A 121,896-nucleotide genomic window follows, 5' to 3' on the forward strand; every position below is an offset into this window, starting at 1 on the left:
AAAAAGGCTATTTTCCATTTTTTTTGGCTGATAAAGAGTATAAATACCAACCATAAACACCGCCTCCATTTTTTAAAGTTCGATTCACAAATTTGTAACTATTTATACTGCAAACAAAAATATTCTCTCTAACGTTCATGGTGTGGCCGGAATGACTATGCCACGTTTAGCCAAAATTGCCACCCAAGGAAAGCTGCTCTCCTCTATAGCCCACCACATTGAGAGATAAACTAGGGACTTCCTTAGACTTTTAAAGCGGAAAATGCATTCTCATTTTAAAAAATCAAGTTAGCAAACAATATACGAATCGTATTTTTTTTAATTAAAATCAAACATTTTACATTATCAAAAAAATCTATTTTATGAACAGAATACAAAATAGATAAGTGGAGTGTAACATTTGTTATCAATACTCGAGTATACGATCTGTCATTTGCATCCCTTTTGCACATATAAATATAAATATATGATAAAAACACTTAAAAAGTATCATCGTTCTATTTAATGTTTTTGGTAAATTGAATTGGATGTACGGGTTTTATAAGTAAATGTTTAAGACTGTTTGTTTTTTAGGTTGTGGTAGAACATGTTTGTCTTGTAGTGACGTAGGTAGTGTTCATGAGTGTTCAGATGTAGAAGTATGTGCAGATGATGAGGTAAATATGCATACATACAGGCAACAGTAGTATACCGCTGTTCAAAATTTATAATCGTTTGAAAAAAAAATCCGGGCTACTAACTAAAACTGTGGGAAACATAGCACATATAAGAGGAGAACAACGTCACAACAGAAACACAACACTAGAATGCAACACACATAGAAAAAAACTATTATATAACAGTGGCCATTTTTCTGACTTGGTACAGGACATTTTAGGACAGAAATGGTGGATTAAACCTGGTTTTGTGGCTAGCCTAACCTCCCGCGTTAATGGCAATGTTACATATAACATTAAAATGACAATATACATGACAGGACAAATGAACGATGGAAACGTATCCTAAAACGTAACTCCTATACAAGCCAAAAAAAATGTTTATTTCTGCCTGTCTAGGTCTAGCTTGACTACAAATCTAAACAGAAATGTCCGACCATAACTTTGGTGTCAATTTAGGAAAAATAGCTATAGAGATTTACATAATTCGACTCATTTTTCTTTATGGAAAACATCTAGCACATGCAGATACCAAAAACGTATTCACATAAAATGAATGTGTATTTGTTTCAAATTGGTCCGGAATTATTAAGTTGGTGTTTCAAATTTCGTGTCACAACCTGTCTGACAAAATGTTTATTCCACGGGTTATGTAATCGTTATAACTACATATATTGTGAATTTATTGATCGAAAAACAACACGTATCTAAGTTTGCTTTACTGGATGGCGTGTCTTTGGAAAAGTTTTCCTAATGATTCTTCATAGTTAAATTGATGGTTATAATTATTTTACGACACGTTTGTATGGAAATTTTTGTGAAACTGCATAAAATAGTTCATGCCAATACAGTTTACGCAATTAGTAGTAAAAAGAAAACGGAAACTTGTATCTAGTCATGGCGAAGTCACATTTGATGTCTAGATGTCCATTGATTAAGGGAGCTTTATTGTTTTTTTCACAGGTTTGCTATACAAATAGATATACCACTAGAGATATGGTAGTTTCTTATGATTTCGGATGTTCATTTCATCAGGTTAGCATCATACTTAAATGGTGAAGGGAAATAATTGTCAATGCAGCATATCATGCTTTTATAATAGACTTAATCGGTTGAATAGAATGACAAGTAATATAATAATAAAAAACAGAAACACACTGTTAACGATATTCAACCATATTTACCATACGGACCTTTATGTGTATGACAATACAAATACGACAATTAGGATAAATACTTTTACAAGAAATATCGGCAAGAACGTTTAGATCAGTTTAGATATATAAAATGTGTCTGTAAGTCAAACTGACAATGTGCTTAAACGAGTATTAAACATTTCATCAAAGGTTTTATCCGAAATCAACGTGTGTATATTATTTCAGTTTTGTACATCCATAATTGGAAAACGTCGAGCAGGTCACCATTTGGTTTGTCAAGCTTGCTGCAACACGACAAATATTTGCAATATCAAAAGCTCGTGTGTCAACGGCAGTGAATGTTCTTCGAGTTCTACATGTCCTAGTTCTACATGTCCTAGTCCTGCCGTTATACAACCAGGTATTAATTCGTTATTGTTTTATTTTGTGTTAAACATAGACATTGCAATAAATCGCTACACACCATCTACTACTTTAAATAGGATTCCTTAGCACAAAGATTACAAAGTTGCGTACGGTCTTACTATCACCGCACACTTAATTTACACACAACTAAATGTCGTTATCTTAACATGTGACCAAACTATAAACTACGTCAATTAAATGTTCAAACTACAATGCAATATGGTATAGTGTGTGTATTGTATTTATATAATAGAGGATATGATGTTCTACGATAACAAACAAGAAAAACGCATTATATACATTTATTTAGTATTTGTAAAAATGTCTCAAAGTTGAGTTAAACTTGTTACAAACCATTGGTCAACACTAAGTAAAGATTCAACGTCGCTAAACTCCAAGAAAAGTTCAAAACGAAAATAAAAACTAATATTTAATGCTAATATTCTTTACAAAGCACAAACATGTGCCAATAATAAAACTTTCCAAATTGTTCATTTATAAACTTTGATATTAAGAGACACTAAGGTTTCAACTCCAACAGGCAGAGTTTACCTCAGATAAATTTGGATATTTTAGGTCAGTTTTGGTCATGTAGCTTTTCAACTGTTCAGGGTACTTCAAGCGTTCCTGATGAAGGAAAATCCATTAAAGTGCTTTGTACGCATGAAAGTATCTAACGTGTTGCTTTCCTGTTTTAAGCAGATTCTAGATTTCGTTTCTTTCAATTCAAGATCGAAAAAATGACAATGGAATTCTATAGTATGAAAAACTCATCATAGATACGGTGGTTTCATTCATTTTTGTGGGTATCAATTTTCGTGGATTGACAAAAAATTGCATCTTCGTGGATATTTGTTTTCTTAGTTACCCTGTACCCATGCAATCCATGGAAATTGGTGTCCAACGAATATGAATGAATCCACAGTACCATGATTCACATTTTGTATGCTCGTTATATCTACAAATTTGAGACAAAAAAACTCCGGTCTCTTACCCATTGATTTATACTCGAATTTCTTGAATACGTTTGTTCTACTCAAAGTCTACACCATAAATATGTGTTTATTGTATTTTTCATAGGGAGTTTTGAATATAAGTGAGGAAACAAACTACCGGTTCAGCTTTTTTTGGCTGAAAACTGTTTAATTCATATAATGTATATATAATATCGACAAATTAATGTATATAGCTTGCTTTTAATCTGGCTCAGAGGGACAATTATAAAGATGAAATCACTTTTGATTAAAGTCTCACTTTCATTGTATGTGACTGATTTTTGACCGTGATCATATGTAAGGTTTTTGCGTTTAATAACCAGGAAACTTCGTGAAGTATCTGACTTTCTTCATTACAATCGTGTGTGGAGTGAAGGCAGAAGTTTTAATAGAAGCTGAGCTGTTTTAAACAACTACATGCTTGTTTCACTCACAATCTATGATGCTATTTTCGTCAATGGTTTACAATTTTTGTAACAAATCTTATAATATTGGACTTAATTATTAAAATACACTGTGATGTCACAGATGCACAGAAAACAACTATACAAAGCAGAACATTGCATCATGTATTGACTGCTTAGGTTTAAATTTCATTCAAATAAGATGCAGAACATTTTCTTAAATAGACATTAATATTCTACGAAACATCACAACCTTGTGAATAACGTATATAACTAAAACTTCATTATGAAAAATAGAACACAAAAAAAGATAGTTGATTAATAAACCGACAACACAGTAGCACGAGGATAAAAATAATTCTCCAAATTAAGCGATGAAGCAATTAAAACCTCACAAAAATTCAGGATGAGTAGAAATGCTCTGGAGATGGAGAAAATATATAATTGTAATACTTGCTCAAACATTATTCACATTTTATTCAATAAGTTATTTAAAGTCCGTTATTGGGAAATTATCAACGAAATATTTGCATACATTGAATGTTTGACTTATTTCAAATTTGAACAATATTTTCTGCAAGTGTCTTTTTTCGCAGATTAAAACTTACCAAGAGAATGTGACGATTTGTCATACTCTTCATCAGGAGTTTATACTATTTATCCTGATGGTATAAATGCGGTTCAGGTTTATTGCATTATGGCCAACAATGAAATATGGACAGTAAGTTTTCTGTAAAATAGTCCACGTATTAATGTTTGGACTTTTATAACTTATAAATTAAGAGTTTATAGAACTAAATTAAGTACAAATAATAATAGTTGTGGGCTTTACGTTAATGTAACAATATACAAGCATAAAAATAATCAGACTCATCATAAATCTAAAGAAAGAAGATGTGGTATGATTGCCAATGAGACAACTCTCCACAAGGGACCAAATGACACCGAAATTAACAACTATAGGTCACTATATATTACATGCTTAAATTGTTGTACGGCAGACCCTCGTTTCGTCTACAAAATACTCGTTATATTAGTGACGCTCGAATCAAAAAGGTTAAACAAGCCAAAATAAAGGAAAATTGAGGACCTATAATTCTGAAAATGTCAACATACTTCTAGAAGACAATATAGACTTCAACTGGTGTCTTGACAATAATTTGAACTCAAAGTTCACTATAATAATTGAGTATAAATTTCAAAGAATCTGGAAAACATCTCACATTAACACTTTCGGAATACTGAAATCAAGACGTTTGAAAATTGATTGAAACTTTAAATTAGCCGATAATTATTATTTCAATAAATACATGAAATAAAAATTGCAGTAATTGATCAACACCAATATATTTACCTTCAATAAGTCAATTGATATAATTAAGCCCAATAATGCGTAAATTTGTTAGCTTTATCAACGCTATAATTGTAAAAAGCTGGATTCGAAACGTGATTTTTTTATATGCATTTTCTGAAAATATTTTTTTAGAATTTTGCAGGAAAGTATTTCATATTTATATAATTTAAAAGTTTAAATATGTCTGTATGAATTATAATATGACGTAAACGATCAAGTGTGCACCATATTTGTCAGTATGAACAGGATGTGACATTAATTGTAAAGATTTATCTTGAAAACAAGGGAATGGTGACAGACTGACTCTCTTAATTTCATGGATATAGAAAGTGCCAAAATGACCAATTTTGTAAAAGATATCAAGATTGAAAAATAAACTATCATCATGTTCAGGTTATTGATGTTAGGGCATTTTGTTGTATAACATACTAACCATTTCTGACATGTTTAGTCAAAACATTAGCAAATCGAGTTTAAGTCTTAAAGTAAAAATATATCTTTTTTTTATTTTGTGATGTTTTAATGCCGTTTTATCATTGCTTTGTGTTCTGTTCCCTCGAAGGAAAACCTAAAATCGCCATTTGTACACGCTAAACGTGTTCTTTAATAGTCAGAAACGTAAAGTTAACATGTTACTCATATGAAATTTTAAATGAATGAATCGTTCGAAAATGGTAGTACAATGTAACCTGTCTTATCCGACGCACTTGGGAACCAGACAAAAATGTCGGATTAAGCAAGGTGTCAGAATACTCAGGTTTTTTTCTGCAAGGATAGGCATATGTTGGTACATGAAAATGTGTCAGTTAAAGCAGGATGTTGGAATATTCATGGGTCGGATTCAGCAGGTAACACTGTATTTTTTTAATATGAGGGTACGAATATTCATGCGAAAGATGGTTATTGAACAGATATATCATGTTAAGGAGGGGTATTTGCGAAAAATACCAGTCGAGAGAATGTTAAATTTCACGAGCCGTAAGACGAGGGAAATTCATTCTCAAGACTGGTATTTTTCGCAAATACCCCTCAATAACATGATATATCTGTTAAATTACACCGAATGTTAATGTACTAAAACGCATTGATGATCGTGACGTTACAAGCGCCCAGTCGGATAGAGTATTTTTTGGCAAATACTACGTCAGAGAGGGTAAAAAAGGCATATCCTTTTAGCAAATACCCCGGCGGCGTTAAAAATGAACGATATTCATTTGATAACAGTAAATTGGTGAAAAATACACTGGCTATTAACCAATCAAAAACCCGGATTCTTACATAAGGTGTAATTATTGCTCAAAGTCCATCAGCAAGCATTCAAAAAGCAAAACATAATTGATTTTTTTGTGCAATATAAAAAAAACTTAATAATAAACTATTCTATTTATAAAGAGCTCATGTGCCTTTTATCATTAATATTATCAGGTTATACAGAAACGGTTTAATGGTTACCTAAGTTTTGACCGTACGTGGGAGGAATATAAGAGTGGATTTGGCTCTGTTAGTGAAGAATATTGGCTCGGTAAGTTCATTGGGTCATAAAGCTTGCGTCAATGAATTAAATCATTATTACTGATTATAAATAATGTATGACAGAGAATTACATTTTTTAAGGCACTGATAACATGTTTGTTAGGCTAGGTGTCTAATATTGTAATGGCCTTATGCGTTTATGCAGGTTCTGAAATAAATGTCTTTGACACATCTGTTTGATATTATTCATAAACAGTCAAAACACCCTTTGATCGCGATGTTATTCTTGGTTTTTTTTTCGTTTCAGGTAACGACAATATTCATCAAATATCCACATCTACTAGTCATAAGTTATCCATTTATCTAGAAGATTTTACAGGAAATCATAAATATGCAAATTTCTCTCACTTCAGTATTGGTGACGAGCTCAGAAAGTATCAACTAAGGATTGATGGTGTTAAAGTAACAACTGGTTTAAGTATGCATTAAGTATATCTCAAATGCTGTAATTAAATAACATTTAAAAGGCATACGAAAACATATTGATGCAGCACGTAAATGTTGTTCAGGGGGCTCGCAGGTCTAAATCATTTTTTAATTTATATAGGATTTCCCTATATTTTTCTATAAATGAACTTTATCTTATACTTAATAGAAAAATTAAATAAAAAATGGGGTCACCGTTCATTTACGCTCACAATCTGCCCTCTAAAGAAGCAGAACTTAAATACAGAAATCGCTCAAATTTAAAATAGTTTAGTTTAAGTACAGCTTATTTGAAAACTATAATAAAAAATATAGGTTACCGATGAGTTAAAAAAGATATTTCAATTTCACTGCCAAAAAGATGCATTTTTGCACCAAAGGGAGATAATTTGAAGCTTTTTTAATGATATCTACATTTTAAAAGTCATCTGGAGGCAACACGAATTGATTTATGAACCATATCATAAAGTAACAACTACTGAAGATAACAAATAAAATTTGTAGTGAAAAATAAATGTTCTAATTTTTTTTCTGAAATTTTCAGACCCTGGAGCCTCTTTAAGTAATTTTGAAAATCAAACTGTCATGTACCTTTCATAGAACAGACAGATTCGATTTAACGATAAAAAAAAATCTCCTTTCCTTTTGATTAAAGACTGAAAGCAACTGTAGCATTGGTAGCATTGGAGTAAACTAATTTCTAAATAAATGTAAAACTGAGTATAACTGATAAGAGCATTTCCGTTAAACAATTTAAAAATCTTTTAAGATTTGATTGTTATCTCTATTGATGTTTTTTTTTTTTATTATTAAAGAAAAAAGTTTGTTTTGGGGTTTTTTTTCGTTGCGCGGGAAAGGTATTTGTTATCTCGCGTAATACTTATAAAGCTTTGTTATCACAATCTATTAATTTAATAGTTTGAATTATTACTCTACGAATTTTTCTTCCATCTACGTATACATTTCTTGGTTTGGTTAACACTAATATTTAATGCATGGCTTACCTTACGTTTTATATTTTAAATCTTCTATTATTTTGCAGATTTTTTAATTCTAAATTCTACTTATAAAATTTATATTTTACATTTCAAAAACACAGACTAGCATAACATAGCTCACTCAAGGTCTAATTGACGTTTTCGTTAAGCGAGGTTCGAAATGAATTGTTCACAGTGAATAACAAGTAATACCAGAGAAACCAATTAATGACGCTGCAATAATCTTCATTATCACATGTCAAATTTCCAACGTTCTTTCAAATCAGTTTTTTTAAATATATGAGATTTTACGTGTAGTCCTACGTTCATTGATGATAGGCTACATTACAAACATCAATGTCAATAGTTCAAAGGAACCAGGCTTATAAAAGAAAATGTTGGTTAAAACTCAATGATGTGCAAATTTGTATTTGATATACCTGTTCCTTTTGGAGTGTCAAGGACGAGGCAAATGTTGACGATACCGACGTTCGGTCTTGTATGACTACTAGTATGAATTTGTATGACAAATTAGGATGGAAAACGTTAAAGAAAGAGGTCGGATCACCACTTAAAAATTTAAGCAGAATGTGGTTATCTCATTTTTTCGACATAAACGAAAGTTTTAGCTGAAACGACATCTTAAATTTGTTTATCTTTATTACGTTGTAGAATCGACCTTTGTAACACTCACAATAATTTTTTCAAAACCTCTATGGTGTCTGTATGCATTGCACATAGATATATAACTTTTGTCTGTCCGTATCAGTCTTTACGTTCAGATGTAATAATACAATGCAGCTCTTTTAAACATGTGTAATTTTGTTGATCCCCGTTGCAACTTGTTTTTTTTTTTTCTCAAGAATATTTATCTTTTCAAAACTAACGTTTGTTTCTCTCTGCCAAAGGGAACAGCATTCTAAAAAATAACAAGACAAGTTTAGTTTATGTGCATTTAAATGTGTAAATAATTATTTCAAGATACCCATTCTTTTCGTTAGCTGACTATCTAACAGGCACACAAAACACATATATGTTTACCACTAAAGACCAAGATAATGACGTCTCTGTTAATAACTGTGCCGTACAACAAGGTGGTAATGGAGGATGGTGGTATGGTAGCTGTGCAAATGTTAATCTAAATGGACCTTACAGGGCAGGACCAGTGACAAATCGAACAGCAATGTTTTGGCTTTATTGGCCGTCGTCTTACTACTCTCTGAAAAAGACTACAATGATGATAAAAAGATTTTCGAAAAGGCCATAATCACGAAATAATCCATCTAAAATAATAAATCAACATACTTACAATCTCAGTAGTAACAAATTTTATGAAAGTGTAATAATGTGTATAATGTGGAGTTATATTAATTGAATAAGCTTCAATAAATTATGTCTTGACTCAAACTGTTGTTATAATAAACTGTGTTTTAGTCAAAGTTATTGAGTTAAAGTAATCCTTTGGAAAATTTTACGGACGCCAACAACATTTTCATATAGTTTTATAGTATGGAATATCTTTAATTTCCATTTGTCGTAACAATCCCAACAATATGACGGGTGCCATATGTGTAACAGAATGTGAACACCCTTACAGAGGATCTAAGATCACCCTTTAATTTGGGTGGGTTTGGGTTTATTACTCTTATTTCTTGTGTTTTGTATACAATCATAAACAGTACCAAATAAATTTTCAGGGGCCAGCTGAAGCACGACTCCGGGTGAGGGAGTTTCTCGCTGCATTGAAGACGCATTGGTGGTCTTTTGTTGTTGTCTGCTCTTTGATCGGATTGTTGTTTCTTTGGCATATTCCGCATTTTAATTCTCAATTTTATTTTAGTGTCCTGCTTGGAAATATGTTTTACTTCCTAAAGAAAAAGGTGTAATTGTGATAAACTATAGAAAGGAAAATATGGTATGATTGCCAATGAGACAACTGTCCACAAGAGACCAAAATGACACATAAATTAACAACTATCGGTCACTGTACGGCCTTCAACAATGAGCAAAGCCCATTACGCATAGTCAGCTATAAAAGGCCCCGAAATGATAATGTAAAATCGACTTTTTCTTCTTATAGAGATATTAAATATGAGTATGACTCAAATCTGACATCCATTAAGAAAATAAATAGTGGACACAAGAGGTGTGATATCTCAAAATAATAGTAAAAAAGAAGATATTTAATCTTTGATTTTTCAGTATCATAGTACTAATTTAATTTCGGTTACAAAACAATATAACATAATTCATATTTTACAATAATTTTCATTTGAGCTTCGTACTATCGGGCTATAAATTATCTGTAATAATTTGAAACAACATCATACATGTGATTATGATTGGGAAATATTTCATAAACGAGTGAAGACTGATGTCTTCTGTGTAGTGTCTTCATTGAACTTTATTCGCTTTCTTTTAAACAACATTTTCTTATTCACATTAAACCCGTTAAGGGCTAAACTGATAGAATGATGGTTAGGATTGCATCTTTTAGGTATGACTTAATGCATAATAATTGATATTCGAAATTATCTCATAGCCAATGACGCGTTTGTGTTCAAACAGGAAAACAGCCATAACATAACCAGCAGTACAGTACACTGGGGGTAAGAAAACAAAAGGTCTTACCCATAAAGGGTTCGATATCATTTGCAATAATTTGAAATAATTCAAATGTATATAATATTCTTTTTAATTCTTCTTGATTGAATACAAATCGAGAAAAAAATTACCCCCTCTCAAAAAACAGACACAAAATAAAATCAAAAAATTATAAAAAAGCATGAACTAATTTATTCTTTTACAACAAATATATACTAAATTCAACAAAAATCACTTTTTCAATTTCTTCCTTGTTTGGTAGCTCCTTAAATTGGAGTTTTTTTGCTGGTAGTTCTTGGATAAAACATGTTATAGGTAAGTCTTAATCAATTTGAGAACGTTCTCCATCAGACTGGGACTGTTCATTGCTTTCAAAATTAAATAATCTCCTCTGTCAATTTAGAGAATGAAGAATTAACTCTGGCAACATATATTTTATGTCTTTTTGTTGTCGGCCACGGCCACTTGTATTTTTTTCCATCTGATGAGTTAAGCTGTTTTCAACTGATTTTTATAGTTCGTTCTTATGTTTTACTGTTATACCACTGTACAAGGTTAGGGGAGGGTTGGGATCCACCACATTATTTATGTATGTGCCTGTCCCAAGTCAGGAGCCTGTAATTCAGTGGTTGTCGTTTGTTTATGTGTTACATATTTGTTTTTCGTTCAGTTTTTTTTTATATAAATGAGGCCGTTGGTTTTCTCGTTTGAATTGTTTTACATTGACATATCGGGGCCTTTTAAAGCTGACGATGCGGTATGGGCTTTTCTCCTTGTTGAAAGCCGTACGGTGAACTATAGTTGTTAATGTCTGTGTCATTTTGGTCTCTTGTGGACAGTTGTCTCATTGACAATCATACAACTTCTTCTTTCATATATACAAGAACACCAATTTAAAAAAAAAAGGAAACATAAAATGTAAGTTTCTATTACTATTTTGTTATTTTCGGCATACCTATGTGAACCAATTGTGTCCCTCTTCTTGCCGACTTGTACCTCTTTTTTTAATTTCATACAGGAACTTCTTCGGTAGAAATTAAAAGAAGTTAGCAATATCCATTAACTTTACTTTCCTCTATAAAAATGATGTTCTCTCCCGAAATAATTTAAAGTTTAGTGCCTATGTTAATTGCATATATCCTATCGAACTAGAGAGAAAGTATAAACAAATACAGTCATAAATCAATGAATCAATTTAAGATAATTTAACAGCGGTATACTACTGTTGCCTTTAATTATAATCTTTGAATTAGGGATCACAACAGGCTATAAAACCTGGTACTCATTCATCATTCTTCATTAAGTTAGTGGGTTTTACATTTTATGTTTGAAACATTTCTATGCGAAAAAAAATGTAAACCTACCATTCTCATCTTCTTAAAAAAACAGTCAAATAGCCTACGGTTTAATGTCCATTATTATTGAAACAAATTTATATAAATAAAGGCAACAGTAGTATACCGCTGTTCAAACTCATAAATCCATGGACAAAAAAACTAAATCGGGGTAACAAACTAAAACTAAGGGAAACGCATTAAATATAAGAGGAGAACAACGACACAACACTACAATGTAACACACACAGAAACGGACCAAGCATCAGACAAAATCCCACGAGAAAAACAAATATAACATCAAAACCAAATACATGAGTTTGGGATAGACAAGTACCGTGACACGTCTTATCGCAATGTGAATTTACACTCAAAAATAAGAGGAAACAAACGAAGCAACGTTAAAATGTAACACACACAGAAACGAACTATAATATAACAATGGCCATATTTCTGACTTGATACAGGACATTTTTAAAGAAGAAATGGCAGGTTGAACCTGGTTTTGTGGCATGCCAACTCTCCCCTTTTATAGCTATATAAACAACGATAGTGTTTGTGCAAACCTTGAAAATGAGTTGAGCTTTGATAATGTTATGGAAAATAGTGAAGGTCGAATATGTTGAACCTCAAAAAGTTTTAAAAAAATAAGATAACAAATCATCTATAGACACGGTGTGCACTGCAGGTTGTATATATGTTCAATAACAGTGACTCTTACTGTGTCGAACAATGGTGTTTAATTATTCAAATTTTCCATGAGATCATCATGAATCGGTGGACTGTTTGCCGATTATGTACACTTACGAATGGCAAAACACATTTCAGATGACAAAAAGCACAGAAACTAATATTGTGAAAACTTGTCGATCATTCAAATTTTGCAATCGATTAAAATCAAACATGGTATACACTTTGCAATAACAAGTGAGCAATATAATTCATAACATAACAAACATAAAATAACGAATAAATCACAAAAAACCTAAACTAACGAATGAAACACAATTGTGTTATTTTCCCAAAACAACAAATTATAAACAAACTATTCTAAAACAAACTATTCACCATGTGTTATGTGCAGTTCATGTAGGCAGTGACATCATTTTGCTAGTAATATTGTATTGACTGAAGTTAAGTTCGTACATTTTTAATTGTCTTTTCCTTTTTGTATCATAGTGTTGTCCGTCTTTCTTCTGAACTTTATTACATTTAGTGTATCTTCTATCTTCTACTATCTTCTCGATGTACTACTTGTAACCAATTTGGTATTGTTTCAGGTTTTGTTATTATTCGTCCCTGAATAACTATCTTTACGGAAGTATTTTGCTAAATGTTGAAGATCACAATGTTAAAAGAAGAACTATTACTGTCAAGTGCACACTTCATATTCATGTGACGTTTTTACCACTTATTAAACGGAAAGATAACATATCTAACATTGTCAAGATAATAGTTTAAAAACAACAGATATCAATGTACATTTTAATTATTAAAAAATTGAATATAACTCATATATGTGTGAAATAAAATTTTACAAAATATTATAAAGTTACATTTTTTTTCAACGGGAAAAGAATAACAAAAATTAAAACATTAATCGAGATACATAGATAAAAACATAGTTGTTTTCTTCGAATGTAATAGCAAGTAAATTGTATTTTGAATGCCAAAAAAATACGCCAGGAGATTCTAAACATAATGAGTGACATATCGTCTATTTGTAACCAGAAAATTAAATCCTGGAAATTTATAAATAATTTTGTCCACGTTGAATCGGCTTCAATCTGACCACCATACGGTCACATCGTTTCCAATTGTGTCTGTAATATACGTTAATTCGGAAAACACAAAAGGAAATTGAAAATTAAAACAGTGAAATTGCATGAGATCGAATATTTCATTTTGTAGGTTTCTTTATCACCAAAGTCGTGTTAACGCTTCAATACGTACTCGTTGCGTATTGCGAGATAAATTTTATATAAAAATCAAATCAATTATTCATAACAGTTTTTTAAACTTTTTCTATAGTCTATAACTATTTACGAAAACAGCTAAAAAAGAATTAATGAATAAAATAACGTGGTTAAGATAATTTCTGTAAAAACACATAAATTGATATCCCCATCTTACATTAAAAGTAAACAGACAACCCGATGGCCATGAACACAAATATGGAAAGGCATGCCGTAGAACACAATACTTTACCGAAAAAGCAAACGATTGGGATCAACAACACAATCATCAGTCGTGGTTTTAATGACAAGTAGAACACAAAATATGTCACCATTGGAAAAAACAGAAGGGTTCTCTAACTACTATAAAGACAGTGAAAGAATATCAAAGGGATATTAAAAACTCACTAGTCGAAAATAAACTGTCAACACCATGGCTAAAAATAAGACAAAAAGAGACAGACAAACAAACAGCACAAGAAACATAACATAGAAAAACAAAGACAGACCAAAAGGAACCCTTCCTAAAACAACTTGGATGATCACAATGAGGGGTATGCAGATTTTGTTTTACATTTGGCATCCGTACCAACAAAGTCAACAGTCTAATTCTGTAGGTTAGATTAGTGGGAAATGCAACGTGATTGCTGTTACGACATACGAAACATATTCGTTTTCATCTGTGAAACGGATATTCAATAAAGGTCAACCAACTTGTGAATACGCCCTTCAAAATTACGAAGGGACAATTTCAACGTTATTATTTGAAACTCTTGGTTTGATTGCTTCCTTTTGATCAGCAACCCTCTATAAAGGACATTACGATCGGAAATACAATCTCTGGATTACCGTATCAAATGGGTTGTACATACTCTGTATACAGGTACTGCTGGAATGTTCTACAGAGAAATGGAAAGTTCCAAATTTGGAAGCTGAAATGATAAAAAAAATCAACTGACTCTCATTGTCATTTCTAGATGTAAATTAAGATAAAAGGTCAACATAATCGTATCTGTTGTAACAGAAAGATGACTTATTTATTAACTTTTTAGTTAATAAATTATTAATTGGACTAAAAGGTTGCAACTTTGATAGACAAGTATATAACGAAGCATCTTCTATTTTCATCCTATTATGGTTTATTTGTAAAGCATGTAAAACGATAGAATTAGTTTTAACTATAAGTTTAAATCATATTTGTGTACTGAACTCATATGATACAAATCTAAAGAATGTGACGACTAAACACGAAATGAAATCGAAATGGGTCTTCCAACAAAATGCGTATCTCAATATAAAACGAAAAACAGCTACGAGATGAACAAAAAAATTAATAGTCAATACAATGTGCCTACTAGGCTATTTTTAGTTGTAGCATGCGTTCTAAAGTTTTGATAGTAAGTGCAGAAACTTTGAACTTTATATCTGATATAAAATAACAGAAAGTTGTAAACTAGAACATCTTGGCTGTCTACAATCATTTAAATGTAACGCAGAATTGCATGAACAATATCAAGGTGAGTTGCTTTTAAAAGAGATTTTAAGTTATAGATAAAAAATGAACTCAAAACACCATGTCAAAAAAACGAAAAAGTCGGTATACAAAAATAACCATTTGAAATTTAGGAGCAACATTAACAAATCAAAAACTAGGGGTGATATCACGTGATCCAAAAGGTTAAGCAGATATTATGGCAACTGTCACATAAAACTGTGATAACAAGTAATTGGTCAAATGTTGTTAAGTACAACTAACACAGTGGAAATGTATGTCAATCATTTTGAATTACATAGCACATAATTTATACACTTTTTGTTGCAAACACAAAACGTATTTATCATTTGTTCTAAAATCTGATGGTTACATGGTTAATATTTATTTTCAAATTTCTTTCATATATCATTTTCGTTATGTGTGTCATGATCAAACGTATCAAAAATTTAAATACATCTGAAATTGATCTCATTTACAGGAATGTATTCAAATCTGTCTGTTCTAGTATTTATACTTCACATAAGTATATCAAGTGAGTATCATATTCGACAATATTAACAGATCAATTCAAAGAAAATCATCAAACAAAACCAGAGACAGAACATGTCAAGATATATATCCACCACTCGTCCCAAAAACAAAAGAGAGAAAATTCTTGTCTGGCATTTGAGCGCCTCTGTGATTTCTAAGTAGCATGTTAGTCTCAAGATAAGGAAAAGGTATTCTAAATCTATCAAAATTAAAAACTTCACCCTTCAACTGTTCACAAGTACGTCAAAAATCGTTATTAACATTTTTTTATTACCATAAAGAGCGTTATACTTTTGTATGCAATGGTCATCTTGAAAACTGCCAATAAAGACCTCCCCCTGTGATAATGTCATGTTATTCGTTCTGAGGCGTATTTTCAACATAATTAAAGCTCAAAAAGAAAAGGAAATACCGTAACGTTTCTGATGTTGGTTCTGTTGTTACTCAGAGAATTTGGGGGGGGGGCCTCGGTTCATGGTCAAAGTTGTCCCCTACTTTGAACTGGAGATCAATCTTCTGATATCTCTCTGGTTTGTCTGTTTCCTCCGAGGTGACCGACTGGTTCTTTCCGAGTACTTCGGATTCGTCCACCATGGTTAATAACAGACTTTCTGGTGTCATAGCTCTCCCTTTGTGTTGGGTCGGGATTGAATATCTTTGTTAAAATAATTGTCGTATAAATATACGTTAGTGACACATCTCCATTAATCCCGATAGGATTCCATTGTACCGTTGCAGTTTTCGAGGGGTTCGTCGGATAACGGAGGCATTTACCAGAACATACACAGAGTCTCAGGACAAACGAGACCGGAAGTAAGAAAGAAGGAGATTTATGTGCAAATGCGGGAAAATGAAAAAGTTACAAAACTCTTATGATTTTTTAGTTCATAAGAACATTGAAAATTATTTTTATTTTATTTTTATTTTATTTTTTTATTGATTTTTCTACTGTTATAGGGGACTTCGTCCCTTTATTTAGATACATACCAAGGCTCTACCTAACATATTTTTTGATAATTCTGCTGGTGGGTTGATAGTTCTGAGGGTATCACCAGACTAGTAGCCAATACAGTCGGAAACACGGTTGAAATAGAACTCTTTGTTAGCCAAGGTGATAAATGCTTTAATACTGTAATGTTTACTATAGTGACAAACTTTTTAAAAGTTAATAGAAACAAACAAAATTACAATTTTCTTCTCAATTACGAATTTACAATTTGCATATGTTTACAAATAATCTTGTACATAGTTAAGCAGAACAATTACATATCAAGTCGACGACATGGGTATCTTTCAAGTTGGATGTAGAAAACTTTAAATTAGAAAGATCATATCATAAGCAACAAGTGTACAAAGTTTCAAGTTGATTGGACTTCAGCTTCATCAAAAACTACCTTGACCAATAACCTGAACGGACGCACAGACGAATGAACGAACGGACGGACGAACGAATGCACGAATGGAGGCACAGACCAGAAAACATAATGCCCCTCTACTATCGTAGGTGGACCCATCTTTAGTTATTGTTCTGTAAGTTGATGTCTGAAAGTTCTTACATCACTAAAACTATTTTATAAAAGAAATTCCTGAGACGGAAGACGGAATTTGTTATAAATAGTGCACTGACAATGAAACGAATTCTTGAATATAACAAATTAATCAATCTTTTGAGCCTTTGAGAACTTTTCAATATTTTACGTTTTCAAGAAAATAATAACCCTTCTATTCATATCATGTACCCACCAACGTTCGAACTTAGCCATTAAGAAAGAAATTATTATTTTCATATGTCAACTTAGAAATCACTGTTCAGTTACAAAGTAAAAGCAATAAAAGATAGAAAAAAAGACACTAAATGCCCAATAGGCAACAACGCATGAAATAAATGTTTAGCTCGCTGTAGTTTTTATTTTAAATTAGGTAAAGAAAATTATGCAGCACATTTCATTTAAACTTTGTATTGCCCAGGTTGTTTCTTTAAGAGAATGACATGCCGTTCTGAAAGGAAATAACTCCATATAGATTCACATTTTTGATATATAATTTTCAAATCCTTTTTCTGGAATACTCACTCTTGTAGACTAATTAAAAAAACACAAAACTCAAAACTCAGAACTAATTTATGATTAGTACATTGACATGCCAATATCTTTAAATCAATTGAACAATAAACCTTTTTAAAATAATTTCAAAAAATTGAAGTCAAGAATACTTATGTATGATTTCGTCTTAAGAGTGAAAAATCACTCTTAGATAGATCTAGATCATTTAAGTATGTTATCAAATCTTATGGATTTATTTCAATATATTTTAATGTTATAGCTGATTATTTAACTAGCTCGCACAACACATATATGTTTACTACCAAAGATCAAGATAATGACAACATTGATTATAACTGTGCTGTACGATTTGGTGGTAATGGAGGATGGTGGTATAGTAGCTGTGTGAGTGTTAACCTGAATGGACATTACAAGGTAGGTCCTGTACAAAATATCACAGCAATGTCTTGGTATAAATGGCCGACGTCATACTACTCTCTGATAAAGTCTACACTGATGATAAAAAGATACTCGAAAAGGCCGTAATTAGCAAATAACAGTCCATTCAAACAATAAATTTGCACATTTATTAACTTTTTTCTTATTATTTAAAGTAGTTTCTATTTTTATGAAAGTAGGACGTGTAAGAAAGTCGATTGTCACCAGCGTTGATAGTTTAGAGTTAAAGTGATCCCTGCGAAAATTTTACGGACGCCTACACGAATGTTTGATCGTTACGGAATATTTCACGCAGATAAAGACTCATATGTTCCAACTGTCGTATAAAAAATCCCAACAATATGACGGATGCCACATGTGTAACAGAATATGAATACCGTAATTTGTGTGGGTTAGTGTTGCCCATTCTTGAGTCTCCTGTGTGTCAATGAGACACAATGTGTCAAAAATAAACAATTATAGGTCAAAGTACGACCTTCAACACGGAGTCCTTGCTCACAATATATGAAGAACCCAAAAATGACTAGTGTAAAACAACTCAATCAGGCCAATCAACGGTCTAATCCATATACAAATTTTGAAACGATAAACACTTAGAACAACATCAAAAAACGACAAATACTGAATAGTATGAGCTATATCAACTTCTGTGTTTCTTCCGTGTTTTTATTATAAAACATATAATTAATTTTTCTGGATATTTTAAGTGTTTTCTCTGAAATATTTTTACTAACTGCGAACTTCAAATTGCAACTGTTATTCAATAGTGTGTGAATCTCCTTTCATGAAAATCTTTTGAAAAAAATGTATAATCTGATTAACTTATCGCCATTGAGATATATGAGCCCAGTAGTCAGCACTTTTTGTGCTGACATGAATTGTCATTGATATGGTTATATTTATAAATTTACTGTTTACAAGTTTTTGAATTTTTTGAAAAACTAAGGCTTTTCTACATCAGGCATAGACAACCTTATCTGTATTTGGCAAAACTTTTTAGGAATTTTGGTCCTCAATGCTCTTCAACTTCGTACTTTATTTGGCCTTTTCAACTTTTTTGGATTCGAGCGTCACTGATGAATCTTTTGTAGACGAAACGCGCGTCTGGCGCATATACTGAATCTAGTCCTGGTATATATGATGAGTTTATTAATATGTGTTTGACGGATCCGACTGCGAATACGAGTAAGAAAAGATTGGTTAAATGTGGTGTGATAACTCAAAATAATTAAAAGAAATATAAAATCTTTGATTTTCATTATCATAGTATTAGTTGAATTTCGGTTACAAGCTATAATACAACAATTTTCTGTTAAGCTTCGTAGACATTGACTTTTATCTGATTTAATTTGTAACAACACGATACCTGTTGGTATATATTTCATAAACGAGTGAATATATTTTAATCTAGGAAGGGATCACTTGATCTGCAGGTAAATATTCCCAGAGGGCTAAACGTCTTCATTCTGGAACATTTACAATACTTTACACAATACCTTATATAAACGCATAAAAAGTGTTAAAAAAACAACACCAATATTAGAAAAGCAAACATAGAATAGGTCTATGTTTACTGCAAAAACAGCTAGGAATTTTTCAGAAAAAAAATTAAAATAAATAATTGATACAGGCCGTTATCGGCGAAAACACTATGTCAAGGGACAATCGAAAAGAAAAGATGAAAAGAAATAAACAGCTATCGACATGGTCAAAATATTATAGACAAAATGAAAAGCAACGGTTCACAACATTTTAAAGATAAACAAGATTGAGCAATGGGATCTACCCGCCTCTTGCCCCAAATAATAACGGTCTTACCTGTGTATCTTCGGATGGGTATGTAATACTTGAAGCGGTTCCCCTAACTGATGTCGTCGTTTTGAACTTGATGGGTTCAAAGCAAAGTATGTCATTATCGAAGAAAAAAGACGGAATTCTTACTACGACGAGTGGTTTATTACAAAGAAGGTTCATCGGGTTTAACCTTTTGAAACTTTGCAGATAAAATACATAAAACAAGTGTCAATGTCATATATGCATTGATCAAAGTGAGTTTTCAATCAAAACTGAAACTATTTCATGTATTTGTGAAAATCTTGTTTATTGTGAACATTTTAGTCGTATTTTTTAAATTTACAACCCTCTTACTTTTCATTACGCTTTATACATAATTCAACATGTATATACCTGTTATTGCTGTATCAAATTGGACAAGATTGCAGCCAAACAAAATTAATGGCTATCAAGGTTTGGAAAAGTACATCCTTGTCATCCTTCAAATGTATTTAAAATAACATTGTGTACATAATGTGCACTGACGAATATAGTTTCAACTAAAGAAATGCAACAATTCATTTATGTCTGATGCTTGGTAATAAATCAAAAGTTTAGCAAATTAATAGTACAATCCTCTACCTGAAAAAAAACGTATAACTAATGTTTTAGAGTAAATTACGACACGTATATGCATGTTTCTTTATTAAACATTCCGTTAGCTCTATGAAAATATAATCCACTTACCAACCAATAGGTAGTGAAAAGGGATATCTAAATTTTGACCTTGTTGATTTGTAAAATGTAAATAAAAAATATATGCAAACTAATCCACGTTTATATTTGGCGAACCAAATAATCAGCTTTTACCAAAACTTGTTCAATGCCACTGCTGGTGAAATCACTAGCCTAGAGGAGCATGTGGAGCAGGATCTGCTAACTCTTTCGAAGCACCTGAGATCACCATCAGTTTTTTGTGGGGCTCGTGTTGCTTAGTCTTTAGTTTTCTATGTTGTGTCATTGTATTAGTATTTGCCTGTTTGTAATTTTCTTTATTAGCTATGACGTTGGTATTTGTTTTCGATCTGTGAGTTTAAATGTCCCTCTGATATCGTTGGCCCCTTTTGTAAACACTCGAAATGTCATTAAATGTTCATTTAACGTACATTTATTGTTTATAAACTATTTAATAACTCTAAACACTAAGGTATTTTTTTTTATCCCAAATTGAAGACAGACTTCGCCACATTTGTCCCCACTTTTCAGAATTTTTTGTGCTCCGTGCTCTTCAACCTCGTGTTTGGTTTACTTTTTAAAATATTTTGATTCGTGTGCCCCTAATACGTATAATACACACGAACGCACTTTCTGTATACCAAATAAAAAGTCAGAAATATTGAATGATATCGCTTGTGGTCGAATAAGAATCCAAAGTCTCAATCACCTCTTTATCAAAATAAAAGTTTATATACCGAACTTTATTTCATACCAATTCAAAAAAGGATAGTCCATACAACCTGTTGATTTCAAACGATACTCTATATAAACCAATGGAACGATTAGAAATCAACTAGCATAGTCTTGGATTGTTAATCATTTCCTTATAGAAATGGGGGTTGAACCAAGGTTTCATATCTAGCTAAACTTTTCACTTGTATGACAGTTGTGTATATCAGGTCTGCCATATTGACAAATTGGGTGAACACTTGATAATAGTTTGCATTATTTTACACTATTATCCAATAGTCGCAAATCCAACATCTAAAAATTCTGTAGCAGCTGACGGTATATTATGTTACAAATGCTTATTCTGACACTCTCTCAAGTTATAACTATATACACGTTACCCGTCTCTGGGATGGATTGGAATAATTGCATGCATCGACATTATATTGTTCAGCAAGGTAATAAGATTGGTGTGAATGGCAACAACGAAGGATTTGGATTTGTTTTGGCTGCATAATTATACATCCCGCACATTCAAAAAGGATATTCTTCTTAAGTGAGATTTGTACTATTAGACGGAAAAGGTCCAGGGATCAATATATTTTATATCCACGTATCCCTAGGGTTTCATACTTGATGGGACATGTACAGCGTTAGATCTAGTATGGTTTATAATGGGACGACAATATAATCTATGCGAGATAAACCATCATGTTATTCCAGAATTGAAAGTAAAAAATGAATAGCATTGAGAGAATCTAAATATTACATTTACGATAAGAAATATGCCAAACGTAATAAAAAAGCGGTAAAATATGTTACTTGTTAAGGTAGCACAATACAAAGATTTTTCATCTCCAATCAGACATCTTTAAACTGATGTAATTCCACTCATCCTTCTTTAAATTTTATAAATAAGGTATCAAAAAGAAAGAAGAATGATTATTCTTTCAAATTGTGATAATTTCATTATGACATAATTATTACATAATTAATTGTTATGTAATTAGCGGCTATATTGTGATATCCACACTTGAATGAATTTAGCTTTTTTGTTATTCATAGCATTCCAAAGTATTTTATAGATTCTTATACAACACAGTCTGACCTCCAAAACTGTGTCTCAGATTTTTCCTATTGTATTTCATTCTCTCATAAATCTACAATGAAATTTGCAAGATCAATTCATAAGAGATCACTAAATTCAATTGGGTATAAAATTTGTTCTATTGATGTTTTTAGAAATCTGAGACACAGTTTTGGAGGTCAAGCTGTGTTGTACAAGAATCTATAAAATATTTTGGGATATAGCTGTCAAACGCATATCATAATATCAAACGAAAAATAATAAACCAACTAAAAATATAAAGGTCTTTATAGTCAATGATATTTTAAATTGTCCAGAAACTATTTCAATTGCCTACTTTAAGTTGTTGTATGCGTTATCAGTTCTTAGTCGTAAGTTCTGGAATTCCCCTTTAAAATATTTTATCTTACATAAGATAACAGACAGTTGTAAATTGAAATCTCAACTGTAGAAGTTTATATGTGACGCGAAACTTCATCAAGACATATTTAGGGTGAGTTGATTATTAAATGTTGAGTAACTGAAATAAAGTGACTCGTATTAATCACTACATAACTGTAAAGAGACGTATTATTTCTCAACACTTGTGCTTTGCACACATAATAATCTTTAGTTACAACAATGTCACAACAATTAAGTCTACGTGCTTGCAAAGAATATCTTCCAGTGTGTGAAATAAAACCCCTGTAATGTTGGAAACACAATCTATGAGCTGATAACTTTATGTATTATTTGCCTCCTGTTTATTTACGTAAAAATGTGGGATGTTTCTTTTTTACATTTTGGTCACAGGACCAATAAGTTTAAAAATTCAGATATTTGACCAAATACAGAAAATGTACTTCGGACAATCTGAATTTCTGTATTCTATTCCAAAGGAACTCCTTTCAATATGATAATGATAATTTCAATAAAAAAGTAAGTATTTTGCGAGAAATAGTATAGTGCAACAGTTTTCAATGTTACATGTATCATGATCGTGTTTATCATACCAATATTTGAACCTTGAGGTTGAGTAAATTTTGTCTTTACATTTTAATTGACACTATTGATAAAATACTTTGTTATGCATATTCTATAGATTTATTTATTTCTGTGCTAGAATTTGAGAGACTTAATGACCAAATCAGTTCCAATCTTTTACATTAACTAATTGAATTGACTAAAGTCGACACTTATCCTTTTATTAAATTAAGGCCTTTACCGGACTTCTTCTTTTTAGTATTCAGTAATTTTTTCTGCAAAGAATAGCGTAGATAACTGAACTGTGTGTCAATTATGTAGAACTACAAATTACACGATTTATTTATTTGTCTTTAAATTTGAAACGCTATACGCCTTCGTTACTTGTTCTTAAATCTGATGATGTTAGGTTTAAAATGTATTTTAAATTTTCCATAAACAAAGATAATATGTTTATGATCAAACGTATCCAAACTTTAAATATACATCTTACTTTAATCTCATTTGCAGAAATGTATCCAATTCTGTGCGTTCTATTGCTTACTTTACATATAAGTATTTCATGTAAGTATCATATTCAGCGAATTTAAATGTATTATTCCATAACTTAGATAATTGATAGACTATATATAAATCTGGGGCTGAGTAAGATAAGCAAATAAATATCATTTTCTTTTTGCTACCCCAAACATAAATGTCTCTAGTCATATTGGATTGACATTTGTTACTTCTTGGTTTCAATCGTCTTCAAGTTCTACATCGAATTGTTTGAAATAGTTCAAACCTACTGTGACAAAAAAAAAGGGAAATTAAAAAAAACACAGTCAATTATGTTTGGCCAATACATGTACATCGATTGTAGACTTGTTTTGGGCGTAATGTTGAAGTATTATTGCAAAATAAAAACATTTTTTATTTAGAATCTTCAACATATTCCTGCTAAACATGTTGTTATGATTTAAATGCTTGATGAAAACTTCAAAGTCTCGTTTATGGCGACTTCAAACACATACACTTTTAAACCTATTGAAAACTGTCTTAGAAGGACAGTTGTTGAGTAAAATGTCTGTTTCTATACACAATACCCTTTTCCCCAAGAGTGGCTCACATTTCCTCAAAAAAAAATTTGCTGAAAAGATAAATTTATTAAATTATGTACCTGGTTGAAGAATATTGTGTCAAGTATTGAAAATATACTTAGTCTTGTGAACTGGTATTGCGGACTCCCGCGAATATTTTTTAAAACGCTTGTTTTGTAGATTGCGGCAAAATTTGCTTGTCTTGTAATGGAGTAGGGACTGTTAAAGAGTGTTTAGATGTAGAAATATGTAATGATGACGAGGTATTACTTTTAATATAAGCAGAAGCATTTTGATGAACATGTTTTTCTTAATGTCAATTTCAATTCATATGATATGGAATCTTCGGCAATACAATGTAGCCAAAATAATTGAAAGTCAGGTTAGTTGAAAATATTGGTTTAAATCAACTTGCCTATTCTTTAACCCATTAGTACCAATTTAATGTTTAACATATATAAAACAATTATAAAAACGAGACAATTACGTATATGATAAAGATAATAAAAAGAGGGAAACTGGTAGGAATAATGTAAACCAATTTTGATGTAGAGAAATATTTTATATTAAATTATTGTCATTATATAAAACATCAAAATAAACTCATCATTGATATCAGGATAAAAATTGTGTATTTACACCAGACACGCGTTTTGTCTTCAAAAGAATCTTCAGTGACGCTCAAATAAAAAAAGAATAATTTCAATAAATACCATATTGAACATGAACTTTAACGATCTCTTATACACATACAGTATTCAGTATTTTCATGAAATTGATAAAAAATATTTGCTTTTCCTTTTCATATCCGTGTATTTTTACACAGTCTTCTGCCATACAAGAACGTGGCAGTTGTTCAAAATCATTCGTAAAGAGTTCAAAATCATTTTGTAAACAGTTCCAAATTATTAGTAAATTATTCCAAATTATTCGTAAATTATTGCAAATTATTCGTATATTATTTCACATTATATATAATTTACCAAAAATATCATTAACAGGTTTGCTTTACACAAAAATACCTGACTCTTCAGAAGCAAGAGTTGTATGATTTTGGATGCTCTCTGCATCAGGTGAGAATTGAATCCATATATATTTATACGATAAATCATTAACTAATAAATATTCTTTCATTGCAATTGTCTTATACAACATGGCGTCTCAAGGGCTATATTTCTGAAGTGGTGTCCTTCAAAAAAATGTACGCTCATATATTCTTTCTATCGACCTTTCAAACCGATTCAACAGTGTTCATTCCATTTATTCATGTTGAATAAAACAAAAATGATAACTGCAGTATGTTCGATATGTAAAACCGACCAAAGAATATTCTTGAAACTAACTTAATACACTAATACACTAATATAAAACAGGAAAAATTGGAAATTAAAAAAAAAAGATATTAGAAACCAATAACGTGTATAATACCAAAATACGAGAGGAGCTATAATACCAATATAGGCATAACAAAATATCTTATTTCGAAAACAGAATCAATATGCCAACTAAATTGAGTGAAAACCGAACATAATAAATTTCAAAAGTTGTCCCAAATTCTTAGAAAACGATCCAGACACTGAAATCTAAAATATCTTTAAAAATACGCATCACTTTTTGTGGTGAGATATTTTACTATAAGACAATATAAATAAGACACTAAAACACCCCCTTATTTTTTTATCTTTTTTTATCAATGCCATTTAAATTTCCAGATTTTAGTATTAGCAATCTATTATTACCTATAATTGATTTTGGCATCGTACATTTTTGGCTAAGGAATGAATGTCAGCTAATATTGCATTATCTTCTATATCTTTTTCATTACTTTATTTTTTGTGCTCTATCTTATTTCTAAGTGTGTATTTTTTAACGAAGAAACTAAATGAATGTTTCTGTTATAGTATTGTTTATCTGGAAGTTCTGGTTCAGTATTTGGAAGACGTCGAACAGGTCGCCATATACTTTGTCATACTTGCTGCAACAGTACAAATGTGTGCAACATGAAAAGTTCATGTGAGCCTGACACTAGCTCATCACATGAAATAAAAGGTATCAATTGTAATTGTATGTCACGTTCATCTTACTGCACATAACATATACATTTCGGGACCTTTTATAGTTGACTATGCAGTATGGGCTTTGTTCACTGTTTAAGGCCATACGGTGATATATAGTTGTTATTTTCTGTGGCATTTGGTTTCATGCGGAGAGTTGTCTCATTGGCAATCATACCACATCTTTTTTTCTATATATATATATATATATATATATACTATTTTTTGTGTAACAAGAATGGTAACATTTCCTTTGATCTTCTGATATTTATAAACGGATTAACTTTAAGGAAGTTTAGCTAATGCACTATAAACTTTAAAAGTTAAATAAAAAGACTGAACCCGAATGAAATTTAAAACGCCAAGTCCCTAATCAAATTGCAAAATCAAAAGCACAAACACATCAAACAAATAGAAGACGACTGTCATATTCCCGACTTGGTACAGGCATTTTTTATGCACAAAATGGTGGATTGAACCTGGTTTTATAGCGCATAATCTCTAACTTGTATGACAGTCGCATCAAATTCCATTATATTGACAGCAACGCGTTAATAAAGAAACAAAAATAATGGGTACAAATGTCAAAATATGGGGTACAGCAGTCAACACTGTGTCACAATCTTAATCACAACAAAACAAACAAAGAAGCAAAAAAAGCATATATCACATACATTTTGTATAACAACCTCATTCATTGGTTACTTTGTATTTTATTTATGTTTTAATCAAACTGCTTACCGTCCGCTATCAGGAAAACACAGAAAGGAATGAGTTTCGACAAGCGTATTAAGTAATATCTCAGTTTTTGTTGTTAGAATCTATTAAATTTAACACTGATTAAAAAAAACATTGTTTCCTGAACTTGTGGCATGTGAATAATAAATCAACTTTGAAATGATAAATAGGTAGTACGTACCTGCAAATATTAAATAAGCGATAACATGTCCACGTTTTTCTTTCATTTTCTAGTGGCTAATGTATTCAAAGGAGAAACTCATTTCTGTTCTGGCGTCTTTGGTTAGATACCCGTTTTTATCTAGTCAAAATAATATTTAAAATGTATATATCACTGGAAGTTTAAGTCATTTCCTCAACTTTACAAATGTTTTTCTTTCTCTGTGAAAAAAAAGAATGCTTTAAATAGTTGTCCCCCGGCTTTATGCAATCAACAACCTAACAAATATATTTTTGAAATGTCATTCTAAATACAACGGTCACCAACAATAACTCCACGTCCTTCCTGCTGTATAAACCACATTGTTGACATTATTCTGTTTAATGCATTAAAATCTATGATTTTCTTGAATGTCAGTTTTGAAATATGTAAATTTGTGAATAGCCTGCAATACGTCTAACTTGTAATTCAAACATTCACAAATGTACTTATATATGAACTCTTTCTAGTTACATAAAATAGTTATCAAAGGTACCAGGATTATAATAACAGTTACAGTTAAAGTATAAAGCATTTAGTTTCTGATCTAAAATTGTATTTAATTTTCTCAAATTTGGTGCGATCCTTTCAGTGTTGTACATATCTGCCTATTAAAGAAAAAGAGAAATCTTCTATTGTTTAATTTGGCGCATATTAGAATTTAGAATTGAGAATGACACATTGTGTACTATAAATATTTCTTTTAGACAGTAACCTACCAAGAGAATGTGACGATTTGTTAAACTCTACCACAGGGGTGTATACTATTTATCCAGATGGTCTGCACCCAGTTCAAGTTTATTGCATAATGGCAAACAATGAGAAGTGGACAGTGAGTTTCTCAACTCTTTTGTTTTTATATCTGATCATCACATTACAAATTAATTAAAATGATATTTATAGTTGAAATAAAATAGCATACAAGTCACGAGTATCAAATTACAATTTGCAAACTTTGGTTGGCTGTTTGATCAGACATTGTAATAAAGATTAACCCCTTTATTAATGGTTAGGTGGAGTAACAGAGTGTTATCTTTATCTCAGTATACAAATCATTGGCCTATCCATTTAATTTAGATGTTAATCTTAATGACATAGTCTGACCAAATATTCATACAAATTTTGGAAGCATGGCATAATAATTTGGACTTGCATTCTTCATTATTCTAACTGTAATTTGAACTTTTAAACGAAAAGTTAAAACTAATATATATCGTCAAATGTTGAAGAATGGTCTGCAATCAAAAATTGAAACCATGAATTTGTTTTATTTTAATCAACAATTGACGCATATCTTACCTTGAATATAATCAGGTAATACAAAGGCGGTTTAATGGTTATGTAAGTTTTGACCGTACATGGGAGCAATATAAAAAAGGATTTGGTGCTGCTAGTGGTGAATATTGGCTTGGTAAGTATCTATTGTTCAAGAGTTAGCTTTTGTTAGACATTACTTTATTACTATACATTATATTATAATATTAAAGAGCTTGGCATTTATTTTAAGACTGCATCTACTTCTTTGTAAAAAAGAAGGGAGTTTTAAAAATATCTGATGTTCAGTTTAGCTGTTTGTTATAATTGAATTCACTTAATACATTTTGGTGTTATATAAATGTCTCAAGGGGGTTCGCGGGTCTAAATCATTTATATAGGATTTCTCTATATTTTTCTATAAATGAACTTTATCTTATAGTTAATAGAAAAATAAAATAAAAAAGTGGGGTCACCGTTCATTTGCGCTCACAATCTGCCTTCGAAAGAAGCATACATTTTTGTAAAGGTGTTTTTTTTCTGTTGAAGAAATAGGAGAAATAAAGGTAATATCGAAAAAAAAAAAATGGCATTTTTCCACCAAAGGGAGATAATTTGGATCTTTTTTAATGATGTATACATTTTAAAAGTCATCTGGGGCCCATACGCATTGATTGTTTAGAATGATTTTTGTACCATATGATAAAGTAACAACTACAAAAGGAAATAAATAAAATTTGTAATGAAAAACAAATGTTTGATTTTTTTCTGAAATTTTTATACCCTCGAGCCTCCTTAAATAGTTTATGAACTTTATGTCCCAACTTCAAGCCTAAAGATTATTCTTTTTAAATTTTTCATACTTGTTCTTTGATACGTTTGTTTGACAGTACTCGAAAGAAACTATTAATCATGTATGCTCTTTAATTTGATTTGTTCATTTTCAGGTAATGAAAATATTCATCAAATATCCTCATCCACTAGCCATAAGTTATCGATTTATCTAGAAGATTTTACCGGAAAATTTGCATATGCTAATTACACTGTTTTCGATCTTGGTGACGAGCATAGAAAGTATCAACTAAGGATTAATGATTTTTCTGGAACATCTGGTCTAAGTATGTATAAAATATTCCCTATTTTTCTAACATTCCCAAAATCATGGATTTAGCTTTTTTGAAAAGGCTTAACGAAATAACCAATACAAGAGAAAAGCGACAGATACCAAAGGAATTCTCAAACTCATTAGTCGAAAACGAATTGAAAAATGGGACGAAAGATACTAGAGGGACAGTCAAACTCATAAATCGAAAATAAACTGACAAAGCCATGGCTAAAAATGAAAAAGACAAACAGACAAACTATAGAACACATGACACAACATAAAAAACTTTTTAGAAAAAAGCAACACGAACCCCATAAAAAAACTAGGGGTAATCCCAGATGCTCCGGAAGGGTAATCAGATCCTGCTCCACATGTGGCAGCCGTCGTGTTGCTCATGTTATAACAAATCCGGTAAATAGTCTAATTCGGTAGGTCCTATTCATGAAAGGGAAGGGTATTGTCGTTACGACGTAAGGAACATATCAGATATCATCTGTGAAACGGTTATTCCATGACGGTCAACCAACTCGTGATGGCGTCCGTAAAATTTACGAAGGGATGATTTCAACTTCACCATTTGGAACTCGTCGTTTAATAGCTTCCTTGTCAGCAGCAACCCTTTATCAAGAACATCATGATAGGAAATACAAGCACGGGAATATCGTATCAATAGGGAGATATATATCCCGTCTACAGGTGCTGCTTGAATGTTGCTACTTAGTAATAGAAAGTTCACATCTGGAAAGCCGAAATTATCTTTTTTGTCGTAAAGTTCTGTTTTCAACCGACCCTTATTGTCAATTTCTAGATGTAAGTCAAGATATGAAGCCGACTTGTATCTGTTGTATCCTTTATCTCTAGTTCGATGGGATAGATGAGTTCAATATAGTCACCAAATCATTTAGTGAGAGAACGTCATCTATATAGCGGATAGTACAGTTAAAAGATATTGTCAACTTCTTATATTTCTTCCTAAGAAGTTCCTGTATGGGTAACCTCACCATAGATACCAGGACTAAATTTTGTATATACGCCAGACGCGTTTTTCGTCTACAAAAGACTCATCAATGACGCTCGAATCCAAAAAAAAAGTTAAAAGGCCAAATAAAGTACGAAGTTGAAGAGCATTGGGGACCGAAATTTCTAAAAGTTTTGCCAAACACAGCTAAGGTAATCTATGCCTGAGGTGGAAAAGCCTTAGTATTTCATACATTCAAAATTTTGTAAACAGGTAATTTATAAATACAACCATATCAATGATAATTCATGTCAGCACAAAAAAGTGCTGACTACTGGGCTGGTGATACCCTCAGGGAAGGAAATATCCACCAGCAGTGGCATCGACCCAGTGGTTGTAAATAAACTCATCAAAGATACCAGAACTAAATTTTGTATATACGCCAGACGCGCGTTTCGTCTACAGAAGACTCATCAGTGACGCTCGAACCCAAAAAAGTTAAAAAGGCCAAATAAAGTACGAAGTTGAAGAGAAAGTTAGCCTCATTGAAAAACACGTCATCGGAACGTAACAAATATGTTGTCAATCAAGAAATACAGCATCTTGATAATGTCAGTTTCAGAGAATTTGTTGGTTGCTTTACAAAGTAGGATTTATCCCTCCCTAAGGGACGACCATTTGATATTCTGAGGGGGGGCAGGAGGATTTTGAAAATAAATAACTTAGTCTTGATAATCACATAAATAAATGGTTTGTTCTGTGGTAGTTTGAAAATAAATTATCTGACTTGCAATGTATTGAAAATAAATAACTCAGCAGGTCTAATCGAAAGTATGGGATGGCACCAGATTTTTTCATAAATTTATTCATCTTTTTGCCCAAAAAAATTGGGAAACACTTCCCAATTTTTTTTAATAATAAGGTTAAAGTATAAATATTATCTAAATATTCTTGAAATGTCCGAAAATTGGTTTCTTTAAACTTGAGGTATATTGTCTCAGGAAACCTTACTTCAATTTTATTTTGACAGGGCAGTAACAACATTGAGGCAAACGCTTGTCTCCATATCAAATTGTGTTCATGGCGAGTGCCTTGCAAGAAGCAAGTTTTGTTTTCCCTCAGATGTAGTCCTGATTTTTCGGGATCAATGTTTCTTATTTATTTGTCTTTTGTTCATTGATTGCCATTCTGTTTTCTGTTAGTATTGCATTCCTTTTGAAATCTAGTAATTTTGTTATGAACTTGATCATGAGTTTAAACAAGACAGCAGCCACAGACTTAACTATGTGAATTCCATTTTTGCTTTATCATGCACATTGATCTTTTGATGTTGTCCCTAGAAACTTAAGTCTTACACTGAATTTATACATTTTGCTTTGAGACCAAAACATTGTCAAAAAATTATTAAAACAAAACTTGCGTTTTCAGATTAAGAAAGGGTCTTCGGAACACCCAGAAAGCATGATTTTGCAACATTTGTTCTATAGCTTCTTGGGCTTTCAGTGGCTCCAAAACCCTTCAAAAAAAATGTTGCCTCGCTCCGCTCAGCGAAATAAGTTTGCCAATCCATTTAAAGAGGCTAGTTACAACAAAACTTTTAATACTGTGTATGTAGGCAAAACATGTATATGCAGTTGGCAATATAAAAGATTCATTTCTGCAGAGAAGGGGGATTAATTCTGATTAAATGGTACATAATGACATACATGTAATATTTATAATAAACAAATCATTTAAAAACTGAATGTTTTCGAATATCATAAATATAGTTGTGATAATAAATAATCAGTTCCTTGCTTTAATGAAAATGAAAAATCTTGCTTCAACAGTGCAGAAAATGAATAATCTGTCATCTTAGTTTACAAAAATAAATAACCGATAAAAAAAAAATCCTCCTGCCCCCCTCCCAGAATAACAAATGGTCGTCCCCTAAGACAAGGTACTTGTATCTATGTTGGCCATTTTTTTATAAAACAAAGCAATACCAACTCTTTCAAGTTGTCTTTCAGTTTGGACTACGGAATACTTGTGTAAAGTGTAGAAACGTCAAATTTTTTAATACTTTTGAAAAATGAAAGAGAGTAAGATTGTATGTACTCTAAAAGATCTTTGTATTTTTTTAGTATCCAAATCTGATTCACGCCACCTCTTGAATAGGCAGTTTCAAATCACTTTGAATCCCGGCTTTGATTACTGATAAAAGGGATGTTAATAATTTAGAAAGAGGTTTCTTGGATCACTCGGAAGACCCAGCAATATACCGTTGTTTGTAAGGACACTTATGTAGTTAAGGTATCCAATACAATGCGGGAAGATCCAGTTCTTCCAAAGGAACATAGAATAGACCTATCATTCTTATTATTTAGTGTTATTATAATGAACAAGAAATTATTTAAGAAGGATTTAAAATCTGAGTAAATAATTTGTTTAAATTTAGTCTTTATGTATAATAAATCTTGAAGTGTCCATGCAACTATGTAACTAAAGTTCTTAAAAAGGGAAAGAAATTGTATGTATATATGTAGTTATTATACAAAATCATCAGTAAGATAAGGAGTACAAATTTTACGTCGCAGAATATTTGAATTTTAATTGCGTAGTGGAGAAGAACAAATCTTTACTATTTAGCCGACTAAGCAACAGAGCTATTAGTTTTATTGTAACAAACAAGAAATCATACATGAAAGGAAATTAAAATATTTAGCTGATAATCATAAGACCATTATAAGTCATGTCGGGAGATGTCTTAGGTTTATGATAAAAGAAATAATACATCTCAACTTTAAATTGACACACTTTCGAAAACATATCTTACAACTATGGCATGTCCTAATGCATGTCTTAGTCATAAGGTACTTCGAAAATCAATCCCCTGTTTTAAGATTAAAAACAAAACTCTCTTAGATAAAATAAGACTATTTAACTTGTGTAATTGAAAATCTGTAACGATTCATGTCATGATTTTCTTTGTTTTTTAGATGATTCTTTAATCAGCCATCACAACACATATATTTTTTTTGCCATAATTTTGGCTATAATTGTAATAACTGTGCTGTATAACTATGTGATTCTATATGAAAATTAAAAACTACTCTTTTAGATAAAACACGATAATTAAAGTTTGTATGATTTGAAATTTGTAACGATTTAATTCATTAAATCCTTTTTTTTTATTTTAGCTGATTATATGACAGGCGGTCACAGCACATATATGTTTTCTACAAAAGACCAAGACAACGACATTTATGGTAACTTTAACTGTGCCGTAAAACAAGGTGGTAATGGCGGTTGGTGGTATAGTAACTGTATATATATTAATCTGAATGGACCTTACTTGGCAGGACCTGTACAAAATCGAACAGCCATGGTTTGGTATATATGGCCGTCCACCTGGTATTCTCTGAAAAAGTCTACTATGATGATAAAAAGATTTTCGAAAAAGCCTTAATCAGGAAATGGTCTATTTGAATAAATAAATTTGCATATTTACAAACTTTATTTTTGACTATTAAAGGTCGTGACTAATTGAATGAAAGAGGGGTATTTAATGTTGGAAAAGTTGATTGCCAATAGGGTTTATAATTTAGAGTAATAATAAGTGAATCAGCTTTTAGTGAATAATGTCTTTCAATAATCTAATGTAATAAAAATTATAATAATAAATTGTCTTTCCATGGATTGGTGGATTTGAAATAATGTCATAAAACATTTACGGACACCATCACAAGTTCATTGGTCGTTATGGACTATCTTCTTCATAGATGATGTCGAAATATGTTCCAATTGTCATAACAACAATCCTGTCCCCTTTTCGTTTAATGTGAATTAGACCAATCACTGTGTTTGTACTTACATGTGAAGCAGGATATAATGATCCTTTAGGACCATTTGAGATCATATCCTGTTGTTTGATGGGTGTGTGTTATTTTATTTTTTTTTAAATATTGTCTTAAGGCCGTTTTCCATTGTGCAAAAAAAAAATATTCAGAATACAAATGTAATCTTGATAAACTAAACAATATTTTTGAACTTTTAGAGATTTGCTACATGTATCAGTATATGACTCTGATCGGAGAGGCATCTAAGAATAATACTGAACAATATGTAGGTGATATCTCATTTTTTAATATTAACTTTGAGTTCCAAGTTTTGTTATTACAGGTCCTTTTATACCTAACTTTACAGAAAGGGTTTTGCTTATTGTTGAAGGTCATCCATGTGACCTGTAAGTGTTTATGTACAATCTCACAGTTTATTTTTTGTCTTGGGTGGATAACTTTTTCATAAATCTCAGTTTATTTTTTATTTTTGGGCTAGGATGGATAACTTTTTGTTCTGAAATCATACCACACCTCTGTATTTTTATAGTGACAGGATCTGCTAACCCTTTCGTAGCACATCACCATCAGTTTTTGGTGGGGCTCGTGTTGCTTAGTCTTTAGTTCTCTATATTGTGTCATTGTATTAGTATTTGCCTGTTTGTAATTTTCTTTTTTAGCTATGACGTTGGTATTTGTTTTCGATCTGTGAGTTTGAATGTCCCTCTGATATCGTTGGCCCTTTTTGTCAACACTCGAATTGTCATTAAATTTTTATTTAATGTACATTTATTGTTTATAAACTTTTTAATAACTCTAAACACTAAGGTATTTTTTATCCCAAATTGAAGACAGACTTCGCCACATTTGTCCCCACTTTTTAGAATTTGTTGTGTTCCGTGCTCTTCAACCTCGTGTTTGGCTAACTTTTTAAAATATTTTGATTCGTTTGCCCCTAATACGTATAATACACACGAACGCACTTTCTTTATACCAAATAAAAAGCCAGAAATATTGAATGATATCGCTTGTGGTCGAATAATAATCCAAAGTCTCAATCACCTCTTTATCAAAATAAAATTTTATATACCGAACTTTATTTCATACCAATTCAAAAAAGGATAGTCCATACAACCTGTTGATTTCAAACGATACTCTATATAAACCAATGGAACGATTAGAAATCAACTAGCATAGTCTTGGATTGTTAATCATTTCCTTACAGAAATGGGGGTTTAACCAATGTTTCATATCTAGCTAAACTTTTCACTTGTATGACAGTTGTGTATATCAGGTCTGCCTTATTGACAAATTGGGTAAACACTTGATAATAGTTTGTATTATTTTACACTATAAATTATCAAAGATTAACGCACTTCCATCATCGTTTGTGTGCTAACAGTATCCAATGGTCGCAAATCCAACATCTAAAAATTCTGTAGCAGCTGACGGTATATTATGTTACAAATGCTTGTTTTGACACTCTCTGAAGTTATAACTATATACACATGACCCGTCTCTGGGATGGATTGGAATAATTGCATGCATCGACATAATGTTGTTCGGCAAGGTTGTTAGATCGGTGTGAATGGCAACAACGAAGGATTCGGATTTGTTTTGGCTGCATAACTATACATCCCGCACAGTCAAAAAGGATATTCTTTTAAGTGAGATTTGTACTATTGGACGGAGAAGATCCAGGGATCAATATATTTTATATCCACGTATCCCTAGGGTTTCATACTTGATGGAACATGTACAGCGTTAGATCTAGTATGGTTTATAATGGGACGACAATATAATCTATGCGAGATAAACCATCATGTTATTCCAGAATTGAAAGTAAAAAATGAATAGCCTTGAGAGAATCTAAATATTACATTTACGATAAGAAATATGCCAAGCGTAATAAAAAAGCTGTAAAATATGTTACTTGTTAAGGTAGTACAATACAAAGATTTTTCATCCCCAATCAGACATCTTTAAACTGATGTAATTCCACTCATCCTTCTTTAAATTTTATAAATGAGGTACCAAAGGAAAGAAGAATGATTATTCTTTCAAATTGTGATAATTTCATTATGACATAATTATTACATAATTAATTGTTATGTAATTAGCGGCTATATTGTGATATCCACACTTGAATGAATTTAGCTTCTTTGTTATTCATAGCATCCCCAAGTATTTTATAGATTCTTATACAACACAGTCTGACCTCCAAAACTGTGTCTCAGATTTTTCCTATTGTATTTCATTCTCTCATAAATCTACAATGAAATTTGCAAGATCAATTCATAAGAGATCACTAAATTCAATTGGGTATAAAATTTGTTCTATTGATGTTTTTAGAAATCTGAGACACAGTTTTGGAGGTCAAGCTGTGTTGTACAAGAATCTATAAAATATTTTAGGATATAGCTGTCAAACGCATATCAGAATATCAAACGAAAAATAATAAACCGACTAAAAAAAAGGTCTTTATAGTCAATGATATTTTTGAATTGTCCAGAAACTATTTCAATTGCCTACTTTAAGTTGTCGGATGCGTCATCAGTTATTGGTAGTAAGTTCTGGAATTCCACTTTAAAATATTTTATCTTACATAAGATAACAGACAGTTGTAAATTGAAATCTCAACTGTAGAAGTTTATATGTGACGCGAAATTTCATCAAGACATATTTAAGGTGAGTTGATTAGTAAATGTTGAGTAACTGATATAAAGTGACTCGTATTAATCACTACATAACTGTAAAGAGACGTATTATTTCTCAACACTTGTGCTTTGCACACATAATAATTTTTGGTTACAACAATGTCACAACAATTAAGTTTACGTGCTTGCAAATAATATCTTCCAGTGTGTGAAATAAAACCCCTGTAATGTTGGAAACACAATCTATGAGCTAATAACTGTATGTATTATTCGCCTCCTGTTTATTTACGTAAAAGTGTGGAATGCTTCTTTCTTACATTTTGGTCACAGGACCAATAAGTTTAGAAATTCAGATATTTGACCAAATACAGAAAATGTACTTCGGACAATCTGAATTTCTGTAACAAAATTCACAAAATAACAAGCACGACACGACATTTTGGTCGGTGTATATTCTTATGTGTCAAGCTAATCTTTCAACAGTTTCACGGGCTATTAATATTCCATTCCAAAGGAACTCCTTTCAATATGATAATGATAATTTCAATAAAAAAAAGTAACTATTTTGCTAGAAATAGTATAGTGCGACAGTTTTCAATGTTACATTTATCATGATCGTGTTTATCATACCAATATTTGAACTTTGAGGTTGAGTAAATAGTTATCAAAGGTACGTTTTGTCTTTACATTTAAATTGACACTATTGATAAAATACGTTGTTATGCATATTCTATAGATTTATTCATTTCTGTGCTAGAATTTGAGAGTCTTAATGACTAAATCAGTTCCAATCTTCCACATTATCTATTTGAATTTACTTAAAGTCGACACTTAATCTGTCATTAAATTAATGCCTTTACCGGACTTCTCCTTTTTAGTATTCAGTAATTTTTAAAAATCTGCAAAGAATGGCGTAGATAACTGAACTGTGTGTTAATTATCATGATTATTTGAACTACAAATTACACGATTTATGTATTTGTCTTTAAATTTGAAACGCTATACGTCTTCGTTATTTGTTCTTAAATCTGATGATGTCAGTTTTAAAATGTATTTTAAATTTTCCATAAACAAAGATAATATGTTTATGATCAAACGTATCCAAACTTTAAATATACATCTTACTTTAATCTCATTTGCAGAAATGTATCCAATTCTGTGCGTTCTATTGCTTACTTTACATATAAGTATTTCATGTAAGTATCATATTCAGCGAATTTAAATGTATTATTCCATAACTTAGATAATTGATAGACTATATATAAATCTGGGGCTGAGTAAGATAAGCAAATAAATATCATTTTCTTTTTGCTACCCCAAACATAAATGTCTCTAGTCATATTGGATTGACATTTGTTACTTCTTGGTTTCAATCGTCTTCAAGTTCTACATCGAATTGTTTGAAATAGTTCAAACCTACTGTGACAAAAAAAAAGGGAAACTAAAGAAAACACAGTCAATTATGTTTGGCCAATACATGTACATCGATTGTAGACTTGTTTAGGGCGTTATGTTGAAGTATCATTGCAAAAAAAACATCTTTTATTTAGAATCTTCAACATATTCCTGCTAAATATGTTGTTATGATTTAAATGCTTGATGAAAACGTCAAAGTCTCGTTTATGGCGACTTCAAACACATACACATTTAAACCTATTGAAAACTGTCTTAGAAGGACAGTTGCTGAGTAAAATGTCTGTTTCTATACACAATATCCTTTTCCCCAAAAGTGGCTCACATTTCCTCCAAAAAAAAATTTCCTGAAAAGATAAATTTATTAAATTATGTACCTGGTTGAAGAATATTGTGTCAAGTATTGAAAATATACTTAGTCTTGTGAACTGGTACTGTGGACTCCCGCCAATAATATTTAAAACGCTTGTTTTGTAGATTGTGGCAAAATTTGCTTGTCTTGTAATGGAGTAGAGACTGTTAAAGAGTGTTTAGATGTAGAAATATGTAGCGATGACGAGGTATTACTTTTAATATAAGCAGAAGCATTTTGCTGAACCGGTTTTTCTTAATGTCAATTTCAATTCATATGATATGGAATCTTCGGCAATACAATGTAACCAAAATAATTGAAAGTCAGGTTAGTTGAAAATATTGGTTTGAATCAACTTGCCTATTCTTTAACCCATTAGTACCAATTTAATGTTTGACATATATAAAACAATTATAAAAACGAGACAATTACGTATATGATAAAGATAATAAAAAGAGGGAAACTGGTAGGAATAATGTAAACCAATTTTGATATAGAGAAATATTTTATATTAAATTATTGTCATTATCTAAAACATCAAAATAAACTCATCATTGATATCAGGATAAAAATTGTGTATTTACACCAGACACGCATTTTGTCTTCAAAAGAATCTTCAGTGACGCTCGAATCAAAAAAAAATCATGAAATTGATAAAAAATATTTGCTTTTCTTTTTCATATCCGTGTATTTTTACACGGTTTTCTGCCATACAAGAACGTGGCAATTGTTCAAAATCACTCGTAAATAATTCAAAATTATTTTGTAAAGAGTTCCAAATTATTAGTAAATTATTCCAAATTATTCGTAAATTATTGCAAATTATTCGTAAATTATTCCAAATTATATAGTATTTACCAGAAATATCATTAACAGGTTTGCTTTACACAAAAATACCTGACTCTTCAGAAGCAAGAGTTGTATGATTTTGGATGCTCTCTTCATCAGGTGAGAATTGAATCTATATATATTTATACGATAAATCATAAACTAATAAATATTCTTTCATTGCAATTGTCTTATACAACATGGCGTCTCAAGGGCTATATTTCTGAAGTGGTGTCTTTCAAAAAAAATTACGCTCATATGTTCTTTCTATCGACCTTTCAAACCGATTCAACAGTGTTCATTCCGTTTAATCATGTTGAATAAAACAAAAATGATAACTACATTATGTTCGATAAGTAATAACCGACCAAAAATATTCTTGAATTAAACTATCTTAATACATAGACTAACATAAAACAGGAAAAAATGGAGATTAAAATAAGATATTTAGACACCAATAACTTATATAATACCAAAATACGAGAGGAGCTATAATACCAATATAGGCATAACAAAATATTTTATTTCGAAAACAGAAGCAATATGCCAACTAAATAGAGTGAAAAAAGATATTCGTCATATTAAAAGATATATCGAGATATATGAATTCTACCACTGCATCGATTTTGATACGATATTTATACACTCCATAACATTTTAAAATGTCGAGAGTGGTTAAATATTGAATTGCACGAGATTTTGTTGTAGAATCTGTTTCTCATATAATTTATAGACGATGTACAGACAAATTAATCCTTCTTTTCGAACGATCTGCAAAGAAATGTGTTTTATCTATGTTAAGTCATCAGAAATGGTCACCTTCTTTCATGACGTCACTAAAGAAATTTCAGAAGAAAACAAGAAAATTTGACGTCATAATCGAGATTTGACCAATGAATAACTGCGATAAAACGAACACACGTTGGTTAAATAAAGATTATCAACAGTATTGGATATGGATAAATCGAGTAAGAATTAGAGAAATAAGAATCAAATTTAAACAACTATAGGTTTGACTAAATATAGAATTCGAATAAGCACTGACAACACAAGCAAGACATTTAAACGAAACTGAAATTGATGGAACCGAACCCTAACAAAGCAATCATGACATCTGATGTACAAGAAAGTTCAAAGTAAAACCAGTTACATTAATGAAATCAAGTATAAAAATTCGACAAAGATACAAAGCTCAAACGGTGGTACGCAGAACGCTCGTTGCGACTTTTAGACTACCCGGTAGTCAGTGTCGCTTTAATAAAAAAATGTTAAATTGTCATGTTATATTCGTGACAGAAGAGCTAGTACAAAAAATGATAAATTTTAAAAGTTGTCCCAAATTCTTAGAAAACGACCCAGGCACTGAAACCTAATTTTGTTTTATGAGTGCGCATCACTCTTCGTGGTGAGATATTTTACTATTAGAAAATATAAATAAGACACTAAAATACTCCCTTATTTTAAAAACTTTTTATCAATTGCATTGGAATTTCCAGATTTTAGTATTAGCAATCTATTATACCTCTCATTGATTTGGGCATTGTACAATTTTGGCTAAGGAATGAATGTCAGCTAACATTGCATTATCATCTATATGTTTTTCATTACGTTATTGTTTGTGCTCTATCTTATTTCTAAGTGTGCATTAACGAAGAAACTAAATGAATGATTCTGTTATAGTACTGTTTATCTGGAGGTTCTGGTACAGTATTTGGAAAACGACGCACTGGTCGCCATATACTTTGTCATACTTGCTGCAACAGTACAAATGTATGCAACATGAAAAGTTCATGTGAGCCTGACACTAGCTCATCACATGAAATAAAAGGTATCAATTGTAATTGTATGTCACGTTTATCTTACTGCATATAACATATTAACTATTTGTATGTGTAACAAGAATGGTAATATATCCTTTGACCTTCGAGTTTTTTTCTGATACTGATGAGCGGATTAACTTTACGGATTTTTAGCTAATGCACTATCAAAAGTTAAATCACAAAATAAACTGAACTCCGAGGAAATTCAAAAAGTAAAGTTACTAATCAAATTGCAAAATCAAAAGCACAAACACATCAAACGAATGGAAAACAACTGTCATATTCCCGACTTGGTACAGCCATTTTTCGTGTTGCATATGGTGGATTGAACCTGGTTCTATAGCACTAAACCTCTCACTTGTATGACAGTCTCATCAAATTCCATTACATTTACAACGATGCGTGAATACAACAAACAGACATAATATGTAAAAAAAATCAAAATATGGGTTTTTAGGGGACAAACATCAGTCAACACCGTGTCACAATCTTAATCACACAAAAACAAACAAATATTAAACAAGGAAGCACAAAAAAAACATATATTACATATAATAACCGCATTCATTGGTTACTTATTTTTGTATTTTATGTATGTTTATAACCACCTGCTTACCGTCCACTATAAATAAAACACAGAATGGAATGAGTGACCAGTGCATAAGGTTACATTAGTTGTTATTTGAATCTCCTAAATTTGACACTGATAAAAAACATGGTTTCCTGAAGTTGTTGCATGTGAATAATGAATGAATCAACTTTGGAATGGTAAATAGATGAAATGATGAATAATACAAACCATATGCAATCAACAACCACACAAATATATTTTATAATGTTATGTTAAATACAACGGTCACCAACACTAACTACACATCCCTATCTGCTGTATAAACCACATCATTGACATTACTATGTATACTGCACTAAAATTTATGATTTTATTGAATATCATGTTTGAAATATGCACATTCGTAAATGACATTCAATATGTCTAACTTGTACTTTAAACACTCACATATTTACTTTGCTGTACATATTAACTCTAGCTACGTAAAACAGTTATCAAAGGTACCAGGATTATTATAAAAGTTTAATTTAAAGTATATAGCATTTAGTTTCTGATCAAAAATGGTATTTAATGTTTTCAAATTTGGTGTGAACCCTTTAGTGTTGTACATATCTCCCTGTTAAAGCAATAGAGGAATTTAGAATGACACATTGTGTACTATAAATATTTCTTTCAGACAGTAACCTGCCAAGAGAATGTGACGATTTGTTAAACTCAACCTCAGGGGTGTATACTATTTATCCTGATGGTCTTCATCCAGTTCAAGTTTGTTGTATTATGGCCAACAATGAGACGTGGACAGTAAGTTTCTCAACTGTTTTTTTAAATCTGATTATCCGCATAGTACAAATAAGATATAATGATATTTACATTTAAAATAATATAGCATGCCAGTCCCGAGTATAAATTACAACTTGCAAACTTTGGTTGGCTGTTTGATCAGACATTGTAATCAAGATTGACCCACTTAATTAATGGTTAGATGGAGTAACAGAGCGTTTTCCTTATCTCACTATACAAATCATTGGCCTATCCATTTAGTTTAGGTATTAATCTGAATGACATTGTCTGAGCAAATAATCAAACAAATTTTTCAATCAAGGCATTTCAACTCTTGACTTGCATGCTACTTTAACTGTAATTTGCAATTTGAACTTTTAAATGAATGATTATGTTTAAACAAGTATATATCGGTAAATTTTGAAGAATGTTATGCAATCAAACATTGAAACCATGCATTGGATTTATTCTAATCAACAGTTGATGTATATTTTACCATGTTTATTCTTAGGTTATACAGAGGCGGTTTAATGGTTATGTCAGTTTTGACCGTACGTGGGAGGAATATAAGAGAGGATTTGGTTCTGTTAGTGGTGAATATTGGCTTGGTAAATACCTTGTCAAAGAGTCGGTGTTTTTTTAAACAGCACTTACTTATTGTATTTTTCGTTATTTTTTAAACTGCACTATGATGTCCTTAAAGGAAGTAATTGCAGTCAAGTGTCATAATCAAATTTTACAATAAGTAAGTGCTGTTTAAAAAAGACGAAAATACAATAAGTAAATGCTGTTTAAAACAGAGACGAAAAATACACTTTTTGATTTTGATTATTTTGATTATAACATATAACATTTATTTTTTACTGCAATTACTTCCTTTAAGGACATCGTAGTTTTAACAATATCTGTTTCTCTGTTAAGTTGTGTTGGTCTGTTAGTTATTGTTGAATCCACTTAATAGATTTTTGAAATAAAAAGTACCTTCACAATATATTTCTTAATGTGTTCTTTTTATTATATTTTTCTTGAAATATAGGATTTCGCTATTTTTTTCTATAATAAACTTAATCCTTTACCAAATGGAAAAATAAAATTAAAATGTGGCGTCATTGTTCATTTAAGCTCACAATCTGCCTTCGATATAAGTATGAATTTTTGTAAAGGAACTAAAAGGAGAAAAAATGAACTAAATTTAGTTATAGAAATCTCTCAAATTTTACAATAGTTTAGTTTAAGCAAAACTAATTTGAAAAAAGATAATAAACAAGAATGTGTCCCCAGTACACAAATGCCCCACTCGCACTATCATTTTCTATGTTCAGTGGACGGTGAAATTGGGGTAAACCCTCTAATTTGGCATTAAAATTAAAAAGATCATATCATAGGGAACATGTATACTAAGTTTGAAGTCGATTGGACTTCAACTTCATCATAAAACTACCTTGACCAAAAACTTTAACCTGAAGTGGGACAGACGGACGAACGGACGGACGGACGGACGAAAAAATGGACGCACAGACCAGAAAACATAATGCCTCTCTACTATCGTAGGTGGGGCATACAAATGTAGGTCACCGATGAGTTGAAAACATATTTCAATTCTTATGCAAACAAATAGTAATGTTGCACCAAAGGAGAAAAACTTGGAGCTTTTCAATGATATGAACATTTTAAAAGTCACCTGGGGCCAAAATGAATCGATTTGTTTGGTTGATTTTTGTACCATATGATAGAGTAACAACTAATGGTGTAATAAATAAAATGTTTAATAAAAAACAAAATACTTAAATTGTTGCTGAATTTTTGTATACCCTTGAGCCTCCTCAATTTGATTTTTTTTTATTTCAGGTAACGAAAATATTCATCAAATATCCTCATCTACTGGTCATAAGTTATCGATTTATCTAGAAGATTTTACAGGAAAATTTGCATATGCAAATTACTCTGTCTTCGATCTTGGTGACGAGCAAAGAAAGTATCAACTAAGTATTAATGAGTTTTCTGGAACTTCTTCTTTACGTATGTATAGCATATTACTTAATTATTTTTTTAGTATTCCAAAAATCGTTTGTTTCGCTGATTTGAAATAGCTTAGCGAAATAACCAATACAAGAGAGAGGTGAAAGATGCGAAACGGACTAAACTGACCTTGACATAAAAAAAATAAAAACGAAAACAAACACTAAAAAGTCAAACAACAGTGCACATAATAAAATCTTAGAAATTATAAAATGAGCAACACAATCTCTTTTCAATAGATTTGAAAATAGAAGTACCCTTTCAAGGCTTTGACAAAGTCGATAAAACAAAAAAAAAGATTGCCCTTACAAGTATCTTTTTTCTGTTAACACAAAACTAAAATGTAACATTACTTTTAGACTTAAGTTCTTTTATTACTTCTACTTCTACCGGTTAGTGGGTACCGTCATCATGTTGACTATTCTATCACTTTTTGATGTGCGCAAAGATAATTCTAAATACAATAGCAAAAATGGTGCTGTACAAATATGTAACAGTGATGATAAAAAAGCGGGGGCTATTGATAGATTTTTAGTTAGTTAAGACATAAATAACAAAGAAGGAAAACGTATTTCAATCCAATTAATTGTTATTTGGTGTTATTTGTTTCCTTATAATCCTTTTTTATGTATTGGGCTCTGATGTCCATCATTTATCATGTTTTAATATGTTTTCGTTGCTATAGCAAATATATGCTTTTTACAATAAAGTATGCATTAAATCCCTGTTGATCCTCGAGTAGAATGTTTTTTTCCTTGTGGTGTGACATTTTGGGCTATGGAAGGAGTTTCGTCATTGTTTTCTTTTAGATACTGTCAGGTGGTACCACTTGCTGCTTACCAGTGTATGATTTAAAATGCACATCTAAGCCTTTGTAAGATACTACTAGGCATCTATCTAAAACTCTGAACTATACAATTGTAGTATATTCAAATTGTATACATTTTGGACCGAACTCTTTACGGAAGTCTACTGTTAGTTTTTGTTTGGGTAGTAAAGTCTATAATATTTAGGTGTATTGTTCACTGAAAATGCAACAAAGCCGTTACAAACGCTCTAAATCTGCCAGACGGGATGTTTAGTGTTTGACTGTGAATTGTTTTGCCTGTTGTAGTGAAACGTTTCAAGTGTTCGCAAAATTTTACGAAAGGTCGGTACAACCAATATGGTCCGCACAAATGGGGACTAACGGAATATAAATTAATAAAAACGTTCAAAACAGTCCTTGGAGTAACTAAAATTACCAACAATATTACCTACAAGGTGATTTGTGTGGCCGTCATGTTTTCTAAACACAGACATTAATTATAAAGATTCTATTATAAATTTGAAAAGACAAATAATTTTCGTATAATACGGATTATCATAAAATAGAAGATCTGAAATGACTGCCAATGAGAACTATCCACAAATTAACAACTTTAGGTCACCGTATGTCCCGCAACAATGCATTTTATGATTCTATGATACTAAACCCCTAACGGGAGGGATTTTACTTGACTTTCATATGATGAAGTCATAATCTTTCAATAAATTAAACTGGGGTCTGAGGCTGGTATGTCAGTAACAATAAAGTTTTAATGTGCTTATCGCTATGTTTTTCTTTATTCTACATTAACTAGAGCAGTTTAGAGATAAAGGGGGATGATTGACACCCCACAAATTATGTTTAAACCCACAACATTTTGTCCCCAGTCAGGAACCTCTGGCGTTTGTTTGTCTTGTATCTTGTTTTAAATTTTAGTTCATATATATGTTATGGAGTTTAGCATGACGTACATTACCACTCTACTAGTACACATTTATCTAGGTGCCACCTGAGGACCACGTCCGGGTCGAGGATGTTCTCGGTGCGTTGAAGATCAATTGGTGACCTTCGTTTGTTATCTGCTCTTTGGTCGGGTTGTTGTCTCTTGACGTATTCCCAATTCCCACTCTCAATATAATTATCTACTAGTATAGTCGAAACGACAGCGTAGACCCTGTAAGTTTAATGCAGTTCATATTTTTCGCACTTTAACTGTTGAATACCTCAGAAATTCGGGTATTATCAAATAACTGTTTTAAAGGGTTTAAGAATGAATATTGAATGAACATTAATTTTGGTGGCTTGCCAAATTTTTGAATGAAAACAAGTTAAGGCTTTAAAGACGTCATAAATAGCTTCATCTTGAGCACTATGTTATAAACACTTTGCCATGCCACTTGCGCATTTATTCATGTAAACTTAGATGTGAATATTTACCTTTTTCTGTTAAGACGGGTCATTATACGAAACCAGAAATACTGTTAGATGAAAATGATGAAATAAGGCGTTCATTATTTGCATGTATACTGGTCATACGTCTATATTTAGTTTGGTTATTTACTGTACAATGTATATCATGGAATCTGAATATACCTTTGTAAACAAATATGTGACACTTTAATAAAATAAATTATTGATATTATTATTAGTACTATCTCATGTATGATAGTAATAAGACTATTTCATTAAAACCTAATTTAACAGAACAAAATATTGTTTATCACAACGATGATAATTAGCATGCTGTCAAAATAAATTACCTGTTCAAATTGAACTAATGATTCGGTTTTAAAATTAAAAATACACTATTACATAACCATGATAATTTTAATTTGTATGTATGAAAGTCTGTACGATTTATTTCAAGATAGATAATTGTATGTGTTGTAGATGATTATTTAAACTATCATAACACACAAATGTTTACTACCAAAGACCAAGACAATGACGGTTATAGTAAAAACTGTGCTGCATATGAAGGTGGCAATGGAGGATGGTGGTATAAAAGGTGTTTAAATGTTAACCTTAATGGACCTTACATGGCAGGACCTGTACATAATCAAACAGCATTGGTATGGGCTAATTGGCCATCGAGTTACTACTCACTGAAGAAGTCTTCAATGATGATAAAAAGATATTTTGAAAGACCATAAACAGTTCTTTTTGAATAATAAATATGCATACTTACAAACTTTGTTTATTTATTACACACTGCCGCGAAATGAGTATCTATACAGTACAAGAGAATTCATTTATGGGAAGTTGATCAATTTTGTCTAAAAATGTATCGTTCGTCACAATTATAAAATTAAATCAACATTCATCAAGGGAATGCATTCGAATCGCTTTTCTGGATCTAACTTCATTCGGAACGCACAAAGCCTTATATTGCAAAGCAACGAAGATAAAAGAACTGAAACCGTTAAAGAGCTATATAACTCAAACGATCATTAGATAAAGGATATCAATGTAGCTGTTACTCAATATGTGCAATCATCGGATTGGTGTCCCTCAGTGTGTCCTGTCGCACAATTGTCATTTCAGGAATTGTAGAAATAACTATGCAGTACGGGCTTTATTCATATTGTAAGGTAGTATGGTGTTCCAAAGTTGTTAATTTCTGTGTCAGTTAGTCTCTTGTGGAGAGGTGTTTCAATGGCAATCATACCGCATCTTCTTAATTTTTTTTATAGTAAATACATGTACCTTTGAAGTTTGTGGTACGTTGCAGGCAAAAAATTGGGGATTATAGGTATACAACCGATCATGTAATAGACATTAAAGTAACCACTGTAAAATACTCAACAAAAGATAATGCCATAGAAGCAGCAATAATTGTAAACAATAACCAGAAGCAACGGGTAGTCTATAAAAACAGAAGTATCCGCAAATTCAATTTGTTGTCCTTTCTGACTGTAGTATACTACTGCTTCTAGCTTGATACCTCACCTAATATGCTAGTTTAAAAAATAATTTTAAAGTATTGTCCTTCCTGACACTTGCTCGTTACCTTAAATTGGTATTAATTATAAGCTTAAGGGGCTCTAAACATTTTATGGATTGAAAACTGGATTTTTTTTAAAGTTTTGGTAATTTTAAAGCAAAACTATTTATGATTAAGGTTTATGTATAAAAACAAACATTACCAAAGCTGAACCAATATGGTTTGTATTGAGGTAGGGAAAAGAAACATAAAACAAATGTCAAAATTGAAACCCCTTCAAAATTGAAAAGATTTGTAAAGTTGGCCTTCAACTTTGATTTAAGAAAATGTGACCAAATCAGATCCTTACGACATGCACTTTGTTGAAGTGCAATGATTCCTATTTCGAATGATATATCAAATGGGTGTGTGTCTGTGGGGAGATTTAATTTTAAAAATATGCCTTCAGTCACTGCAATACGTGGTCCAATCGCAAATTTCGACATGATGGTGAAAATATAACTTTTAAAAAAATACTTTCTTCCCTTCCCGTACTACTTGTTGATCGAGAGCGTATATTAAACATTTTGACATAAAGAAACAAATATGAGACCATGAAGCAATGTCTTTAATTGACGTGGTAAAGAAAAAGTTTTTTCATTGCAGTTTCTCTTCCCTTTATACATAAAAACCCAGTTTTTTACTAGATATTTAGTAGTGTGTATTTACAGTTTGCACTATAATAAACCATTCATTCAATCGATCATTTAGTTGAGTGGGTAGGGTAACTGGATCCACACATGTATTTTTATTTGGCCCAAGAGGGAAAAAAATATTCTGTAATTATAAATGAAAATAGGCAACATAAACTGAAACAATGGTTATCGTGGTTATAGTGTAATTTAATTCTCAGTTATGAATTGAACAGCATAAACATAACATTAAAAAAAAGACGCAACACTTGATATAGAAAAAAATACAGTTTATTTTTTTTTTACGTCAAATGTGATATTACCCAAAGTTTCGTGGGAGAACACTGGTATTCATTTAAATCGTTCATTTAAATCAATTAAGATATAAATCACTCCCGGGCTTCTAAGATGATGACATAAAATAGCAAATATGAAGAGGCATTAACAAAATACGTCGAAAAACACGGAATATCGTGACAAAAATACAAATTGGCTTGAGGCGTACTTACTAATAAGTATATAAAACTTGACAAAATCAAACGTACGATTATTCAAACAATGGAATGAATGAAAATAACAACTGTCATTTTCCAAAAATAACTAATGGATTAAACCTTGTGTCGTCGCTAGCTAAACTTTCCACTTATATGACAGTTCTGTATATCAGATCTGTAATATTAACAAGTTTGGTGAACACTTGATAATGCTTTGCATTATTTTACACCATTAATTAACTTCCATCATCGTTGGTGTACTAGCAGGATCCCATTGTCGAACTTGAAACATCTAACAATTCAATAGCATCTGTCTTAAATTATGTCCTAATATACTGAGTTTGACTCTGAATTATAATTTGAAACGAGTCTATCTTCGCTTGAATTGAATGGAATAATTGAGTGCATCGTCAGAAGGAAAACTAATTAGGAATTTATACAAAAATTCTTATTCTATAAGGTTGGACGATCGGAATAAAGGGTTGATTTGGACACACCCAGATCGAGCTTGGCTGCATATTCACACCTTCAGCATAATCAAAATGACACCATACTCAAGCAAGAGTTCCACCAATGGATTATAACCAAATCTTAACCAAAATCAATCTTAAGGGTTATCATTTCTGATCGGACTTGTAAAGCGTTGGCTCAAGTAGGTGGTACAATGGGACGAGCATAATAATCTATGCAATATACCATGGTGTTCCATACCAGATTGGAATGAAAAAAGAATAGTATTAGCAAAATCTAAATTTTACCTTCAAATGAGAAATATGTCAAACCCAAAACAAACTGCTATAAGATAGACGACTTATTTTCTATCAAGTAAGCTTAAATCATCTTTAAACAATGTTCTCATTCGAAATAAACCTATTATATGTGACGACTGAAAACTATAATGGCGGAATAATATACAAAAAGCATAATATCTCATAAACGCATATTCCAGTATTAAACAAAGAAATACAATCATACGAAATAAACATATAAGGTAGATATAGTCAATGATTTTTAACTGTCCAGAAACTATTTCATTTGTCTACTTTCAAGTATTGCATGCGTTATCAGCTTTTGGAAGTAAGTTCAAATTAAACTTTAAACAGTTTAACCTTACATAAGATAACAGAAAGTTGTAAATTATAACACCTTGGCTAAATACATTCATATATGACGCGGAATAGCATCGACACGTATTAAAGGTAATTTGTTTTGGAAACGCTGTAAAATTAACATAATATGAGTCGTATGAATTGCTACAGAACTATAATAGAATAAGCAGTATTGCCTAATACCACTGGTGCTTATCAATCTATTGTAATTCACCTGTTGATAACCTGCATAGAGTATAAAGGGGCCAAAATAAATAATGTGACACTTAATTCGCGATATACTCTAATATCAACTTTATTTCATTAATCTAACAGATAAATTTATGTCAGAAACAAGAAAATTGACAACATGAACATCGAAAGCTTAACAGCTACGAAAGAAAATTAAAAAAAAACATTATGAGAGCAGGTAGTTTTAGGTGATATTGGATTGATGCAGTACCCGTCCTATGTTATGCTGAAAGTGGTAAATTTCAGTTAATAATAAAGTTTGAAAAATAATTGTGCACATAACGTCATTCATTTTGAATCATTTGATACACAATTGACTTATGTGTCTCTTTAATCCTAACGCTATATGTCTAGGTATGTTTCTATAATCTGAAAGTATCATGTTTAAAATGTTATTTGAATTTCATCTTTCACACAATATAATTTAAGTCATAAACAAACGTATCTGAACAGGAAACATACATTTGCCATTTATTTCATTTGCAGGAATGTATCATCTTCTGCCTGTTTTATTATTTACTATAGAAATAAGTATATCAAGTAAGTACCGCATTCAAAAAGATGTGTAATAACATAAATATTTGAATACAATTGTATTTTAATGACGGTTTCTTTGCTTCTTATTCTAAACACTCGCTTCTAACAAATTAATGGAGGAAAAAGAGAACCAAAATCAACATTTTTCAACAAAGTTTTAAGATTTTAATGAAAATAACAAACCTTTAGTAAACATTTAGCACATGCAAATAACACGAAAAAATTAACCGGACATGTGTTGCACATGGTCATACATTGTGGTATTTTATTTAGTTGGTATATGTGCTCTTTATTTGTCCAAAAAGATCACTAAACCTCGTAATTTTCACGAAATCGTATGATAATATTTATTTATATAACTGAATTCATCATGGCGTCATGGATTGCAAACAACTCGTTTTTAATTACATTACTCCAACTTTTATGCAGACTGGAATTGATATCTCAAATTTCATCAGAGGTTATCATACTATTCCTATAGCTGCGAAAAAATTTTAAATATTTTATATGAAGCATCACATTCCTTTTAAGTGTTTTGTTTTAAGATTTCAAACATTATTCTCTGCTTCAGATCATTACAATAACAAGAAATCATATCATTAGGTAAACGGATCCTTTGGTAATTTATATATATTATTAAATTCGTGTTTTGTAGATTGTGGAAGAATATGCTTATCTTGTAGTGGTGTAGAAAGTGTCGGAGAGTGTTCAGATGTAGAAATATGTGCAAATGATGAGGTACATATCAATGAATACGGCTAATAGTTATTATAAGCCATGCATGGAATTCAACTGTCGTATGAAAGGCAAGAGTATGGTTTTAAAAATGATCAAATGTTCTGATGTTCCGCATACACTCATTTTCAATATACCGATTTGTGTAAATTTCAGATAAAAAGAGAGCTTTGGCAAATTTTAAATTGTCCAAAACACTTATCTTCACGTCCATAACATGAATAATAAACATAAAATCTTGCAAGATAAATAGCAAAACTTCCCACATTTCAAAATAATAACAGTAGATACAAGGATACACGAAATGGAATGCTAACCAATGAGGTTGTGTGCTGTTATGTCCTACAACCTTCTTATGGTTAATATATAAGGCATTATAAGCATGCTGCAATTAGAACTTTAGTTTAATATCAAGGAAGAGCCGTATAATTAGATATTTTTATATATTACATTTTATACAAAACTATGTGTATTTAAGGATCTATTAGACATAATAAAATCATGAATATATAATTGCACCATCATTTCACGTGCATTTAAACGGTTTTTTTCTGTTACATCACATGCACGGGTATGTATTTGTTAGTCCACATTAATAACAAAAACTGAATCATACAACTATTTTTCAACAGGTTTGCTTTACACAAAAATACCAGACTCCTACTAAGCAACATCTGTTTGATTATGGATGTTCTTATCATCAGGTGAGAAACGGTGTAATTAACTTATTAATCGACCTTAAACGAAGAAACGTCTAAATTCATATTGTCTTATATTATATTTTACCATATATTATTATATGACGTGCTTCGTTCGCTTTGTGAATAAACCCATGTTCTAAATCCAATGAAATTTGTTTTCTACTGCAGAATAGTGAATGACCATGCATCTTATATATTTCATTAACTCAAAACAGTTCCAACCTCTTAAACATGTTAAATGATGTACATGTTACTAATTCGTTTATTATGACTGTAACATGTTGTAGTTCGAAATTGACATATTTGATCTAGATACAACCGTTCATGCTGGCTGTTTAAAACTCCTTCCTCTGTTTGATGCTAAATTACGTGACACTTTATTCTATGGGAAGCATTGTCATGTAGCTAATTTCCCCCGTATATCAACACTTACTGTGATAAATAGTAAAACCTCTATCATCTTACCTTGACATGTTTATGCCACAGTTTTACATGGAAAGTCCAAATCTATTATAGTTTTGTGTATCTGGAAACTCTGGTTCAGTATTTGGAAAACGTCTAACAGGCCACCATATACTTTGTCATAATTGCTGCAACAATACAAACGTATGCAATATAAGGAGTTTGTGTGGGTCGGATACATGCTCATCACATGAAACAAAAGGTACTTATCATCATTTTAAGTTTTTGTGAATCAGTAAAGATACTCCTCTTTTGATATATTACACACTACCTCAATTGGTTCCCACAGGAAAATATTCAATATCTATTTTGGAATATACAATTACAGTTTCAGTCTAAATAACACCATTCTAACGTTATCATCAATACGCTCATTTTTCAACGTCGTAGAGGATATTTGTACTTCTTATGAAACGTATAGATTCTTAATAACTTGCAGTGGCGTAGCATGCATGTATGCTCAGATGCTCAAGCATCCACATCATTTTGACAAAAAAAAATTAAAAAAATATTATATGATTGCATGTGTTCACAGCAGATACACACGGAAGTATCCGAATGTAACAAGGTTGAGGATATGAGAACATCGTCCAATCATTTCCGAAGCAGTATGCGTGGTTTTCACTTTAGGATCGTTTAGTTTATGTAAACAAGATGGATAAATTGCAGAAAAGTGCTTTCGACTTTTTCGTAAAATTTTACGTCGTAGCGCGCAGTCAGCTGTGGCAAGCGCAGATTGTGATGATACACAGACCTGCAGACTTGTTTAGTCTAAAATTGAGTCAAGCAAAGCGATTACATAGCAAGATTACTAGTAAACAACTAAACAATCATATCCCGATATCGTTTCCTGTGACATGAAAGACGACGATATAAAAACTCTACTTGTATTTACTGTAATGGAGTGTGATAAATACCCATTTCTATTACGGTTCAAATATTTAATTTTATTTTCAATAGAATAACAGAGTTTCAATGTCCCGCATTGCACATATTATATATATCCAAGATACAAGGGCAATAACTAAAAAAAGCACTTTTATTTTAATATCTCAACATGCTCAAGAGAAATAAAGGCTTCATCTAGCAAACGGAATAGGATTTCCATTATCATTTTATGTTTCCACGGGGCATAATTGGTTAAAAATATTTAATCAGGACTTATTTTAGTTAGTGTCAAAGACATTTCTGATATAAGTTTCACACAAATCTTGCAAGAATTGTACACGCATTACAGCGTTAACAAGACAGGACGGACGTCCGATATTTCCATGACCCCTGTATAACGCGTTAAGACAAGTAATCAAACAACCCATGGGTTGGATCAAATTCCGCTTCCTATATTTCAAAGTTCCGTAAATAAATAAGTGCCGCTGTAATGGGTCCGTTTATGAAATGTCAAATATAAGATTCGGTGTGAAACTCTTTCATCAAATATTTCTGAATTAAATGAAGGTAGTTTCGAGAAAACAATAAAATCTTTTTCAAAATATATATATTGGTGGGTATTTTGAAATTAAACAAAAATTTAGCCAGTGTCTGATTCTATGGTAGTACACATGCATACAGGGAAAATCATCCGCAAAATATAATTTTCTGCATAAAATGGGCCCAAAAATGTTCGCCAAGCTCCGCTCGGCGACAGTTTCGCATCCACATCTATTTAACCCTGGCTACGCCACTAATAAGGATGAAATTTGGAAACTTATTGTTTGCATTGTTTTGTTGTTGTGGAAATGTGTGAGTCTTTTTCATGTTCCTTAAAATTATTACTTATGTAGCTGAATCATGACGTTGTTTGAGATAACTTAAATAAGATGTAACTCAAAAAGTTCCTTTCTTTCAGACAGCAAACTACCCCGAGAATGTGATGATTTATCGAACGTTACCACAGGAATAAATACTATTTATCCCGATGGTATTAATCCAGTGCAGGTTTACTGCATAGTAGCCAACAGTGAGAAATGGACAGTAAGTTTTAGATAAGGTGTGAAAATAATAATGCAAGGTATTTTTAGAGAAACACGATAAGAGTGTTAGAATCGATAGATAAGAGACTATTTAATGTACAGTAAGAAAAGTCTTTAGTTACAAGTTGCGTTGGCGTTGGTAGATGAATTTCAGTTAATCCTTAGTGTCTGTGTAATATACTGCAATTGCATTTATATTTCTTTTGTACATGGGTTGTCATTGTCCATTTTGTTCAATCTGTATGTAAACGAAATGTCAATTAAAGAAGCTTAGTTGTTAGACAGATGCATCTGGTACGTGCGAGGTTCCTACTTAAATCCTTATTATTAACAAGCTAGTAATTTAGTAGATGAACTACTAATACCACACAGAAACCGAGGTTACCTTATCAAAAATATGCGTTGTCTATCTTAAATCTTTTCTATATACAGAATATCAGAGGTTATAATCAAATAATTCAATGGTTTTGCATCCATCTCTTCTAACCTCCAAGCATTGACGATCAATAATTTGTTAGTTTATTAAAAAAAAAAATTACCTGAACTTGCATTTGTGCATTAGTATTAGATCATCATAGCTGAGGTTATGGGGTAACAATTAATATGCAATGAGTGAAATAATACTGGTTCGTTCAAAAACCAAAATTTACAAAGTTATTTTGATCAAATGTTTTACCATTATATTTAACCATTTTCAAATCAACTGGTAATGATCTTTGATCGTAAATACTTTCAGGTCATACAGAAATTTTGACCGCAATTGGGAAGAATATAAAAGAGGATTTGGGTCTGCTAGTGGTGAATATTGGCTAGGTAAGACTTCAAATACTTTTTAAAATGTATTAAAAAATTAGCAGATGTGATGCAGAGAACTATAAACCATACTTTTCTAAAAATGATCAGTTTTGTACATTTCAAGAAGTCTCAATATTAACGATGCCAATTGTATTACACGAGATGCGTTTTCCGATAAACTCGATCAATGTCTTTTCATAGATATTCGACGCCAAAATATTTAAAAGTCAAAAACTTTACCTTGACGAGCTGACAAAACAAAAACAAAACAACAAAAAGAACTTAAAGTAAAGTCAAACGCGGATAAGAATCCAGATCTATACACGAGGGAGCTATATCATTAATTTAAAAGAGTTCAAGATTTTATATGAGCGTTTGTTCGTAGTATAATATGAAATTTCAAAAATAAATGTGCGGTGGTTCCGCTGTTGATTTTAGTTTTTGAAATACATACCACACCGTAAGATATGGAGAAATATGTCATTGTCTTGTAATATATGTTTTGGTGTTTTAACATCCAATATGGTAGAAATGTTATTTCTAGCTGTTTGAAGCATCATGTTACATTATATTTTAAAAGATATAAGGTGCGAGTCCTGTAGGTCCTGTCAAGATATGGATCGCAATAAAATAATATTTTGTTTCGATCAATAGTTTACGCTGAATTAAAAGATCTACAAGTATTAAGATCTTTTTTTAAGGAGGTGGCTAGATTATAAAAAATAATCTTAGATTTGAAAAATGATCCTTTCATCTATTTTGATTCAAGTGCCACTGATGAGTCTTATGAATATAAATCGTGTGTCTGTCGTATCGAACTACAATCCTGTTCATGCAGTACATTTTGTTATGTATAAGAAAGTGACTATTTCAAGTATATCAAACATTTATCCATGTGTATTTCTATTAATCAAAAATAAGGCTTACAAATGCATAAAATCAACTAACAGGGAAGATGGCATAATTTGAAGATATTCTTAAACTTAATATAGCAAAAGCTGATTAGAGAAAACAAAAATCAGCACACTTAGTCTAATGTGATTCTTGTCCATTTTAGGGAATGATAACATTCATCGAATATCCACATCCACCAGTCAAAAGTTGTCTATTTATCTAGAAGACTTCAACGGCAATTTTGCATATGCAAATTACTCTGTGTTTTCTATTGGGGATGAACATAGAAAATATCAGCTGAGGGTAGAAATGTTTTCAGGAACAGCTGGTTTACGTATGTATTCGGTTATATAGTTAACTCTATAACAATACAACAACACTTTAAATTAAGTTTTAATTTTGAAGTATCTCCTTGCAAGTCTCTCGTTTCATTTTTTTTATTTATCAACTAAACATTTAATTGAAATGTTATTTAACTACACTTATTAGCTGGATTCACAAAGAAGATAACATGGTTTCAATTATGTGGTACTTATACCGTTGAAACCACTAAATAAGTTATATATTGTGGTTTTTTAAATGTACAAAATATAAGGTAACATGTATAAAATGAACCCAAAATTTAATATCGTTTATTGTCGCAGTATTTTAATTTTGTCCATTTTAATGAATTAAAGATTAATAGTGTTGCTTTTCAATTAGTTTTTTATCATTAGGAGTGTTTTGTTCTTATTAATTGGTCTTTAACTAGTTTGTGTATGCCAATTTACGTTATGAATCATTGTATACCGTATCCGTCCGTCAGTCAGTCCGTGGTCAACATGTTGGACAATTACTCAAAAACGCTTTAATCAATTTTTAATGAATTGTTTACATCTGTTGACGTGGGTTCCCTTTTGATTTTTATAAACTAAACACAACAACAGTTCTATAAACCTTCTTCCTGTTCAGTGTTATCTAGTGATCTTGCAAGGTTATAGAACATACTCAGTGTGTCGGTTTTCTTTGCATGTGGTATTTTTTTAAAGCAGAAGTCGTGATTCCAAGGGGACAATTAACAATCATATGTCGAGGAAAAAGATTGAACACTGTGTTCAAGACGAAATAACAAACAGCAACTAGACAACAGAACATCGAAAAATTAGAAGATATTCTACACTTATCGCACCCAAAACTATAAGGGATACAGATCGCAAGTGATTTGACAGAGTATAGGGCAGATCCTCTTCCACTAGTGGCAACCATTTATTATTTTACTATTTCAATTTAGGTCATAACAATATGTTTGATGTTAATAAATTAAAAATGGCATATAGTAAAAACGGAGCAGGTATTGGTTTATTCAACTACAAAACTTCATATGTAACACAGTTTCAGTTTCTCTGCAACTTATGAGATGATCCTCCTTTTGATATAGTTTGCCTTCTAAACATGGATGTAGCATTTCACCAAGCTATAATTTTACTGACTTTATTCTGCCATAAAATATGTCTTTAAATTTATTATAATTTTGAATAATGTTTTATTTCTGTAGCTGATGAAATATCTCCTATTTACAACAAGTACGGTTTTTCGACAAGAGATCAAGATAATGATCAGAACTCCGGAAGTTGTTTTTTGCAGTTATATTATGGTGCCTGGTGGTATGGAAATTGTGGGTATGTAAATTTAAATGGACCATACATGGCAGGACCTATCTCAAATTTTACCGGCATGGTGTTGACTGGATGGCCAAAGGGACACTATTCACTTAAGAAGTCTACAATGATGATAAAGCGATTTTACGAAAGACCGTAATCCAGGAATACTGTATCGGGTACAACGATTTCCCAAGAAATACAAGTACCTTTATAATATCCCCAAAACAAACTGATATATCCTGATAACAAGATTGTTTATGGTGTTATGCTAATTTTGTATGGTGTTATACTACTTTTAACAACATTAAATAATATTAATTAAAGATATTACTCGTTTTTACTCAATAGAAGTTTCACTTCAAGAATTTGATTTGTATGTCTTGTATACAAAATATAACGTCCGCCAGATTGTTTTCAACAAGGAATTTGCATACAAGATACAAATCGATTTTCTGAAGATTGCGTGTATTTTTATTAATTATGAACGCCTTAAACCTCATTATTGTATGTTGTTACACTAATTAAGCAGTATAACCGTCCAGTACAACACATATATAAATAAAGGCAACAGTAGTATACCGCTGTTCAAAACTCATAAATCCATGGACAAAAAACAAAATCGGGGTAACAAACTAAAACCGAGGGAAACGCATTAAATATAAGAGGAGAACAACGACATAACACTAAAATGTAACACACATAGACAAAATCCCACGAGAATAACAAATATAACATATATATATAACTTCAAAACTAAATACATGAATTTGGTATAGACAAGTACCGTGACACGTCTTATCGCAATGTGAATTCACACTCAAAAATAAGAGAAAACAAACGACACAACGTTATAATGTAATACACACAGAAACGAACTATAATATAACAATGGCCATATTCCTGACTTGGTACTGGGCATTTTTAAAGGGAAAAAATGGTGGGTTGAACCTGGTTTTGTGGCATGCCAAACCTCGCACTTTTATGGCCATGTGAAATATAACATCAAAATGACAACACAGGACTACAATATAAATAAATTGGAGAACACAATTGACAAAGAATCACACGAACAACAGCCAACAAATATATAATATTTCTCAAAAGTATAAAGTGGCATATTTTACAGTTGCATGTACAGTACTCATGACTCATATGTCTTGATTGTAATAAGGACAATATTATAACATTTTATTTATAATAATATATTATTGTCACATAAAATTTTATTAAACCTCAGTAAATATTTGTATTATAAAATTATAGAAGAATGAATTAACTGTGATTACGAAATTATTTTGAAAAGACTATTTATTGGGGTCAAATATTATGATTTTCTGTATAATAAAACATGTATGTACGGTCTATTTGGACTTTGGCAAGTGTTAGTGTCTCTGCTAATCGTCAGAAAATAGTTGGTTTTTCGTGATTAATTAATTTGCTAATGTGATCATACATGTAGCTAGTAAACAGTTGTAGAATATTTTACTTGGTATCAATACATGTTAAAAGACAGATGCAAAAAAAAAACTGAACAGTACAACCACAAAGTTTTACACCTTAAATACACAAACTAAGATAACAGGCAAATTCAACTTGTCCCCCAATCTTTCGATCTAAAAGGTCTATTTCAATGTGTGTAGTCACTAAAGTGTCTAAATGGAGATGAATATATTGTTTAAAGTAAAATAGTGATAATTTGTATATAAATCTGTACTGAACATTAAAAAGATTTCTGACAATGCTAAATGAAATAGGATTGGTACTATTGTTGCGCTACCATTGAAACAAGTTTAACATTTATATTTTATATAGAAAAAACGAAAAGAAAGCAAAAAATACAGATAATTTAAACATTGATCAATGAATCATTGAAATGAGGTCAAAGTGTGCCTTTCTAGACGGACAAGTACACATAAATCGTTTAGTACATTGATTATATGTGACCTTTTACGCATAGTATCTGATAAAAAAATCGTCCCGAAGAAAATGGTGGGTAAAACCAGGTTTTATACTAGTAGTTAGATTAACCTCCCATATGAATAACAGCTTGTGGTGAAAGTTTTTGCTTTTGCAATTTCTCTCTTTTTATAACCTTACGGTACCAAATTGACTATTGTTGTATTTGAAAAATATGCCAAAAAAAGGTAATTATCAAATTTCAAGGGTAATAACTCCTATAAGGTGTCAATAAAATTAAAGGTACCAATTTTCTTGCACCAGATGCGCATTTCGACAAAATATGTCTCTTCAGTGAAGCTCGTGGCCAAAATAATTGAAATCCAAAGCTTATATAAAAGATGAAGAGCTATAATCCAAAAGGTCCAAAAAGTATAGCCAAATCAGTGAAAGGAATCAGAGCTTTGCAAGAGGGAGATACATTACTCAATTTATAATAATTTCTAATATTTTGTAACAGCAAATTTAAATAACACAAAAAATCCGTATTTTCATGCAAGTACCGAAGTACTGGCTACTGGGCTGGTGATACCATCGGGGACTTATAGTCCACCAGCAGAGGCATCGACCCAGTGGTAGTAATAAAATTAACGGTACCAATTTTCTTGCACCAGATGCGCATTTCGACAAAATATGTCTCTTCAGTGATGCTCGTGGCCAAAATAATTGAAATCCAAAGCCTATATAAAAAGTGATGATTTGGTTCATGTTGACTTATTGGTAAATTTTATTGCTTTTGTCGTTTATACTATTAAAATTTTATATATCTTTTAGTTTTAAAGATATTAACTTCCAAATTTGCGAACAAGACTGCCCACTCTGAAATGTCTTGCTTGATATACTTTTAAAACATGATTGAATTCATGTTGATTTACTGTAATATGAAGTTTCACACACATCATGTAAATAATACTAAGACCAGGTGAACCCTTTCTGATGGACATGCAGACCTTGTAGGGATCCCAAATCCCAAATTTAGTGAGCCTATTGCTTATAGTATTTATGAAACAGCATTCCTTACTTAAATTGAACATTGACAAAAAGACCACAAGAATAAGGTCAAGGTCATATGAACCCACCCAGACATGTACACCATGCAATCATTACATACACCAAATATGGTTGATCTACTGTGTATAGCATCTGATTAACTACTAAAGATTAACATTGACCAATAAACCATGGAAATGGGGTTAAAGTGAGATGAAACCTATAAAAATTGTAAGCCTCTCAATTATTAAATACACCAAATACAGTTTACATTGGCACAAATATTGATTTCAAAAAACATAACTTGATTTGTATTCTTTTCAAACGATAAAGACACAACTACATTCATTTGTTTCTGTTAAGAGGTAAACTCCTAACTATCTTACTGCCTGTCGATACATTTATTTTTTGCATGGCACAAGTCATATTTTTTTTACTGTCCATGACCCTAAAATACTAAATCACTTGGATGTGTTTTAGCTGAATTTAGTCTTTGATGCAGGATTTTTTTTATAATTGTTTTTGACTTTTAACTAGTTAACTGCTAGTACTCTCAAATCGTGATTTCTTGGTAATTTGAAGATAATATTTGATTAGGCGTAAAATTTGATCTATACATTCTATCCAAAATCTGAGACACCCTTTAGTAGATAATGGCTCCTTTTTTCAATTGCTCTGGCAAAAACAAATAATGAGAAATAATGTCAAAGGAAACAAAGTCTTTAAATGGTTTATTGAGATTGTCTGCATCACAATAGACACTATCCATGAAATTATAAATGATAGATAGTAAAGCTACAAATACAGTATCAAAAAATTAAAGCAGGCAACTAAAAAAATAAAAATTGGTTAATATTTAAAAAAAAAAAACACCATTTCAACCCTATTGTGTATGCAAGTTTAAAATCTAACTGGTGAAATCATAGAAATTTTGGCATGATATGAATGATTTTAGTATTGAATTTCATCCACATTATATTAAGTTTTAAATTATTGAAAATTCACAGTTCCTTTTTCAAGATCAATTTTTTTTTAAGTTCTCAAGCTACATGTATACTAAAATAACATTCTTATAGCTATAACAATCTCTTAATGATTTTATAAATATAAAACACAAATAATATCAAAAATAGCACCAATGAAATAAATATATTTGTTCCCTTTCATCTCACTTACAACAAACACTAAGATATATAGATAAGTTTGAATATGAATTATAATCATATAAGACATTGACAGATATTGTCAATTTTCTAAGCTGCTATTGCATAGCTGTAATAAGGGCTATTCCATTAAAATGTATGTGGGAGGGTAGTAAAGGGAACATTATTGAATGTTGGTCATGGGTCTTTTTTCGTTATATATCTATTATCATTATGCAAAATTTCTTAAAAAACTGTTTTTGGTTCTAGGGTTATTTTAAAAGTCCCTTCCTACCCTACCACAAACATTTTATTGGAATAGCCCTTACCAGTTTCTTGGAATCAGCAATATTAATTTATTTTAAAAAAGCAGCATAGTTTCAAGATTGTTTCAAAACTTTAAATATTTTGTCTGTATGGAGGTGTACTCAATCAAAATATTATGAAAACATTATAATGGACATCAACCAAACAATAAATAGTAAGTAAAAATAACAACTTTGGTTTGATTTCGTTCAAATATTATCATAAAACAACTAAACATAAATAAGATATAATGTAAATTAAAACTAGATGAAATATTATCATTGCAAAGTCTGAAATACATCAAGAGCATTTCCATCATTGTATTACTCTGAAGTGGAGTTTGAACTTTGAGCTCTGAACTTTAAGCTTGATTTGTTTATAATTAAAAATTATACCCTGGTACTAATTTTAGTAAAATATGTTAAAAAAAAATCAAGCATTTCAGCATTTCTAAAGTTCCCTGTATCAAAAAACACTCCATTTAATGATATAAAATTATGCGTACTTAGCATTTCAAAATAAAATTTAAGCTGCCACACATTCTAAAACACATATATATATACGAAGCATTTAGAATTTCTGATCTCCATCAAAATATTGACCTGTCAAAAGCCATTGAAAGACATTTTCAATATGTACAGTGTATGACCATATTTTAGCCTGAAAATGACATTTATTCTTTAAAATTGGGGACCTGGGGACCTGGCACTCACATTGAATACAGTAGAACCAGTCTAATATGCCAAAACAGGGGACCAGACAAATATGGTGAATGAAACATGCTATAAGAAGCTTTCAGTAAGTTGATGCCTAGCTCTATGTTCTACACTATGTCCTATTAGTAGGGGAAAATACAATGTGTTGTGGTATTGCAAAAAAATATTTCCCACAGAATGTAACTAAAAGTAAGCATATAATAGTCTATGATATGCAAATATAGCTTCAATTTTTTCAAAGTCACCAGTGACAATAAAAAACAATTTAAAATAGTTTTTGAAGTTTTGCTATACAAACCAAGGCTTATAACATGAATATTTGTGTCTATTAACTCTTTGAGAGTATATCAAACTCACAATTTCACAAAATTAGATTTAAAAAAATAAATCAAAAAAAAACTTTGACATGTTTTCTGTGAAACAAATAAATTTAAAGATAAAATGTCATCTTTTTGAACAGAATTTTTAATATTCCAGTGGTATCTCAAACACAAAAAATTTCATACAATAAATATTCATAAATGTCATTTTTTACACTAAAACATGGTCATGTATTGAATTAATAAAATCTTTATAACTTACAAAACCACACCAACATACATTCATTATCACTCTATAAGTTTTATATCTCTGACAATGATAAATGGTATAACTTATAAAAATCTAATACAAAATCATCGTAATCAACTATGGCACATAAAATATAGAGTCTTTACAAAGGAGGAGGTATAATATGAGCCATTATTTGGCCCCTGAAATTGCAAAAATAGTAAACTTATACAAGCCTTTCAAATTTTTTTTCATCTTAATGATAAATGAACAGATCTATATAATACGGACATTTTAAAATCAAAAGGTCACTTGTGATGTCACTAAGACACCATAAATATGCTGAAATGTACATATTTGACTATAAAATGGCCATTTCACACATACATTTTGAAAACTACATTTTGTAGTTGGATATATAATTTCGGGTAAAGCTGTTTGCTCATTTCTAAAATTAATGAAAAACAATTCATATGAGGCTATTTAGACTTTTTTGGGCTTATTCACTTTCAAAATATTTCACTTAATGTAAGAAGTTTAATGCTTGAAAAATATTGATGTCTAAAAAGTAAATTACAAAAATACTGAACTCAGAGGAAAATTCAAAACGGAAAGTCCCAATCAAATGTCAAAATCAAAAGCTCAAACACATCTAACCAATGGATAACAACTGTCATATTCCTAACTTGGTACAGGCATTTTCTAGTGTATGCTAAAGACATATTTTGTTATCAATATCTGTAAGACCTATATTTGACACGATTCAAAATGCTTTTTGAAATTGTAATTCAAGGGGCCAAAAAAGGGACCTTATAATACCTTTCTCTTTATATATATTTTTGAATAAAAAAAAGTTAAATAAAGCATCTTAAACTTTCAAAACACTGCATATATATATTTACTTACAATGCAATAACAAAGATATAATTCTCAATTTCAAAAAGCAAAGCAAAACTTCACAGATTCAAATAATATGCATAGTAAGTTTCAACTCATCACCGACATAGTCAAATGTGAAAAATGATAATTGCATAAAAAAAATCAGTGTAACAAAATAAACATCTTACAGCAAACTTTGTCAGATCTATAATGGAAATATGTCATTGATATAGAAATGAATTAAATGTTTTTGACATTTTGACAACGATGAAATATTTTGGCGTTTTGTTCTCTTTTAAGAAAGAGATGATATATGATTTTAATTTACTAAAGAGATGGATGATTAAGATTAGTTACTGTGTATTAAACATACATAATTAATTTTTCAAAACAGAATATTTTGAAAGTGAAGAGTTAAACATTATCAAATCTGAATCCTAAATTTTGTGTTAGTTAAATGTTTTAATGATTATTATCAAATTTGCAAGTGAAGGCAAGTAATGCCATCCAAAACATATAATTTACAGTTAACTGTGTTTCTAATATTTTGTGGCAAAAACATTTAAGAAACATTGCGTAAAGGCAACAAGATTGTTAATAAATTGCAATACATGGTTCTAGTTTTGAAACTTTGAAAATATTCTCTTGATGAATCATAGTTAAATATGACACAATAAAAAAAGTTTGATCACAGTCGCACGACATAAAGCTTGTGTTACAAAGACGTCTCGCTGAGGGGTACTTTTCGACACTCCTCCTCCAACATTAATATCTTCTGTTTCATCAGGCGTATCTGAAAAAAAGATAAATTTTTGCATTAACACCATGATGGGTCAGAACTACTTTCACTAAAATTAATACTATGACAAAATAAAAGTAAGAACGAAAATGAAAGTATAAATATGAGTCAATTACTTTGGATTTTTTGTGTGCCATTTTTCACAGATTTGTGTGGATTTTGTTGATGATAATTATGTAGAAAATTATATTTTTAAAAGATAACATCAAATGTTGTATGGATGCTTACATCCATATTGGTTGGATTTTAAATGTATTGTGATTTTATTGGCATCCTTGTTTTCAAATACACTAATTTGAGGTAGGGTTTGTTAATTAGTTGCAATTTCTTCAGGTAAGTAACCCCCAGCCACACTAAAGAAAGCCATAAAAGTGTACAGATTGGAATCAAATGTAACACATGAATCATCAACAATAAGAACTGATGATTGGTTCCAAAAAGTTGTTAAGCCAAGGGGTGGAGTTGAGAAATAGGCTCTCAATTCCATGAAAATGCTCCTTTCGGCATGCGTCTAATACAGCCTCTGACAACCAAAGTCCAACTCCAACCTTCACGAGTGGTTTATTATCTGTAAACCTGGTGGAACTGTTTCAACTGACTGGAGAAGGGGCGAAGGCGAGCCACTGGCGCCTCAAAACCAGATAGCCTCGGGCAGATGGGGTTCGTCAACCTTGGAGGGTAGCCCATCTAGGAGAAGGAAAACTCTGACTCAAAACCTCCGCTGCCTTGCGGCCATACCCGTACGCCAGGGAAAGGCTTCAGGAGACAACCTCGAGGAAAATCCAGATTTAGGAATCTGCAACATCCTTCCTGTACTTCCAGGATCAGATCACTTGTTCAGAAGTTAAGGGTGAGGTAACCCCTACAGAAAACCTAGAGTGCTGAAGACGGCGGTGTTGGGCTATATAGCGCACTCTTAACAGACCACAATACCACGCACAAACAGCCATAATGACACTTGAAATCACAACCAATCGATATGGTGCTCGCCCTGTGAGGACCCACCAGGCAGGTGCAGTGCCGGGTTCCCTGTCTCGAAGGAACCCATCAAATGCTACTGGAGGTACCTTTGTTTCGTCCTGTGGAGTCAGGGGACGAACAAGAAGAGCTACTGGCCGGAAAAACACCAAGCCAAAGTTGAAAGAACAACCAGTCATTAACATCATGCACTGGAATGCAGAAGGGGCATCCAACAAAAGAGATGAACTGCAGCATTTTCTACATGAAAATAACATTAACATCTGCTGTATTCAGGAAACACACTTGCAAGAAGGAAAACCTTTTAAAGTCAGAGGATACCAAGTTTTCAGGAGTGACAGAAAAGAAAGAAAGAAAGGAGGTGTTATGACCCTAGTAAGAAACAACATAAATGCCAGGGAGATTAAAACATATATGGAGGAAGCAGAATATCTTGAAAGCAAAGTCACCATCGGGCAAAGCTCTTACAACATTGTCAACTTCTATTGTCCAAATGATAAAAAACTCTCCCTAGATACCATACAGACATCAGACAGTAACTTTCTCATGGTAGGAGATTTTAACAGCCAATCTCATAGCTGGGGATACACCACAATAGACAAAAGAGGAGAAACCATAGAAGATTGGCAAGATGAACACCATCTTATCCTTGTCAATGATCCAACTGATACACCAACCTTCTATTCTCGCCGCTGGCACACAACAACTACACCAGACCTAGCTTTCTGTACTGACGATATACACCAGAATATCAGTAGAAAGGTATGTGACCAGCTAGGGGGCAGTGACCATCGCCCAGTCATACTATCCATCAGAGGAACAAAAACTACTATTGATGCTCAATTACCAAGATGGAATTACAAGAAGGCAAACTGGGGAAAATTTGAAACAAGAGCAAATGAACTTACAAAGGACATAGTTATTGAAGGAAAGAACATCAACAATGTTGTCAAGATTTTCAATACAAGCATAGTAAGAGCGGCAAAAGAAAGTATACCAAGGGGTGTGAGAAAGGACTACAAGCCATACTGGTCCAATCAAATTCAAGAAACACATGATGCACTCACAAGAGCAAGAGAAGAGGCTGAATCAATACCCAGCCAGGAGAATAACATCAAACTTCAACAAAGCAAGGCAAAACACCTCAAAACAAAACTTGAATGCCAGAGAAGAGGATGGAGAGAAAAAACATCATCTCTGAACATGGAGAAGGATACAACAAAACTGTGGAACTTGACAAAAGCTCTAAATGATGAGGGAAGTAAAGGCAAAAGATAACACTAGAAGATGAAGGAAAAACAATCACAGGAAAAGCTGCTGCAAATACATTTGCAAAAGGTTATGAAGAAGTAAGCAATACTAACATCCCAACCTCACATAAAAAAGAGATAAGAACCGAAATTAGAGAAAGAAAGGAAACACCAGCACATGATATCATGCAGACTGACATCACAATGTCTGAGATGAAACAATCTATAAGAAAGCTTAAGAAGAAAAAGTCTCCAGGTCCAGATAACATCACAAATGAGATGCTACAACACCTAGGGAACTCATCACTAAATACTTTGCTGGACATATTCAATCTTAGCTGGAGACAAGGGCAAGTCCCACAATGCTGGAAGGACGCAATAATGATGCCAATACTAAAGAAAGGAAAGAACAAGTCAAAAGCCTCAAGTTACCGTCCTATAAGCCTAACAAGCAGCTGTTGTAAATTGTTGGAGCGCATAATAAACAAGCGCATGCACGTGTACTTAGAATCAGAGAACAATCATTGGAAATGAACAAGCTGGTTTTAGACAATACAAAAGCACAGAAGACCAGACTACACATCTATCCCAGGTGGTAGAAGATGCCTTCCAATCCAAAAAAAGTAACGCTGGCTGTCTTTGTAGATCTTCAAAGAGCATTTGATAAGGTATGGAAAGATGGACTCCTTGCAAAAATGCTTAGATATGGCATCAGTGGAAGAATGTACAAATCGACCAAATCTTACTTGTATAATAGAAGAGCAAGAGTGCTGGTAGATGGGCAATGTGGACAGAAAGTACTCTTAAAACAAGGGGTCCCACAAGGAGGAGTATTACCACCAACTCTATTCATACTCTTTATGAACGACCTAGTACCAGAGCTACCAAAAGGGGTACAATCAGCACTTTATGCAGACGATCTTGTTCTCTGGTGCTCAGAAGAGTATGCATCTACAGCTAAATATAGAATACAAACAGCTTTAGATATTATAGTCACATGGGCAAAGCAGTGGTGTGTTACCATCAACAGAGAAAAAACAACAGGAACACTCTTCACACTCTCTCCAAAAACACAATCTGTCAAACTGACTTTGGATGATACCCCACTTAAAATGGAAGACCAACAAACATACCTTGGGGTAACTTTTGACAAAAGAATGACCTGGAAGCAACATATAACATCAGCTGAAGCTAAAGCTAGGAGAAAATTGAACATCATGAGGAAACTTGCAGGAACAAAATGGGGTGCAAATGAAAAAATCTTGAAATCTGTCTACCAAGGAAATGTACGACCACACCTTGAATACGGATCTAGCGCTTGGATGACTGCAGCCAAGTCTCACCATCAGACTTTAGACAAAGTTCAGAATCAGGCACTACGTATCATCACAGGTGCTATGAAATCAACACCAATAAAAAGTATGGAGGATATAACAAACATACCCCCATTAGGAAAGAGAAGGGAGTGCAAAGCCATGATACAGGCCACCAAATATCAGTGTTCACAAGACCACCCAATGAATACCAGACTAAAACAACTCTCATCAGGCAGACTGAAAAGATCCAGCTTTACATTAGAGACAAGAGCATTGCAAAGAAAACACCAGGAAGCCCTACCAAAATATATAGAACCCATAGTTTTCACAATGAATAATACCCCTTGTGAAGAAAAACTTGGAAATGTCACCATCCAGACCTCAGTTCCGCTCATTACCACCAGAGATGAACAGACTAGTAATGTAAAGAAAATACTTACAATGAGTATGCTTGAAGAACAGTATCCTTCAGAAACTTAGGTAAGAGTATATACAGATGGGTCAGCCACAAATGCCACAACAAATGGAGGGGCTGGTATATACATTAAGTACCCCAATGGAGATCAACAATCAGAGGCAATACCAACAGGCCTACATTGTTCAAACTACAAAGCTGAAGAAGAAGCCATTACTCATGCTGCACATTCCATCTTAAACAAAATCGATGATACATCTCAAGTAGTATTCCTGACTGATGCCCTCTCTGTTCTACAAGCTTTGAAGAACGACAAGCTGCCTCAACTCCAACAAGCTTTATACAACATCAAAAGTCTGACAACAGTTATTCAGTGGATCCCTTCACACTGCGGAGTTTGGGGTAATGAACAAGCCGACAGATTGGCAAAGTATGGTGCTGAACAACAACAGGAAGAAAATCCAGTCTGCTTTTCAGAGATGAAGACTATCATAAAATCTCTGTTCAACACTCCACAGCAACAAGATAGTTACCACCAGCTAACAAGATCTGAACAAACCACCATCTTTAGACTGAGGACAGGACACAACAGACTCAACCTACATCTACACAAAGTCATGAAAGTTGTTCCGTCTCCTATGTGTCCTTGTGGAGAAGCAGAGCAGGATACAGCAGACCTCCTACAGTCATGCAATCTCCATCAGGCATTGAGAGATAAGATATGGCACTCAGTAACATCACTCGAAGAGAAGCTATACGGACCAGTGGATTCCCTACAGAAGACCACCAGATTTGTTGAGGAGACTGGTATTCAAGTGTAAAGGCGAACGATAAGAAGAAGAAGAAGAACTGATGATTTTCAAATAAATGATTTATAACTTTTTAAAACTGTCAAGTACTTTCAATTATTTTTAAAAATATCAATTTTACTATAAACTTTTGAACTAAAACAGGTTTTTTGTGTTGTTTGATTGCTGTCTTCATGCATTAACCCAAATCTCTTTTTATTCACCTACTTATTTCTCTTTATTACATTATATTCCAACATTCAATACAACAAAGGAGAGATAACTCCAGCTTGTTATTTTTACCTGTGTTTCATATCTTTCTGTTAATCCTTGCATTTGAAGTTCCAACTTCTTTAATTTACTCTGATATTTTTTCTTGGCTTTATCAAAAGCTGAGATCAGAGCACTATTGGCTCGTTTTAAGTCATTCACAAATTCTGTCGACTGTTGATGTCGAATTTCAGAATTTCTTGACAAGTTTTCTAAAGCTAGCACAAGTTCTTGAATTCTGGATTTCATTTTTTTCTCCCTTCTCAGAGCCTCATTATAGTCTTTAGTTAAATCACTGGAAATGTCTGACACTGACAGCTGATCATCACTTGCCTGAAAAAAAGGATGAAAAACAAATTATTTCTTTTTATTTTGTAAGATGACAACAAAAATATTTCAGACTGTGTCCTTCAGTTGTTGTCATTTGTTGTTGTGGTTCATAGGTGTTTCTAGTTTCTCATTTTTTATACAGATTAGCTTGTTGGTTATCCTGTTTGAATTGTTTTACACTAGTCATTTTGGAGCCCTTAAGCTTGCTATTCCAAGTCTCCATGTTGTAGGCCATACTTTTTATGCATAGTGACCTGGATGGGAAGTTGCATTTTTAATATGCATTGAAGACTCATTAGTGGCCTTCGGCTGTTGTCTGGTCTTTGGCAGGGTTGTTGTCTCTTTGACATATTCCCCATTTCCATTCACAATTTTAACTATAATCTCTAGAGCAATGTTTTTCATCAAACTAAAACTGAAAAGGTTCCAATAGTCAACTTTGATATTTAAAATACATCTTTTACAGGTACCCATGATCAAGTCTTTTAGTAAATTTCTCTGTCTTAAAGTTATTTTCAACACAATTTCTGACTGAATAGAATAAAAAACATTGGTTAAATTGTGTGTTTTTCTTGTCTTCAATGATTTGTGCATTCTGTATGATTGATTGATTGATTGATTGATTGATTGTTGGTTGTTTTACATTAATATAAATATTCAGAAATACCACAGTCGTGTTAGTCAAATTTCAGACTGCTACCTATATACTGTGAGCAAAAGTTGAGGAAACAGGTCAAAATTGAAAATCACAACTTTAACTCTTTTGAGCACATGGTTAAGTAAAAGCATTACAACATGTATACTAAATTGATGGTGTGGTGAAACTGTTGGTATAACTGATTACATATAAACAGAAACTAACATTATCCTAGCCGAAAAAGAAGAGAAAGTTGGAAAGGGCACTTTTTACTCCCAAAATTTTATCATATATTTTTACAATCCTGACAATCCTAGTCAATTAAGATTTGAGTTAAGTGTATCTGCACCAGCAAGGTTTGTAATCACAACCTCAGTGTTGACTGACTAGCTATATATATAGTGATTACAGCAGTAACTACTTAGACCACTCGGCCACTGAGGCCCCCAAGGAGTGGTAGAAGGTAATGGTGCAGTAAGATAATATAATACCTGATTCCTCCTCCTGTCTGTCAATCTTTGTTCTAGATCTCTTACTTCACCTTTCAGATGCTCTATCTGTACAAAATATGCCTGCTCTTGAGCCTCTTTCCCACTCAGTCGTAACTCTATTGATCGTTTCTCCTTTTCTAATAAATAATTGTGGGATTTCAATTCAGCCTTTTCTTCCTGTAACAAAGAAAATATTTTTAATTCTAACAACAGCTAATTTAATGTTCAATTAAAACAAAGAAACCACTTAAATTGGCTACCATGGGTTAACGTGAAATATGATGTACTTATAATTTAAAAAGTCCATTTTCATATTACCAACTTTTGACTCCAGAATTAATGTTACCTTCTCTGTTGTAGGACATCCTGGTACTTGGACAAGCAAGCACAACATAAATAAGTAAATTCAAGATTTCAATCAGTAAAGTTTTGATTAAAACTACAATTGTAGGACTGACATAGAAATGTGAAAATATCAAAACTGTAAAATGAATTCAAAAGTATTTATCCAACTCACCTTAATAGCCATTAACTCCTGCATCAACACAGCATTCTCAAGATCAAATCTCTGTGTGTCTCTCCTCGTCTCCATTGCAGGAGGGTCTACATGTATACTCTCTAAGTCAGCCACAGTTAGTCTGATGGCAGCCCGATCTGTCGTCAGTCTGTGTATGTATTCACGTAAACGGGACTCTTCTATTTTGCTAACATCACTGTCCATAGAACTGGTCGTATAACTGATACTAAAAATAGAAATATAAAATATTTTAATAAGAGGACTGATCCATTAAAATGAATGTGAGAGGATGTAAAGGTGTTTTTTTTGCAACAAATGTTGTAGGAAATATATGAATGTATATCCATTTGATGTAAATAAAAACTAGAGGCTCTGAAGAGCCTGTGTCGCTCACCTTGGTCTATGTGCATATTAAACAAAGGACACAAATGGATTTATGACAAAATTGTATTTTGGTGATGGTGATGTGTTTGAAGTTCTTACTTTACTGAACATTCTTGCTTCTTACAATTATATCTATAATGAACTTTGCCCATTAGTAACAGAGAAAAATATTTGGTAAAAATTTACATAAATTTACCAAATTAATGAAAATTGTTAAAAATTGACTATAAAGGGCAATAACTCCTAAAGGGGTCAACTGACCATTTCGGTCATGTTGACTTACTTGTAAATCTAACTTTGCCGAACATTATTGCTGTTTACAGTTTATCTCTATCTATAATAATATTCAAGATAATAACCAAAAACAGCAAAATTTCCTCAAAATGACCAATTCAGGGGCAGCAACCCAACAACGGGTTGACCGATTCATCTGAAAATTTCAGGGCAGATAGATCTTGACCTGATAAACATATTTACCCCATGTCAGATTTCCTCTAAATGCTTTGGTTTTTGAGTTATAAGCCAAAAACTGCATTTTACCCCTATGTTCTATTTTTAGCCGTGGCGGCCATCTTGGTTGGTTGACCGGGTCACGCCACACATTTTTTAACTAGATACCCCAATGATGATTGTGGCCAAGTTTGGTTCAATTTGGCCCAGTAGTTTCAGAGGAGAAGATTTTTGTAAAAGTTAACGACGACGGACGACGGACGACGACGGACGCCGGACGCAAAGTGATGGGAAAAGCTCACTTGGCCCTTCGGGCCAGGTGAGCTAAAATGGGTAAATAATTTGTAAGTTTTCCGCGGAACCCAGTGTCTAGCCTACTTTGGCTGTAAATCGCAGGCTCAACAAAAATGAGGAAAAAAATCAATAAAAATAATCCTTTGATACTATCTTATGATTGTCAGAAGCTTCTGTCCAAGTTTGGTAAAAATTTAGGATAGTTAATGAATCTAATAAATGTTTTGAAAACTTTAACTGCAGACTGTTTGTAATGTTAACTGGAAGAAAATCTAAGTCCATTTAAAAGTAAAGTACAGAAAAAAATGGAGTTATCTTTTTACAAAATTTACTTCTGGATACTATTTTATGATCATAAATAAGCTTTTGTCCAAGTTTGGTACAAACCCAGGATAGTTTAAGAAAGTTATTAAAATTTTAAAAACTTTAACCACAGAGTGAATGTAATGTTTCCCCGCAGAAAAACTAAGTCCATTTAAAAGTAAAATACGGAAAAAATGGATTTATTTTTTTACAAAATTTACTTCTGGATACTATCTTATGATCATAAACAAGCTTCTGTCCAAGTTTGGTACAAACCAAGGATAGTTTAAGAAAGTTATTAAAACTTTAAAAACTTTAACCACAGAGTGAATGTAATGATTCCCCGCAGAAAAAACTAAGTCCATTTATAAGTAAAATACGGAAAAAATGGAATTTTATTTTTGCAAAATTAAATCTGGATACTATCTTATGATCCAGTGTTCTCCCCAGGCCGTTTTAGCGTCGCGGTACCACGACGCTATAATTTTTCACCGTGATGCTATAATAATTACCGCGACGCTATAATTATTCCCGCGACGCTATAATTATTTTGAAGATGCTATTTTACTTGTCCTCAATTTTGAACTTTCATCTATTAGCGATTATGATCATAAAAATTATATCACCTTTAATTGTAATCCCTTTAAGTCGGACACTAAAGGCAATTAAGAGATTAAATAGCTAGGTGTTAATTGCCCTCAGGGTGATAACTGTTTGGATGCGGATATCCCAAGCTGACACTTGTGACATGACTAATACCACGTGTCTGCAATCACCAATTTCGGCATGGAAAAATGCAATCACAAAACAATTCGAAATCTATGTTTTGTATTACGAACTTTCAAAGATTGAAACGATTTTTTTTTTTAAAGATCGTTTATTTGTGCAACTCGAAAAAAATTACTTTTTTTCTCTTCCAGTAATACGAGAGCGAGAATTTTGGTTTAGAGCTAAAATAAGTTTAATACTTCTTTAAAAAGTTATCATAATTGACTTAAGTTTATGTTTAATCCATTTAATGCATTAAAAGCGTCTTATTCATTCACAATCTCTTGTCAAACAATGTTTATTCTCGAACTCATTTTCGTAAATTTGTCTGCGGCCGCCATTGCACATTATTGTGTAAACTACGGATAGGAACCGGACCAGATATGACAAAAATCCGCATTTTCACGATAATGACAACAGATGGACAGTAGACAGAAAAAATATACCAAGATAGAAAACTACACATTAACAGACTATTTGTTAGATAACTTTGTTAAAAATACATATCATTTTGATGTAAAGATAAGAAACAACTGGGACTAATTCATTGAGTGCCATGAAACAATGAATTTCATAAACATGATAAAAAAAGTTTTTAAATTGATTTTTTTTGCTACTTTTGCTACTTCATCTTTACTTAATATAATATAAAAAATAGTTAATTTTGTGTACTAGATATTGAGTTTTGTATATATACAGGTTGCACTATAATGAACCATTCATTCATTTGACTTATTGTTGGGTAACTGAAACCACATATTTATTTTTGTTTGGCACAAAAGAAAAAAAATTATTCTGTAACTATAAATGAATAAAGAAAACATAAACTGAAAAAACTGTTTTTGTGGTTATAGTTTAATTGTATTCTCAGTTATGAATTGAACAATATAAACTAAAACATATAAAGGAAATAGAGCATCAACGCGACGTGACAAATGACATAGAAAAAAAAAGGGATTTTTTCTTACGCAAAATGTGATGCTATCCAAAATTTCTGGGGAGAACACTGTGATCATACAAAAGCTTCTGTCCAAGTTTGGTAGAAATCCAGTATAGTTTAAGAAAGTTATTAAAATTTCAAAAACTTTACCACAGAGTGAATATTTGTGGACGCCGCCGAAGACGCCGACAACGACGACAACGGAATGTAGGGTCGCTTAGTCTCACTTTTTCGACTAAAGTCGAAGGCTCGACAAAAAAAGTTTAAAAAAAAAGTATATTTGTTGAGGGGGACTTTGTTACAAAAAAAGTACATTAAAATTCAACCATACAACTCTCAACAATCTATGGTCCGTAAATAGTCAAAAATAACATAAGGACCCATATGCACTACGCTTCTGAAGCTACAAATGGTTGTGACAATCTAACTAGCAATGTGAATTAATTCAAAGAAGTAAAAAATTTGATTATCCCCCTTTAATATGTTAGACAGATTTATTCATTTTTCATAAATTGTTCTGTTGTACATTTCATCTTTCATAGTTTTCTCAATTGAATTGTTAAACTATTTTGCATGTAAGAGCCTTTTAAAGCCAAGTATACAATATTGATTTTTTTCATGGTTGAAAACTGTATGGTTGTCTATAATTGCTTACATCCACTTAATTTTTGACTGTAGTGGATAGTTTTCTCATTAGCAATCATACTTATTTTCATACATATATAAAAAAGACTAACACAAGTGAATAAACTAGGATCCTTTATAAAAAAGTCAATGGAACTGAGGACAGGGGACCCTTTAATATAATCAAAGAGCTGAAAGCTCTGAAGAAAAATGACGCCACTGTCTCTAATATTGGAATAGTTTTTATGCAAGTCTTTCACTTTCACACCCTACATGTTCGCAACTAATCTTAATTGGTTTTGTGTTTAATAACTCTGTAAGCAAGTGTTTTCTTATAAGTATAATTGTTGTCATTGTCTCAAAATAAAGTGAGACAGCATTTTTTTTTTGTGTTGAATAAATCTTAATCATGTTTTGGATAGCGTATTGTTAAAGATAATAATAATCCTTTCTAAATAAAGTGGTATTTTGTCAACGTTTTATTTAGCGTTGAATAACTCTTAATCATGTTTTGGTTAGTGTATTGCTATACTTTGTTTCATTGACCTCTTTCATAATGAAGTGAGATTCTGACTATTTTTTTTCAGTGTGTTGAATAAATTTTATCATGTTTTGGTTATAATAGTGGATTGCTATATTTTGGTTCCTATATTTTATTGTTTCGTTGTTTCAGATCAAAGGGCTTAAAAACAATTATCTTTTGTGTTTTTCCTTTAAAATCTTCAATGTTTTACTCATACCAAGCTAAAAATACATTCAGTATTTACACCAAAGCAATTTAAAACAACAATCATGATTTTCCAATTATTCAACTTGAATTTGAATTAAAATTGGGCGCGAATGAGTAGAGTGCGAATGGACCTTGGGTGTGAACGTGCGAGGTGCGAAAGTGTATTGGGCGCAAACAGACCTGATACCACATAGTCTGAACCCCCTTCTCCCACAAAATATGATGTAAATTAAAAACAAATTGTTCAGAGAATAATTGAAGTCTTTCCACTAGAAAAGATCTATTTTTATATTGAAATATGAAAAATCAGTTTAAAATGTTAGTTCCTATGGCTTTATGACGTCCTATTAACCTATGACATTGACCTCAATTTCAAGGTCACAAACCATGGACCTTGAATCAAAATATCCTAGGTCTTTAATATGTTTGGTTAATGAGAACTACCACTTGACGCGTAATTTTAAATGTAACTTGCAGGGATCTCCATGGATGAAAATTGAACCATGGAGGAAATTTCACCATCACAAACCGTGCGTACGCCGTACAGTGAAGCGTGATCGAAAGTATACCATCCCTCCACATAAGGATTGGCGAACATGCTAACTCATTGCTTATTTAAATTATATTTATTTGAATTTTCATTGTAAATAGAAGTATAACTTCAAAGGCCAAGCCTTCATGCCCCCCACTTTAGTTGAGAATGACCAAAAGCTGTCATGAAGGTCCGCATGTAGTTTTCTTGCTATTTTGGTAATTGTTATGGGGGTTAAAAATCATGTACAGCTTATTTTTCACGGACACTTAATTCAGAAGTCATGAACCCATTACCGCATTACCGGTATGGCTGATTTGTAGCAACAACAAAACGATTCGTACGGGTTATGTAAAATGTTAAAGAGATTTGTAAAGCAAACGTTGACAAATGAAAAGGTTTTTAATGATTTTATCCATGTTCTAGCAAATTGATGCTATGCAACATGCATCTTTCGAGTCTGAATAGAAACCGGAAATGCGGATGTATCAATTTGATTGTAAACTACGAAATGAATTCGAAATTACGATACGACATTTCTTTACAGGAAATAAAAGTTTTAACTTTTTAACTTTTAAAGTTATTCTATATTATCGTTCCAATACAGCAGTACTCGAGTTATTTACGATGAAATAATAATAACTGTTTTACGTCTTATTTTGTACTTCTCAAAAAAGGGGGATGTCGATTGCGTAAGTCAAAATAAACGCACGTGTTCAACTTTTTAAACTGTTTTCTTTGTAACTGGGATTATTAAATCATTTATTCAATCTAAATTATCATAGAATTTGCGGAAACTTAGTTGAATAATTCGACAAATGAATCGTTTATCTTCAGATTGTATTCTCCTGTCTGGTTTGTTGATCTACCTGTACAAGCTCAGGTACAAGTGATTAGCGATCTTAATCCGGATATCCCTCAGGTGTTAGAACTGTATTGGATTATAATATAAAAAAGCCTGAGGGTTATGAAATTACATGCATTTGATTATAATTGCTAAAAAAAATGGCGTCAGGCTATTAAAACGATAACAGTTTTGAACGATGGCGGAAGACAATTTAACGATGGCGCAGGTCATTTGACGATGGCGCAAGACATTTGAACAATGGCGCAAGTCATTTGACGATGGCGCAAGACATTTGAACGATGGCGGAGCGCCATCGTTAAACAGGCCATGGAGATCCCTGTGTAAGATGGACAAAAACTCCCTTTTATTGTATGCGCAGCCTTTCAACCAAAATATACAAGTAAGGACATGTCGCAACTAATAATATATGAAAAATTATTTGTCAAAATGTCATACAGTATTTGAAAAGAAGTGAAAATAAGCCAAAATCAAAATTTATAATATGACCTTGACCTTTGACATTGACCTCATTTTCATTTTTAGTACCAATGACCTCATGAAGACCCTAGGTCTCTATCAGTTATGGTTTACCAGTTGAAAATGCATATCGCTTGAATCAAATGAAAAAGGGGGAATAACTCTCATATGGAGTCCCCATAGAGCTATGGTTCAAACGAATATTCTTATCCTAAATATGTAACGAGCAATTTGGTAAAATAAAATCTTTTACGGTTACGAAGGAGAGGTGGCCACAAGAAAAACAGTGTTTGGGGAGATAACTCTTACAACGTAATGTATTTTGTTATAATTACATTTGATATATGTTTCATTATAATACTTTATTCTGATTGGCTAACTGCACATCACATGTTATTCCTCAAGCAATTGCATCACTCAATAAAACTTTTCATTCATGATAACACGTGGTCCCACAATAAAGTGCACAGATGAATTGAATAAAAAAGTTATAAAATTCGTGTTTTCATGATCCTAGCTAAAAAAAGTAATTATAAGTATTGAATGTTTCTTTTTGTAACCTCATAGGGTTGCAAAAGCGTTGACCGTGTGCACATTTTTAGAATGAAGCGCTTATGCGCTTCATACAAAAAGTACTTCGGTCAACGCTTTTACACCTCAATGAATTTACAAAAAAAAGCATTCAATACTTATATGCAGTTGTAAATTTTTAAAGCAAAAAAAGTTAATACTAACTTTCACTTTTTTGGATGTTCATGTACATTTTGAATGTATTTATTTTTCTCAACTACATGAATTTTTTGGTGTATTTTTAATGATATATATGAGTAGTCCAAATAATTATTAAGTCTGGCAAGGCTTTTTAAATTTTATTCTGGGACACCTTCCTATGACCACAAGGCTATGTTAATTTTTTTCTGGGACGCCTTCTTACGAACGTCTTAGGAAGGCGTCCCAGAAAAAAATAAAATAGCCTTATTGGATATTTTTATGCATTATTTAACCAGTTGAGTCTTTTACAGGATTGTTTGTTTAATGCTGTTTAAACATTACTGGAAAAAAAACCACCTTAAATTTGCTAATTATTTGGCATGAAAGTTTGATTTATTGAAAGGGACTCATAGTTTTCCATTTAATTTTAATAATTGTCTAATGGTTAAAACAATAGCTTCGTTGTTTACTTTTATACACAACATATTCACTTTGGTCTCGTTGTTTACCTAATATTCACTATGTACTTGGTAACAGTTATTAATTAATTGAATAGAAAATATTATAATAAATATTATTGGAAGCCGAATTGACGTCAAATAGGTGCCGATTTGACTAGATGTCAATTTAACCAGGTGCCGACTTGACTTGTACGTTTCAATTCCTCTGCGATCGTTTGCGGTATTTTCTTGAGAAAACCTATTTTCCATCATCAAAGAGAAGAAGAAACTGCTTGAAATGATTCCCGAACGCTTCGTGATTGTTAAAATAAGTTTAATTCACTCAAAAAACAATTTTAAAACTTGCGATGTTTAAACAGGAAGTTTCAAAAGCACGTGTAAAAGAAGAAATTAACCGGTGAGAGTGGAAATCCGTACATTACATATATCACTATAGTACGACTTTTAAAGCAAAACAGTTTCATCCTTTTGTAAAACAGTCTTTAATATACCTATCACATTAATGTTTGAAGGGTCTTAAGCTTAAGTCGGTATGAAACACCAAAACGGAATGATAATAACCGATTACGTTTTGTAGTTTACAAAATTCTGGACTGGTTCCTGTCAAACTACAACACTTTCTTCGACTGTAGTGGAATACAAACAGAAACCAGTTAGTTTGTAAACTGGTTCCTGGCTGATTACTACACAATGCTCATGCATAATGATAACACAAGCACATTCCTCCAGTTTGTATTGAAATTAGTAAATACGAAACCAAGCGCGGTAGGCAGAGAAATCAGGTCGGCAGTTATGGAACAATGACTGCGTCATTTTCCAAAAAAGAAGATGTGGTATTATTGCCTATGAGACAACTATCCACAAAAGACCAAAATGACACAGAAATTAACAACTATAGGTCACCGTATGGCCTTCAACAATGAGCAGAGCCCATATCGCATAGTCAGCTATAAAAGGCCCCGATAAGACAATGTAAAACAATTCACACGAGAAAACGGCCTTATTTATGTAAAAAAAAAATGAACGAAAACAAATATGTAACACATAAACAAACGACAACCACTGAAATACATGCTCCTGACTTGGGACAGGCACATACATAAATAATGTGGCGGGTTTAAACATGTTAGCGGGATCCCAACCCTCCCCCTAACCTGGGACAGTGGTATAACAGTACAATCCTTATTTTTTATATTCCTTATTTATCATACTAAGGTACTGTTCTTCTTTGATAACTTTCATCAATATCTATCGCCTAATTTGATTGGTTATGCTATTGTGGCTCATTAACAGAAACAGTCCCATCCACATGGAAATTCCTATTCAACCCCAAAATCTTTGTTTGTGGTAGATATAAATATTCAAATTGTAGTCATAAATACCTTAGTGTGTCAAAGGGTTGTGTGATGACTGACAGATGTACCCCTGTTGTCCTATCTAACTTCTGTAGTAAATGTCGTGCTGCACTCTCTGACATCTTCCTATGCTCATGGGCCTTCTTTATCACAGTATTATCTTCTTGTTCACCTGTAAAGCAATATTATGTTATTACACATGTATTACAAATTCTTAACTGAATTTTATTCATGAAATGTTTTGGTTTATGGAAAAGTGGTGCATTCATGTAATCTAGAACATGTAGAATTAATGAGACAAATCAGGGAAAACAACAACAATAATATTGAACATGTTGAAATATGCATGTTTTTTTTTAATCTTACAACTTTTCCTGTTTGAATGGTTTTACACTAGTAAAGTAGTTTCTTGGATGAGAGTTGTCTCATTGGCACTCATACCACATCTTCCTATATTTATAAAGTATTTATATTGTAATAACTGTGTGTAATGTTTCTGCAATTGTTATTCATACTACTTGTATCTTCTGTATATTCCATAATATTGATTGATTGATTGTTGTTTGACTCATGTCCAGTGGAAAGTAGTTGATGCATATTCAGTTATAAGGCTTAACAATTGAGTTTGACGAAAAAACATTCTACATTAACTTGTCAAAAGGCAGGAAAACTTATTCCAAATGTAATTTGTTTTCCTTGCAAGGTATATAGTGCAAACCATTATTTATTAGGATATATATCTACCTTTTACTAAATGGAGGGACTATATTTACCCCCATGCCCTTTTACTAAATGGAGGGACTATATTTACACCCATGCTTTTTATAAAGATTGGGGCTCTTTCTAGCATTCTGTTTGATGTGAGCCTAGGCTCTGTGTTGAAGGCTGTACTTGTATCTATAATGGTTTACTTTTTACACATCATTTCACATTGTAACTTGAATGGTGTCTCATTGGCACTCATACAACATCTTCTTATTTCTACCATTACTATTGATTATCTGGAACAATGACTAGGTAACTTTTCCATTGAGAGCTTCAGATCTTTAGATTGAATTTTTGTTCAATTCAAAATAATAAATGCACATAGCAATTTCTAAATTTACAGTACTCATATTTAGTTGCTATCTCACTAAGAAAAACATAATTTCTTCTTACATGTAACTAATACCTTTATTTTTTTTACCAAAGATTCTTTGATTTTTTTTCAAAATCATCTAAAAATGTTCCACATTTACCTTCAGGTTTCCAAGACTTTGTAGCCAATATGGCCATTTCACTTTCAACTAAATTCACCAACGTATCGTAAACTTCCATCGCCTGATCGGAATAATTCACGGCAAGTTGTAAAGCTGTCACATTAGATTCATATTTCCCGATTAGCACCGTTAAACGATCTGTCATGGCTTTACTCTCGTCTAAAGTCAAACACAACAAATCGTTCTGAGATTTCAAATTATCGATTTTACTCTGTAATCGTTCAAATTCGATTTCAAATTCACTAACATGGTTGTCCATTAATTCCGAGCCACTGGTATAAATGTTTTGTACGATTTCCTGCATGTTAGAACACTCCTGTAGTCCGTGGGATAAATGTTCAGCAACCTTTGTATTGGGAAACTGGAATAAGAAATGAAAATATGCATATTATTAACATTTATCATATGTTTAGTAGTAAATACAGTAGTTTTGAATATTTGATAAATAGCCTGCTGTTTAATCCATATCGCGCAACTTTGATGTGCACCCTTTATCGCATACCCTTTATTACACCCTTTATCACACCCCTACTTTTTTTTATTTTTAACATAAAGTCAGTTTTTATTTATGTACGCTTAAGAAATATTTTTCCTCCAATGAAGTCCAAATCGGTCATTTGTAGCGGGTTATTTAACAGTGTGCACCACATTTTTTATGTTATTTCGAATGGACAGAAAAAAAAATTCAGTCATTTCTTATAATTTAATTCTAAATTCCATTTTAAACCGTAAAAAAACATGAAAAAATGTTGATGACGTCACGGTCACATGACTGAACTATGTCTATGGGCTCATAACAAAATAACGTCAGCCAATCAGAAGACGCGTTACATCCAAAATTAAATTATATAATTATAAATATTTTAATCGTTAAACTAGTGTACACATTTGGTTTAGGGGCCAGCTGAAGCACGCCTCTGGGAACAGGATTTTCTTGCTTTATAGAAGACCCATTGGTGGCTGTTTTCTGCTCCTTGGTTGGGATGTTGTCTCTTTGACATATTTCAAATTTCTATTCTCAATTCTATTAAATTTCTTTTTTTTAAATGAATATGATTTTTAAATATTCTTAAGACTTTGGGGACTATGGTAATACTTTTATTTCATTTTCAATTTATCAGCAAAAAAGGATGATAATTGGCCATTTCAGAATCAAATGCATTCTTGGTAAAATTTTCAACGGGTACACCCTAACATTTTAAATGATTTTAATTAGCTGAGATGTCCTAAATAATTTAAATTCAACCAATGACTTAATGCAATCTCTAATTTTGAGTACAAACAATGAAATGCCCAGTACTGTTTGTCCTTAAGATTCTGAAATGACAAATTATACTAAGGTTATCAATTGTCAGGAACACTGAGGTTATGAGTTCAAAGCCCACTTGTGCAGGTGCACTAGACTCCAATCTTATTTGACAAGGATTGTCAGTTTTTGTATCAAAGGTCGGTGGTTTTCTCTGTGCACTCCAGCTTCCTCTACCAATAAAAACTGACCATCACAAAATAGCCTAAATGCGGTGCTTAAAAGTGGCGCTAAAACACCAAAAATCAAATCAAAATAATTTTCAGGATCATTTGCAAGGTATATTAAGTACTATAGAACTTACAGCCCCAGAACTCATCTCTGGTCCTAACACTTGTCTTTCACTGGCACAAGTCTTCAGTTTCTTCAGCTCAGCTACCTTAGCCACAGGTGCTTGCTCAGCATGAACACTCCTATAAATAATAAAATAAGACAATGGGTCAACCAGATTTTTTTTTATAAATATCTTATCCATTTTTGTAAAATAGATAGCCTACATAGTGTTAATCTTTGTAATGTTATTGAAAGAGTACATCATATACTAAAAAATCACATTAAAATCAAAGCATTACAGTACAAAAAGCGCACGAATAATTTTTAGAATTTCTAGAAGTTCATGATTTTCCCCAATAACAATGTTCAATTAGACAAAGTTCAGAACTAAAGTTAAGGCAATGCTGATTGCAACTTGGACTCAATCTAACAATTTTACTGCAAAAATTACACAAAAATCTATTTGTCACACACAACCTTTTTATGACGAGGGGCGTATCTGCACGGAAGAACATGTATAAAATTGCCCTTTTACAATAAATGAATAATTGAAAATTTCCTGCACGTTGATCTTTTTAACAATTTCATGAAACACGGTGAATCACGAACCCTTTTTCACAACTGTACGTGAAAGAAAAATGGCAAAACACGTTGAAGGAAAATAACCCTTTACCACCCTCTATGACCATTGTCCCTGTTTTGTGGAATTACAGTAAACTTAGCATGCCAGAAAAACCATTGTTATACCCATTGCCAAGTATCATTATATAAAATTTGGATACAATGCTGATTCATTATTCATTTTATCTTATACTACAATGAAATACAGAGACTTAGTGTAGAGGTCCTAATTTATTAAGGACTGGTACCTACCTTTCCCCAGATTGAGCTGAATGTTGTGATTTTGTTGGTGTGGATGTCCTACTCTGTTGTGGACTTGAGGAATCATATGTTTGTACTTTATTACAAGTCTCCTTCCACTACAATATAAATTAACAATTTTTTTTTATCCAAATCTTATTTTAACTTTTAAGAATATATTTTTATCTAAAGATAATTTTCAGTTATTCAGTGGCTGCATGGAGTGAATTAACTTGAAACATATCAGATAAAACATTGTACCTGATACCAAATTTTTAATGTTGGAATGAATTATGTTTGACTGTATCATGTAAGCAGAGTTTTGGTGGATAAGGAACTCTGATTTCAAAATAAAATTAAAATACACGAAAATTTATATTAAGAGATGCGATGAGCTGATTGTGAACACTTATGTTGTAGGTCATTCCTTGCCATAATTAATGTTAAATTTAAAACATTCATTTTAATTTCCAAATTAAATGTTTTGGATATGGAAAAATGCTTTTAAAATATCTATTTTTATTCCATGTGAATAGCTCTTTATGAACCTTTATTTTTCAAATTATCATATATATATCTGACCAAATAAAAACATAAATTAAAAGTTTTATCATCATACATTTCATCACCCAAATAAATCTACTACCGGTACATACTTTTCTATAATATCTGTCCCTCTCTTCACGTAAACTACCGAGGGCAGCCCTATGTAGGTTCAATTCAGCCTCCTGTTTTCCTATCTGTTCCTGTAGGATGTAGGTCTCAGCCTTAAGGCTGTTGATCTCCTCCTGTAAGTATGCTGGCTCTGGGTACTCATTAGGAGGGGGTGGGGGTGGAGGGTGGAATGTTGCAGGGCGTAGTCCTCTTGGGGGTACCTCAGGGGGTTCTGGATCAAAGTCAAAAACATCCTTTAGCTTACAAGCCTGAAAAAAATATCGGAATATCTAGGTTATTTCATATTGGTTTGTTTTGCCAATTTCACTGATCTAGGTTCTATATCTAATTGTTTGATTTCCTGTTTTTTAAGGTAAAATTTAAAAACAAATGAATTGAATATATGTCTTAGATTAAGATAACAATAAATAAACAATATGCTATTGCATGATGCCTAATCAATCATAAATCTTACTTATAAACATATTTTCTAGAAGTACATGTAACATGGTGTATGTTGTGTGATGAGCAAGATCTGCTGTTAATTCAAGAGTACCTGAGATCACTGCCTGTTTTTGGTTGAGTTTGTGTTGCTCAATCTATAGGTTTTTCTCTTCAATGTTTTCCTTTTTGTGATTTTTCATTTTAAGCCACAGTTTCTCTTTTTTTACTAAAAGTTTTGAATGTCATGTTCTGCTTCTTTTTTAAACTGGTTCACTTTGTTCTGTTAAGTTTTCAATCTATTGCTTTGAGAATTGATTGTCTTTCTTAAACTTCTTTGCAATATTTTACTATCTTTTTTTTTTAAACAAAAGTAAATAGCCACATGTGAACCTACTATTGCTTGTTAGCACTAATGGGTTAAGATTGTTTCATCTGCAATGTCAACTTAAAATAAAACAATAAATTCAAAATGAATGCTAAGCAAATATTTTAAATTAGAGTTATCCTCCCCTTGCCATTAAATTTTGAAACAGAACTTTTCATGCAACTTGTACTTCATATGTTATCTTTAAAAATAAGTTTTATTGGCAAGTATGGAAAGCCTCAGCTGTCATATTATAGAGATTTACATAACGTTATGCTGAGGCTTTCAATGTGAAGATAATACAGCGTGATAATGAATTAAATCATTAAATGATAAAATGCTAAGTTGAATCTGCGTTGTGTTGACTTGCAACTTCAGGTGATGATTTAATTCATCATCATGCTTTATAAACTTTACATTGGAAGCTTCAGCATAATGCTATGTAAATCTCTAATATATGACAGCTAAGGCTTTCCATAGGCAAGAATGGTTGTATACATCATTTATTCAATATCTTGAGTATATAATATAAATAAATTGCTTGACATGGAAAAAGACATAATCTGAATTTTAACCTTCTTTTAATTGAACTGTCAAAACTAGAAATGCCTCTTTGAAGATGTAAGAAAACCAGTGAGTGACATTACGGTTTTGATTACTGTAAAAGTACTTTAATTCGTGGGTATCAGTTTTCGTGGTTTGAACAATATGTACATGTTTGTTGTTCCTAAAAAAAATATTAATTGAAAAATTAAAGCAAGGAGCTATGAGATAGGGTTCCACAGCTATCTTTACCCTACCCCAAAACACATATTTATGAATTGATTTTTTCTCCCAGTCCTGTTTTACCTCTAGAGCCTTTTCCTCTACCCCATCATTAACCTCTTGTTGTATTTCATCTACATTTTCATCTTCATCTCCCTCCTCAGGACTGTTCTTTCTTTCATCAATGGCATTCTCTAGTTCAGACACAACTCTTGACAATTCTTCATTTAAATTTGTAACAATGTCTCCTGTGAATATATAGCAATGGATCTTTATAAAATGACTAATTAAAAGTCTTTACAATAATTCATAAATCTTGGTATGACTATGGAAATGGTCTCCTAAAGTATCCCAACCTCCTGGTACTGGGTTTTTCTTGCTGTGTTGAAGACCCAATGATGGCCTTCGGCTGCTGTCTGCTCTTTGGTCAGGTTGTTGTCTCTTTGACATATTCCCCCATTTCCATTCCCAATTTTAGATTGTTTGCAGCTGATACTGTAAATGGTCTATTTTTGGCGGTATTACTTCTTGCAATTCTTATGTAGCAAGCCATGACTTGAGGGGTTTTCCCAGTGTTTTCGTGTCTAAAGACCAACTTTACATGAGGGGGTGATGGGATAATTAAGAAATATTATCTTAATTAATTACGAAAATAGCAAAAAAGTCATGAGAAAATGGCTCACTTGAGAGTATTTTGATTTTTCAAAAACAATCCTATGTGATGTTTTTGAAATCATAATGCATTAAAATTGAGGATCTTGTTTTTGAGATATAAATGTTACTGTGAATTTGAATAATGCCTAAACTGCTTAGTGATTTAATTAAATGACTTTTTTAATCACACACATACACCATTCCTAATATGTCTACTATACACCTACCCACACTAGCAGCCTGAGATGGATTATTGTCATCAATACTCCTGGGATTGTTACTCTTTGTACTCTGTACTCCTGGGTCTGATTCTTCATATTCTTCTTCTTCTCTGAAAAGAAACAATTGATACAAAATCAAAATTGAAAAAATCATAGAACTGAGTGCATACAAATTAAAATCAAATCCTGTGTATATCAGGAATCAAAGGGCTTGTGGGTGTTGAAGGGTAAAGATTGCTTAATTTTGTGAGCTTATGGTTAACATTTAATTGTACATGTTGTAATTTTGCAGTGTGAACTTAAAATTAACATTGAAATGTATTTTCAGAATGTGAACTTAAAGTTAACATTGAATTGTAATTTTGCAATGTGAACTTAAAATGAACATTGAATTGTATCTAGAAATAGAACACATTAAGGCAAATGATATATTTTTGTAAATTGAGTAATCTTCCTTTGTTCATAATCATCTAATGGGTGCCATGCATACAACCCAAAATAAACAACAATTTTGATAATATGAGGATTTTGTCTCAAAACTAATCAACCATCCTCACTCATAGGTTACAATGTACCAAATAAAATTACATGGGCGCAGCCATTTTATGAAGGGAACATGACATAGAGATAAAAATAGATGGCTTTCTGTGATTGGTTGTTATATCTTTTATATATTTTTCTTCTGGAAAGCATTATGAATGAAGTTTCATGCAAGCACAAATTTGTCCTTAAATGTATAGTATGAAGGGCTGGAAATATTTTTTTTATGTTGCTCAAAATTAGGGAAATTTTTCTGTGAAATCGTCAGGTATCGTGAAAAACCCCAAAATTCACCAAGAAAAGCCATGGGACCATATATATTTGAGTGCGGTAAAATCGCAAATAGATATCGAGCTTCAATTAGACAACAACAGTTTTTCGATAATTAGTTTATTAAAAGCGCCTTTTAAGGAAATAATTGCTAAAAATAGCATTGCCGGCAATGGGGCCACCATTTAGTACTTTATATCCTATATCTATCTTCTTTCAGTTCATTCAAAAAATTCAAATACCTAATGACATTAATTTGGTGTCTCTCTATCTTCTTCCTTAGTTCAGCTATAACACTGTGCAGTTCAGTAATCCTCTCTTCGTATCTTCCAGTTGTTTGTTCCAGTCTATCCTCAAAATCTCTTTGCTGCCTAAGTTTATCAGTCTAAAAAAGGAATCCAAAGAATATGTTCACTTTTATTCAAATAACGAAAATGGGGGCTAACTCTAATGAGCAGACCATATCTTTTTACAATCCAACAAATTTAAAGGGTTGTTTTTCTGTACTGTCAGTTCTATTTTGTATCTACTTTTGTGGGTCTAGCAAAAATTGAAGTTTTGTGGGTTTTTTTAAACCTGCTTTAAAATACTGTAGAGGTCAACATGCTGAAAATTTCAAAGTACTTTTGTGACATAAACCTCTGACCTTATGACTTCACATTTAGAACTCTAGTATCGCTTAAACGCTGTAAGAAGTAAAATACAATTTATAAGTTTTGACTTTTGTATAAACTTGTTAAAAGATACTAGCTATAGGCCTATAATTTGGAATGGCACACACATGTTTTGTCTACATAAGACTCATCAGATGCCCTCCAATCAAAAGTTACAAAACCAAATCAATTCTATCTAGTCAGAAGCCTGTTTTTTAGTAGTTGTCGTTTGTTAGTGTGGTTCATAAATTTTTATTACTCGTTTTTTTATATGTAAATAAATTAGCCAGGTACGTTGGTTTTACTGTTCGAATTGTTCTACACTAGTTATTTGGGCCCTTTGTAGCTTGCTGTTCAATGTGACCCACGGCCAATAATCTGACCTGTAGTTGTTAACTTTTATACATGTTGACATGGTTGGAGAATTGTCTCATTGGCGTTCACACCCTGTCATCTTAATAATATATATGTTCTTTGATGAGTTTTTTTAACATGTATCAATTTTAAATTACCTGTAATTTGTTGAGTTGTTTTTCAAGTGCATCTCTTTCACTTATCACACGATGAAGTCTGTTGTTGATTTCAATAATCTCCCCTTTCAATGAAGTTAATGCTGCCAGGTGGAGCTAAAAAAGATTAAAAAAAATTCTGAAGATAAATTATTTAAGCACATCACATCACAATGAAAATGCCTTGATGGTAGAGTGGTTCTTTCATGCATGTTAACTCCTGGGTTCACTCCCCTGATGGGTCAAATCATAGTCTTGAAAATTGGTAATTGTTACTTATTGGTAAAGCACACGCTATTAAAAAGTTAGAACAAATATGGGTCAGCTAGTGTCCAGGATAAATTTTACAGGAGGATCTACTTTTGTTCCAGCAAATTGTTACCTTCAAGAACTAAAATGTTTAAAATCAAGCACAGTAAAAGGAGGAATGACTGTTCCTCTGACCTGCAAATTGTTACCTTTAAGAGCTACCTGTTTAAAATCTGGTTCAGTGTGTCAGTCTAGAAGGAAACAGGTGTCATGTTCACATCATTTAGAACACCATGTTATCATCAGTGATTGAGACAGATATATATTAAATCTCGAGATTAAACAGTCATCAATCAATCTATCAACAGAGAATTTTTACTTAGATGTATGGGATATTTAAACTTCTTATATGTGTTAATGAATCCATCACAGGTTTCCAAATTCTGTTCTGATGATTTTGATTTGCCAAGTTTTCTAGAAACATTCTCTGATATAACATTACAGTAACTTTTTTAATGTATTGTGAATTAAATAAACCAAGCTGGAAACATTGTACATCTATAATTAATGCACAGTGGATAAAGCAATAAAACAAATAAGATAGACTATAATAATAATGCATACAGCAACCAATCAATGTTCTATTTCTGTGACTGAATAAATTATTAGAAAAAATATATTGACCTCGACCTGCGGTCTTGGTAAATATAATATTCTAAAATTCTTAAGTAAAGTCCTTATAAATCCATCTTATTAAAAGTTGATTCCTACACAATCAAACATTGTTTTAGTCAAAATTAAAACTGTATATGTGTAAATTGAGAATTAATAAGATATAAGAGAGAAATTATGTTCATATTTTAAACCTATATCAAATATTGGAATATCAAATCCTCATGAATTGTAAGTACAAACCTAGCCTAAGTCGGAGAATTGTGAGCAATGACAGCAAAACAAATATGAATTTGCTTTTATTAGTGTCAAGTTGACAGACCATCTAAACATTTGCCAAACTAAAATTTCAGCAACAGAAAAACTGTGCGTTCAACTATCTAATTTTTAATAAACTAAATGTAGTTACCATGATACCTTGGAGTAACAATCATTCATTAAGTCTGACAATTTCAAGAAATACCAATAATTCTATATTTGAATAGTACATGATGAAATACTGGAATGTTTGCAGAGCACTCTTAAGAAAGTCTTGATTTTAAATTAGAACTGTTTTTATTAAGCCACAACTAAACATTTTGTTTTGAAATTTTCCAGTTTAAGAAATCTTGATTTTTTTTATGTAGTTTCCAGCTGTTCTAATACCATGAATACCTTAACATTGAATATTTGCTACTAAAATTAAGAAGCTCTTATTTACTTTATGGATATAATTATCAAGGATAAAAAGTATTAAAATCTTTGATTGCGACCTTACAGGTCACAATATTTGGCCATACTTCTATCGATATTAAGTGTGGTTTATTCTGTGGTTGTTTTTGCAGTTATCTGCACTAATATAAAGAATAAATTATTTACACTTGTATTTTATAAAATCACATTACAATAATTTCTCAGTTCCTGACTAAAGATTATAACACTTTCTAAATTTTATGCCTCAGAATTAAGTGCTATCCTGTATTTACCACTATACTATAGGAATGCTTAGACCATAAAGTTGACATCCATTAAAGGATGTATAATTACTTGATTCTATGAGGAGCTATAAATGACCTAACAGGCATCAAAAAAACAAAAAAACTCATGGAATAACAATTTCAATAAATTTTATGAGTAGTCAGCTGGTTTAGGGACGACATCAAAAATTCAATGAAGGATAAACAAGAATGTGTCCAAAGTACACGGATGCCCCACTCAATCATTTTCCATGTTCCATGGACCGTGAAATAGGGTAAAAATCTAATTTGGCATTAAAATTAGAAAGATCATATCATAGGGCACATGTATACTAAGTTTCAAGTTGATTGGACTTCAACTTCATCAAAAACTACCTTGACCAAAAACTTTAACCTGAAGCCAAAAACTTTAACCTGAAATTTGCACTATCATTTTCTATGTTCAGTGAACCGTAAAATTGGGGTCAAAACTCTAATTTGGCATTTAAATTAGAAAGATCATATCATAGGGCACATGTATACTAAGTTTCAAGTTGATTGGACTTCAACTTCATCAAAAACTACCTTGACCAAAAACTTTAACCTGAAGCCAAAAACTTTAACCTGAAATTTGCACTATCATTTTCTATGTTCAGTGAACCGTAAAATTGGGGTCAAAACTCTAATTTGGCATTTAAATTAGAAAGATCATATCATAGGGCACATGTATACTAAGTTTCAAGTTGATTGGACTTCAACTTCATCAAAAACTACCTTGACCAAAAACTTTAACCTGAAGCCAAAAACTTTAACCTGAAATTTGCACTATCATTTTCTATGTTCAGTGAACCGTAAAATTGGGGTCAAAACTCTAATTTGGCATTTAAATTAGAAAGATCATATCATAGGGCACATGTATACTAAGTTTCAAGTTAATTGGACTTCAACTTCATCAAAAACTACCTTGACCAAAAACTTTAACCTGAAATTTGCACTATCATTTTCTATGTTCAGTGAACCGTAAAATTGGGGTCAAAACTATAATTTGGCATTTAAATTAGAAAGATCATATCATAGGGCACATGTATACTAAGTTTCAAGTTGATTGGACTTCAACTTCATCAAAAACTACCTTGACCAAAAACTTTAACCTGAAGCGGGACAGACGGACGAACGGACGAACGGACGAACGAACAGACGGACGAACGAACAGACGGACGAACGGACGCACAGACCAGAAAACATAATGCCCCTCTACTATCGTAGGTGGGGCATAAAAACTTTATTCACATAGTTTTTTGAATAACCCCCCCCTCTTAACTTAATTTGGGAAAAATTGATTGACCAATAGGGATATATGAAAAATCGATTTTAGATTAACAAAACTTGCAGCAACGTTAACCCCCCCACCCCAAACTATTTGATTTAAGTTTTTTATCCTACATCGATCTTTTGATGTCGTCCCTTAAACGACAAATATAAATGTTCAATGATGTATAAGTTTATAATAGACTGAAAGTAAAAGCAGACTTTGGCAAATCCAAGAAATCAAATATTCATAAAATTAAGCTTTGCCTTAGGGAGCTGGGACCTTTACTTTTCCTTAATATTTTTCCTAATTATCAATACAGAAAGATATCTAATAATTCATTTCAGAACAGAGGAACTGACTATTGATGAGCTAATGATATGACAGAGAGGCAATATATATACCAATCATTGACACTTTAAATGTTTGAGGACACTAAACATTATATACTCAAGTACTACAGTTCTCTGTAAAATACAAGATAACTACAAACAAATTGTGTTGAGGAAATGACTGACCACTTTTAAAAGTACTTTTCTTTAAAACATGAATTGTTTTCAGTATCAATTTCCTATAGATACTAACATACTTATGTACCTTTAAGTCTGAACCACTGTGAAGTCGATCCTTTGATGATGACAAGGTATGATTTACTTTGGAAGGTGACAGGTCAAAACTTGACCATGACTTTTTACAAGTTATTATCGGTGGTCTATGTTTAGTGTCACTTTTCTCCTCTACAGAACGAGAATGGATGAACTTTCCCTGTTTATCAACTAGACAGTAGTAAGACATTGTCAATTTTAATCTGCTGCAACTTTGAAGTCTGAAATGATGTACTGTGAATACTAGTACTGCGTCTGAATTTCTTGCTTCTGTTTAAGTGTCACATGGTGTCAAACTACAGTTTTTAATTTTCATATTTTTCATCACTAATACTACAACATCGCTTGGTTCTTTGTAAATTAATCTAGTTACATTTTGTAATAGAAGTCATTGCTTCAAGTTTCTATTGTTTTATCATTAAAATGTTTAAGTATGCTTCCTAGTAAAGCTAAGCAGTTGCACTACATATACAATCTATGCCAAAGTACAGCTGTCCAAGTTTTAAATTTACGGTTCCTTTTCAAGATCAAAACTATAACATTATCAATACTTTAGTTGCTTCATTAATTACCACACCATAACAAAACTGTATGATGATATATTTGGTGATACGACCAAGTGTCTCTCTTTTTTAGTTCTTACTGTAAATGTATAATACAATGTCAATATTCTAAAAGCCTCACAATCTTTACGAAGCAGAGCTATAACAACAGTTTCTGTTTCTTCCGGTTGATTCTCACAATTTTCATAAATATATATACTGCCAAATGTTGAGATAAACAAACTGTTTCAAATATCCATTCAGTAAGAACAATTTACTCCCCAAAAAACAACAGAAAACTGAAAATGTTTACTTTTAACTATCAGTGTCAAACAGGAAATTCACATTTAAACTCTCGTTCAAACATCAAAGACACAGAACTTATGTTATATCATCCTTCTTCCTCCATGGCCTTCCTATAAATACATTTGAATGTCAAGTCTTCATTTCATTATTTCTTTCCTGTGTTTATTTTTATATCTTTTCCTGATCATTGTAAAATAGATTTCTTTAGTTATTGATCATCTTCGTACAAGGCTATTCGAAAATCAGATGTATTTTGGGGTTTAAAAGGCACTTTTTTCACTGGACCCCACATATATATATATATATAATTTGAATAAGAAACTTGGTTCCAACCCCACTATCCCTTTAAATAATAATTTTAGAAGCCTTCCAACCACCCACTCAAATTGATTTTAAATAACCTTTTTTCTTTTATCTTATATGAACAATAAAAATATACCCAAGAAATAAAAACTATTTCCTTTTCAATGATTTCATTTTATTCAAAACTACAGTAATTAATTATGAAAGTGTACTGAATTTTAAAATAAAATTTTACTTTTTCATGTCTTTTAATGGGGACGCATTTCATATTATTTGGTGACTCTAATAAGCATGTTAAAATAGGAAACATTAATACAAATCCCCTGACATATCATACAGATGTCAACTGAAAAACACAATACTTTTAACAAAATTATTTATACTTAAAATGCATGAAACCAAGTAGATTAAAATGTAAAGGATTCATTCATATTGCAGAAGATACTCAGGACGTTTTTCTTTAATGAATTTCAACGTCTTCAAAACTGAAATAAACATGAAAATGTTTGTGTAATTACAACAAATCAGCCAACTCAATAGGAAAGATCTTCTGCAACATGTATAAAGCTACAGATGTCAACTGAAAAACATGATACTTTTAACTAATTTTGCAGTAAATGGATAAAATCCCATTGATAAAATTTAAACTTTTATATTGCAGAAGATACTCAGGACGTTTTTCTTTAATGAATTTCAACGTCTTCAAAACTGAAATAAACATGAATGATGAAAATGTTTGTGTAATTACAACAAATCAGCCGACTCAATAGGAAAGATCTTCTGCAACATGTATAAAGCTACAGATGTCAACTGAAAAACATGATACTTTTAACTAATTTTGCAGTAAATGGAAAAAATCCCATTGATAAAATTTAAACTTTTATATTGCCGAAGATACTCAGGACGTTTTTCTTTAATGAATTTCAACGTCTTCAAAACTGAAATAAACATGAAAATGTTTGTGTAATTACAACAAATCAAGCAGACGTCAATAGGAAAGATCTTCTGCAACATGTATAAAGCTACAGATGTCAACTGAAAAACATGATACTTTTAACTAATTTTGCAGTAAATGGATAAAATCCCATTGATAAAATTTAAACTTTTATATTGCAGAAGATACTCAGGACGTTTTTCTTTAATGAATTTCAACGTCTTCAAAACTGAAATAAACATGAAAATGTTTGTGTAATTACAACAAATCAAGCAGACGTCAATAGGGAAGATCTTCTGCAACATGCATACCCTACAGATGTCAACTGAAAAACATGATACTTTTAACTAATTTTGCAGTAAATGGATAAAAATCAAGTTGATTGAAATTTAAAGGACATTTATATTGTCGAACTTCCTGAAGATCACTCAAGACATTTTTCGTTAATGAATTTCAATGTCTAATTCAAAACTGAAATAAACATGAATTAAGTAACAAAATTAAGTAACGTTTGTATAATTACAACAACTCAAGCAGACGTCAATAGGAAACAGATCTTCTGCAACATGTATAAAGCTACTATTGATTATTCAGCTTAAATTCTTGTTAAAATAATTTTCTGTTTACATATCCTTGTTGCCGTGATTCTTTGCTCTTTTAACATTCAGTTAGAAGTTCTGGTATAATTAAAGATTATCTTTGATTTTGAAACATAATGGGGATTTTCTGGTGATTCTTAATTCTCTTTTTACATTCAGTTAAATTTAATCAAAGAACCTCCTTAATTACTTATTATCTATATCGTTTTGAAAATAATGAGGATTTTCTTGTGATTCTTTGCCCTTTTAACATTCAGTTCAAATTCTCTCAAGAATCACTGACTTTTTGCAAATAATCTATAGTTGACAGGCTATTATTCAAACTTTTTTTGAAAACAAGAAAGAGTTTCTATCTCATTACAGGGTGACTTCATTGCCTTGAAATACCATAGATTATGTTTATCTAGACAATGCCAAAGATGTTAGCTTATGACGTCATCATGTTCTAACTACTAATTAAATGTTAAAATTCATTCTTGTGTTATGTTCAGTTAAATTATAAATATTTATTAAAGAAGATCTGGCATAATGATTTACATGAATTGCCCATTATTATTTCATCTACTTGGAGCTTGGAGTGTTTTCCGTAGAAATTATTTGAGCCTTGAGGGGATGTGGGGGCTTATATAGCACTAGATTTAAGGGACTTTCAAATTCTGAATGATGGAATCTATTACTTAAGTAATGCATGGGCCATAGGGACCTACTCAGTTTGAAACCCCCTTATAAACAAAATGCTGTTAGCTATACATAGGGTCTTTATATTGGCACAAGCAGTGATATATATAAATGCTACAAAATTTAACTTTCCTTCCCTTAATTTAAAGTGCCTGTCATGAATTCTTTTTTTTTTAATTTCCTGAACTTCAGATTAATATTATTTTGACTTGAGTATGATAAGTGGGGAGCTGAATAATTGAGTTGATTAACAAAAGGTCTGCATATATATTAGTCCCATCACTTTAATCAGGATATCGGTACAGGCCCTTGTTAACTTGTAAACCCTGGTTTATATAAACAAATTGGCATATCTCAAAAAATTTAATGCATCAACCCCTCCCTAATAGCAAATAGAAGAAAAAATATTCTGGTGAAATATTTAAATTTTTTGAGGAGCATGACATAGATTAGTTCCAATTTAAGAGCCAAATTTTAGAATTTATTTCACTTTTTAAAAGAATTCTTACACATTTCATTCATCAAATTACCATAAATATTTCAGACCATGAAAACCTCCCGTCAGATAAATTTTGACGGGTTAATTACCCTTTTGATATGCAATGTTTTTTATCTCCTATCTTTATACCACTGCTGAATGAGTCGATAACTATTTTGATGTATACTGAATTATCCTCTAAGTCACTACATCAATTGATTCTTAGAAACATACATATTTCTACATCAATCCCCGAGTGGATGTCTATTTCAAAGGGACAATTTGGTTAGGAATGGATGCGGAAGTCTTAACTAATTATTGATATTTTCAAAATTCTGCATACCAATATTTTCTTAAAATGGTATGATCCAACTTTTTATATATTTTCTTTAAGCTGAAGTCTTAAGGATGATTAAGTAATTATTGATATTTTTCGAACTTCTGCATAATATTCCTCAAATGTTGTGATCTTACTCATGTATTTAACTTTTTATATATTTTCTTTAAGCTGAAGTCTGAATGATGATTTACTATAATTATTGATATTTTCAAAATTCTGCACTAGCTGCATGCATAGTATAATAAATCCCTTAACTGTTTTGATCTTATTCATGCATCTAACTTTTTATAAATTTTTTGTTAAACTTAATTTAAGCCTTATCAAAATTATTGATGATTTTCAACTAATTTTCATAGCAATATATTTCAAAACATTTTGATCATATTTATGCATTCCTAATTTTTCATTTTCTTGAAGCTGCACTTAAATTAATTATTCCACTACCAATACTTTGTTTTTTCTTTTTTTTTTCATCTAAAGAATGCAATTCAATTGGCACAAACCAAAAAACTTCCACCAAGATACCAAATTATCTGCATTCAAACTTTAACACATAATAACATCATTCCTGTATGATTTTCCCTCATTGAATAATGCACAATTATGTCACACAAGGAATCACAATATTTTTCAAGTTATCTCCCTTGGAGAACAGAATAAAAATCTTGCTTTGATTCAAATTCCAATTGTTTAAACAGATTAATCCAAGCTCAACTTCCTTTTAATCCAAACTGATTTTACAATACTTTATGTATATAATATCTCCTTCAATTCACAACCACATAAGGAATTATCTCCCCTTATCACTCTTTCAACGGTTAATCTCAATTATATCAAAACTTGAAATAAAATCAAAGTCCCCAGTTTTGAACAGATTTTTCGTAAATGAAACAGTTTCTTTGTTATATTCAATACCTTTGTTTGTAATAACAACACTTGAGTACGAGACGTAATTTCCTCAGGAAACTTATCGTTGGATCATGACGTTTCCTATGCTCTTACAAGCAGGAACATACAAATCGTTGTTGGTTATCTTTACTTAAACAAAAGGAAACAAATCAATTGTTTTTATTTCATGTTCTTTTAAAAGTTATTTTTAATATTTTGGTTAATTAATACTTGAAGCTGTTTGGTTTCTTTGGTAAGAAGCATCGCTATAGGCTAATTTAAGAACACAATATTTCACTACTAAATTGAGCATGGAAACAAAACGTTTCTCACTCTAAGAGTTAGGGTTGCAATTCTACATGTTGTATTGAATAAGCATTCAGAATTTTTCTACACAATTTCACTTTTTAGTAAATATGACCTAGATCTTTGATATGGTGACCTACAAATCTTCATTTTATGTGACCATATATATATCCAAGTAATTTGTAATCCCATATATATGATGTATTTGATTTAACATCTTAAACAACCTTTCCAACAAATTGTAGTCTCTTTTTTTAGTGACTTTGACCTTGACCTTGGCCATAGTGACTTAAAATTGAATGTTTCTTTTTTTAAATTTAAATGAAATGAAAGCAAAGGACCCTATAGCATGTGATGGGAATACTATTCAACCATCAGACAACCATATGATGTCTGTACACGAAAAAAGTTCCATTAAAGAGAGTCTGGACAGGGTTGACAGAGTACAAAATGATGGCCCTAAATGGGTAAAACTTACAGAACAAGTGAAACTGTGAGCTACTGTTCATTGATGATACCACTGCCGCAACTCATGGTTTTAAAAGTGTAAAAAGATGTAAGTGTTTGGTAAACAGGAATTTGTTGAGTGAGGAATCTGAAAACACTTAACACACTGAGTAAAGCTGACTCATATGAACCCTGAAACCAAATTTTAGAAATCCATATGATGTAGTTCCTGAGAAAGATGCTACGAATACATTCATGAGACGGAAAGACAGAGGTAAAACAGTATACCACCCCTTATTTAAAAGGGGATTATGGGGCGGGGGGTTAGAATAAACAAAAAATAGGTGTTAAAATATAAAGAATAGAGAAAAATTAAGAATAGTATAAGGAATGACCCCCATTTCCCCAATCCATGCCCTCATACATGAGTACTATATCCTTACCTTACAGGATGACTTTTTAGGATCACAGACATGACAAGAAGACTCATCTTGTATCCCATTACTGTAAATATTCTCTTTTCTGGCCATACTAAATCAGGTGACCAAACTTTTACAACAGATCACATGATCATCATGTGCTAATTTAATAATGTCTATGTCTAAAAAGTAATTCCTCTTCTGGATGTTTCAACAATAAATCATATCTTCAAATATGTCAAATAATGTCACCAAACATTTGAAGTCACATGATTATCATGTGCTAATTATGTCTATTTCTACAAATAAATTCTTCCACAATGTTCCAAGAATTAAACATACATCTTGAAATATGTCAAATATTGTCACCAAGCATTTGAAATCACAAGATCATCAAAAAGTATGCTTCTTTTCAATGCTCATGCAAGAGCAATTAAGTTTTTGAAATATGCAAAAAAAAAATCAAGATACTGTTCTCCGAATGATGTCAAAGTACGATTTCTACAACTAAATTCACTATTCATGATCAATAAAACGTTTCTTCCATTCCACATGAGAATCGTATAATTACATGTACACGTAATTGTGACATGTTATGTAATCTTAGGTTCCAGGACTGATATTAAAGTCAATCATAATATATGAGCAAGTGTAATTATTATATGAAAAACAGGTGGCATTTATATACTAAAACTTTGGTATGAGTCTGTTAAAACACTTTTAATACCTCCATGATGTGTCACTCCTTTCCCATTTCAGTAAAACAATAAAATCTCGTCTAATCTTTTATATAATGGCCCCAAAATATTATGTAACTGTTCAATGCTTCAAAATAATATTTGAACTTCGGTACTTCATCGTTTTGCTATGTTATGATATAACTATGAATAATTTAGTAGTTTTTGTCCATCATTTTCACAGGAAAAAAATAAACATTGTTATTCATAACATCCAATTTTGGATTTGTACTGTACAACTATAGATTCCTATTGTTGCATTAACTTTATCAAGCTGAACTTAGTTTTACGAAGGTCAAATTGGCAACGTAATCACTTTTGACATTATAAATCCACTCACAACATAGAAATATATCCCTGGAAACTGACAACTTACGATACAATAATACATTTCATATTGATAACATATTCCAAATTTTACACTTTCAATTCACAGAATGCCCAATAGACTTTTCAATCACGTTAACTTTTCAAATATATATTTATATCTAACGGTAGATTTATTCTAAAATGTGTTAGCTGTGAATAATATTGCTTTAATAAACTGTTGCTTCAGAAATTTGAGAGAACTTTTACTGATTAACAATCATGAGTTAGATCACATCCCCTTTTTCTGTTAAAATCATTTCCATGGCGTAAATTAATTGATTCCATAATAAAAATCTTTTTATCTTCTCACTAAGAAATTCCTCCAAAACTTGCAGACATATTATTTCTATTCACTGTAAACTGTCTGAATCGCTAATCAATTAATAACAAAAAGAGCATGTTGTTCAATTTTCTCCAAAACATCCACAGTTGAGTCAGTATACTGTATAATTACTTTAAACAAAACAATTTTCTCATTTGCATTTTTATGCATCTGTACTTCACGTACTTAATGCACAAACTATTCAATTACAGAAATATAAATTTCCCCAATTCCCAAATTATGCATGCATGCAATCCACAAAAACATGCATCCAAATATAATGAGTCAAATATCTTAGAATTCGTTCAAATGTACTTTAAAACTGCAAGTCTGACATAAGCTTGTTAAATTTTATTATATTTTTAAATTAGTACAATCTCTTAAAATTAATTAAAATGCACTTTGAAACCACAAGTTAAAGTTTTGTAATGCTGACATCAGCTCGTTAAGTTTAATTCATATTTTCAATAAAAAAAATATCTGTGATTTTAACAGGTGGTTTCAGGAATCAATATCAACTTCAAACATGTGTTTTACGATAATTTAATCTCTAAACCATAAATATGTTTGCATATCTCATCAGAAAAACATCTTTTTCTCCATCCTGTATACAAACCATTCACCATAGGTCAATAACCATGTAATTGGACACTTGTATGGTCAATAATTCTCCTCATTTATAACTAATATTGTAGACATATATCCTACAAACCATTCTCTAATCAATTCTCAAATGAATTTTTAGCCAATATATAGCAGATATCCTTTTTTATAACCGTATGTATACAATATATAAAATATGCCTTCAAAGCAATTATTCGGCTATTATTTTTATTTACTAGAAATTTTCCTCCTGAGAAAAGGTACTGAATTAATTTTTGTAGTAAACAGATCTTTGCAATACTAATATCTTAAAATATCCATCTTTTTTCACAGTTTATATTTATATACATGTGACTTCAACATAATTGGTTGGACACTATTTAAATTCACATTAATTTCCCTCTAGGAAAAGATGACACCTGCTATCCTTACACCAACAAATATTTTTTCAATAAATATATGTGTATATATATCCATCAATATATATTGTCTACCATGTTTTAAATTTCCTCTCTTGAAAAAAAACCTGACACTTGTAATCTTTGAAACAAAAAAAATCTTGGATATATACTATTTTAAAGTCTCCAACATTTTTACAGTACATTACTAGGTGCCTTTAAAATAATTAGCAGCTACCATCTTTTTTTTAATTTCCCCTCCTGGTTAAAAACTGACACCTGGTGTCAGTAATCCTTGCAGCAAAAAGATCTTGGAAAAACTATTTTAATCTATCACCACAAAAAACAAAATATATCATAGATTATGTAGATGTTTAAGATCAGTATAAGCATATAAAGTTCCCAATACACATTTAACAGGAAGAGACTAGACTCTTCTCCTACTGTGTGTAAAGCTGCTTCTTTTCAATCTTCCACAATTACTTCTCCTCATGATCATTAATCTTAACACCTTTAACTACCTATACAATCACAACTGTGTTTATCTACAATTAGCCAGGGGTACTGATACATAACAAGCACCTGTTAAATTCACTTTTTTTTATGTCAGGCCAAGGATATATAAATCATAGATTCTCAACCAACCCCTAAGAGAAACACATGTTCAAGGATGCATAACATTTTTAAGAAATTTGATATTAACTTTCTTTTTTTTTTTTGGCTTTTCTTTTTCTTTTTTTTTCATTTTTTTGGAGGATGGGAACATATTTAGTTCTATCTTTTCCAGAAACACTTTGCATTATATATGAGATATCATATACCAACTCAGACTAGTTTTTAATCTACCTCTGGAGTTTTCTATAGACTTGTACGAAGACTTCAGGGGGAAAACTTAAATTCAAATTTCAGTTAAGACTCATTTACCCCCCTCCCCCCCCCCCCCCCAAATAACATTCCATAGTAAATAGTTATCAGAGGTACAAGGATTATAATTTAGTACGCCAGACGCGCGTTTCTTCTACACAAGACTCATCAGTGAAGCTCATATCAAAATATTAACAAGTACAAAGTTGAAGAGCATTGAGGATTCAAAATTCCAAAAAGTTGTGCCAAATACGGCTATAAGGTAATCTATGCCTGGGATAAGAATATCCTTAGTTTTTCGAAAAATTCAAAGTTTTGTAAAACAAAAAATTTATCAAAGTTACAACAAGCATGACAGGAATTTATTCCCTCAAAAGATAATTATAACTTATGACCATTGCAACCAGCTTGCATCTTCACAAACTCATAAAAATGTACTTCAGCTATCAGAAATCAGTTGACAGACATATAATAAAATCTTAGTCTACACCAAAATCAATCCTCTACTACAAACAGTTATATCTTGTGAAGTTTCCAATGTTTACAGAATGTCAGAAAACACTTATAACACTGCATACTGTCCAATTGACAGTGATACTCCTATACCAATCAATACTGTAGGTTATCAATACATACTGCATAGATCTTTTCTACAGAAATACAACCAAAAGCACTTTTAAATAATTGACTGTTTCTGACAATCTTGGCTCTGACGAATGAATAATTGACCCCTAGGGATTCAGCTCTTAATCCTTCAAAATAAAATCTTACAAGAAAATTTCTGTTCAGACATATTGGACTTTTAACATGCAAACTTATAACTTAAAATAATTTTCAAATTATGAGAATTTTGTGAAAATATTTTTTTTGAAAGTGTTATGACACCAAAATAATTAGGATTTTTCATCAAAACATTTTTTTGTGAAAAGTCCCAATTAAAGAGCCCAATGAAAAGTACTTTGAAACTTAAATGATTACGAAAATCTTGGTTGTTGGAAAAATGTTATAGTTTAATAGAAATTATCTCCCATGTGGAAAGGTTTCTTTTATATAGCATGTACTGGACCAAATTAACCAAATATATTAGAATTAAAACCCATAAGTGTGTTTCCTCAAGACTCATTATTAGAACTAAAATTAAAACAAAAGGAAAAAAAAACAAATAATCGTCCTCATTCAAATTCTAGTATCTTTGGCTCGTTTGTTCTAAAAAATGCAGATTCATCTGAAGTGTACAACTCAAGGGTGATCAGTAAATAGAAATACAATCACAATTTCCATTCTCAATTTTATTAACACTTCGTTTTCTTCCTACCAGCAGTAAACACATGACAAAATATGTTGTAATTGGTTTGGTTGTGCAGTAATGCATAAATTCCGAGCCATGTCAAGTAGAAATTAGGACACTAAATCTGATGCCTAAATCAGAGAGAATGCCACATTCTCTGTATATCAAGAACCTTTGTGGCAACAACTTTTTGAGTGTGGTTCATACATGTAGGTGGCCTGTTTCAAGGCTAAATTGTGGTTCATACATGTAGGTGGCCTGTTTCAAGGCTAAAGTGTGGTTCATACATGTAGGTGGCCTGTTTCAAGGCTAAAGTGTGGTTCATACATGTAGGTGGCCTGTTTCAAGGTTAAAGTGTGGTTCATACATGTAGGTGGCCTGTTTCAAGGCTAATTTCTATCAGCAATCTAAATTTTCTGCCCTTCAATTCATCCAAGTTGAGTTCTGTCAGCCCTGTTACAGGACCTAACCATTGTATGTGTTACTTATTTATTCTCTTTCTTAACATGCAAGAAATGTTTGCCACTGGTGACTGGACATTAAGGAAACCAATAAATAAGATGTGATTGTCAATGAGACTACTCTCCACCATAGAACAGATGACACAGAGTTCACAACTGTAGGTCACTGTGAGGACAGTGTTTAAGCTGTTCCAGATCATATTTCAACATAAGGATTAGTATAAAAAAATTCTGTTAATGTATAGACTTTTGACAAAAAAGCTTTAAAATTCACAATTTAATTTCTAAAAAGCTATACTATTTAATACAATCAACATTATTTGATTAATTGATTTCTAAAAAATGATCAAAGGGAGATAATCCAATTCATCACATCTGATCAGTGATAAAGATGATCATGATCATGATCAGGGTTTTAGCTAGGATTTTGAGGGCTTTAGTCACTTTTGCGCGTGATAAAAATCAGGCTTATTTTTTTATAAAGCAAGGGATCTAGGATGTTTATCAAACTAGCTATACATATATATCCAAGTCCTTCAAGGACTAGTCTAGGATCTTTGAAGACTTTAGGATTGCTAATGTAGGCAGTTATTTGCAATATTGAATGAATTGACTGATGTGATGCTAAGATATGAAGATAAGAACAGGGATCTGGTAATATGGTCAAAACTTCACTTCAGTTATTTTCAGGGCACACCCCTTATCAACAAAAGTTGGGTGCCTTTATTTTTAACCACTGCACAAATGAACTTGTAACGACTTTTTCACTTCACAATCATTTATATCCTTGAAAATACGTTTTAATATCTATTTGGAATCAATTTCTTTAATATTGGATAGAAGGATCTGCATCTATACTTAATGGGACAATTCTAATGACTGTAGACTGTAGATCACGTTTACTTTCGATTTTTAAACGAAATGAAATGAAAACGGGAAGTGACAATTGAATAATAATTTTAGAATAAAACCGGATTCATCTACGAACTTTTACGCATGCGCAATGCATTGAACAGGAAGCACCTGTTTGCAAGTGAAAATATTTACGTTTTGAATAAAGTTCATTCTTTTTAATCGAAGTTGTCGAAAGTTTTTGATGAATATATTTATATAAAGTATGACGAAAATACGTTGAAATGACGAAACTATGACAAGCAAACTGCAAATTATAATCCTAAGGGAAATATTGAAATTTAAATAAAGTTGAAATGTCCGGGAAGTTTATCAATCTTGTTCAAATGACGAAAATACGACTGAACTGTGAGAAATGATTAAAATGAAATGCTGACTGACTGATTTAACTTAAAGGGAAACTTCGCAAAAAAATCAAAAATTGATATTATGTCCATTCTGTATAAAAATGCTCAAATTTATAGATATTAAAGTTTTATTCCGCTAAATAAGAGACCACCATCGATTTTAAATTTTGAGTATCAGTTCTCTACTCTCCGCCATCTTGTCACCTTCTCCGATGAAAAATCCCGATATGTCAATAAACCACAAAGGAACAAAACTACAGTAAACGATGTAGTCGTAATTGCGTGTCGATATCTTGTCAATCGTACGGTTGTTTTATCTGACTGACTAACTTGATACGGAAAATGGTCTTATATTTTTAAATAACCATATAGTCTGTTATTTTTAAACTGATAATATTGTAATTAGTTAAAAAGTCAAAGTTCAAATCATAAAATGATAAATAAGTGTTCCGTGGAAATTGTTTTCGAAAATCTAATTCGTTCATAATTCTTTCAAGTAATAAACTTTATTTAAATAAATTCGGATCTTCCCTTATCTGATCACCAGCATGGCTAAAGGTATTACTCCCAAAGGTATTGGAAGGCGTGTAAGGTGACACGTCCAGGTATTCAATCGATTTCCTGTCCGGCGGGCTTGCAAGTTCATGCATCGTTTCACTTCTGTAGGTATTGATCAGTGTACACGACCGTTACTTATAACTTTCCATTTTGAACTATCAGGTGCATGTATAATATACATTTTTGTCTTGCGTGTCCGAAAGTGATATAATATACTAGCCATTACTGAACTCATATGCTTGTTTATAAATAACATTTCTGGTGTAAAGAATATTATTTATAAAAAAAAAATAATACAAAAAAAATAATTGAAGAAATACAAATCTATTTACATATTTTTCCAAGGGTTAATTTGGGAAAATGTAATATATACTCGTTGTCAATAGTTTAGGACAGATTAGAACATACCAGAATTATTGATCTAAAAAAATGTGCGCACTTGTCGACGATTCGTGTATACATACGCCTGGTAGAAAGTTACGGAACTATAGTCAGTAGCGCAATTTAAAATATGTATACATGTATACATTGAACATAAGAAAGAAACATACATTTTGTGTAAATTGTGGTAAAAGTTTTGTAAATAGACTAGTCCACGTCTGCCAACAGTATGTAATCAACGAATTCGATAGACTATTGTATACCAAAAGAAGAAGAAGAAAAAAAAGAAACAATTTGATTTAAATACAGGTCAATTTATAACTTGCTTTGGTTCATCGAAGTTAAGAACATAGTAAACTCACAGATTTATATATCAATTAGATTGTTCTCGAATAAAGGACGAAATTCGTCATCATCACAATTGTTCCAACATTCATGTAAAATATATGCAACTGGACGTACACTAATAATCCCCAAGGAATGTGAATATTTTCTAGGAAAACTATTGAGTATCAATTTCGGGATTTATTTTCTTTCTTGATATTCAATGACAGCAATTTAAAGAATAAACTGCTTGTCGGATATTTGTCCGCTTTAGGGGTATTCTTGCAAGTTGAACAGACTTATAATAACATTCAAAAATAGGGAAAGATAACATTAAATTCGTTGTCTTTTAATTTTAAACATCGTTGATCAAATAGTTATTTAAGTATATATATACGTTGGGAGACGACGATTATTATAGTTGTCTCAGATTTTAATAAGGACGTTCCCGATTATGAATAAATTTGGTTGACGTTTATCACACTTGAAAAGAATATCTATTGGTAATTTTTCGATTCCATTACAAAAATATTTTTTTCTTTATTCGTACATATTATATTCCGCTTCGGTAGAGTTATCTTCAGATAGTTTCATATATTAATTAATACATGGCTTTCAAAAGTCTAAATGTAAGTGTTCTCGTACATTTTTTCACCTAATAAAGACAAATAAAAATGATTTAGTAAAGCTATTTCTAATTTCTAAGTCCCCCTTTTTTATGAGACATAAATCAAGGACAAGACTTGTATATCATTTCATTCTGACATATGAATTAAGTTTCCCGTCTTTAACCGAAAATTGTGTATTTCTTAGTAAATTAACTTATTTGAATTCAAATAAATAATAGCACCAAATATAATTAAATAATTCCACGGCGACCAATTTTTATTTGTCACCAACTTGAATATGTATTTTTAATGTGTGTATTAAATGCTACCACTGATCCGAATAGACAGTCACACCTGGCAAGGTGTGCCCTAGAGGCGTGGTTAAATACCGAAGTGCAAATAACAATTTACCTTTCAACAAGCCATCTACGAGTATTGCCACAGAACCGTGAATACACACATCGTATAAACCTAGCCATAGCAGAGATAGTAAAAGGTCAATAATAGTACACCAACATATTGTCTTTACAGATTATTGTACTTTAATTTGTTCACCTTATCAGTCCGAAAATGCATTTATTAAAAATAAATTTATAACTTTTTGTGTTGTCTACAAAAATAATTCGAATATATACGTTTAACATAGATAATTTATCTCACGAATGAGTAAAATTGAACGTCTGTGCGTTTTATCTTCTTATTATCGGATGGTTATTAGATAAAGCATAAGTCATCGGCGCGCTTACGATTACGTTAAAATATGATTAAAAACCAAGACTTTTAATGATTGTATTTTAAATCCCGGCATGCAAAAATCAGGAGAAAACGTCACGACCTACAGGAAGTAGTTGATATTTTTTCATTAATTATTGAATTTCTCCTTTATTACTGCACATATAGCTATAAAACTTTGTGAATATATATATTATGTCATAATGAACATATTTAAACCATAAGTAAAAAATCGTGAATTTTCCCTTTAAATAGATTATTATGATGGTCATTTATGAGGTTTTATAATGATAATTAAGGGAATAGTGACCCATCTGATTGGCGATAAGCGGATTACTTGTCATCACAACTTTTAACACCTTTGGTAAACGTTAATAACCTGAGGGCCATAAACTTGTCAGAATCATAAAGACAGGTAGAATTCAAGTAATTTGATGTGTAAATACTTTTACACTTTCCAAATTTAAGTGACGAAATTGATATGAAATATTTTCGTCATTTCGAAAACCTTTTCGTAAAATACGAAAGTGACGAGCGCTAGCTAAATCACTGTCATGATGATGATCAGCCATTGTAAACAAAAAAGTCAGAGAAAGCCTTATGTCATATGAAGTCTGTAATGTCTATATAAGTTCTTAAGGAGGCTCGAGGGTACAAATAATTCAGAAAAAATGTACACTTTCTTTTTCATTACAAGTTTTATTTATTACATGTACACTATCAGTTGTTACTTTATGATATGGTACAAAAAAATGACAAAAAAATCAATTTGTTTTGGCCCCAGATGACTTTTAAAAAATTATATATCATTGAAAAAAATCCAAATTATCTGCCTTTGGTGAAAAAAAATGCCATTTATCCAATTTTTGGCATTAAAATTGAAATATATCTTTTTAAATTCATCGGTGACCTATAATATGAGGAAGGTGCTACCTTAAATGCCAGCTTTATACCAAGACAATGTCCTATATATATATATTGATTGGTTGTTGGTTGCTTAACATCAAATAAACTTTACTTAAACTAAACTATTGTAAAATTTAGGAGATTTCTGTAATTTAGTTCTTTTTTTTTATTTAATATTACCTTTTTTTCTCCTATAAGTCCAACAGAAAAAAATAACCTTAACAAAAATGTATGCTTTTTTAGAAGTCAGAATGTGAGCTTAAATGAATGGTGACCCCATATTTTTATTTTATTTTTCTATTAAGTATAGGATAAAGTTTATTTATAGAAAAAAATAACGAAATCCTATATTTAAAAAAAATTGATTTATTTTACGAGCCCCCTTAACACTGAAATATGTCTCATCTGCAGGTAATTTTGAAAATTAAAATGGCAATACTTTCACATGTTAACAATCTGAAATCAAAATATACCCTAATTGCAACCTCTTGTGAAATTCTCAATTGAAGTATACCCTTTTTATGTCACCTCGTAAAACCTAAAATTTATAGAACTTCTCCAATTTGCAACCTCTTGTAAAATTTTAAACTTATGCATGCCATATTTTCATTTCCTGGAGAAAACTAAAAAAATTTAAATGTCTCAAACCTACCCTATTTGCAACCTCCAACAGATCAGTTGATTTTGTATCTTCTTGTACTATTTTTAGAGTGGTTGGGTCATGTGACTCCATCAACTGGTGTAAACTGGTTGGTTCTGGACTGAGATCTCTTGCTCCACTGTCATAATCTAAACTGTCAGGCTTACCAGATAAGCCACCTATAAATCACAATGTTAAATCAAAATTAGCATTATACTCATGAACATGATGGAGGGAAAAAACAAAATCACAAAAAATTTGCCCGAGGTTATAATGTACTCACGATAAAATTCCATTATGAAATCTTAAATCACATTCTTAGGAAATTGGCATACAGTTCTCATTAGACAAATTTCCATATAACTGTTTCAAAGGACATAACTCTTTTCAGTTTTCAATTTTTAGTGCATTTCTTGTGACTGGGGGTGAAATTCTCTTCTAAAGATATTGATATTTGAAAAACTAAATCAGAGATGGAGCATGGTAAGGGAGCTACCATTTGATTTTTATGGGGGGGCTAGGATGAAATTTGAAAAAAATAGGCAGGACAGGAGTATTGAGTAAAAAAAAAGACAGGATGTGACACTTGCAAAAAAAAAAGTCAGGACGACAATTTATGTAAAAAAAAGTCAGGATAAACTAAAAAAAAAAAAAAGGCAGGACCGATTAGACTGAAAAATAAAAAGGCAGGACAGAGATTACAGCTAAAAAAAATGCAGGACAAAATTTTTCATCCTAGCCCCCCATAAAAAACAAATGGTAGCTCCCTAATATTACAAAGGTTTTATCTATTTACCAAAGCTGTCACTGCTCATAGTTGGCCATGATGTTACATTAGTGTGCTGGTTCCCTAAACCACTGGTATCTAAATCAATAGTAGGATCTTCAGAAAACTGACAGGCATCCAGGTCAGACATTACCTGACATGAAAGGAAAAGAATCCTATTATATGACAAAATATATAATTCATAACAAGCAGTTTTTTTGGTAAAGAAATTTTATGATCAATTAACTATAAAATTTCATTTATAAAACTTCAGGCCATCTACTTATGGGCCTTGTATCATTTTGTTTATGTGGCTTATATCACTGTATATAGGGGATGCTTATTTTTTACCTTATTTAGGAAACATTAAATTATAGAATTAGTTAAAATTCATTAAAAGAGAAACTGGACAATGTCAGAAGTTGAACATACATGTAATAAAAGTCTATGCATTAAACATGATCAAATATATATTGCTACATAAGGGGCCCAGGCCCCTTGCCACACCTTAAATCTGCCCCTGACTTAACATACATGACATATATAAGCCTAAAAAAGTTTGAGGAGTGATGTTTCTATTGATGTTATATCTCCCATTGACTATACCTGTGTTCGGAAATGTATAAAGTCTTGAAAGGTAAGTCGGCTGTTTGTATTCATGCCTAACTGGTTCATGATTTCATGGGTTGATTCTTCCATGTTCAACTGCTGGCACATAAATATGAAGTCATTTCTGAAATTAAATTCATATTTATTACTTAACAAGTATAAAAATGGTAAGATGTGATACAAATGAGGCCAAAAATAAAATATTGTTTGTTTCCCCTCACACGACCGACCCGGTAAAATCACCGCGACCCGAAAAATTTTATTGGCCATTTTTGTCCACTATTTTTTTTTTTTGCTATGTTGTTTATCGTTTTATCTTTGCGATGCTGTAGTCAACGAACGTTGGTTTTTGGTGATACCTTTCCGATGCTGTAGTCAACGAGTGTTTTAAATCAAGGCATTTTTGCAAGGAAGCGTCTACATGATTCGGAATCAAGGAAACAAACAAAATGCTTTGCCACACGATTTGTTTGCAAGGGTGATCTTTAATGAAAATAAAAAAAAACCTGAAGCATGTTTCAACCCGCTGAGTGCATCTTGATTTGTTTTGTGTCTAACCTCTGTTCCTGTTTAGAGGATAAAATCTTAAAGACTGAGTAAAAATGGTCTGAATCGTGCTTTAAAATCTATCTACTTTGTCTTTGAACAGGTTGGGCACAAGTCAGGAAATGTGGGATACATGTATTCCCTGCTTTCAGGAAACGTCCCTGTTTTCTGGTGTAAAAAAAAACAGTTTAAGGGGGTAGACCTTGGTTCAGGGAGATAACTCTTTAAATCAGTTAAGCGTTTGTAAAAGTCAAGTTCATCAATGTATTTTAAGCATTTACCTGAAACAGATTGAAAATAGTCTATGTAACCTAGAAGCTTAGAATATATTTTTGAAAATGGTTGACACAAACGTATGGATGATTTTAAGAGTTATTTCCCTTAACCTAGGTCTACCTCCTTAAATGGGTTTTCCTTTTTCAATTTATGGCATGAAAATTAAAAAAAGGGCACGTTTGAACGTTATAACTGCATTAGTAGAATTCGTAAATACTTATTAAAAGTATTTTAGGAAATACAAAACATGAATATAAAGTGAAGCCTTAATTGTTTCTTCTAGAACTTAAAAAAAACATACAAATCTTTGTTTAGGAATCAATTGACCAAGCTGCATGATCCAGGTGTAACTGAACATAGCTAAATTATGTTCACTTCTATTGAAGATTTTTATTCATTGAATTTTAATTCCCAAGTGATTAACATACATGTATCTTTTTGTCATCTCATAATTGATGATCAAGGTATGAATTGGTGAACAAAGGAATTGTTTTGTTGTGAGTTATGCATCAAATTAGACTTGAAATAAGCTTGATTTTTTAACTAAAAAAACACTTGCTATCATTAAGCATTGTTATCACAAGTAGAATATGCGCTTTTGTAGATTTCATTACATTAAATGAATAGGAAAATAAGGAGGTCCCTGTATTCTGTTTTTTTAACACCAGAAAACTGCATGGGGTGTACACTGAATTAGAATACAGGGAATACCCCACTTTTCTTGACTTGAGCCTTACCTGTTGAATTTTATACAAATTCAATATAGAAAACCATATCAAGGAATAAAATAAAATAATTTGCCTACTTACCTACCCATGCCCTAACAACCTCAGTCGGGTGAGGGGAAACAAAGATATTTTTAATGTTGGCCTGATATATACAACAGAGTCAAATGAAAAGAAACCATTTCAGTGGTTTGTGGGACTGGGACGGTGCTTTCCTTAAGAAGAGGAGATTCATACTGGCCAGGTCAAGCAATCATGCACATGTTCCAGTAATTTAAAAGGGACATTAGCCATTAAAGCTATGATTCAAATAAAAAATTTATAATACATGCATGTAAGATTTTTGTCAAGCCTTTGACTTTAGAAGCTTGTTTATGATCATAAATAAGATAGTATCCAGAAGTAAATTTTGTAAAAATAAAATTCCATTTTTTCCGGATTTTACTTATAAATGGACTTAGTTTTTCTGCCAGGTCACTGTACGGCCTTCAACAATACACCTTATCGCTAATCCCGGCTGACCCGGCCGCTTGAACTTTTGACGCATACAAGAACAACTTTTCCATTGTAGCGTCAGATATTTTGTTTTGTGACGTCAAAAATTTACGGGGAACCTGTGTGATATCCAGTAATGGGGGACAAATAGCGATATAAGGTGTATGAGCAAAGCCCATACCGCAAAGTCAGCTATAAAAGGCCTTGAAAAGACAAATGTAAATCAATTCAAGCGAGATATCTAACAGCCTAATTTGTGTACAAAAAATGAACAAAAAAAACAAATATGTTATACATCAACAACGACAGCCCACTGAATAAATTTACAGGTTCCTGACTTTGAACAGGCACATACATCATTAGTCCAAATAATTATGACGTCTGGCAAGGCTATTTTAATTTTTTTTTCTGGGACGCCTACACACAGTACACAATACATCATGTACATAACAAAATTGTGTTGGGGTTTAATATATGGCTTTTGAGATGTGTCGGCCATGACGCCAGTTTGGTCTTGGTTGATTGGACCTTGGTCTTTTCTGCCATGTACCACGATGGCCATATAATAGTAGTTGTTGTCTCAATGTTCATTGATCAGTGACAGTGTTGATGTTCAATGTTAAATTGTGTAAATCAACAGATCAATGTGAATTTGTAAGAATTTATGTCAAATCAGTTACAGAATTAGACAGCACATGCCCTTTATAATACTTTATTCCTCCCAAGTTTCTATATATGGATGAGGCATGAAACCCTTTAAATCCTCACCCATCAAGATAGCCATCCCCATCCGCATCACAACTGTTGAACAGCCTCAGCAGCCGTTCCTCTTCACCAGTGCTACTGGAATTACTTCCAGAGCTACTTCCGGTCTTTATTGATCTCGGCGATTCCTGTGGTTCATCAGGACATTCTGCCATTGTTTATAAGGTATCATAATGTACTTTGACATGCAAAAGTTTGCGAAATATTAGTTCAAAAACTTCACATTGTCTTAACAGGAAATAGGTACTCGATGGATTCTGACAACTTCCGGTCTAGACAAGTACAAACAGATTGCAGTGCAATCACCAACCCAGCACCTTTTGAAAGTGAAACCAAGGATTTGTATATACAAATCCTTGGTGAAACTGATTTTTAAGTTTGTAAAAAAAGTTAGATTATGATATACAGCAAATTAAAGTCATTAAAATTCTTGTAAATCTTGGTTTTCAGTATGTCTTTTTAAAAAAAATGTTCATAATTTTTTTATTTTTTGGGGGGGAAAAACCCCCATTCAAAGAGAAAAAATGCCCCTATATATACAGTCCGGTTTACATTTAGACCATTATTAGATAGGAAGAGTTCCTCATGATGTTCTCTCAATTATAACTTGAAATGGCTAAGTTAATAGAGCTCCAAATCTGTCATTCCATGCTGAGTGAGGGCAAGGATTTGTATAGTACTTTAATCGGGATGATGTTTTTTTATTTTTTTTATTTCCCTACACATTTAATACAGTAACATATAAATATTATACATATCTCTGTTTAATACTAGGGGGGAAATGATTTGTTTTATTGTTCTTATAAATAAAATCTCCACACAAAGTGTATTACATGTATATATGTATACATTTGTAATTGTTTAAATTAACTAAATATCAACGAACAAAAAGAATGTTGAATGAAAATTCGGGAACTAGATAACAGTGGCGGATCCGGGGGAGTTCGGGGGTTGGAATCCCCCCTTTTTTGGGGGCCGATCAATGCATTTGAATGGGAGCATATAGTTGGAACCCCCCTTAACTCTGGGTTGGGACCCCCCTTTTTTAAATGGCTGGATCCGCCACTGGATAATCATAATTCTGAAATAAATTGAATTATGAACACGTGACAATAAGAAAGACCATTAATAAAGTAATATCTGTTGAATCCGGGCGGTCGTTACAAAGTAGCAGTAGAATTAGAGCTTATCGAGATCGGGAGATACCCATAGGCACTTAAAAAATTGTCTCTGAAAAAAACATCTTAATTGGTGTTTGCAAAAGTATGAATTATTCGAAATTTCTTGTCCCATGCATAGATTAACTTGGCCGTATTTGGCACAACTCTTTTGGAATGTTGGGTCCTCATGCACTGCGCTTCAGGGGCCGTGTCAATGAAAGTATCCTAAAATATGTCCTCAGATAGGTCTTAGGACATTATTTAGGATGGTCTTAGGAAGTGTCGGAGACATATGTCTTAGGATTTAAAACAAAGCTTTCTTAGGAAATGGGGTCCTAACTACGATGGTGCTAGGACCATCCTAACACATTTATTTAATTGAAAAAAATATGTAGGGAATTCAATGACATATACATTATTGTTTTTCACTATATGTGTAAAGGAAGAAAGGATGACTCTTTTATGGAAAACAATCTATGCAAAATAAAAGTTTTAACTTAATACTAGTCGATAAATTATTATACACGATAAAAAAAATATATATCTATGAATTGCATACGACAACAAAACTAAATAGTCTCACAACTTTGTTAAATGAGATATTCGTGATAGAATTTAATGTTTGTCGGTGGGTCCACTCGATTTCATTGCATGTAATCGGAATAAGGATTATGTAAAAGGAAGTAATTTTTTCCCACATTTAAATTAACATTGCATCGTTTGGTTAGGTGCCAAACATGTAACTCATGATGAGAGTATTTTCTAAGCAAAAGGGACAGCCCCATTTATGCTATATAAATGTATTCATGAGCGTAACGATATGACATCGTCAAACATACTTTTTGGAGATTTAATATTGATATCCATTTCATATAGAATTGTGTTCAGAAAAGCAATTTTAGTTTATAGTAAAGCATTTCACCAAATGACTTGTCCGCAATATCTCAATGTATTTAGATATGTACATCAAATAAGTTCTAGCACACCCACACAAATGTCTTGTAATATGCTTAGTATTCCAAAAACTCAAACTAAATACTATGAACGCTTTTTTTTTATATATCTGGAAGTAATTTAAATATTAAATTTGTCTACAAATTGAAAATAATGTAACACAATTGAATCTTTAACAAATATTGAAAAATTTGTTAAATTAGGTAATTTTTTTATAACATTATACTAGTTTAGTATTGTCTTGTCTTAGTATTTTTATTAATGAATTTATTCCATATTTGTTGTTTTTATTTCGTTTTAGGACATCGTAACTTTTCGGACTATCCTAAGACACATATTTATATATCCTGACTTTAGAACCAAATTTAGGATATATCTTATTTTAGGACACCTTCGTTAACCTGACTTAAGACTAAGACGTGTCCTAAGACCATACTTAGACATGTCCTCGTCCAATGTATTTGTTTAGCTTTTTAACTATTTTGATCTGAACGTCACGATGTAGAAGAAATGCGCGTCTGGCGTATCAAATTATAAACCTGGAACCTTTGATAACTAATATAGATATATCAAATAAGTTTAGAGAATGCAAAGATATTTCTTAATTAGAAAACAAAATTCGATATTTGATAACAGCAAATTCCAATCAAAAGAACGACAACAGCCAATCTGCTTCTCAATCAGTCGAATATTTCATGACACACCCCTGCCTTGTTATTCATTCCAAATTCTAAATAGTACTGCCGTGTATATTATGTACAGAATATCATTTTGTGTTCTGATTGTTTAATGTAACGTAAATTCCTTGGGATATGGGCGATCGCCACCGACTCATAACACCACACCGTGCCTTCCGTGACCAACCTATCGTCCCAAACCGTGATTTGGAAATTCGTTAAATCGTACCCATATCATGATACCGTGACAATTTACGGGAAAAAAGATTAATAAGATATTTTGTAATACAAACAATTAAAGCAAATTCAGTCTAACAATTTTCATCAAATTGATTATCCGTTCACTATTGTCAATCTGGTGTGCATTCTTCAAGAGGCAGCTGTCTAAAAAGCGCAACCTGTCGACGTAAAATAACAAATTCAGCAACATTTATTCGTCATTCTTAAAGTTGACAGATATCACAAGATGTCGATTCATACGACCATAATGTTAATTTCGTGTATTTTGATAATATCTGGATTTATATTTGTAAATTCTGCTCCAATTGACGGTAATGGAACGGCAAAAACTTCGGTTATTGGAACGGATGGGCAAATCGTTCCGGATATAACTGAATCAAGTGACCAAATGGACGGAACGGCTCCATTCGACGACGTGCTTGGTAAACATTTTTTGGATGATGGTGCCGTTGTAGATGAAAATGTAAAAGACCTGTTAGGAGATATAGCCAACGAGGAAGCAAATGATACCGTACCATTCCTCAATGCCAAAAATTTAACTAATGCCTTGGTGGCTGAAGCAAGAAAATTTAACTTTTCTATGAATATTTTCAACCCAACTGCTCCCGGTTATAATGCAAGTGTTGCTTTGAAACTGATAGATGTCCTCACAGAAGGCATACGTAAGTGTTTAACTGAGTGTCTACACGTTTTCAAATGCAGTATAGTAGGAATTATATGTCAGTTTATATTTTGTTAATGATTTTTAAATGAATCACATATCTACAAATACTATGTGATTTGCCCGTTCAAATATTTTCATTGCTTTACACCAATAGAACTACTCTCGTTGTCTACGTATGCACCGATACACATGAATTCCATGAAAGTTAAAATTGAAAGAAAACAATACAAATTCTTTGGTTGAGAATAATAAGGATCTCAGCCATTTTCTTAAGGTACCACACTGGGTTTGTACATATGAATAACGGGGTAACATGTATAGATCAGGATGGTATATCAACCTAATCCAACATACAATCCTACGGTCATTGATCTTCTTCTAAATATCATTTGTGTTTGTTGGAAAAGAAAAGCACAGTCAGTTTAAAAGGAACGACTCTGGTTGACCCAGCCAAGAATCGTACATGCGAGTTGAACTCTCGCAACTTTATCGATTAACACTCAAACATCAGACTACCAACCTTGATACGGTTCCAAATTTTAATGGTTAATGCATACGACCATATAATATAGGAGGAGATTGATATCTACTCTTTCAGGGGTGCACTCTCTCAACTCAATTAATCTGCACCAGGCCGTAAAAACCATGTCCAACAAGTTAATCTGTTGAGCTGTGTGGGGTGTATACGTACGCAAAAACCTTCACATTCAATGAGGACATTACATTGTTCATGTATGTCAATCAAATAATAGAAGAGTGCAACACCATTTGCACATATAAAGTACCCCTGTAATAACCCTATGAGATGTCTGTTCGTTTTGAGAGGTAAAACATTCCTTTTTATGTCCAACCCACTTCATTTATGAAAAGGAAATCTACATATTAGTAGATACATTATAATTACGTAATGATTTTCGATTGCCCCCTTTATATTTTTTTTCCTTTTATCCAATTGATCCTTATATAAAGCAATTAGCACCTTTCGATTACTGAGATATATGTTGATATTTTACAAATTATACAGGAGTTCTGGCCTGTGAAGAACATAAAATAGAAGAGGTTGGATGTCCCGAGAAAGACGAAGAGAACGGCTGTCATTACCAGATATTCACTCCATTGGATGGTTATGGCGGACTTGCCTGTCGTACTCAGTGCATTGCAATGTCTTGTAAAGATGTGGTATGACAAAATTTACTTTTTCTCCTTTATCAAGTCCATACTCTTCTCTTGATTTTTATATTTGATTCCTGTTTGGATTAACACTTACACAATTCATTTTCAACAATAGGTGCCATACGTGTATTGATATTATATTTTTAGCAGATACAAAATGTTCCTAATTAGTCGGGTTGTATATCAGAGGGTTTGAATTTGAGATTCATGAATAATGTTATTTTTTTATTTGTTTATGTAATTTTCTCTATTCTTTATATTTATTCACTCTATTATTGTCTATTCTTTATCTCCTTTTTATCTTGCCCTTTTTCCTATATCTTTTTTTTTTGCCAATTTTCTTTAGTATTTGATCCATTATTCTCAATTATAATATAGCTTTGTTGTTTCATATGTACCAAAAACTCTTTTAAAAATACGCACCAAGTATACAATTTTTTTCAAATGTTGCTCTGTCAACGTATATTAATTTTGTTCCTACTAACAGGAGCTCCTCATGAAATTTTATAATAAACAATGTCATTATATCTGTTCCCACCAGAACAAATTTCCAATACCATTTATTCCGTTATGAACATCTACAGTAATATTTATTCCATGCAGTGGAAATAATATTACAATATATGTATTTCATTTGGAACATATCATATGAAGGAACATCTACTTCGTGAAAGTTTAAAGTGATTGGTTCACTTTGGTTTCTAATCTCCCAATAACATATCTTCTCAATTTTCTAAACTCCAAAAAATAAATTTTAATTTTCGCCATTTTAGCCAAAGGATGAGGAGGAAGAGCTGGAAGCTGGGGCAGATGGGACAGCAATCCAGGAAAACACTGTAGGTGAAACCGAGGCCGAGAAAAACCTTATTAATACCATTAATACAATGAAGTTAGAACACACAGAGCCTATAATGCTAGCGATGGCGTATCTCAAAGATCATATGAAAATGGATGGCAATGAAACAGTCGTGGACAAGTCAGTTGGTCTAGTAGAAACTGAATTGGAGGATGCAATTGACTCTTGAATTTCTTAGTCGATCGTCCAAATGTCTATGATAAAGTTGATTAAATAAACTTTGAATTCTGTTGAGTTTTTGTATTAAAAATAATTTTGTTTTAACTTTTTCGTCTTCTTAACAATTAGGAGATGTCAGTTGAGAAAACCACCTCACACAC

The 121,896-nt window shown here is 31.8% G+C and overlaps 4 protein-coding genes and 2 long non-coding RNA genes across 9 annotated transcripts in view; 5 read left to right on the forward strand and 1 right to left on the reverse strand.

The window, feature by feature from the left end:
- LOC143052325 (uncharacterized) overlaps positions 1-9,346 on the forward strand; it is an 11,803-nt gene extending 2,457 nt beyond the window's left edge. Inside the window, exons 3-9 of the mRNA XM_076225330.1 lie at positions 574-656; positions 1,620-1,691; positions 2,039-2,213; positions 4,214-4,338; positions 6,397-6,493; positions 6,752-6,922; positions 8,909-9,346. Of these exons, the coding sequence (XP_076081445.1) occupies positions 574-656; positions 1,620-1,691; positions 2,039-2,213; positions 4,214-4,218 (335 nt within the window). The 3' untranslated portion in view covers positions 4,219-4,338; positions 6,397-6,493; positions 6,752-6,922; positions 8,909-9,346. The remainder of the gene's footprint in view (positions 1-573; positions 657-1,619; positions 1,692-2,038; positions 2,214-4,213; positions 4,339-6,396; positions 6,494-6,751; positions 6,923-8,908) is intronic.
- A 5,895-nt stretch (positions 9,347-15,241) lies between these two features.
- On the forward strand, positions 15,242-48,240 carry LOC143052326 (microfibril-associated glycoprotein 4-like). The gene is made up of 9 exons (XM_076225331.1): positions 15,242-15,317; positions 15,774-15,827; positions 39,349-39,431; positions 40,100-40,171; positions 41,732-41,879; positions 43,119-43,243; positions 43,734-43,830; positions 45,071-45,241; positions 47,940-48,240. The coding sequence occupies exons 2-9, from the start codon at positions 15,776-15,778 to the stop codon at positions 48,200-48,202; spliced, it is 1,011 nt and encodes a 336-aa protein (XP_076081446.1). The 5' UTR covers positions 15,242-15,317; positions 15,774-15,775; the 3' UTR covers positions 48,203-48,240.
- Positions 25,681-34,468, forward strand: LOC143052327 (fibrinogen-like protein 1). Its single transcript, XM_076225332.1, has 6 exons — positions 25,681-25,748; positions 26,577-26,724; positions 28,374-28,498; positions 28,981-29,077; positions 29,868-30,038; positions 34,163-34,468. The coding sequence occupies exons 2-6, from the start codon at positions 26,676-26,678 to the stop codon at positions 34,429-34,431; spliced, it is 711 nt and encodes a 236-aa protein (XP_076081447.1). The 5' UTR covers positions 25,681-25,748; positions 26,577-26,675; the 3' UTR covers positions 34,432-34,468.
- A 3,042-nt stretch (positions 48,241-51,282) lies between the features above and the next one.
- LOC143052328 (uncharacterized) lies at positions 51,283-55,906 on the forward strand. Its single transcript, XR_012971086.1, has 6 exons — positions 51,283-51,357; positions 51,985-52,038; positions 52,691-52,773; positions 53,403-53,474; positions 53,988-54,135; positions 55,780-55,906. It is a non-coding gene; the product is annotated as an uncharacterized LOC143052328 (long non-coding RNA).
- Positions 55,907-56,639: 733 nt separating this feature from the next.
- Positions 56,640-59,404, forward strand: LOC143052329 (uncharacterized). Its single transcript, XR_012971087.1, has 3 exons — positions 56,640-56,716; positions 57,756-57,926; positions 59,127-59,404. It is a non-coding gene; the product is annotated as an uncharacterized LOC143052329 (long non-coding RNA).
- Positions 59,405-66,290: 6,886 nt separating this feature from the next.
- On the reverse strand, positions 66,291-116,107 carry LOC143052331 (colorectal mutant cancer protein-like). Of its 4 annotated transcripts, XM_076225336.1 has the most exons (17): positions 115,856-116,107; positions 113,043-113,169; positions 112,467-112,590; positions 111,683-111,849; positions 91,214-91,327; positions 90,291-90,433; positions 89,245-89,348; positions 88,448-88,611; positions 86,793-87,059; positions 86,149-86,255; positions 85,307-85,415; positions 83,676-84,057; positions 82,465-82,609; positions 73,562-73,787; positions 73,045-73,221; positions 71,620-71,919; positions 66,291-66,563 (listed from the first exon to the last, which is right to left on the reverse strand). In XM_076225336.1, exons 1-17 carry the CDS (start codon positions 116,005-116,007, stop codon positions 66,486-66,488), a joined length of 2,886 nt encoding a protein of 961 aa, XP_076081451.1. In that variant the 5' UTR covers positions 116,008-116,107; the 3' UTR covers positions 66,291-66,485. The 4 variants fall into 4 exon arrangements, with proteins under 4 accessions (XP_076081451.1, XP_076081449.1, XP_076081450.1 ...); XM_076225334.1 differs by lacking the exons at positions 111,683-111,849; positions 112,467-112,590; positions 113,043-113,169; positions 115,856-116,107 and adding an exon at positions 101,245-101,359; XM_076225335.1 differs by lacking the exons at positions 111,683-111,849; positions 112,467-112,590; positions 113,043-113,169; positions 115,856-116,107 and adding an exon at positions 99,664-100,017.
- Between the last annotated feature and the right edge of the window lie 5,789 nt (positions 116,108-121,896).

Source organism: Mytilus galloprovincialis, chromosome 11 (assembly GCF_965363235.1).
Source record: "Mytilus galloprovincialis chromosome 11, xbMytGall1.hap1.1, whole genome shotgun sequence".
NCBI classification, from domain to species: domain Eukaryota; kingdom Metazoa; phylum Mollusca; class Bivalvia; order Mytilida; family Mytilidae; genus Mytilus; species Mytilus galloprovincialis.

What these genes read in the sequence shown, in the direction of transcription:
- LOC143052326 (XM_076225331.1), top strand. Translation starts at nt 15,776, where the DNA reads ATGTATTCAAATCTGTCTGTTCTAGTATTTATACTTCACATAAGTATA. An exon ending in ACTTCACATAAGTATATCAA is followed by an intron (nt 15,828 to 39,348) that starts GTGAGTATCATA and finishes CTTGTTTTGTAG; the next exon opens with ATTGTGGCAAAATTTGCTTG. An exon ending in TTGGATGCTCTCTTCATCAG is followed by an intron (nt 40,172 to 41,731) that starts GTGAGAATTGAA and finishes ATTCTGTTATAG; the next exon opens with TACTGTTTATCTGGAGGTTC.
- LOC143052331 (XM_076225336.1), bottom strand. Translation starts at nt 116,007, where the DNA reads ATGGCAGAATGTCCTGATGAACCACAGGAATCGCCGAGATCAATAAAG. An exon ending in ATCTCAGGCTGCTAGTGTGG is followed by an intron (nt 88,612 to 89,244) that starts GTAGGTGTATAG and finishes ATATATTCACAG; the next exon opens with GAGACATTGTTACAAATTTA. An exon ending in GGGACAGATATTATAGAAAA is followed by an intron (nt 86,256 to 86,792) that starts GTATGTACCGGT and finishes TTTATATTGTAG; the next exon opens with TGGAAGGAGACTTGTAATAA.
- LOC143052327 (XM_076225332.1), top strand. Translation starts at nt 26,676, where the DNA reads ATGAAAAGTTCATGTGAGCCTGACACTAGCTCATCACATGAAATAAAA. An exon ending in CAAACAATGAGAAGTGGACA is followed by an intron (nt 28,499 to 28,980) that starts GTGAGTTTCTCA and finishes GAATATAATCAG; the next exon opens with GTAATACAAAGGCGGTTTAA. An exon ending in TTCTGGAACATCTGGTCTAA is followed by an intron (nt 30,039 to 34,162) that starts GTATGTATAAAA and finishes TTTTTATTTTAG; the next exon opens with CTGATTATATGACAGGCGGT.